Source organism: Mus musculus, chromosome 7 (genome assembly GCF_000001635.26).
Source record: "Mus musculus strain C57BL/6J chromosome 7, GRCm38.p6 C57BL/6J".
Classification (NCBI taxonomy): Eukaryota; Metazoa; Chordata; class Mammalia; order Rodentia; family Muridae; genus Mus; species Mus musculus.
In genome coordinates, this window is record NC_000073.6 from 141,785,150 (window position 1) to 141,926,999 (window position 141,850).

The 141,850-nt window shown below is 49.1% G+C and overlaps 3 protein-coding genes and 1 long non-coding RNA gene across 11 annotated transcripts in view; 3 read left to right on the forward strand and 1 right to left on the reverse strand.

Moving 5' to 3' along the window:
• The first annotated feature begins 3,808 nt into the window (after positions 1-3,808).
• Muc5ac (mucin 5, subtypes A and C, tracheobronchial/gastric) lies at positions 3,809-34,078 on the forward strand. 3 transcript variants are annotated; one of them, XM_006508500.2, is made up of 50 exons: positions 3,809-3,934; positions 4,577-4,651; positions 5,464-5,523; positions 5,853-6,114; positions 6,363-6,477; positions 6,865-6,955; positions 7,601-7,710; positions 7,831-8,044; positions 8,140-8,265; positions 8,447-8,564; positions 8,752-8,890; positions 10,060-10,170; positions 10,697-10,766; positions 10,852-10,989; positions 11,072-11,236; positions 12,687-12,781; positions 13,319-13,445; positions 13,715-13,970; positions 14,115-14,167; positions 14,594-14,694; positions 15,016-15,167; positions 15,795-15,933; positions 16,026-16,139; positions 16,231-16,410; positions 17,610-17,849; positions 18,163-18,319; positions 19,137-19,265; positions 19,526-19,679; positions 20,307-20,350; positions 20,464-20,649; positions 21,799-23,523; positions 23,620-25,662; positions 25,888-26,081; positions 26,534-26,708; positions 27,075-27,325; positions 27,418-27,601; positions 27,860-28,061; positions 28,559-28,737; positions 29,305-29,395; positions 29,521-29,621; positions 29,760-29,791; positions 30,296-30,458; positions 30,799-30,903; positions 31,111-31,148; positions 31,677-31,799; positions 31,879-31,977; positions 32,395-32,514; positions 32,718-32,778; positions 32,880-32,988; positions 33,455-34,068. In XM_006508500.2, exons 1-50 carry the CDS (start codon positions 3,850-3,852, stop codon positions 33,735-33,737), a joined length of 10,284 nt encoding a protein of 3,427 aa, XP_006508563.1. In that variant the 5' UTR covers positions 3,809-3,849; the 3' UTR covers positions 33,738-34,068. The 3 variants fall into 3 exon arrangements, with proteins under 3 accessions (XP_006508563.1, XP_006508562.1, NP_034974.2); XM_006508499.2 differs by having other exon boundaries at positions 21,799-25,662; NM_010844.3 differs by having other exon boundaries at positions 3,819-3,934; positions 8,447-8,561; positions 21,799-25,662; positions 33,455-34,078.
• A 19,831-nt stretch (positions 34,079-53,909) lies between these two features.
• On the forward strand, positions 53,910-87,940 carry Muc5b (mucin 5, subtype B, tracheobronchial). 2 transcript variants are annotated; one of them, NM_028801.2, is made up of 49 exons: positions 53,923-54,037; positions 56,180-56,251; positions 56,631-56,699; positions 57,071-57,332; positions 57,477-57,591; positions 58,031-58,121; positions 58,310-58,416; positions 59,497-59,698; positions 60,163-60,288; positions 60,674-60,791; positions 60,875-61,013; positions 61,233-61,343; positions 61,627-61,696; positions 62,053-62,190; positions 62,560-62,724; positions 62,909-63,003; positions 63,862-63,988; positions 64,232-64,487; positions 65,239-65,294; positions 65,570-65,670; positions 65,902-66,053; positions 66,350-66,488; positions 66,588-66,701; positions 67,443-67,622; positions 68,023-68,262; positions 70,347-70,503; positions 70,860-70,988; positions 71,143-71,287; positions 71,412-71,455; positions 71,533-71,730; positions 72,158-80,176; positions 80,340-80,521; positions 80,826-80,994; positions 81,607-81,863; positions 82,139-82,325; positions 82,428-82,653; positions 82,746-82,924; positions 83,006-83,075; positions 83,257-83,357; positions 83,775-83,806; positions 84,103-84,283; positions 84,605-84,709; positions 84,839-84,876; positions 85,128-85,241; positions 85,536-85,622; positions 85,722-85,844; positions 85,987-86,032; positions 86,575-86,683; positions 87,232-87,936. In NM_028801.2, the coding sequence occupies exons 1-49, from the start codon at positions 53,968-53,970 to the stop codon at positions 87,419-87,421; spliced, it is 14,403 nt and encodes a 4,800-aa protein (NP_083077.2). In that variant the 5' UTR covers positions 53,923-53,967; the 3' UTR covers positions 87,422-87,936. The 2 variants fall into 2 exon arrangements, with proteins under 2 accessions (XP_006508716.2, NP_083077.2); XM_006508653.4 differs by lacking the exon at positions 56,180-56,251 and having other exon boundaries at positions 53,910-54,037; positions 87,232-87,940.
• An 8,490-nt stretch (positions 87,941-96,430) lies between these two features.
• Tollip (toll interacting protein) lies at positions 96,431-117,312 on the reverse strand. Of its 2 annotated transcripts, NM_001347562.1 has the most exons (7): positions 117,127-117,312; positions 113,546-113,634; positions 107,591-107,740; positions 106,835-107,017; positions 105,553-105,705; positions 104,358-104,448; positions 96,431-99,432 (listed from the first exon to the last, which is right to left on the reverse strand). In NM_001347562.1, the coding sequence occupies exons 2-7, from the start codon at positions 113,564-113,566 to the stop codon at positions 99,218-99,220; spliced, it is 813 nt and encodes a 270-aa protein (NP_001334491.1). In that variant the 5' UTR covers positions 113,567-113,634; positions 117,127-117,312; the 3' UTR covers positions 96,431-99,217. The 2 variants fall into 2 exon arrangements, with proteins under 2 accessions (NP_001334491.1, NP_076253.1); NM_023764.4 differs by lacking the exon at positions 113,546-113,634.
• Positions 117,313-139,153: 21,841 nt separating this feature from the next.
• The window catches only part of Gm32539, a 19,448-nt gene continuing 16,751 nt past the window's right edge, over positions 139,154-141,850 (forward strand). For 3 of the 4 annotated variants that reach the window (XR_378615.3, XR_870055.1, XR_870054.1), the window contains exons 1-2: positions 139,154-139,303; positions 140,283-140,434. This is a non-coding gene — a long non-coding RNA (predicted gene, 32539). Of the gene's footprint in view, positions 139,633-140,282; positions 140,435-141,850 lie in introns of all 4 variants that reach the window. The other variant, XR_378616.3, reaches the window with a different exon arrangement.

Here is a 141,850-nt window from a genome sequence, read left to right on the forward strand (position 1 = left end):
GAAGCCATCAGGATCATAAAACCTGTTGAGTTTTTGTGTGTCATGATCGATACACAAATGTGTCGGAAATGACAGGCTAGGAAGTGCCACTCTACTTGGTGGATAAGGAAGCAGGAATGCTTTCAAACCCCTTGATTAGCTTAAAGTCTCTGGGAAATGGACCAATATCCCCCCTTCCCAGGGAGGACAGAGGTGGACTGACACAGGGAACTTTTCCAGAGACAAGGAGCAGGGCAGAGGAACTCGTCCTGATTTGGACTCAGTTCATCATTGGGCTAGTATTTCAGTGTGCAGCAGCTCCTATAGATGAAGACCCTGAGGCATGGTCCAGGGCCACATAGTTGTCAGGTACCACATGCAGGATTTCCATCTTCTGCCCAGGAAGCAAACTCTATGGCAAAGCGTACCCCTGGATTTCCAGGGAGAGTCCTTTACCACTCACCCTGGGAAGGAGTAAGAGAACTGAAGGACCCCAGGCCTGCACATTGCTGCAGGGACATGGGATTCTCTGGGTCAAGGGAGGCTGACCTGAGGGTTTCAGAACGGTGCCTAGAAACTGGAAGGAAGAAGTGTGGGCAGTGGGGAAATGCTAGGCCCAGAGCTCCAGATGTTGAGATCTGAGATCAGCTTATATGGACCAGTGATATGCTGGGCTGAGAGTCAGGCTGTGGCCGGGCTTGGGAATGCAGGGGGCAGTAGAGTGGGTTTGATACATTAATGTTAAGAGGGTGTGGGTCCAAGGCTTTGCCTAAGACAAGAAAACCCTTGAGGATTTCCTGCTACAGGTGGGCGCGGAGCTGGAACATACTTCCCCAGGGAGAACTCAAAGCATCCTCCAAAGCAGAGGATCATGGAGTCTTGACACTGACAGTCACATTTCAATTCTCAAGGCTGACCAGAATGGCTGTTTTTTGCCCTACTCTGGGGCTGATCCCAACATGATCCAGCTTAATCTCCACTGAGTCACCAGGCTAGCCTGCCAGGATCAAGGGGATATCAGATACTGGCTTCCTGTAATACACTGGGGGGCGGGGGTGTTGTAGAGGTGGGACTGATAGTCAGACAACAGTGTGACAGTGATGCTCTGGAATATGGCCATGACCTTTGCCCTATACTGGTCCCTAACATTTCCCTAACTCCATGGCAATGGCTCGGGTATAATCCTTCCCCACCAGATTGTAGTAAGCCATTCACTTATCAGCTCCCAAAGGGAGGACTCCAGCTCAGACCAGACCCAGTCCCTGAGCTGAGTGGCTTCAGAGGCCAAAGGAAGGCTCTGGGTCACTGCCCTGGCCCCATGCCCTTTGCTTTCATGTGCACAGCCTTTTTACTGTGTGTCCTTTAGGACAGTGTCCTTAGGCTCCAGCAGCTGAGCCCAGTCCCCATCTGTGATCCATTCTGCAAGTCAGGCCTTGTCACCCTGGCTTCAAGGCCTGCCCGTTGCTCCCATAACTGTCCTGCTGGGCAGGTTCAGTCCCAGGGTGGAAGAAGGGGCAAGAAGCCAGCCAATCTGGCTGGGGCTTACTGTAGGTGTCAGAGTGAGGCTGGAGGCAGGGGGGCCAGAAGCCACTGGAGCCTTACTGGGTAGATATGTGAATCCTGAGTGCTGAGACTTCTAAGCCTCTGGGAGAGTACTGGGACCTGCCAATTGTCCAGAAAGGTTGAATATACATGGGAACAGCCAATAAGCCTGGTAGCCGATGACCACTGGTTGAAGTGCCCAGAACTGGGTACTTAAGAAAGCTCAGAATCCACATGGCCATAACAGAACCAGGTAGCCACATAGGCCTGCTACCCAGAGCAGTCCTGAGAATCCTTCTGTATGCTATGGCCTAGGGATGGTCTTGTCTGTGATCTGGTCAAGGAATCAACTTACTGTGGTTTAACCCAGTCTTAGACACTAGGCATGATATCCATCAAAGCCAGGCTGATAACTCATAGGGCCTAGGGGTCAAGATGTGATGTGGGCCTGCTTCTTTGTGCTAGGGCCACAAATCCTGCTGGCCAGGGAGACTCCTGCTTTGCTAAGGGCGAGGAAGGCAAGACCACAGTCATGTACTGCTTCCAGTCTGGGGTACCTGCAGCTCCCTATGGACTCCTCGGTGGAACTGGTCCCAAATGACACAGTACAGACACCCAGCCATTGTTAGCCTTGTCCACTTAGCCCAGCCCACAGCAAGGCCTCACCACTACTGACCTTTCTCCAGGTTCAATGTTCTGTGCTAAGGCCAATCCAAGCTCTGCAACAGTTGGTGGTTGGTGCAGGGGGGTTGTGATGTATCTAAGCCCCAGCCCTCTAACTCGTACATTCCATCACCACCCACATCTTTTCCTGTGTGTCTGCTCATTCATGTATCCCTCAGCTCACTCACTCATTCACAAGTCACTCCTCTAGCCATTCATGCTTCACTTACTCATCGACTCATCCATCCATTCATCCATCCATCCATTCATGCACACTTATTGATTGACTTAGCCATCCATTCATTTACTGAGCTGTCTACTCACTTTTGCATTCATGTATTTGTTCATTCATCTGGTTTTGCTCATTGATCGATTCACTCATTCACTCGCTCAGCTACTCCTTCAATAAATTTCTTCACCGATTCACTCACTTATTTATCCATAGCTCCTCTGGGCCCTCACACTCCTGTGATGTGTGAAGTGCTCTCTCTCTCTCTCCTCTCTGTCTCTCTCCATCTCTTTCCGTCTCTCTCTGTCTCTCTCTGTCTCTCCTCTCTGTCTCTCTCTCTCTGTCTCTGTCTGTCTCTCTGTCTCTGTCCCTGTCTGTCTCTCTCTCTTTCACACACACACACACACACACACACACAAACACACACACACACACTCACTGGGACCAAGGCACGGCATGCATAAAGGGCAGTACAGAGAACCACATGGCCAGGATAGGCTTGAGATGGGCCACAAGGGAAGCCAGATGCAACCAGAAAGTTCAAATGTAGCTCTTTCTTTAACCTTTGACCTCTCTCCAGCAGGGAGAGGGCCAGAGTCTCTTCTTCTATTGCCTACCATCTCTCCCATGATAGGGTCCTTCATTCCATATACCTGTGGGCAACAGAGCTGCTGACATTGGCTGAGGGAGTCTGGCTACCAGGTAGCAGTATCCAGTTCAATTCCTAATAGCCCAGAGAAGGCCCAGAACCATCCATCCCTGGTCTGGGCAAAGGTCCATGCACGATGCTCTCTCATCTGGGCATCAGGAGAGTGAGCACAGGCTCCTCTAGGAAGAAAGGGTCAAGCACATCTGTCCATCCCAGCAGACATGAAATGCTTTGGCTTCTGACATCCAGAGGTACCATCCAGGGGGTATGAGCCTCTGCTGCAGCTGCTCACTGGGGTCTGGGAACTTGAAGTTTAGCCCAGGTTTTGGGGAGTATGAAGCTGGGTAGGGGTTGCTCAGGAGGTTAATAGTTTTGAGCCTCCTCTCCAGGGAAATGGGGGATGACTGTCCAGGACAAGCTCAGGGAGAGTCTCAAAGGCAGCATTTGGTCAGGCTGGAAGATGTGTCTATTGAGGTACCAGGAACTTATGGCTTAGAAAGTGGCTTGGGAAAGTCTGGGTGGGTTCTGCTTGGGAAGGAGTACACAGGTGAGACCTGGGGGAGCCTCAGGGAAACCAGGCTCCACCTGCCGGCACACTCACCCCTGACTACTGCCATTGACTAGCCTGAAATGACTGAGTGGCCACTGTTTACCTGGGTGAGGGGAACCACAGACCTGCTCCACCCACCCACGTGAAGTCACTGGGGCTGGAGCCAGCTCTGAGACTACAAAAGGTAGCTGGTGACTAGAGTCTTTCCTCAGAGGCTGCCAGTGGGGACATTTCCCCATGCTCCACAGCATGGGTGTCGGCCGGAGAAAGTTGGTCCCATTCTGGGTCCTAGCCCTGGCCCTGGCCTGCAGCCAATGCACAGGTAAGACTCAAAGTGTCCAGCTTTCCCAGGCCATTTAGAGAGACCTTTTCATTTCCTCAAGCCCTGGACTCAGGTGGCAGTGAAGTTCAGAGTCTTATCTGGGTCTTGGCAAGCTATAAGTGTCTGTGAGAGCGTCCTGCTATGCAGCCCTTGCCTGCAACCTGACAACTTCAGACTTAAGAGGAAGTAACTCTGATATGCAGGGGTTTGAGGCTGGGCATCCAATGTGTGGGGAGCAGAAGGCTGTCTCAGAGGCCCCCAAACTGGCCAGGGCAGACTCTCAGCCTGCTCATATGCTCACAACCTTTTCTGGCAAAACCTCACCATGGGCTGCAGGTGTCTTAGGCACAGCAGGGAGTCCCGGGAATGTGGTTTCTCTTAGCCTGGCCCTAGCAATAGGTGGAGGCACCAGGAACCTAGACTTAAGGTTCAAGCCAGTCTCAACTTTGCTCAAACCCTCTTGTGTAGGAACGGGAGTTGGTCATTCACCCACCATTAAGGTGACTTTGCATCAGGTCATTAACTAGTGATATATTATATTATTGTCCCTTTCTCCCTCCATTTGCTTACTGGTGGTCAGCAGCCTGGGCTGCCTGACGTACGTGTCTGGCTCTCAGCTCAGGCCCATCTCTTCTTCCACAGGCCAGGCTCAACAGGACTCTCTGAAATCGTACCATGAACACCGCTCTGATGTTCCTCACCCTCAAGGGCATGTTGGTGAGTCTCAGCTTTTTTACCTCATTCCACCTGCCAGGTCCCCACCACTCTACTGTAGTGTGACCTTGGGTCCTCCAGGGTTTCTTGCCTTAAAGGCTCTTCAGCTAGCATGTGGAGGAGTCAGAACCTGGAGCTGAATGACTATGGTCAACTACCTCCTGTTCCCAACTGATCCAGCCTATGGAAGTGTCACTGGTGTCCACGCTCAGGCTCCAGAGGGAGCTACAGAAAGTCTGTCAGACTGATTGGGCTATGTCCTGTGCAACACAGGCTCATTGTTTCACCCATGTAGATCCTACCTCTGTCTCTCTTGGTTTGATTAACCTATTTCAACACCACACTCACCTTTTGTGTCTTGACCCTAGGAGCTGGGGAATCAGCTACATATGCCAAAGCAAGGGACCTTGGGGGGCCTCGGGAGGCCTTGTGGGTCCTCGGGGGGCCTCGGGAGAAGCTGGCCCCTGGGGCTTTGCATTTACCCAAACTGTTTAAAAAGGGAGGGGGGAGAGGTTGAGCTGCTGGCCTAGATTCTGGCATTGGTCAGGATCAGGACACAAACCCCATGTGGAAACAGAAGTTTCTGGGCTTTGAGGGCACTAAGAAATGATAGCTTCAGAGGTCAGTGAGAGAAGAGAATGCTGAATGTAGGCCTCAGGCTGGGCCATGCCCGACCTGGGTCTCAATAGGCAGTAGCTGGACTGGAGACCTGGGAGTCGACTTCTGCTGACTCTGTGCCCTTAGCCTCTTCCTCTGGGCCACAGTGACCCCATGACCTCACTGTGCACCCATGATCCACACCCCTGCCTCCATAGGTACCCCACTCAATAGGGTGACCATCATCCCACCTCTGAAGACCATCCCTGTGGTACGAGGTGAGTGAACCCCAAGGTGTACCTGGGAAAGAGTTCTGATTAGCTGGGGTACCCTCTCTTAGGCTTGAAGAGCTACTTAGACAAGGGCACCTGGTCTTGGATAATACTTAAGCATAGGAAAGGTTGAGAAGGGTATCCAAAGCTGCTGCGAGCTGGTTCCAGGGCTTCCTAAGTCAGATCGGATCTCAGACGCCCACTATGGGCAGCAGCCTCTCTGATCCCAGTGGTGCATGAAAAAGGTGCCATGTGAAAAGCAGAACGTGGAGGGCATATCAGGGCTCTAGGACCAGAACAGTGCCTTCAAAGCCTGCCATTGCTTTGGTCTACAGCCTTCAACCCAGGACATACCAGGCGGGTGTGCAGCACATGGGGCAACTTCCACTACAAGACCTTTGATGGACAGGTCTTCTACTTCCCTGGTCTCTGCAACTATGTGTTCTCTGCACACTGTGGGGATGCCTATGAGGACTTCAATATCCAGCTACGCCGTGTCCAGGAGTCTAATACCACCACTCTGAGTAGGGTCACCATGAAGCTTGATGGCCTAGTTGTTGAGCTGACCAAGAGCTCCGTCTTAGTCAATAACCACCCGTGAGTCTGGGGCAGTATTGGATGGGTGATGGAGGTGCTTGGTGGTATTTCAGGATTGTGAGAGACTGGAGTTGTCAACAAGACTCTACTCTCAAACCCTATACTAGAGCTGCCCCCTAAACATTTCCTTAAGACTGGCATTCCAGGTCCATGTCTGTCACACACATGGCTGTAAGGATCTTCTTTTTCACCAGGGCTATCTTTTGTCTCTGTGTTCCTCAGTACCTTATCACTACTCTCTTTTACAGGGTCCAGCTGCCCTTTAGCCAGTCTGGGGTCCTCATTGAGCTCAGCAATGGCTACCTGAAGGTGGTGGCTAGGCTGGGGCTGCTCTTCGTGTGGAACGAGGATGACAGTCTTCTGGTGAGGGGGAGTAGAGTCTCCTGGTGGGGGAGGGTGATGGGCAGAGGTGCAGCTGGGCAAAGCTTTCTGGTAAAATGGGGCAAAGGATGGAGCTTCTTAGTGAAATCAGGAGGTGGGTAAGGAGAGGGGGCATAGGCCCCACACATAGGGAAGGTGAGCATCTGGATATCAACAGAGCCTCAGGAACTCTGCCCCCAGACACAGGTCCTGTGTATTTGGGATGGATTCTTGAGCCCTGCTCTGAGTCAAGCCTTCATATGATTGATGGGGACGGTCATTTGGCTTGTGTCTCCTCTGAGAACCCTCACCATCTTTTTGCAAGTCTATATTTTGCATCCTGTGGTGTCTATAGTAGGAACAAGTATCTGATGTCTCCTTCAATTTCAGCTGGAGTTGGACACCAAATATACCAACAAGACTTGTGGTCTCTGTGGAGACTTCAACGGCAGTCCAAAATCCAACGAGTTCCTCTCCAACAGTAAGTCCTCCAGGCAATGCCCCGGAGGCCCTAAGAGACTTAATCTCCCAGTATTTCCGTCTATCTCTATGTGTATGCAAACAAAAGCTCACTCTCTCACACAAATTGCATGTGCCTGCTACTCACACAGGCACACATATACATGTAAGTTTCCCTCCCACAATCCCACATCCCATAAGTGCACACAGACACATCTGCACATATTTATACTTGTGTGCATGTACAAGCTTGGCACTCTGCTACACCTCACAAGTGCATAGCGGGAACAAGGTGCCTGGCAGAGCTCAGGTTCTTGATACCCCTGTTCTGGGGACACAGAACTTCACATGGAATTATCCTTGCTTCTCTCAGGCCTGAGAGGGTCACATTTCTTTACCACCATGTAGTGGAATCACAAATGTGGCTGTATCGTCCAGATATTTCCACACCTTATCCTCTTCCAGTCTCTCTAAGTCCCATATAAGCTGTGGGTGACAGAACCTATCTATGCATGTGTCTGCTCCTGTCGGGCGACGCTGTGTACAGGCTAGCAGGAATCATGGGACTACATGGACATTCTCAGTGGGGAAACCTTTGGGTTTGGCCATTGAGATGATGGGCTGAGAGCCTGGGACTGCAGACAGAGCTGCTCTGGACTTCCTGCAGATGTTAGGCTGACACCCCTTGAGTTTGGGAACCTTCAGAAGATGGACGGCCCCACAGAGCAGTGCCAAGACCCCCTCCCTGTGCCCCAGAAGAACTGCTCCGCCAGATCTGTGAGGCTTGAGAGGAATGGGTGGGCAGGATGGGGAGGAGGATTGTGGGCTGTGGGCTAACCTAGGTGCTTCTGGGAAGACTGGAGTCTGAACTCAGCACGGGCATCTGCCATTGTCCAGGGTATCTGTGAAATGATCCTAAAAGGTGAGCTGTTCTCAGGCTGTGCGGCCCTGGTGGACATCAGCAGCTACGTGGAGGCTTGCCGGCAGGACGTCTGTCTCTGTGAGAGCTTGGACCCGTCTGACTGCATCTGCCATACCCTCGCTGAGTACTCCCGGCAGTGTGCACATGCTGGAGGGCAGCCCCAGGACTGGCGGGGCCCCAACCTCTGCTGTAAGCGCTCTCAGTCTCACCTCCCCATCACAGCATCATCCAGCCAGTAAATGGGACCCGACTTGATATGATCTTTCTTTCTGGTCTTCTTGCAGCCCAGACATGTCCCCTCAACATGCAGCACCAGGAATGTGGCTCACCCTGTGTGGACACCTGCTCCAACCCCCAGCATTCCCAGGTCTGTGAGGACCACTGTATTGCTGGCTGCTTCTGTCCTGAGGGTAAGATGGAGTCTCCACCCCAACCCCAGACCTTCAAAGCACACAACTGCTTTGGTGGTCATGCTGCTCTTGTTCAGTCTTGGTGAGAGATCCCTATGACCCTGGCCCAAAGTGTCTCTGTACTGTTGATGTTTACTGGGGTTCCTAGATGGCACCTGTCACATGGACTTGCTTTCTACAGGTATGGTGCTTGATGACATTAATCAGATGGGCTGTGTTCCTGTGTCCCAGTGTGCCTGCCTGTACAATGGGACACTTTATGCACCGGGTACCAATTACTCTACTGACTGCACCAAGTGGTACGTTTTGGGTTCCCATCGAAGACTTTGACAGATACTGTCTTCCACAGGATTTGTAGACTTGTTAGGTCCCAGGCTGCTGTGGCCAGTGCCCTATGGGCAAGAGCTTTCAGTTTGGTGGCAAAAATGGCAGGAGTGTTGTCCCTGGGACTAGTATACAATATGTCCTTCTTCTTCCTACCTGTAGCACATGTTCTGGAGGGCAGTGGAGCTGCCAGGACATCCCCTGCGCTGGCACCTGCTCAGTAATGGGAGGCTCCCACATGTCCACATTTGATGGAAGGCAGTACACAGTACATGGGGACTGCACCTATGTGCTGAGCAAGGTGAGGTCTATGTTGTCCTTGGGCTTCTGATTTTGGGAGTGGCACTAAGCCAAGAGCCTCCCTAGGTATCACTAGCCTAGGCTTCCCATCACTGCAGCACCAGGGAGACCTTGGAGGACTTCATGGTAAAACTGTGAGGAAATACTTTTGCCTGTTGGCCCAGAGCTCTATGGAGTCAGTCAGCTATCGATTGAACCTCCAGTACTGAATGACCCCTGCACATTGCTTTGGCCCTTTGGAGCTTGTCTTTTTAAAAGAGACTTATTATTTTATTTACATGTTTTACCTATGTGTATGAATGTGGGTCTCTGTGTGTACATGTGCATGGTACCCATGGGGGCCAGAAGAGGTGTCATGTTCCTTGGAGCTGGAGTTATAGGTGGCTGTGAGTTACTTGATGTAGGTGCTGGGCACTGTACTTTGGCCTTTTGCAAGAGCTGTACACAACCATTGATCCATCTCTCCAATGACTGGTTTTATTTTTGGATGAGTTTTATGTTTACAAATAAATTAAATAGGAAGTCCAGGGAATTCCTAAACCTCACTGACTCCAGCAGCCTCCCCTGTACTAGCATTTTGCTTTAGTATGAAGCATTGGTTACAACCGATGCTGAAAAAACAGCCGGCCATTACTGTCCATGGCAGAGTTCATCAGGGTCACTCATGAGCATGCCCCAGCATTTCACAAAAGTGAAATATCCTGTATCTACTACATTAGTATCATCCAGTAGTTCACCATGCTGACCATCCTAGACTGCACCTGACCATCTATCTCCCTTTCCACCTTGGAAACCACTGATCTTTTAAAGAAAAAAAAACACACAACTGTTTTCCTTTTTAAAGTATTTTTAGAAAATTTCATAAGTGTACACAATGTGTTTTGATCATCCACCTTCTCTCCCACTCCCAACTCCCTTCAGTCTCCCTCCAAACTTTTAGAATTATTGCATTCAGTAGGTACATTGAGCCCCCTTGTTGGGAGACAGGGAGACTCATGGCATGTGCTCCCAGGGGCACCTTCATCCTGTATTCAAATGGCTGCTTCTTAGAATGTATGACAGTGGTGGACTGGGGATTTTCAACACGGAGAGGTAGCATGTGCTGGAGGAGGGAGAGGATGCGGTGGGCAGAGGTTTGGGCAGTATGTAAGGACATGTTTTTCCCTACAGCCTTGTGACAGTAATGCCTTCACTGTGCTGGTTGAGCTGCGAAAGTGTGGACTGACGGAAAGTGAGACTTGTCTGAAGACTGTGACATTGAACCTGGGTGGGGGGCAGACGGTGAGTATCACAGGGAGAGAGGAGGGGAACCCTGGAAGAGGCAGGTCCTGGAAGGTGGAAAGAAACGTTCACATTTCCAGTTGCCTCTGCCTAGTCCCTGGATTCACCCCCTGAACAATGATCACATCCACTGTTTGTGGGTCTTTGGAGACTACCCTTAAGTAGAATATTGTAGGTGTTTGACTCTGGGGCTCCTGTAATTGCACCACTAGGACCCAGGAAAGAGGACTCCAGCATTTCTATTCAGTTCAACTTCTCCATTGAAGTTTTTTTTTAAAGACAAATACATTAGTTTCTGTTTTTATATTACTTAAGATATGATTCTTTTGAAAATTTAGAAAGTCAGGGTAAGTATAGGGTCTGATCGTGGAACACAAGTTTGCCTCATGGGGACTACAGATTTGTAGCCCAAGGTCTCCTAGACCTATCGAGCACACTTCACAGCCTGTGTGGGTTACCAAGGTTCAGTGAGGGAGATATTGCCTCAGTCCCAAACTGACCCCCTTGGCTCTGGAATTGGTTATAGGAGATCATGGTGAAAGCTACTGGAGAGGTCTTTGTGAACCAGATCTACACCCAGTTGCCAGTGTCTACAGGTGAGGGCTGCTTTTCTGAGTCTGAATGTGTATCTCCATCTCATGGGACATCCTTAAACTTGAAATCCTCATCTTTTGCCCACAGCCAATGCTACCTTCTTCCGGCCTTCAACCTTCTTCATCGTTGGTGAGACCAACCTGGGTTTGCAGCTTGAGATCCAGCTGAGTCCAATTATGCAAACATCTGTGCGTCTGAAACCTGGGCTCAGGGGGCTAACCTGTGGTAAGAAGCACTGACTCTGGGTCTGAGCCATTCCATTTTAGAGCTCACATGAGGCTTCAACCTGCTCTTCTGCTCCCCCCAGGGCTCTGTGGTAACTTCAACAGTATGCAGGCTGATGACTTCCAGACTATCAGTGGGGTTGTGGAGGGCACAGCAGCTGCTTTCTTCAACACCTTCAAGACTCAGGCGGCTTGTCCCAATGTCAAGAATATCTTTCAGGACCCCTGCTCGCTCAGCGTGGAGAATGGTGAATTTGTTTATTTAAATGTTGGTCTATGCTCTATTGAATGCCAAAGGGTTTGTTTACTTGGTTTCATTTGTGATTTGATTATTTCCCAAGAAACATTTTCTCAGCAAACTCTGACCTGGCTTGGTGTCCAGCTATCTACCCTGAAGTGATGAATAAGCAAGCTAGTGTGTTCTGTATTGTGTCAATCACACATTAAAGAAACCCCAGAGAGGGCACTAAAATATGTAGATGTCATATGGAGGAATGAAAAAAAAGGAAGCTTTCACTTAGAGTAGTTTGACTCAAAGTGAGCTCAAATTTGAATCCTCCATTTTTCTTCTGGTGTTTTCCATGTGTCTGTATCTGTAGTCAATGGCCTGTCTATTGTATCTTATCTGTCCTTGTTGCCTGTCTGTAACAAAAGGTTTTGCCCCATGTTTATTGAGCAGCATGAAAAAATACGGCCTTCGGGAGGCAATGAGAAATTCTTTTTCGTAGACATTTTTAACAGCTTACAAAGAAAAAAATTATTTTACTGACCTCAGCTGACCTGGAATACCAATCAAAACCACACAGACTTTATCAACCTGTATCTGCTTGCTGCCTCCAACATTTATGGGATAATTGCTTTGTGTAATGCTGATTTCAACCTGTTGGATGCTCTCAGCACGTGATTACCATAATACACTTTCACTATTCTGGATCAGGGCATGGAAAAGGACACAATTTAAATTAAAACTATACATTCAGCTTATATTGTAAAAGCTAGTTATGGAAGAAGTCCAAGGAATAGCAAGGTCAGCTACATGGTTCTCTTGAAGGCAGGTTAACTTGAACAGGCTGAGCATATGACAGGACAGCAGATTGGGTACACTGTCTTATTATTGTTGTTAATAATAAGTCGCAAGGCTTATTATTAACTTGACTGTAGCATCTGGAAAAAGTTCATTCTTTTTGAAGGCCAGAGGTATTTTCAGAAAATTTTATTGCTACAGTTTATACCAGTATTACACGTGAAACAGATGTGGATACTCCAGGGTGCTGACCAGCATCCATGTAGGCATCAGATGGCAGGAGGATATGATGGATCTCCAGGACAGATTCAAAGATGGCAGGGACATCATCTGCTGTACACAGGGCATTGGACTTTAGGGTCCAATTCAAGGTGAAAGAAAGGAATAAGACTCTAATGTACTTGTAGCATTGTCCATCCCCCTGAGAAGGGTTGAGGAGGTGGGTCTCAGTATCAACTGGTCCATCCCTCTTTTCCTCTGTATTTTGGTCCAGAAGTCTTGACTATTTGTCCATGGCAATGACACCCATATTGCTAGGAGGTGAGGTGTCTGGGAACATACATAGGAAAGAAGAGAAACAATGATTGTAACATCTCTATGCCTCATGACCCCAAGTGAGAGAAACCCAGGGGCTTGGGTAAATAAGTAGATGATGGGTTCCTTTCTATCCACAGAAAAGTATGCTCAGCACTGGTGTTCTCTGCTGACTAACGCCAGTGGTCCATTTTCCCAGTGCCACGCCACCGTGAACCCCAGCACCTTCTTCTCGGTAATGCTTACTCACTGCTTCTTCATCTAGCTAGGACTCCAACACTGCATTGTGTGATCCATATTTGGAAGAACAAAAGACACTGGAGGGAGGCAACTGACAGGCAACATGTGGCAGAAACATTCTCCAAGTCTGTACCTTTGGTTCTGCTCCTGACATCCATGGTCCTTATTTTCTTTTTGCATGTTCATTGAGTTTAGATCAAGCCTCAGGTCTATACTAGGAACAGGACTAAACATGAATCTTTTGAGATGCGTAGTCATAAGACAGTAAGGGAGACAGGGTGTTCTAGAGGTGGACCAGGTGGGTCACAGAGACAAAGGGTCAGTGTCTTCCCAGAATCTGTGTTCTAGAGGGAAGGTTGGATGCTTGTGAGATCTCAACATTAAAGTGAACTAAGGAGGAGTGGAGGATAAGGAAATGTCCTGAGGAAGATAAGGAAGTTAAGAATATGTTGTGATTGGGGGAGGGGCAGTCAGATACCAGGCTCCTGAATTCGAGGCTAGGTCCCTGATGTTCCAATGTCTCCACCCCCAGAACTGCATGTATGACACGTGCAACTGTGAGAAGAGCGAGGACTGCATGTGTGCAGCCCTGTCCTCCTATGTGCGTGCTTGTGCTGCCAAAGGCGTGCTGCTCAGTGACTGGAGGGATGGCATCTGCAGTGAGTGTTCTGTGGGCAAACAACTCTCTTTCTGTACAGGTCAGGGTCCCTATCCTTTGCCTAGTAGCTGATTGGATGCTCCAAGGATCTTATTCCTACATCAGTCTCTGAAACTAAGGGAGAACCAAGCCATTGTGACCAAGAGAACTAATGGGGAAACAGTGTCTGGGGGAGCTGAAAAGGCTTCAAACTGCTAGGTCCTCTTGTTATGATTACTGGGCTATGTGTCCACCAATGTTCTAATGTCTCTTCATTCTGTTCTCACACAGCAAAGCCTACAATTACCTGTCCCAAGTCAATGACCTATCAATACCATATCAGCACCTGCCAGCCCACCTGCCGTGCTCTGAATGAGAAAGATGTCACCTGCCATGTCAGCTTCATCCCTGTAGATGGCTGCACCTGCCCCAAAGGCACCTTCTTAGATGATTTGGGCAAATGTGTACAGGCTACCAGCTGTCCTTGCTACTACAAGGGATCCACAGTTCCCAATGGCGAGTCTGTGCAGGACAGTGGGGCCATTTGGTAAGACCCTTAGGCCTGGCAGACTGTTCCCAGAGGACCCTTGTCACCCTGCTCCCTTGTACCTATAGTCATGCAAACAAGGAGGACATGGTGGGGATTCACAGGGCCCAGATTAGATGTTATTCTAAAACCCTCTACTTTCAGCACCTGCACCCAAGGAGCACTAACTTGTATTGGAGGTCCTGCCCCGACTCCAGGTGAGCCTGTGAGGGAGTCTGTCAACTATGGGAGTATACCCAAAGAGCTGTCATGGTTGATGCCCACCCCAAGTGAACAGAGCTGGGCTGATGATCAGTTTTACTGTGTGGTGTAGTTTGTGTCTGTGCCCTTGGACTCCAAAACGGGAAAGATGAGGTGTGGACACTGTGCACACATAATCATGAAAACATTCAGTACATTCTCACATAACACACACACACACACACACACACACACACACACACACACTCACATGCATTCTGCATGCATAACACAGATGTGCACCCTCCCCCACACACAGGCCAGGCAGCCACATGCTTGGCTGTCTAGAAACAAATGGCTAAGATACTACAGCACTGGCCTCCCTTAGAGAAAGTTTGGTAGGGTTGGTTGGCATCACCTCACTGGTTCCCTTCCTTCTCCAGTGTGTGATGCACCCATGATCTATTTTGACTGTCACAATGCCACACCTGGTGACACTGGAGCTGGATGTCAGAAGAGCTGTCACACCCTAGACATGACCTGTGTAAGTGACCTGGTTACTCCCTAATAGCCCTTCCTAGGACCTTCCTGATGGCCCCCTCACTTCCTTGACCTCTCCTGCTATGGTGTCTATGGAGACCATCAGGCCCCCTCATGGCTGTTCCTGGAGCAGAGCAAAAGGGCTTTCCAATGCTGAGGGCCTTCAGACTATTGTGGCTACACTGTATTCTCAGAACACCTCTGGTCTCCCTGCTGTCAAGCGTCCTGTTCCCATGGTACCCACAGTCCTGCAGACAAAAAGGACATGTCAGCCTCAGAATCCATCCACATCCAGTCCCATTCACCTTGTTCATATTCCCTACAGTATAGCTCCGAGTGCGTGCCTGGCTGTGTGTGCCCCAATGGGCTGGTGGCAGATGGAAATGGAGGCTGTGTTGTTACTGAGGACTGTCCTTGTGTGCACAATGAGGCCACCTATAGGCCTGGGGAGACCATCCAAGTGGGATGCAACAACTGGTATGTGGGGGTCATAGTGGGAGAAGTGGCTATCCAAGCTATCACCAAGTACAGAGGTCCTGGTTAGGAATGGACTAAGTTCAAGCATAGCTTCTGATAGCATACACAGTGTCTTAGTCAGGGTTTCTATTCCTGCACAAACATCATGACCAGAAGCAAGTTGAGGAGGAAAGGGTTTATTCAGCTTGTACTTCCACGTTGCTGTTCAGCACTAAAGAAAGTCAGGACTGGAACTCAAGCAGGTCAGGAAGCAGGAGCTGATGCAGAGGCCATGGAGGGATGTTCCTTACTGACTTGCTTCCCCTGGCTTGCTCAGCTTGCTTTCTTATAGAACCAAGACTACCAGCCCAGGGATGGCACCACCCACAAGGGGCCCTCCCTGCTTGATCACTAATTGAGAAAATGTCTTATAGCTGGATCTCATGGAGGCACTTCCACAACTGAGGTTCCTTTCTCTGTAATAACTCCAGCTTGTGTCAAGTTGACACAGAGCTATTCAGTACACACAGCGTAGGCTCTCAAGATGGCTAAGCTGTGCTTCAGTTTCCCATAAGGAGTCCCCATAGAGCCTCTGAGAAGGTCCCCACTTCAGTGGGAGCCCTTAGCTGACCTCCACTTTCTACACAGCACCTGTGAGAACAGGATGTGGCAATGCACAGACAAGCCTTGCCTGGCCACCTGTGCTGTGTATGGAGATGGCCACTACATCACTTTTGATGGGCAGCGCTACAGTTTCAATGGGGACTGCGAGTACACACTGCTACAGGTATGATTGTCTGGCACCCTCACCCGTGGCCACACACAGCCCTAGGAACTCACCACCCTTTCATGTCATGTAATGGTATTCTGCTCCTCCAGGACAACTGTGGTGGGAATGGCAGCTCCCAGGATGCCTTTCGTGTTATCACTGAGAACATCCCCTGTGGTACTACAGGAACCACCTGCTCCAAGAGCATCAAGATCTTCCTGGGGGTGAGAGGAATTGAGCTAGCCAAACACCTGGGGGGTGCCACAAGGAGGGGGCGTGTTCCTGGCCAGGCCCTGAGGATCTCTTGCCACACAGAACTATGAGCTGAAGTTGAGTGACAGCAAGATGGAGGTGGTCCAGAAGGATGTGGGGCAGGAGCCCCCTTACTTTGTCCACCAGATGGGCAACTACCTGGTGGTGGAAACTGACATTGGCCTGGTGCTTTTGTGGGACAAGAAGACTAGCATCTTTCTCAGACTCAGCCCTGAGTTCAAGGTGAGGCTGAGTCAGGGAGCATTTCTGTTATCCCTCCCAAGGGCTGGGACACACATGGGGATGGGGAGATGAACAGAGAGAGGCAGAAACACACACAGAGATAGAGAGAAAAGTAAAACAGAGAGACAGAAAGATTGAAAGAGAGATAGTCAGAGATGGACAGAGAGAGCCAGAGAGATCAAGAGACATATGCAAAGAGACAGATGAGACAGAGAAAGGCAAAGAGAGACAGAGAAAGTAGGATGGGAAAGACGGCTCAGTAGGTAAAGGCATTTGCTGACCTCCGAAAGAGCACTGTGGAACATGCATTACACACACACACACACACACACACACACACACACACACACACACACACACACGTTGGAGGAAATGGATGGGAAGAACCTTTAAGATAATAGTGAGGAACCCCCCTGCTGTTCATGCAGGGCGGGTAGGGGGGACCACAAACTGGGTGGCCAGTTCTCTTTTGTATCTAGACACTGGAAGCCCAAGTAATGTATCAACAGGACTGCAAACCCTCTGAAGGCTCAGGAGGCTCTTTCTTGCTTCTTTAGCCTTTGGAGCTCCAGGTATCCTTGGATCGAGGCTTCACTATCTTAGTCTCTACCTCTGTTGTTGCATGGTTTTCCTGTATATGGTTGTGTCTATATTTTTTCTCTTTAATAAGGGCATTAGAAAGGGGACCCAGAATCCACCCTGCCTTAGTGGAGCCTCATGTTGCTTGACCACACCTTCAAAGATTCTGCTCCTAGGAAGGCAGCACTCACAAGCACCAGGGTTAGAGCAGGGACAAATAGTGGCCCACTGTCCAGACCACAGTAGTGTTTTGGACTGCTCTCCAAGACAGGCTCTAAGCTGACTGCCATAGCCCCACACTCACCCAACAAAGTGACTGAGAATTGCTTCTAAAGTCAACATAGAGGAAAGGACAAAGCAGCCTCATGGAAAAAACGGAGTTAGAGGTTTCCTAAGCTGCCAAGATGGGGAACTCATAGGCCTCCTAGTAAGTCAAAGGCAGGGATTGTGGCCTGGGGGCAGACACAGACGGGCACAAGTACCACGAACTACCACTAGACACCAAAGGGGTTGCCTTCCAAACCCACACTTGCTACTTGGGTGGTATTAGAGCAGACCAGGTATCAGGGTAAAGGAAGGGGGCTCTGTCCCACACCTCTAATATCTGTGTTTCTCTACAGGGCAGGGTCTGTGGCCTGTGTGGGAACTTTGATGACAATGCCATCAATGACTTCACCACACGCAGCCAGTCCGTGGTCAGTGACATGTTGGAGTTTGGAAATAGCTGGAAGTTGTCTCCATCCTGCCCGGATGTCCTGGTGCCCAAGGACCCCTGCACTGCCAACCCTTACCGCAAGTCCTGGGCCCAAAAGCAATGCAGCATCATCAACAGCGAAACTTTCTCCGCCTGCCATGCTCATGTACGGCAATGGGGTGGGGTGGTCTCTGGACCTAGGATGGAGATGCCATCAGTCAAAGGGTTCAGGGACCCACATGTACACACTAGAATGCACTATTGTTTGCGGGTTGTTGACTCTGAACATGGACCGAGGAAGCTTCAGGCAGCTCTGTGATCAGGGCCAGCCTATGGATGTGATGATGGTCTGGCCGGATATTCACAGTCATACATTTGTCAACATGGACACTAGTAGAAACTAGTCCAAATGATTAGGCCTGTATGTGCACTGAGAGATGGGGGAGGCAGGAGTCCCCTGATGCTTTTGTCTCTTTCAGGTGGAGCCGGCCAAGTACTATGAAGCTTGTGTGAATGACGCCTGTGCCTGTGACTCAGGGGGTGACTGCGAGTGTTTCTGCACCACTGTGGCCGCCTATGCCCAGGCCTGCCATGAAGTGGGAGTGTGTGTGTCCTGGAGGACACCAGACATCTGCCGTGAGTGGGGCTTTGTCTGTGTTGCTGAAGGGTGGGGCTGGGGGGTGAGGTGGGTGGCATCCTTCTGCTCCTTCTGACTTGGTTCTGGCCAGTGTGTGTGCACGTGCATGCGAGCACACACACACACACACACACACTGAGGGGAAAGAGTGACATTACCAGCCCTGTGGGCCCCCCTGCATGCACACCTGCCAGAACCCAAGTGGCTTGAGCTTTAGCTAGGAGGGAGAACACTGCTGCCTTAGGCACATCTCCAAGGGAAGGCACCCTTAGCTTGAGGCTGGGCTGGGAGGGAGGGCACCACTGTGCATGCACATGCGTGTGTGAACAAGCATGTATTGCACATGCAAGTGCACAAACACTGTGACCACTCAACAGGTGGCTCTAATATGAGCAGCTCCAAGGGCTGGGAACTGCTAGGACTAGGCTATGATATCTGCTGTAGACAAGGTTCCAGGTAGGCGAGGCCAGCTCTGTATACACATCAGAATGCATTGAAGGGTTAATAGTTTCCTGAAGAAAGTGAAACAGAAATGAGGGTGAGCAGCTAGAGGAGGAAGCCTGGCCTCAGAAAACCTTCTGCACTGGAGGCATCAATACTCCTTCTTAAGCACAGTCCATGTGAAGCCCCGAGGGCGTGGTGTGGCTGAGGGCAGCTGCTGTACCTGGAGAGCCCCGTTTGATGGTTTCTGCTCTGGCACTCCCATTAGGCAGAAACCTTTATCTGACTTACCCTTTCTTGGGGTGGGGTGGGGTGGGAAATGATTTAGCAGACCCTAGGCTCAGGCTTATTCCAGTAACTCTTTCCATTTTCCAGCACTGTTCTGTGACTACTACAACCCAGAGGGTCAGTGTGAGTGGCACTACCAGCCGTGTGGGGCCCCCTGCATGCGTACCTGCCAGAACCCTACTGGACAGTGCCTACAAGATCTCCGTGGTCTGGAAGGTAGACTGAAGGCTGAACTGGGAGGGGCAGGATCTGTTGGGTTCCTAGGATCAGAACTTTGGACAATCCTGGGATCTACGGCCTGGGGTCTATCCTGGGATTGGAGGCCTGGGGTCTTTTTATTCTTCCTGATCCCACTAGGAGCCTTTATGGTTTCAACCATGTTGTGATTGAGGCTGGTCCCAGGGGACAGACCTGGGCCATGGAATGAGAGGACTCTGGGAAGACTCTGTCTGGAACACAGGTCTCTTGGTCCACAGGATGCTATCCCAAGTGCCCACCAACAGCCCCCATCTTTGATGAGGGCACAATGCAGTGTGTATCCAACTGTACAGTCACCTTCCCCTGCCGCGTCAATGGAAAGTTGTACCGGCCAGGTGCATCAGTACCTTCAGACAAAAACTGCGATTCCTGGTGAGTCACTCTGCCAGAGTAATAGATGACCTGAAACACTGTGGGGAATTGGAACTAATCTTATAGCACCAGCCTGGGGTCTAGAAGTACCCTCAGTCCATGGTTGAGCTGAGGGGGAAGGATGACATCATCGGCACTGTGGGCCCCATGGATGCACACCTGCCTGAACCCCAGTGGCCTGAGCCTCAGCTAGGAGGGAGAGCACTGTTGCCTTAGGCTGAGCTGGGAAGGAGAGCAGCCTTGGCTTAAGGCTGGGCTGACAGGGAGGGCACCCTTGGCCTGGGGTTTTTTAATGAAGGGAGTAAAACCTCAGCATGGGGCTCAGGTGAGAGGAAAGGTGCCTTTGGCCTAAGGCTCATCTGGGAGGGAGGACACCCTTGACTTAAGATCCATCTTGTGTGTGAATGTGATGTGCACTCAGGCCAGGGCTGAGGGGACAATGTCCATCAAAGTCCACATTGCCTCTATTAGTTATTGACAGGGGACAATGCTTGAGAGAGTGTGACCTTAGTAGAGCAGACTTAGGCTGTGGCAGGGCTGTCTCGTCACTAACACTAAGCACAGCAGGTTCTAACAGAGGGTTCCAGTTCCTATGCGCTCAGTTCCACTTCTTGCTTCTCTTGACAGCATCTGCACGGAGAGTGGTGTGCGCTGTACCCACAATGCTGGTGGTGAGCTCCTGCAGCTCCCTCTGAGCTGGAGATGGGGTGGTGTGTGGGCAGGTGGGGCATTCGTTGCCAGAACTTTAGCACACTCTGACAGGCTAAACATCTATTCCCCACAGCCTGTGTCTGTACCTACAACGGGCAACAGTTCCATCCTGGGGAGATCATCTACCACACAACAGATGGCATAGGAGGCTGCATCTCTGCACACTGCAGGGCCAATGGTACCATCGAGAGGAGCGTTGACACCTGCAACTCCACCACCCCTACACCCCCCACCACTTTCTCCTTCTCCACACCGCCCGGTAAGGCAGATGTGACTGGTGGCAGAAAATGCTAGGTTTCCCAGGGGTATCCCTCTCCTTGGTGATTGGTACTGCCTCTCTTGCTGAATGTTAGGTTAATGGCTATCTTTAGATATTAGTGGCAGGCCATGAGGCTCAAGAGCTGGGAGGGACAGGAATACCTTGCTTTGTTCCACAGCAGAAAGGGATCAATCTTACTGACCACTGACCCATTCTGGCAGGCCTGGTATCCATGGTGCTGCTTTCTGTAGCTACTGGACATGACCTCAAGGGAGTGTGGGCCTTGAAAGGCTTTCTCTCCCTTTCAGTGACACAGATACAGGCCAGATTAGATCAGATTAAAAGTACATAAAGGCAGATTTATTAGGAGGCAGCTCTCAGGTGGGTTCACCGATCTCACAGGTGGAGATCAGTGAAGTTACACTGGCATCCAGGCTAAAGTAAGGGGGTTTTATAGAGCTTAAGTGAGGAGTGATGGCATACCAGCTAAGAGCTGGGATTGTGCCCATATGTGGTCAGAAACTGAGCCCCTGGGCGGGCACTCTTGGGTGAGCACTTGGAGATGGGAAGTGATGACGTGTTAGCACAGAGTTTATTCCAAGGGGGTGGGGGAGTTTTTTCTGTGTGGGTGGGGTTGGGGGAAGGAGGGCAGATGGGGGTTTCCCAGCTTGTGCGGGGCAAGCAGGGGTTCCAGCCTAACAGGCCTTAGCTTAGAAGCTCCGAGAACAAGTGGTTCTAGGCCAGCCTTGGATGAATATGAGATTCTCCCAGAATTCATAGCTGCCTGCTTGCTTTACACTGCATGGATCGCTAGGCGTCTCTGAGGTCTCACCCTCCTGGAGATTTTTAAAGTTACCCCAAACTAGTTTTGAGGGGTTTAAGCATGTAGATTCCTCTCAGGGCATGGCTCAGAGAGTAGAGATTACTCTTTAGAGATTAATTTGTCTGTTCATGGACCATCTCTGCCCACTGAAAGGCACTGGGAAGGTAGGCTGACTGACATGGCTATAATGTTCAGTTTTCAAAGTTGGTATGACCAGGGTGGTGAGACCCACAAGACAGCCGATGAAGGAGGAGCGAGGCTGTGAATAGGGACCAGGGGGGCAGTCCCAAGGCCCCAGTGCTCATTCCTGTTACTTTTGTCCACAGTCATGACCTCAATGCAACCCTCCAGCACACATTCCAGCCCTACCCCGAGTGTAGGGTCCTCAGGGGCCTCAAGCAAGGCTGCATCGACAACCAGCAGCATATTGTCTGTGAAGAGCCCTGTTACAGCTCCTATGACCATGTCTACTTCAGCCTCCGCCGTAACCACATCAGGTTGCCGGGAGGAGTGCCTCTGGTCTCCCTGGATGGATGTTAGCCGTCCTGGACGTGGCATTGACAGTGGTGACTTTGACACTCTGGAGAACCTCCGTGCCCATGGCTACCCAATCTGCCAAGTGCCAAAAGCAGTAGAGTGCCGTGCTGAGGCTAGCCCCGGGGTGCCTCTTCCCGAGCTGCAGCAGCACCTGGAGTGTAGCACAACAGTGGGGCTGATCTGTTACAACAGTGATCAGCTGTCAGGGCTCTGTGACAACTACCAGATCAAAGTCCAGTGCTGTACCCCCGTCAGCTGTCCAACCTCCCAGACGACCCATGTGATATCATCCTCCAGGACGACTAATTTGGATAACACAACCTCCTCAGTCCCTGTTACCTCAACTGAGCACCCATACAGCAGTACAGTTACCTCAGGTTCTTCTACCCACACCCCAGGTCTGTCTCCCTCTTCCTCAGTGCCTTCTTCACCAACTCCAGCTTCATCTACTCCTGCCCCAGTCAGTTCTACCACTGTTAAAACAACTCTGCCCATCACTAGCCCAACACCAGAGCCAACTCCAGCCATATCGTCTGTGTCCATCTCAACCTCAGGGTCCACCATGCCTTCCTCTGAGACAACTCATGAGTGCAAACAGGAGCTTTGCAATTGGACCAATTGGCTAGATGGCAGTTACCCTGGGTCTGGCAGAAACAGTGGAGATTTTGACACCTTTGTGAACCTGAGATCCAAAGGATACAAGTTCTGTGAGAAGCCACGAAATGTTGAGTGCAGGGCTCAGTTCTTTCCCAACACACCACTGGAGGAGCTGGGGCAGAATGTGACCTGCAGCCGAGAGGAGGGTTTGATCTGTTTGAACAAGAACCAGCTGCCACCCATGTGCTACAACTATGAGATCCGGATTGAGTGCTGCACAGTGGTAAACAACTGTTCCACAGCTTCAGTTACCACACATCCCACCTCACATGGAGTCAGCACGAAAACAGAGACCAACTGGACCACCCATGTGTATTCCTCTCCCACAAAAGACACCAGTAGTCACTCAGCAACCATAGACACAAAGACCTGGACCTCAGGTATTTCACACACAACCACTCAACCAGTGACCACCCACTGCCAGCTACAGTGCAACTGGACCAAGTGGTTTGACACTGACTTCCCAGTGCCCGGGCCACATGGAGGGGACCTGGAAACCTATAGCAACATTGAGAGGAGCGGAGAGAGACTCTGTCACCGAGAGGAGATCACACAGTTGCAATGCAGGGCTAAGAACTACCCTGAGAGAGAGATGGAGGATCTGGGTCAGGTGGTGAAGTGTGACCCCAGTGTGGGCCTGGTGTGCAACAACAGGGACCAGGGGGGCGACTCTGGGATGTGCCTCAACTATGAGGTGCGACTGCTGTGCTGCCACATTCCTGAAGGCTGCTCCATGACCACACATGTCACTCTTCTCAGCAGCACAAGTGAGATTGTCACCAGCTCAACACCTGGCACCACTTCCATGCATGTAGCAAGCAGTACTTCCATGCCCCAAACCAGCTCACCCAATACAGGAAAGACCAGCACCATCTCTACAACCCAAACCAGCTCACCCAATACAGGAAAGACCAGCACCACCTCTACAACCCAAACCAGCTCACCCAATACAGGAAAGACCAGCACCATCTCTACAACCCAAACCAGCTCACCCAATACAGGAAAGACCAGCACCACCTCTACAACCCAAACCAGCTCACCCAATACAGGAAAGACCAGCACCATCTCTACAACCCAAACCAGCTCACCCAATACAGGAAAGGCCAGCACCCCCTCAACACCCCATACCAGCTCACCCAATACAGGAAAGACCAGCACCATCTCTACAACCCAAACCAGCTCACCCAATACAGGAAAGACCAGCACCACCTCTACAACCCAAACCAGCTCACCCAATACAGGAAAGACCAGCACCATCTCTACAACCCAAACCAGCTCACCCAATACAGGAAAGGCCAGCACCCCCTCAACACCCCATACCAGCTCACCCAATACAGGAAAGACCAGCACCATCTCTACAACCCAAACCAGCTCACCCAATACAGGAAAGGCCAGCACCCCCTCAACACCCCAAACCAGCTCACCCAATACAGGAAAGACCAGCACCATCTCTACAACCCAAACCAGCTCACCCAATACAGGAAAGGGCAGCACCCCCTCAACACCCCAAACCAGCTCACCCAATACAGGAAAGACCAGCACCATCTCTACAACCCAAACCAGCTCACCCAATACAGGAAAGACCAGCACCACCTCTACAACCCAAACCAGCTCACCCAATACAGGAAAGACCAGCACCATCTCTACAACCCAAACCAGCTCACCCAATACAGGAAAGGCCAGCACCCCCTCAACACCCCATACCAGCTCACCCAATACAGGAAAGACCAGCACCATCTCTACAACCCAAACCAGCTCACCCAATACAGGAAAGGCCAGCACCCCATCAACACCCCAAACCAGCTCACCCAATACAGGAAAGACCAGCACCATCTCTACAACCCAAACCAGCTCACCCAATACAGGAAAGGGCAGCACCCCCTCAACACCCCAAACCAGCTCACCCAATACAGGAAAGACCAGCACCACCTCTACAACCCAAACCAGCTCACCCAATACAGGAAAGGCCAGCACCATCTCTACAACCCAAACTATCTCAACCTCAGGGTCCACCATGCCTTCCTCTGAAACAACTCATGAGTGCAAACAGGAGCTTTGCAATTGGACCAATTGGCTAGATGGCAGTTACCCTGGGTCTGGCAGAAACAGTGGAGATTTTGACACCTTTGTGAACCTGAGATCCAAAGGATACAAGTTCTGTGAGAAGCCACGAAATGTTGAGTGCAGGGCTCAGTTCTTTCCCAACACACCACTGGAGGAGCTGGGGCAGAATGTGACCTGCAGCCGAGAGGAGGGTTTGATCTGTTTGAACAAGAACCAGCTGCCACCCATGTGCTACAACTATGAGATCCGGATTGAGTGCTGCACAGTGGTAAACAACTGTTCCACAGCTTCAGTTACCACACATCCCACCTCACATGGAGTCAGCACGAAAACAGAGACCAACTGGACCACCCATGTGTATTCCTCTCCCACAAAAGACACCAGTAGTCACTCAGCAACCATAGACACAAAGACCTGGACCTCAGGTATTTCACACACAACCACTCAACCAGTGACCACCCACTGCCAGCTACAGTGCAACTGGACCAAGTGGTTTGACACTGACTTCCCAGTGCCCGGGCCACATGGAGGGGACCTGGAAACCTATAGCAACATTGAGAGGAGCGGAGAGAGACTCTGTCACCGAGAGGAGATCACACAGTTGCAATGCAGGGCTAAGAACTACCCTGAGAGAGAGATGGAGGATCTGGGTCAGGTGGTGAAGTGTGACCCCAGTGTGGGCCTGGTGTGCAACAACAGGGACCAGGGGGGCGACTCTGGGATGTGCCTCAACTATGAGGTGCGACTGCTGTGCTGTCACATTCCTGAAGACTGCCCCAGGACTGATCAGACTTCTCCTGTGACATTATCCCATAAGCCCTCATCTGCAGTTGTGTCACCATCATCTGTGTCCCCGTCCTTGTCGACCAGCCATAGGGTTCACTCTACCACTCCCTGCTTCTGCAGCGTGTCAGGCCAGCTATACCCCTTGGGTAAGTGAGATATTTTTATGCAGAATTAAGGGTCTCTGGTTCCTCATTTTCTTCTGTGAATATCCTTAGTTTTGGCAGATGGTGCCACAATTGCCTTCCAACATTTCTAGTCTTATCCTTTCATTAAGTAGAAAGCCTTGAGGCTGGCCTTCCAAGCCTTCTGCCTTGGAAGCAGACTTTTCTCCCAGGGCCTTCCTAACTTCTACATACCTCTTGGTCTTGCAGGATCCATCATCTACAACCAGACAGACCTTGATGGCCACTGTTACTATGCGATGTGTAGCCAGGATTGTCAGGTGGTCAAGAGGGTTAGTCAAGACTGCCCCTCCACCATGCCACCCCCTGCGACAACTCTATCTACATCTACCACGCCACCTGTCACTGGGCGGGATCGGTGCAATGTGTTTCCTCCAAGACTGGTAAGACTATCTCCCATCCTTTCTGGAGACTCGTGGCCACTGTGGAAAGTAATTAGACCTCAGCTTCAGTTCTTGTGAAGATCACCAGTTGTCACTAGGTGACACTGGGTGAGCTTTGAGCTGGGTTCTTTTATGGCTTTATGGGGCTGGTCTATGTTTTGAGGGTATGGAAGTAGTGGGGTATTGGGGCTGGAGCTTAAAACTTCCCCCAATGAGAGTGACGATGTCAGAGGGAATGGTACTCTCCATGGATGTAGTGGCACATGCAAAGGTGTGACATACAGTGGGGGTGGGAGGAGACAGTTCCACATCATGAGTTCCCTGTAGCCAGTTCAATGTATTAGCAGGGGCGAGGTGAGGCTATGAGCTGGAATGGGGGTATAGAACCCCGAGAACTGAAGAGTGGTCCTATGGCCCAGCACTCGGGCCCACAGTTGGCTTTGTTTCTGCAGAGAGGAGAGACCTGGCCAATGCCGAATTGTTCCCAAGCCACCTGTGAGGGCAACAATGTCATCTCCTTGAGCCCACGCCAGTGCCCAGAGCTGAATGAACCATCTTGTGCCAATGGTTACCCACCTCTGAAGGTGGATGACCAGGATGGTTGCTGCCAGCACTACCAGTGCCAATGTGAGTGGAATTAAGGTTCAACAGGGGGGGGGGGCAGCATGACAGAGGAGGAGAGAATGTAGTGGACATTAGGAAAGACTTTCCATTGTGAAGGCAAGGATAGGGATGCCAAGTAGAGAGGATGGAGCCCCAGAGCCATGGAGCCCAGTGGGAGGAGAGAAGGGTCCTCTGGGTCTTAGAATCTCAGTGGCTTATGAAGGACCTGCCAGGCCAGAGTCTGAAGGGACCAACTATGTGTGTCAGAAGGGTACAATAGTTTCAGAAGATTCTGATTTGGAGGCAACAGGGGAGGGGTTGGGCCAGCTGGATGAAAGCCACTCCATAGGTGGTATGGAGGACCTGCTAAAAGCTACCTGGCGCCCACAGGTGTTTGCAGCGGGTGGGGTGATCCCCACTACATCACATTTGATGGCACCTACTACACTTTCCTGGATAACTGCACATACGTGCTGGTGCAGCAGATCGTGCCCGTGTTTGGATACTTCCGTGTGCTCATTGACAACTACTACTGTGACGTGGGAGACAGCGTCTCCTGCCCACAGTCCATCATTGTGGAGTACCACCAGGACCGTGTGGTGCTGACCCGCAGGCCAGTTAGCGGGGTCATGACCAACCAGGTAGACATGCTCTTGTGGGTGGAGGGGTTGTGGCAGGCTTGGTCTGGGATAGGGACCCGAATCCTAAACTTCCTCCTGCTGTGTGTATCCAGATCATCTTCAACAACAAAGTAGTCAGTCCTGGCTTCCAGCAGAATGGCATTGTCACCTCCCGTGTGGGTATCAAGATGTATGTTACCATCCAAGAGATTGGTGTCCGGGTCATGTTTTCAGGTCTCATCTTCTCCGTCGAGGTGCCTTTCAACTTGTTTGCCAACAACACAGAGGGCCAGTGCGGTAAGCTCCACTCTGGATATTGTTCGGGTGTTGAAGGCAACCTCCCCGTGGGCCTAGAGAGATTTCAGACTGTGCACAATTGTGGTTCACATCTGATGTTCCCTGGCGGCTTCCCTGTACACCGGGAACCAAACTGACTTCTGGGAAAGCCAGATGCACAGGAAAGGAAGCAAGACAAGATGTCAGTTCTGCTCTTCAACAGGAGTCCACTGGGCACAGGTCTGCTGCCCAGCTGGCTGACCTTTGTCTCATCTGCAGGCACTTGCACCAATGACAAAAAGGATGAGTGCCGCCTGCCTGGGGGTTCCATAGCCTCCTCTTGTTCTGAGATGTCCCTCCACTGGAAGGTGCCCAACCAGCCTTCCTGCCAAGGGCCTCCACCAACTCCAACTTCAGTGGTACCCAGGCCTTCACCTACTCCGTGCCCACCATCGCCACTCTGTGAGCTCATCCTAAGCAAGTAAGACTCCAGGAAGTGGGGTAGCCTTCCTGGCCCCATCTACCAAAAGCTAGTGGGTCATTAAAAGGCTCCTAAGAAAAATGAGACCTGCCTTGTTCCAGGCTCTGGGCACTGTCTCTATGGATTGCGTCAGACAGTTGTTGCTGGAATGCTATTGTAGGGCTGACTGTGGCTGGGTTGGATAATCTCTGAAGTCCTCCACCGGCCCCTCTCAGTGGTATGGGCATCAGTTACTGCCTGCACATGGGCAAAACCCAGGGTTCAGAATGAGGGAGCCTGAGGGGAGAGTGACATTGCAGGAAGCAATGCTCTGGCTGATACCTTTTCTGGCACACACAGAGGTGGGATGCCCTTGGGAGACAGCCTCATAGGTGCTGAGTCATTGCCCAGGACCTCGCCTCTAAGGGGATATCACAGATCTGGAAGCTGCCCTCTGGGTGGCAAGTTAACTTAGAATGGATGTATACACCACCACGGTTGTCTCTGCCCACTCACAGTACCTTCAAGCTCTGCCATGACGTCATCCCCCCGCTGCAGTTCTATCAAGGCTGCTTATTTGACTACTGCCACATGCTGGACCTGGAGGTTGTATGCTCAGGCCTAGAGCTCTATGCATCACTCTGTGCAGCCCAAGGCGTGTGCATTCCCTGGAGAAGCCAAACCAACAACACCTGCTGTGAGTGCCCAGCCAGCTCACCTTCCTGTCCTCTGTCGTGAGCATTTAGGGTCACTGGGCAGATAGCCTAGGTAAGGAGAAGGACAGCCAGACTCAGGACCAGTCTTCCCTGGAAGGAAAGACTCCAAGTTTTGGGCTTGTTGTGAGAAAGGGGGTTTGTCAAGTTAAGGTGTCTTTGGATTTAGGGCTTGAGGTGTTGTCTGTCTTAGACGAACAATAGCACTAAGGACCTAGACAAGTTGTTCTCAATCTGTGGATCAAGGGGTCACATATCAGATATCCTGTATATTAGATATTTACATTATGATTCAAAAGAGTAGCAAAAGTTTAGTTACGAAGTAGCAGAGGAATAATTTTATGGTTGCGGGTCACCACAACATGAGGAACTATGTTAAAGGCCATATCGTTAGGAAGGTTGAAGACCACTGACTTAGAGGAATTCGAGGTTAGCAATAGCCACTGAAGGCTTCTGAGCGGGTGTCAGTACTCAGCAATGGCTGGGGCTTAGAGGAGCCCAGAAGTGGGACCTTGAAATGGCTTCTCAGGCGTGACTCTCTCTCCACGCAGCATTCACGTGCCCTGATAACCAAGTATACCAGCCTTGTGGCCCATCCAACCCTCACTACTGCTACAGGGATGATAGCATCAGCCCAAGCCTGTAAGTGTCAGCATAGTGCTCGCAGGACTGACAAACCCTGGGTACCCAATTCTGCCATTTGGCTCTCCAAGGCTGGGCTCTTTCTTACCTGGGGGTGAAGGACCCACCAATTCTGTTTTTCACAGGACCCTTCAAGAGGCTGGTCCCAAGACAGAGGGCTGCTTCTGTCCAGACAGCACGACACTTTTCAGTACCAATGACTCAATCTGCGTGCCTTCCTGCCAATGTATGTCCCCAAGGACATGGAGTGTGGGTTTGGAGGGGCAGGATGTGGCTTGACCCCAGAGCCCACTATGGTGACCAATGGGTTCTATTCCTGCCCTATCCCTGTGGCCATCTAAAATGACAGAATTCCTCTCTACAGGGTGTCTGGGGCCTCGTGGGGAGCCTGTGGAGGTACGTATAAATGGTGATGGTCTCTGAGGACCAGAAAGGCTGGAGGGGGATCCTGAAAACAAAGGCAGTGTAGGGCTGGGGTTTGGGGGGGGGTCTTCCTTAGTGTTCCAAAGACCAGATGAAGGCAGGGAGAGTCTGGTGTCCCCAACAGGATCCAGGAAGGCCTTCTTCCCTGGAGCCTGCCTTGCCTGTGTTCTGGAGCTGCTGGGTGTCTCATGAGGACAGGTCAGCCCTGTTCTTTCCTGGAACTCCTTATTCCCTGAAGCGATATGTGATGAGTTGTAGGGAAGGGTTGCTCACAAAATGAAGCCCCTTTCCCGCCTCAGCTCCTGGCCGCCATGCTTGGCCTGTAGTGCCTCAGGCCTTGCACTTCTGAAGCCCTCTCTCCAGGCTTGCTACACAGCACCTCAGCACATGTGGGGCCTGAACATGAGCCTTGGCTACAGCTGCCCCAGGGATGAGCATTTCATGCACAGGTCAGGTTCATATATCTTTCCTCCACAGCCGGGTCACACCATTAGCATCGACTGCCAGGACTGCATCTGTAAGGAAGCCACGCTAACCTGCCAAAAGAAGGCCTGTCCTCAGCCCACCTGTCCAGAGCCTGGCTTTGTGCCAGTGCCTGTAGCCCTGGAGGCTGGCCAATGTTGTCCCCAGTTCAGCTGTGGTGAGCCTTTGCTACTGTCACCATACCCGTGGGTAGGACTGTCTTGAGGTGTGCCAAGTCAGCAGTCAGCTCTGCATACATGGTCTCAGGAGTCAGGGAGGAGAAGCCATGCCCTCCCAGGCTCTGCACATTGCCTGAGGGACCTGTGTCCAGGTCTGACAATCTCCTAGCAGGTGTTCTTTAAGTTTGTGTGGTAGAGACTCCTCTGCTCAGCCTGGAGAGCCTGCTCCTGGGGTTCTGGGCTGCCATGGCATCCTGTGGCGTGGGGGATGGGCACTTAGAGCAGAAGAGAAGCATATATAGAGGAAACCCAGCCCCTGAGAGCTCTCTCTACCCACAGCCTGCAACTCCAGCCACTGCCCTCCGCCTCTGCACTGCCCGAAGAATTCTAGCCTGATAGTCACATACGAGGAGGGAGCTTGCTGCCCGACCCAGAACTGCAGCAGTAAGTGCCCCTAACCTTTGCACCAAGCCACACTGGGGTCTGGAATTCCCCCGGGAATGATGAAGCTATGGGTGGTTGGAGATGAGTGGTTGCCCTTGGTGGGAAGGAAGCCTGCTGTGGACCAGTATCAGCAGCAGAACTTACTGGTGCAGAAGCCAGGCTGTGCCCTGCAAGGCCTAGGCTACAGCCTGTATGTCTTTTGCACAGGTCAGAAGGGCTGTGAAGTCAACGGGACTCTCTACCAGGTAGGAATCACTGGTGTTCAGGCCTTAGAGCCTAAAGGGACTGAGTTCCCACTTGGGGTTACACACCAGCCCTTTGGAGCTCAGGTGGACAACTGAGAAGCCAAGGAGAGCTTGAGCCTCTCTAGAACCTGCCCAGACCAATGACCCAAGCTTCTGTGGACATAGCTCAGAGCAGTGCAGTTAAAGTTGGCCCTAGTACCCTGGAAGCTGCCAATACCTGGTGTCTGGGATCATCAGGATTCTAGAATCTCTCTGCTCCCTGAAATCATACTGGGCACGCCAGCACCCCAATACCTCAGCTCAACTTTTCCATGCCATTACCCAAGTATGTGGTATCCTGGGTCTCCTGACATAGAGACAGAGTTATAGGTTCTGTCCTGTGACAGCACCTGAATCACTGTCTCTTCACAGTAAAGTAACACCAAGGGAATGGGTCAGCCTGGTGGGCAGCCAGGGTAACTGGTCAGAGTATAGGTAAGGTCTCTTTCAAGCCTGAGCCCACTAATGCCCAGCCGGGACTCTTTCCAGCCTGGTGACGTGGTCTCCTCCAGCCTATGTGAGAGATGCCTGTGTGAGGTTTCCAGCAATCCCCTTTCCGATGTCTTTATGGTCAGCTGTGAGACTGAGCTCTGTAACACCCAGTGTCCTAAGGTGAGCACTGGCCCCATTTCTGCTCTCGTCAGCCTGTGCCAATGGCCCGAACTCAGGCGGCACACCATTCTCCCTGCAGGGCTCTGAGTACCAGGCCATGCCAGGGCAGTGCTGTGGCAAGTGTATACCGAAGACCTGCCCTTTTAAAAACAACAGTGGTTCTACCTACTTCTACCAGGCAAGTAGCTGGGACCGTGCTAGGTGACCTCAGGAAGGGGGACTGATGCTGGGAATAGCAGACCACAGGCTCTGCAAAGGTTCCACACAGGCTGGGGCAAAGTCACAACACTCACCAAACTACTCAAAGCCCCTGGCCTAGGTAAAGAACGCGAAATGGACAGCATCTGTGAACAGAACCATTAGGGCTCTGGGGGTACTAGATGCTGAGTGGCCTAAATTATGGAGGCTCAGGGGTCATCAGGCGGGATCCTGGGGATTCCAGGCTGAGTAGAAAGGGTCCTAGAACCTTGGGGGCTCTTGGGAAGCCATATCTCGAAGACTTACACCTGGCCTGTGCCAGTGTCTCCCTGGAAGCTAGTAGGCTGTAAGAAAACAGAGGATAGGCACTCATTATGCAGCCTGGGCCTCCTTGCAGCCTGGTGAGTTATGGGCAGAACCTGGGAACCCGTGTGTGACTCATAAGTGTGAGAAATTCCAAGATGTACTCATGGTCGTGACAATGAAGACAGAGTGTCCCAAGATCAACTGTCCGCAGGTAAAGTTCGGGCTTCCCCGCTCCAGCCAAGGGGGCAGCTCCCCCCAACCCCCAGGGTGATGGGGAGGGCTGCACGACCAGCAGGCATTCCTCACCAGTGGAAGGGTTTCCTACTCTTGTTTGTCTTTGGCCTCATGTCTCATTCCTCCATTTCTTAATGCTTCATTGCCCCTGACATTCACAATGGCCCATTGTTGGCACAGGGCCAGGCTCAGCTGAGAGAAGACGGATGCTGCTATGACTGTCCCTTACCTAACCAGCAGAGTAAGTGGGGATTTGACAAAGAAGGAGTTGATCCCAGCCTGGGGCACCCAGGGAGTTATTGAACAGACAATTACCTTCTGCCTCCTTTCCTGTCCTCCCAGAATGTACGGTGCACCAAAGACAGCAGATCATCCGTCAGCAAAACTGCAGCTCTGAGGGCCCAGTGAGCATCTCCTACTGCCAAGGCAACTGCGGGGACAGCATCTCCATGTATGTATGGGCCCCAGAGAGCCCAGGGAGTATTCAGAGATGGAGTTGGCGGCAGGGGTGGGATGGGGTGCAGGGCAGACAGGCAGAACCAGGAGGGTGAGAAAGAGGGTTCAGAGCTTCTAGACTGTTACTGATAACTCATGGATTCCAAGGTAGCATCCACAGGGTTCCAAGCTCCTTGGGCAGTACTGACTACTTTTAAAGCGGAACGTTTGTGGAAGTATCTCATCCAAGGGACTCAGCAGGGACCTGCTGGGCACCCAACTGTGGACTTAGGACACCTGGTGGCCAAGGGCAGCTGTAGCAGAAACAGTTGCCCCAGGGCAACTGGCAAATAAGCTGATAGGGTCTTGAACAAGGGTGACAAGGACCTCAGGAGCTTGGCACCGTGCCAGCTGGACACAGAACCTGTGGCATACTCAGGCAGCTCCCAGCAAGGCTGGGTGCTGAGCAGATCTACCCACAGGTACTCCCTGGAGGCCAACAAGGTAGAGCACACATGTGAGTGTTGCCAGGAGCTGCAAACCTCTCAGAGGAATGTGACTCTGCGCTGCGATGATGGCTCCAGTCAGACCTTCAGCTACACCCAGGTTGAGAAGTGTGGCTGCCTGGGCCAGCAGTGCCATGCTTTAGGGGACACAAGCCATGCAGAGTCCTCAGAACAAGAGTTCAAGTCCAAGGAAAGTGAGGAACATGGCCAGCAGTTGGCATTCAGGGTCAGCGAGGACATGCTTGGGCCTTTCCAGTAAACTGAATACTGCTGCTGTCCCAACCAAAAGGTCCTCCCGAGGCCAGAAAGTGGCTTGAATTCTACCTACCTGCCGCTTCCTCTTCAAGAGGGACATCGACCCCAGATGGTCTTGGAGGTAGGAGAGGCCCCTCTCCACTGATTAGGTGGAGACATGGTGGTCTCGGGCTCCTTTTGAAAGAACTTCATGATCACCCAAGGGTCCCATGAATGACAGTCACTTGGATGCAGGTATCATCTGCTTGGCCTCACTTTCACCTCAGACCTGCACCTATGACCCCCCCCCCAATCCAAGGAAATGACCAATATGTTTTATAAATATACTCGAGAGCATTTATGGATTCTCTGTGTGTGTGTTTTGTTTTCTTAAAACAAACAATCATGTCTATAGATATAGGAACTGAACAAGGACAGGCCTGCACTCCAGGAAGCTTATATGTCAGGCTGTTCACTAGGGGTCTGGAAGCCCAGTGAAGGCTACTGGGGAGTCCTCTGCCTCTGTTTCCTAGAGAGAATATTTCCCCATAAGTGACAGTCACTACACAGAAGCTAACGAGAGCCTGGATAATGCTCAGAGTCAGAAGCATCCTGGGAGGGGACAATGAGAGAAAGAATGCATGAGTGAGTGAATTAATGAATGAGTAAGTGACCGAATGAGTGGGAAAATGAGTGAATAAATGGGGAAGCGAGTGGCTGAGTGAGCGTGTGAGTGAATGAATGAATGAATGAATGGGTGGGTGGGTGAATTAGTGAATGAATGAACAGGTGAATGAGTGTGTGAGCCAGTGGATGAATGAATGAATGAATGAATGAATGAATGAATGAATGAAGGAGTGGATTAATGTGCGAGTAGAAGAAGGCACAGAGAGCCAAGTGGTTGATTAAATGAGTGGGTAAATGGTTAAGCTTATCAGTGCATGAATGGATGAGGGGGACCTAGTGGTGACCAGGCTGAGCCATGCAAGTTTGGATCTCCCAGGGGCAGGATAGGATCATGCCCGTTCCATCCTCTAGTGCTCAGCTGCTCCAGACCTCATCAAGAGCAGACACATGGAGGGCAGCAGGGTAAATATTCTTAGAGCGGACACTAGGAGCAGAGGCTGAGATGTCAGCCTTTTGGACTTAGACATTTGCTAGGAAGCTGGAGCTATAACTTGATAGGACAGGAGATAAACAGTTAGACCTCGTTGGATCCCTGGGGGCACACTGGGGCTCAGGGGGGTGGGAACCTCAGACCTGTGGTCACTGGACATGCATGGAGTGGGTAGAGTGTGGTGTGGTCAGGTGAGGAGAGGAACACAGTTCTCACGTAGGTCTCTGTCTCACCCAGCAAGGCAGCATGCTGGTAGCAAACATGACTTACACAGGAACCCGGACTCATGTGTCCAAGCTCAGCCTCCAGGGATTTGGTGTCCAGTGCTTCTGTGTCACGCTGCCTCATATATAAGAACCAGGCTCAGCTGGGTCTAGTCTGGGATGCCAGGAGCCTGCAACCCTTCTTGGACAATTGGGAAACCAGCTTTCTGGTGTTCAGTTGTGTTCCTCAAAGCCACCATAAAGTGGAGCAAGCCCAGTTCTGCACCTCTGTAGTGTTGTGGATCTGGGCTCTTGTTCTTGGGTAGACTGTCCCTTGAGGACAGCACGAAGGAGAACTGAAGCTGTAGAAGGGACAGAAGTGTCCCAGAGTCTAAGGGAACGTGTAAGAACAGCCCTCCTATTCTGCCCAGGCATGCTCACTGGACAGGAAAGCTCTGGGCTCAGCTGGAGAACTACAGTCCTTCTACCTGTCTGCCAGCCCTTCCAGTCAAGGCCAAGATACCTTCAGGTCCATCCTGCCTGAATGTAATCTCCAAGTTTAGGAAATCAGAGATATCTCTAGTCCCTATCAGGCCCCAATTCACAAAAGGTTTTGTCCCAATGTCAGGTCTCACAATCTGCCTGGCATTGGATTTTGGGCAGACAAGTCCTATCAGCATAATATTAAGGGTTCCCAACACTCTCCCTAGCCCTACAGCTGCCCTGCTTGCTGGGGCTGTTTACTTCCGATGGTATGGCCTGCTTTGGGCTTGATTCCTACCCATGACCAGTGCTGAGAGGAACACTTCCTGGTTGAGACACTGTGACCTTTTGTGCAGGCAAGAAGCATATCCCGTGACCCCTGAGGCTGGCTGTCTCTGCAGGTCCTACTCTGCTGCCTGCTTACCCCACTGACCAGTGGCCACCAGTCCCTAATCAGTGTCATTGCCCCTGGAGAGGATCAGGTATCCCAGAGAGCCGCCTCTTCCTCTCAGTGGGGTGGTGCAGTGGTCACTAATCCCCTGGCTCTTGGAGTACCCAGAGATTGAGGTCCTCCCTCCTCGTCACTACTGCCCAGAACCATGGCAGGTGTGCTGGCAGGAGGAAATCGGATCTCATGCTCCAGGGTGGGAACGGTTGCCTTCCTTACCTGCACACCCTGCCCACTGCAGGGTCAGCCAGATTGTGCAATGCATTGTTTCTGGAAAGAGCCAAAGACCTGGACAGGAGCCTACACACATCTTGGTGGTAGTCTCCACCCTGACCACAGGGGTAGCCCCTTGACCCCACACCTGGACTTTTCATGGAAGGGGGCAAGAAAACCTTTTACTGCTGAGACAACTGACCAAGGCCCCGGATACTCTGGTTAGTCTTAAGTAGGACTAACTTTAAGAGCTTTGTAGGAGGCACAGGGTGGAGTTCCACCCTCCACGTTTTAGGTGCTTCCAAAGTAGGGAGCAGGGTGGACAGAAGGCTGGGTAGGCTCCTCCTGACCCCTCACCTAGCACCCAGGTGGCACCTTGCTCTTACCCACAGTGGGGCATCTGCTTGGTCTGAGGCCAGAGCACGGTCCCCGTGACCGTCCTGGGAAGGCAAAGGTTGGGGGAACACTTGTCCAGGGGTCTCTATGAGCAGCACAAAGCTAGGAGGGAAGTGTGGTCCATTGAGGGTCAGGGGTGAGAGGCCTCTTCAAGTCCCAGGGCCTAACTCTAATTGACCTGTGGTGATAAAGACAGGTTGATACTTGAGGCTGTATCTATGCCCAGAAGTGAGGAGAGAATCCGTAGTGCGTTTACAGGCAAGCAAAAAGTTCTGCTGTCTACAAGTCCCAAGATGATCAGGAGTGGACCCTTGAGCAGACATGTGCAGACATGTTTGACCACAAGCTTCCATAGTTACCCTACCCCTTCCCTGAAAGGCTATTCAGATTCCCAAGCCCACCTAATACGTCATGCTTAGGTTTACACTTGAGGTCCCCATTGCTGAGGGATAGATTTCTGGGGCCTAGTGGGGATATCAGGTAGAGTATAGGCATGCCAACATCTTCAAGACAGATCACAACTGATATAGCCAAGTGTAAGCCCATCTTCCTTCAAGACAACAGCTTGTACAAGTCAGCTGCCAGCAAGCAGTCACCAAGACCATGTCACCATCAATAGGTCCCCAGGCCTGTGCCTAGCTCAGACTCACCTGAAAATAATCCTTCTGTAGTGTCTCAGCCTGCTTTCCCCATTAAGAGCACAAAGGGTTCCAGCCTTAGAGGCACAATCTCCAGCGATCCTAGCCTGAGCAGGGGACACTGGGGGGGGGGGGGGACGGGGACGCAGAAGCATCTAGGACAGCCTCACACGACTCACACTCTGGCTCCGTTCTCTGTCTTCCACCCAGAGAAGCCCGTGCCTCTGACATTTCCCAGGTAAGAGAGACACCTTACCTCACATACTGAAATACAGCCCAAGGGATTGAGATGTTTCTGCCATGTCTGGACTTGGATTTCTTCCTGCACCCCAGCCAGCTTCACCAGGATAGGGGGGCAGCCTCCTCCCCACAGAGCCTTGCTCAGCATGAAGCCGGGTCTGGGTTTCCTCTGTGAAATAGAGATCAGTTACCTACTGGCCCACTGCCAGACAAGCTTCCATAGTCTGAGGTCGGCCTCATCTTCAGCAGGCAACTCCTGTGTCTCAGGATTCCACAAATGAGCATCTCTGAGACTCTCTTTCCTGCTATGGGCCCTGGAGGCACTGGGAAGAAGTGTCCCCACCCCCACCCCCCAGAAACCACGTACTTGGAGTCTGCTTTGGCCCTTGTTCTGAGTACACTGTTAAGGTGGCTGTGTTGTCTTAGGAAGTCCCTGGCAGCTGTCTGAGAACTGGCTGTTAAACAGCTGTGCTGAGACTGTATCCACACCTCCCAAAAGGTCTCTGCAGTGATGATTGGATTGGTTTGCACATTCTGCTTGTAGAGAGCTCAGAGCCATTGCTCACTGTTTGCATGTGGGGGTGTGTCTAGTCATACTCACAGGTCCCCAGTGTATGGATGTCCACGCTCAGGCTCATCTGGACAGGTTTGTCCCTGCAGGAGGGAACTCCCTACACCTCCTCTTAGACAGTAGCACATTAACCACTCTGCTTAAGGAGGGATGTGGCAGTAGCTCTGAGACAGCCCATCTGTGGGCTTTGGCCAGCAGCCCCTCTCCATACACAGGAGTCTGAGACGAATGGGCAGTAGACCTTGTGTCTAAGTCACACAGTGTGTCTTTTGGGCTTTCTCCTGATGATGCTGGTGACAACCCAGAAGTTGGCCTCAGACAGCTCTGACCCCGGGCCTCCCAAGAGCATGGACTTACAGTTAATGCACTTCCTCCTTGTTCCTTTCCAAACACTGGCTATATTCCTGCCACAAGACACGAGAGCGTCCCTGGACAGGAGGCATCTGAACATGATAGCAGAGGGGTTTTCTGGGCCCGTGTCTGTTGTGCCGGACAGGCTATGCATCCCTTTTCCCAGTGCCCAGACCTGCATGGGTGTGTCCTTTGGCTGGGTTGGGGCTCCATAACACAGTCACCACAGGGACCTTGTGGCTAGGTGGTATGAGCTTACCGGGGAGAGGCCAGGGCAGTCTGGGTGTGGGTATCCAGTTGGCTTTGGTACCAGGTGCCTTTCTTAGCACAGGACCATGGGGGAAGGAGGCCATAGGGCCTCTCAGCAAACCTCGCGGGTAGCGAGTCAACAACAGGGTTCCTGGAGGGGAGGGAAGGGCCTGTTTGTCCGTTTGGCATCTCTGTTCAGGGACAGGACATTGAGGCCCCACTTATGTTTGCTTTCCCTCAATCTGTGTTAATCCTGAGCAAACCTGGTGGCAGGGGGCTGCTTCTCACCTTTCTCTCTATACCAACCCTATGCACGTTCCAACTTGCCTGTCAGTGCCAGCGCTGGGCAGCCTAACTGCTGAGAGCCACCACAAGACCTTGGCCTCTGGTAGGCCTACTGGAAGTGGTAAGAGACACTAGGCTGTGGCTGGGACACCTGGAGCACCTGCCCCATCCATTGGCTCTCAGACTCCTGTGCCACCCACTCCTGGAGTCCATCCTGGAGACAATCGCCCTCACCTCTTCCGAGTTGCTGCTTTCTCCCTGACCCTTGTCTACGCTTCACCTGGGCATCTGTGTCCAGGTGAGGTTTGTGGCTGTTCCTCTCTGCCCTCCCACTGACCTAGCCTTCAAGTCACAGATAGCACAGGGCACTCTAAGGGACTTTTTAATCTTGATAGGGTTTGAATTTCCAGGTATGTTGCAAAAATAGAAGCCGGAGCTCACGTGTGCTCCTTCCCTGTGTTAACCAATGTGTGCTTTGCTGCCTGCGTCATCTTTTGCTTACGCAGGCTATATGTACATATCCCTTCTTTCTGAACCACCAGAGTTTAAGAAGCGTGCCTTTCCCCTGGTAGACATGGGTGTGCCCCCTTGGACACAGGGCGGGGGTCACACTAGAGGAGTTCACCTGGCCACAGGGTTACCATTCAGAACGGTGGAACTTAAACCTGTGGCTGTGTTTGTCATCACAGCTGTTCACCCCTGCCCGTATTGAGTCTCTCAGCTTGTCCTCTGTATCGAACACACCTAACCTGCTGGGGCCAGGCTACACCACTGCTGAGAGCCACTACAAGGCTTTGACCCCTTAGCCACTGTGGCTGCATTTGTCATAGATGCTGACAAAGGGCCAGAGTCCCAGAAGTGCATGTCTGTAGTTCCTTCCTTCTGGGAACCGTCCTCAGTGCCTCTTTGCCTCCTCCTTTTGTTCAAGGCCAGAGGCATTGGGTCCTCCACAATTGGGTTTATGGGTGGTTGTAACTGCTTTACATGGGTGCTGGCAACTAAACTCAGGTTCTCAGAAGGTGCAGTGAGTGGCTTTAACCCTGAGCCATCTGACCAGCTCTGCTCCTAGGTTTCTTGGCCTTGCCTTTTTGAGGGGGTATAGGTGTTTGGCATAGGACCCCGAATCTGTCTTTTCCATGTGAGGCTGGTTGGATGTGCTTCTGGATACGGATGTGAGTTTTGCCTCCTCCTCCTTCCCACTCACGTTCAGGGCTGCCCCTCCCCCTGCCTCTCCCCTTCCCTCCCACCCGGACTGTCACTGGGACATTTGCCTTTGTACTTGGCTCAGGACTTTCCTACTGAGAAGTTGAGCCTCTGGGATTAGTAAGTGCTGTGGGGGGATGTGGGGCCATCGGCGTGCTTCCTGCCTCTGCCTGAGTGGCGCCCACCAGGATTTACTGATCCTTTCTCTTTTCCTTATTGGAGTTTCTCTGTAGGAAAGATTTTTTTCCCTTTTATCCCATTTTTAATTTTTTTTTTATTTTGAAATTTTTATACACATAAACAATGAAATACAAGCATATCTATTCCCTATCTCCCCTCTAACCCCCTTAGCATACCATCCCCAACTTCTTTCTTTTCTTTCTATGATCACCCACTAAATCCAGTTAATGTTGTCCATGCCTGCATTGCTGTGGGGCATCCAACGCAGCAGGTGGCGCTTACCAGCGGCCACATCCTTAAAGAGCAACTCTCCCTCCCTCAGGTGCTAGCAACTGCCAATATCTTTTCAGTAAGGAGTAAGGAAGACCCCATCAATGCCAAAATTTTGGCTGGCTTGACCTGAAGAGCTAACCATAGCCACCGTGCGTTCTTGAGAGCATCTAGAAGACAGCTTTCTGAGCACTCCTTGCCTTCCTTGACTCTTAACACTCTCCCTCCTCTTCCACGATGTTCCCTGATCCTCAGTAGTGGGTAGTGTTAGGGTTGTCCTGTTTAGGGCTGAGCACTCTCAGTCTCTGGTTCACAGCACTATGGCTAGTGATGCACCTCTCTGTTGGCTGCTGGCTGCTATAAAACGAAGCTTCTCTCTCACCAAAATTTTTAGGAGCCCAGTTCTGTCAGCATCGGGAGCTGAGTGGACACCGGAAGTTTGGGCTATAATTAATAATTAATTAATTAATTAATTAATTACTGATTTACCTCAGCACAGATTCACACATTTTTATTTTCACAATTTCTAAAGGAATTAACCAGTCAACAAAACAGCAGACTGGAAAACCTCACACTCTTTACTCCACAGAAATGCCAGGATCTGGGCAACAGCAAGAAGGTGCTGCCTAAACTAACTTGGCCAAGGCTCTAGAAGAGAGTCAGTTTTCCAGAAATGAAGCATAGAATCAAGAGTCCATTTCCGAAACAGTATCACAGGTCCATGTTTGTGTGCTGGCAGAACTGGCAATGGATACCAGGGTTCTGTCTCCTCTGTCTCCCCACAGCCAGGCAGAGCAAGCAGACAGTATGTGAAGGGTACTGTGTGCATGTGCTCTCATCTGCCATCACACACTAGGTAGGGTGGCAAATTCAACATCCCTGCTCTTGACTGGGGCAGGAAGAGCAGCTTCCAGAGATCACAGGCCCACAGACTCCTGGAGGGAAGAACACAGCTGGAAACTATCTAAGGCCTGGTTGAGCTAGAGGAGATCTCTTTGAGCATCTACAAGCAGCTATGTGCTGGAAATCTACCACAAGGATCCATACCACTCTGAGCTTGACTGCCGTGTTGTAGGAGGCCTGAGCACAGAACCAAGGTGCAAATCTTGGGGAAGACCCTGGAATTCAAAGAAGTATTTGTTAAAACCCTAGCGTAAACATGAGTTAAGGAAACCCGAGTTTAATAAAGATGGATTTCAGGATGTGGTTCTTGGTAGGTCAAACATGTTCCAGTGGGTGATCCCATAGCCAAGAGTCTAAGGAAAGTACAAATTAGATCCCATAGGTTAAAAGGAAAGAGAAAAATAATACAAAAAATGAGGACATGAAGTGGGGCAAAGGGGCATGGGCCAGGGAGGAGTTAGGTGGAGGGGTGGGGGTGAATATTATCAAAATAAATTGTTTCCATGTACAAAAAAATATTATGTAAGGATCACAGGCTTATAAAGAAACAAGGAAATATGTCCTGTTAGCAGGAACAGCATAAGTTGACCTCGGATGGGTCCAGATGCTGAGCTACCAGACAAGATTCGAGCAAATTACTCTTCAGAAATTAGGGAGAAATCAGGAATTCTCAGATCAACAAAAGCCGAAGGGTCTCCTGCCACCAGACCTGCCCTGCAAGAAGTGCTACAGAGGTCCTCAGGTTGAAATAAAAGGTCACTAGACACCAGCTCAAAGCTGGACCAAGAAATGAATATCTTCTGTGGAACTAAATATGTGGACAAATACAAAAGCCACTATTGTTATAGTTTTGATCTGTAACTCCACAACTCCATTTATATGTTCAGCAGGCTCTAGAAGACAAATACATAAAATAATTATAAACTATTGAGTATACTGGGTTATAAAGACAAAGCTGTGTCACTGGTAACACAGAAGGAAATAATAGCGTTTCATGCAATTAAAGTTAAATTGGCATTGATTTGAGATGGTTACATCTTTAAAGTGTTGTACATAATTAAGGAAGCAGGCACGCATCTATAGGAAACACGCACAAGGAGATGAGAAGGGCCTCATAGTTTGCTATCAAAAGTCCAACTAAACACAAAAGACTGTGACAGAGTGAGGAGTGAGAGGTCAGAAGACAAAGATGTGGCAGAGGTGATCCCAGCATCTTTATTTTGTTTGTTCTCTCTCTCTCCCTCTCCCTCCCCTCCCCACCCCCTCCTCCTCCCCCCTCTCTTTCTGTATGTCTGTGTGTGTCTGTGTATGTATATGTGTGTAGATATATCATGTGAAGGTGCTCACAGAAGCCAGGGGAGGGCATCAGAGCCCTTGGAACTGGAGTTACACACAGTTGTTAAGCCAGCATGTGGGTGCTAAGAAAGGAACCTGGGACCTCTGCAAGAGCAGCTTGCGTGCTGAGCCATCTCTCCAGTCCTCAGAGAAAGAATCTTAAAAGCAGCAAAAGAGAAATTCCCAAGGATTCCCAAGAAAATCAGCAAAGGATCAAGCAGCCTTCAGCGAGAATGCTGGGCCCTCCTGCAGCGAGTAACCGAGTAACCGTCCCTAACAGATACACTCACAGGCCACTCTGAATTGGGCAGTCCCTCAATTGAGACTTCATTCTCAAGTGTCAATAAAACTAATTAGGATCAGACGTTTATATGAGACAAATAAAGACATTATGTGCTGACAAAATCAACAATTCAACAGAAGGTACAACAGCTATGAACGTATATGTACCAAACAACAGAATCAAAAAATGAAGCAAACTGTCAGAATTTAGGAAGAGATAGGAATGATGTTGGGGGGCATCAACGTCTCACTTTCAAATAGCAGGTAGATCAAGGACAGAGAAGATCCAGAGAAAGACTCAAACTGTGCACACACAGTCTCCTGCAGCAGCCGCTTTTAACCATGGAACATTCTCTATAGACTATGGATGTGGTTATCGCCTTTCTCATTGCTGGGGTCATGTACATGACAAGAAACAGCTTAAGTATGAGAAGGTTTATTTTGGTTTATAGCAGGAGTGTCCTGGCAGCAGGAGGTGGCTGGTCACATGGTCACATGGTGTCCACAGTCAGGAAGTGGAGAGATGAACCCTGGTGCTCAGCTTGTCATTTCCCTCTTATTCAGCCCAAGACCCCAGCCCATGGAAGGATGCTCCCCAGGTGGGTCTTCCCATCTCAATTAAATCTCATCTAAAAGCTCTGTTGCACAGGTACCCAGGGATTTGGTTTTATGGCAGTTGGAATTCCATCAAATTAACAAGATTACATATCACACTGGAGATGCCCCAACTTTGATATTATTTTGGATGTTAAGATACAAAAAAAAAGTTAATAAACATTAAAAAATTGAAATTGGGGGCTGGAGAGTTTGTTTAGTGGCTAAGAGTATGTACACTTCCATGTCATAATCTGGTGGAGTTATTTTCTCAATTAGAGGTTCTCATCTCTGAAATGATTCTAGTGTGTGGCAAACTGACATAAACCTGGTCAGCACATCTACCATATGTTTAAGGAAAAATTAATAACAATTCTCCACAAACTCCTCTAAGATACTGGAAAGGAAGGAACACGTCTTGGATCATTCTATGAAGCCAGGGCTTCCCTGCCTTAGAAATCTTGTATGTCTGACAGTGTCTGCATGTATGTATGTATGTATGTATGTATGTATGTATGTATGTATGAATGTATGTATGTATGAATGAATGAATTATGTATGTATGAATGAATGAATGAATTATGTATGTATGTATGTATGAATGTATGTATGAATGTATGTATGAATGTATGTATGTGTGTGCATCACATGCTTGAAGTGTCTGCAGAGGCCAGAAGAGGTAGCAGATCCTCTGGAACTGAAGTTACAAATGGTGGTGAGCTGTCACGTGGATGCTGAGAACAGAACCCAGGTCCTCTGCAAGAGCACCAAGTACTCTTAACCCCTCAGCCATCTCTCCAACCTATCCTACTGATGAGTTTTTAAAGAGGATTCAGTGTGTGTGTGTGTGTGTGTGTGTGTGTGTGTGTGTGTGTAAGAGAAAGGGGGTGTAGGGACTTCAGAGACCCAAAAATGCTGTTCAATCCAATCCCCTGCGTTAGAGGTAGTTGTGAGCTGACTTATGTGGCTACCGGGAACTGAACTAGGGTTCTCTGCAAAAGCCATACTCACTCCTACATGCTGAAGGCACACTCACTCTTACCGCTGAGACCCCAAGTATCCTATTATGAGTTTTGATGTAAAAAAAAGTCCCCCTGCCAAAATACCAGCTAAGTAAATCTGGCAGCCCTTAAAAAGACTACACAGTGGGTTGTGATTACTGAGGTCAAATACCTGACAAGAAACAACTTAAGAAGGGAAGGATTTATTCTGGCTAAGGTTTGAAGATGGGATCCATCATGGTGGGAAAGACACGGCAGCAAAGAGTGTGAGGACGTGTGGCGACACTGGAAGGAGGAGCTGAGGGATTCCCATGAGGAGCTGGAAAGGAGGCGAGGGGTGTGTATGATCAAAGTATGTTGTATACATGTCTGAGAGTCTCAAAGAATAAATTTAAAAACATCTTAAGGGAAAAGGACTACACGGCATGACCAAAAACTTTGTTCTTGGAATGCAAAGATGGTTCTGGATATGAAAGTACATCAGAGAGATACACCAAATTCATAGAATGAAGAACAGCAACTGTGGCCACATCGATTGATAACAGAAAAAGCACTTGCCACATTTCAAAACATAGCAGGAACCGCAGGAAACCTCTAGGACATAATAGAAGTCACGTGTGAAATCCCTACAGTTAATACCACACTCAGGCAATGAAAACCTCTCTTCCCAGGACAGGAGTGAACGTAAGTTGCTTTCATGTTTGTTTAATGTTGCGTTTGAATTTCTGGGTATAGAAAGGCATGAAAATAAGAATTAAATGTCACCGAATTGGGAAAGAAGTGAAATTACGCAGTTGACAGAAGCATCAATTTACAGATAGAGCCCTCGAAATCCTTCCGCAGAGCTGTTGGAACTGATTAAGAAGAAGTTGACTGACATCAAGAAACAAGTAAAGAAGGAAATTGAGAAAACTATTTTGAGGTTGGAGAGATTGCTCAGGTTGACAGCACAAGTGGGTTTTGCAAAAGACCCAGGTTCTATTTCCAGCACAAACATGATGGTTCATAATCGTCTGTAATTCCAGACTCAGGGATTAACACACCAGCTTCTGACCTCCATGGGTACTGCATACATGCAAATATTCATACACATAAAATTTTTAAAAATCAAGTTTAAAAAGAAAACCATTTCATTTGCACAGAATTAAGAATAATAAAATATTTAGGAATAAATTTAATCAATGAGGTAATCCTCAGAACTATGAAACTCATCTAAAGTTACTTTAAAGACCTAAAGTGGAAAACATTCATGTTTAAAGATTTCAAGATAATATTGATTCTAATACTCTTCAAAAGAACCCATAATTCCATATGACCCCTAACAAGGTTCCAATGGTGGGGACTGGAGAAATGGTTCAAGGGTTAAAACACTTGTTCTGTAAGCAACGGGACCACGTTTGAATCCCCAGCATTCACATAAATGCAGGAATGATTTCTAGAACAAGGTGGCAGCTAGACTAGCTGTGGAAAGTTCTGGATTCAGTGAGAGACCATGGCTCAAGATACAATGTGGAGAGCAATCAAGGGAGATACTTGGCACCCACTTCTGGCCTCCATATGCGTGTGCACACAAGTTCACACAGCATGCACGCACACTCACACACATACACATATGCTTGCATGCAGATCACACAGTGGAATATTTTTTGAGACAGGGTTTCTCTGTGTAACATCCCTGGCTATCCTGGAACTCGCTTTGTAGCTGAGGTGGTCCTTGAACTCATAGAGATCCGTCTGCCTCTGCCTCCCAAGTGCTAAGATAAAAGACATGTGCTACCATGCCCGACCAATGGTATCTTTTTTAATAAGTTCAAAAGCCACCCTAAATTCATATAGGCTATCAGGAGACCCCAAGTTGGTTCTAGATAGGTGAATCAGTATAGATAATACATACAAATGTAATATAAAATGAATAATACACACAAGAACAGTGCTGTACCATTATGGGGAAAGCCATATATCAGGGGCTAGAACTGAGTGCCCAGAGGTGGGCTATCGCTGCTTATTGATAGGTGTGGTGTATGTCAAGAACACCGGGCTCTTTTGACAGATGGTGCTGGAAAGACTGGACAGATAGAAATAGACAGTAACAAAGGAGTGAGCTTGGACCCTTTTCTCTAATCAGTGGCACGATGACCTCCAAGTAGATCAAGGGCATAAACACCAGAGCCAATGAGCCACTCTTATGAAGTGCTTAGAGGAAAGCAGAGAAACTTCCAAACCACTGGCAATTATTTGTCCCCACAGCTTTTGTTTGTTTGTTTGTTTGTTTTTGAGACAGAGTTTCTCTGTGTAGCCTTGGAGGACCTGGGACTCTCTAGGTAGTCCAGGCTGGCCTTGAACTCACAGAGATCCCCTTGTCTCTGCCTCTCTAGTGTGGGATGAAGAGAATGTGCCACCATACGCAGCTTCTGCACATATTTATGTAAAGCAATGTTCTAAGCTTTTACTATTATACATTCAAAGCATCAACTGGCTTTAAAGACATCAAAGATGTTCTATGTCTTGCAGTATCAAATTCATCCAAGATGCAATTTGTTATGCAAAATTAAGCAAGCATACCTAGGGTTGGAGGGACATCTCAGCAATTGGGAACATTTACTGCTCTTCTAGGGGACCAGAGTCCAGTTCCCACAACCCACACCAGGAGGCTCATAACCATTGTAACTTCAGCTCCAGAGGACTGGACACCCTATTCTGGCCTCTGGGGCTATTTGAATACTATACCACCCCACCCCACATGAACAATTAAAATAAAATTAATTATTTAGTTAAAGCTCAAGCAATCCATCTCATTAGTATGTAAATTTGCTTTTTATCTCTAACAATGGTAAAATTACATTTACCCCCCAAATTTTTCTTTAAATAATTTTCCTTACCATTTGTCATCAGTACTCGTTTGATTTGTATTTATTTTATAGAGCCAGTGTTACACGTCACACATGTGCTAAGATTTCGTGAATGAAAAGAGTCCATGGGACCAAAGAAAGAAAACAGAAAAGGAAGATCTCATCAATTATAACTGTTTACTTTTTAAAGATAGTGTCTCATGTAACCAAGTTGGCTTCTAACTCTATATCTCTGTGGCTGGCTTTGAACTTCTGATCCTCCTGTCTACAATTACAGGTGTTCACTGACATTCCTATTTTATGCAATGCTGGAGATAGAACCCAGGGTCTTCTGAGGCTAGACAAGCACTGAACCCAGAGCTGGAGTCCAAAATCAGTGCTATGAGCACTAACGGCTCTTGAGAGGACCCAGGTTTGTTCCTGCACACACACGACAGCTCACAACTATATGTAACTCCAGATCCAGGGGATCTGGTGCCCTTTTCTGGTTAACTTTTCTGTGTACTGCATGCTCATGGTGCACAGACATATGTGCAGGCAAACATTCATACACATAAAATAAAAATAAATCCTTTTTCTTCAAGTATGAAAAGATAAGCACAGAATAGGAAAATAGCCAATCACATACTAGATAAAGGAATATGTAAAATACTAAACAACAAAACCAACAGTAAGACAGTTGGGAGAAACAAAGCCAAGAAGTTAGTGATAGACAAAGGATGCAAAGAGACATTTCTCTTTTCAGCGATGGTGTATGATGGTCCAATAAGCACATAAAAGGTTCTCACTGTCACTGACAGACAGGGAAATGTAAACCGAGCCACGAGTAAAAACTACCCCACATTAACAAGGCGGCTGTATTGGGGGTGGGGGTGATGGTTAGGAGTACAGGCTTGGGAAAGGTACACGTAAGGTGGAACCTCACCCATGCCTGCTGCTAATCTGAGATGGTATGCCTGCTGAGAAACGGTCGGAGGTGTCATACTTAGGGTTTCTATGGCTGTAAGGAAACACCATGACCAAAAAGTGCATTAGGGAGGAAAGGGTTTATTCTGTTTATACTTCTTCCACAGCTCAGCTCATCACTGAATGAAGTCAGGACAGAAACTCAAGTGGAAGAATCCTGGCAACAGGAGCTGATGCGGAAGCCATGGAGGGGTGCTGCTTACTGGCTTGCTTGCTCTGGCTTGCTCAGCCTGCTTTCTTTCTTTCTTTTTTTAAAAATTGTTTTATTTATTTACATTCCAGATGTTGTCCCCTTAAGGTCCCCTCTACAGTTCTTCACCCCTCCCCCTTCTCCTTTGTCTCTGAGAAGGTGCTCTCTACCCCCCAACCCATCCCCTTCACCCACTCACATTCACTTCACCCCCTGCCCCAACTGCATCCCCCTTCCCTGGGGCATCAAGTCTCTACAGGATTTGGCCCATCCTCTCCCACAGAGGCCAGACAAGGCAACCTTCTGCTACATATGTGCCCGGGACTGCAGACCAGCCCATGCCCACGTATACTCTTTGGTTGGTGGCTTAGTCTCTGGGAGCTCCCAGGGCTCTGGTTTAATTGATTCTGTTAGTCTTCCTAAGGGGTTGCCATTCCCTTCAGTTTCTTCAGTCTTTCCCCTAACTCTTCCATGGGGGCTCCTGATCTCAGTCCAATGGTTGGCTGTCAGCCTGCTTTCTTATACAACCCAGGACCAACAGCCCAGGATGGCATCACCCACAATGGGCTAGGCTCTCCCCATCAACCACTAATAAACTGCCTTATAGCTGGATCTTATGAAGGCATCTTCTCCATTGATGTCCCTTCTTTTCAGATAACTCAGTTTGTGTGTCAAAGTGACATAAGACTAGTCAGAACAACAGGGTCCTCAAAAAGTTCAGCAGAGAGACACCATGCAAAATTTGCACACAACTCAGCAACTTCCCCTCCTAGCTGTTGTCCAAAGGACTAGAAAGTACTGATTCAGATGCTTGGATGTCAGCATCCCTGGGAGATGCTTGGATGTCAGCATCCCTGGGAGTGTTATTCACAGCAGCCAAAGGCTAGAGCAAGCCAAGCCTCCACAGATAAATGGGCAGGCAGGTGTGGCCCACACACACAATATACTCTTACTCAGCCTCAAAGAGGGAATAAATTCAAGCACATGCCACTGCATGGATGGACCTGGAGCACAACATATTCAGAGAGTTGAGCCAGTCCTACGAGGACACATGCTTCAGTATTCTCTTCTTAAGAGGCCTCTGGAGACAACAGAAGACGAGAAATGGGCTGTCGGGGCTGAGGGGAGTGGGGCGGAGAGTCTGTGGTCAATAGGATCATGCTTTAGTTTGGGAAGATGGAGAATTCTAGAGGTAGGTGATAGGGATGCTGAGCTGTGTGCTTAGGCGTGGGGAACAAGGGAAACCTTATTTTGTATGTGTTCACCACACTCAAATATCATGTAGTTCCTGTTAATATCCCCAATTTCTCCTCCTAGAGAGGAACCCTGAATTCCCCTTGCCTGAGATTCTCCTTTATCTTCCTTTTTCTACCCCCATCCTAGGAACACCTTGAAAGGCTCCCTGAACCAGCTAACCCCTGCTGACCTTTGCCCTGATGCTTAGATGGAGGCATTCTGTCACCCACCTGCCCCTATAAAATAGGGTGACCGTCTCTTGGCTCCGGGAAAACTGTTGCCATCCTAAGAAGTCCAGCCCTGTTTCAGGATTTGAAGTGACCCATGGATCTTGTCATATCTCCCTACCTGGGGTGGCACCTGCTCACAGGCTAGGTCCATCAGTTAGGAAAAGGGCAGAGAGGGTCAAACAGACCAGGAAGCATTGCTGTGAGGTCCCTGGCGGAGGCCAGGGAGATCCAGGTCCTTGTGGGAGGGTGGCACTGTATAGGTGGCCAGGTATGCTCTTGAAGCCTGGGTACAGGTTTGAGTGCATACTTGGCCTTTCTCATGTGATAGCAGCTTAGAGGACCAGGATGTTAGAGCCAGGGTAAACTGTCCAAAAACAATGGATTGTCCAGTGTCACTAAGCAGCACCTGTGGAGACAGCTGGTGTTTGGAGCCCAGGATAACCATGTATTCTCCACTTGTTTCCTCTGTTAGACTAGTCTTAATAGAAACCTGTGAATGTGCAGGAAGCACAGGCTTAACAATACCCAAACCAAGAAGCAGTATTCTTGTGATGAGTCGACGTGGTCTCTCTGAGGCCCCAGGGATACTTTCTCCATAGGGATCATCTTCATCCAGAGCTCTGTGTGGCCCGGTGCAGTTTCCTTTGTCCCAGCTGGCCCTGGACTCAGAGGCCAGGATGAAGGACAGGGTACCGCCCCAGGCTCTGTGGTCAAAAACCACAGGGCTGGTTCCTGGCATAGCTGAGGCGCCCCCACACACACTCTGCACTCCAGGAGGCGGCTGGCCAGCCACCCGCTCCCCCCACCCCTGCCAAGCAGGAACAACCATGTCCCTCCTGTCCCTCTCCTCCCTGTCCACAGCTTCCAACTCCTTCAACTGTGAAGAGGTAAACTTGGAAGGCTGAGCAAACAGGCTTGGTGGCCACCACATCCGGGATGTCTCAACAGCTGCGACCCCAGCAGGCCTGTCACCCTCCGTCTGCAGAGATGAACTCAGTGCCAGAATAAAGACAGGAATTGGGTGGAAGTTGCAGCTCCTCCAGTGTAGTGTGTGGATCTATTGGGTGCCTACTATGTGCTGTCTGTGGGTGCAGATGCCACAGGTTTTTGGTGTTTTGTTTTGTTTTTCTGAGCGAGGATGGCCAGGAGTGGGCAATGTCACCTGAGCTGGGGGTGGATGAGGCTTGCTGGGCTCAGCTCAGTGAACACAGGGTGTCAGATCCCGGGCAAAGGAGAGAAACTGGTAAGGCAGCTAGCTGTCCAAGCAGTGGGGCTCTCCAGAGGTGGGAGACTGCGAGATTCTCCTTCTTATCAGTGAACTGAGTGCAACTGAACACCAGCCGTGTTCAGTTGGGCTCACAGCCCAGTCTGTGAGCACGTAGGAAAGCTGAGGAGAGCAGGTTGCAGTAGAGGCGTAGGTAAGCCACAGCTGGTGACACAGACGATCTAGGCAGGGGACATAGCCCACTCTCCAGACCATCCCTGGGTGTCCTTCAGCAGCGCCATTTAGCAGAGGAGCTGGGCATGAAAGAGAACATCTCAGACCTGAAGATCCTGGTGGGAAGCTTACACAACAAAAGTCTGACGTGCTGATACCCGACCCAGCCCAGGATGGCACCAGGTCCCTAGATAGGAACTGTAGGCCCCATCCAAGGCATGTGATATACACATGCACTGGGCATTAAGAAACTGCAGACGAGGGTGAAAATAGGTGTCAGCCTGGCAGCCAGTCTTAGTACACCCAGAAACACCTGGGGGTGGGGGTGGGATCTGACATGGCAGAGGAAATGTGAGCAGACTTCTGACATTATCATTGAGATAAAGTCTGAATAGTGTTTTTTATCCACCCTGGCTATATCCAGGGCTGCAGCTCAGCGGCATTCCCAGCTGCCCACTTTCACCACTAGAACTTTCTATCTTGCCAACAGACACTGTGTCCCCATTAAAGACACACACTTCACTCGCTGGCCTCCCATCCTGCTTTCTGTGGATTTGATAAGTGGGATATTGCAGAATTCTCTCTTTTGAAACTAGGATCCTCAAGGCCCACTCATGTTGTGATGGACAGCAGAATGCCCTCTTTATAAAAGTCTCTATGCTTGTGGTGGCACATGCATTTCATCTCAGCACTTGGGAGGCAGAGGCAGGTGGATCTCCAAGTTCCAGGCCAGCCTGGTCTACAGAGCAAGTTCTAGAACAGCCAGGGCTAGACAAAGAAACCCTACCTCAGGGAGGGGGAAGGGTCTGTGTGCTAGTCTACAGTAGGGACGGGGTGTTGTTCTCTTAGCCATTGTCCCAGGTCCAGTGCCTGGGGTACTCCCATTTTAGCAACCATGGATGGATCCACTAGATCAGGGGTGACTGTACTTGTCATTGTTTTCTAAGAGTAGACTCGCTAGGCCACATAGAGTTCTATTTTTAACTTAAGGAAGTGTCAGGCTGTTCTCTAGCAGTGGTCCCACTTGGCTGCGCGTTGACTGAGCGGGGTTCCCGCCTCCCCATGTCCTCATGGGGTACCTCCTGTGCTCTGTTGTTTGATGGCCGCTGACCTCTTGGTTCTGAAACAGTTTACAGACTTTTCACATAGACTTTTCCCTTTCCTGTTCCATCTCTAGGAATTTAGTCTCAGAAAGATAAGGATGGGGGCAGACAGGGAGGGGTTTTCGTGATACCAAAGTCACCTGAACACTGTGCCACTCCCTGACATGGCCAACCCCTAGGAACTTTCAGGGGTGGTCAGATCTGGTGTCCATTCCTGGTGGCTATAACAGAAGGAATGTGACTGTATTCTGTATGTATCTAACAGGGAAGAGAAACTTAGACGTGTGCACCCTGCTCTTTGTGGCAGTGTAGAAACGGCGTTGGTGGATATGTTCATGGTTCAGGAAATGGCTCCCCAGAACCCTCAGGAAACCCAACCAACACAATTAAGAGAGCTGAGCCCCCGGGACTCCCATTTCAGGATGGACAGTGGGTCAGGAGACTCCCGGTTATGCCCTTGCCCCACTGTCCCGCAGTTTGGGGTTTACAAGTTCCAGAGCTGAGGCCTGAGGTAGGTCCAGGGCCCTTGAGACCCTTGGTCATTTCCTTTGTCAAGGCCCAGGGTTAATAAGCTGACCCTGGGAAGAGGTGGAGTCCAACTAGAGAAGCTCATGGCCTGCCTTGGCCAAAACCAGTACTGGGCCTCATTTTCTCCATGTGCGTGAGCTCTACAGCAGACAGGAGCCCAGAGACTCATCCTTTCTCAGATTCTGTGAGGGTTCCCCTTCTCCACAGACCCTCAGAAGCTACACAGAACAGGGACCCTGCCAGGCCCATGACCATCTGGAGCATAATTTCCTGAGCCCACCCTCACAGCCTTGTTGATACTTTGGGGACCCAGTGCCTAGCACCTGGGGTCAGCTTCCCCGGCAAACACAAGCCAAGGTTGTTGTCCCTTTGCCCCTGATCCTTGTAGTGTCTAGTCTCCTAGAGGAGCTGACACAGGGCCGCCTGGCCAAATACCCACCCCATAGGCCCAGGGCTTCGAATCCAGAGTAGTCATCTCCCTACCCTGTCCACTCCCTCCCAGTTCTCAGAAGCCACAAGGGGTGGGAGCACTCTGGTGGCACAGTGATGTAAATCCTTCCTTCTCCATGGCCTCTTCCTGCCATGGCCCCTCCCCAAGAGCAAACACACGTGGCTGTGCAGGGAGTAGACCGTGCCTTACATGGCCAGGGAACTGGGCTCTGGGCCAAAGCCTTTGGCTACATAAGTCCAGGCCCCCAGGGAGCAAGTGCCTTGTCTCAGTCCCTCCTGCCTGCCCTCTGTACTGCCCCCAGGATGGGCAGCAGAAACTGGAGCTGGGCTCTGGTCTGGGCCTCCGTGGCCTTGCTCATGGTGTGGCCAGCAGGTAAGGCCGAAGCCCCTTGCCTTCTCAAAACCATCTTCCCAGAGAGATGACTTCCACCTGGGGATTTCTTCTGCTGAGGTGACAGGCACCTCTCACTGTCCCCAACATCGTGGTCCCAGGTCTTGAAGTTCTCTGGGCTCTGGATCCTGTAGCCTACACTCTAGCTATGCCAGCAGTAAGGACCTGACTTTGATGGAAGAGGTTAGGTCCTCTAAGTCTCAGGGTATGAACCCCAGTGAAAACCCGAAGACAGTCTTGGCTTTGGAAATGAATAGGAATCTGAGGTGAATGTGCAGACCACAGAGGTGTTTCTTAGTCCGAGGGACCTGTCTCCGAATTAGCAGGGACAGAGACTATAGTTAGGACAGGCCCTTCCCTTCACTGCTGGGGTCACAGGTACCGAGGTGATTGTCAAGAGCCTGGGGCCTCCGTGAAGTGGATTCTACCTCCAGGTGTTAGGGCCGGAGCCAGAACAGACCGGTAAGATACCCAAAGCCGTAGTCTGAACTAATGGCTGAGTCAGGTGGGCTGTGTGACCTCGTCAGCTGAGCTGTTTTCCCTTGCCTGTTTGCTCTTGAGAAAACCCAGAGTACTAAGACTGTCAGCAAGCAGGGCTAGACTGAATCTCCAAGTGTCGCCACCTCCCCAGGCTCTGCTCTCTAGATTAGGAGTCTGAGCAGGAGGACCCTCAGCTCCAGGTTTCCTGCATCTGTGAAAGAAGAGAGACAGTGGATGTGTGTGTGTGAGGAGGGTATCTCCAAACCCATTCTTTTAGAGCCAGAGAAGCCATAGTTGTTCCTCTTGCTTCTAGGGTTGTCTGATGGCTGCTGACTGCTCCCCTGGGCCGTATCCCCCCATAACAGGGCTCTCCCTGTGTCAGGTCCTGTCCATCAGGGTGCTGAGCCTCCCTGCTGAACAGCCAGCTCTCCTTCCCCACTAACTTCACTTGTAAAGAGCAAATTAAGCCCTGGGTTGCAGAAATGTCCTTTTGGTGACAACTGTTGGGGGTGGGGGCTGGGGGTGGGGGTGAGGTCTTCTTGTATGAATGGGTAACACACACCAAGATAATGTGTGTGTGTGTGTGGGGGGGGGTGGCTGGCTGAGAACTCTCTGGCCAAGTGGAGACTGAGGGATCTCAGCCTGAGGAAGACTGGCATAGAGCAGGAGATGGGATGAGGGTATTCTTACCCACGGGGCCCTCCAGAAGATGGCAGAGGACAGGCTGGGCCAAGCACACTTGGGAGAGGCTGTGGATCTGGGGTCAAGGATGGACAGAGGGAGTGTCCGTGCCTCTGGAGAATGCAGTCAAGCGGGGCCCTTGAGGAAGCATTAATGCACAGGACAGTCCCTGCGGTTTCCAAAGGTCAGCTGGACACGCTGGGAAAATCAAACAGGAAGCCGCGCTGCCCATGGCACTGGAGCAAGTAGCCATCTGAGCGCAGGCCTCGGGGACATGGTCCCTTACAAAGTGCTGGCCTTAAGGAGCCATCAGACTTCAGAGGCTTGAGTTGTGGAGGTTGACGCTGTCTCTAGCAGTCTAGTCCCTTGCCTCCTGGGCTTCTGGCTGTCAGTCTGTGGAGGTGGCCTTGCCCAGAGGCAGTGGACAGTCCAGGCCATTGAGAGTGGACACCCTGCACCAAGAACTGAGCTCCTCACGCTACCTGCCCTGACTCATAGGTCCAGGCTGGGGCTGTCTTCGAATCTTAGCTCTCTTTCTGTTATGCCACTTTTGGAAACTGCTAATTGTGTTTTCCCTAACAAAGCCAGCCTTTGTCTTCCAAGGACCTCAAGTCACTTCCCAGTAGATAATCACAGTTCTGATACTAATACTGCTTCCTGATTTGCTTTTTTAAAACACTGGGACCATCTTCCATATCACTGGCAAAACAAGGTTCCACTGTAGGGCGAAGGCCTGGCCTACAGCGGCCAGAACTGCTCAGGACACCTGGCTTTGGTAGTATTTACTGAAAGGGATTACAGCTGATGGGGCTGGGGTCACCAGGCCCAAGTCTGTTCAGGTTTCTATAGATTACAGGAGGGTCTTGGCCTGCAGCCAGAGCCAGCCCATGTGCCTCACACTAAGTTACAGAAGCTTCCATGGCCTGATGTCTTCCTTTGGACTTGTGTTCCCTTTTCCTGCAGAGAGCCAGGGTCAGGCAGAGCTGAGCTCAGAACATCTAGAACTCACCGGAGACAGTCAGAGAGTGTATAGTGGTACGTGGCTCAGGTTTTGGGTTGGGGATGGCACGGGCAGCAGTGATTTGCATGGAGCTCAGTTAGGATAGACCATTGGTCTTCCCACGGCCATTTATCACATCGAAACTCTTACTAGTCCATTCTGCCTGAAGGCAGTGCTGGGCACACACAGACCAGAGCACCCAGAAATGGAAGAGCTCCTGGGAAGACAGGAGAGGGTTTCAGTGGGGGGTGGGGGTGGGGTGTCCAGGGATGACCAAGTATAAATTGGATAGCCTGGAACCAACCTGTTAGTCCTGGGTTTCCTGATTTTCTTGAGGTGGGCACTGAAGAGGGTGGGTGGCCAAGAAAGATACCCTTAGCTACATCCCCGTGTGACCATGTCTTTCTTCTGCAGACTCCATATCCTCATCCACAAGGCATGTCACCTTCATCCCACCTATCACTGTCTTCCCTAGCATGAGCGGTAAGTGGACAGTCCCTAATGCAAGCCAGCCTAAGGAGTGGAGGTGGGAGGGGCAAGCACGAGGGAGATCTCCAGTCTGGTTGAGGTGGCATAGGGTGAGGCTCCTGAACAGCTCTGAACAGGGTCTGGAACTTTCCCTGGGAACATCTGTTGACCACCCTGGGACATCTGACCTGTAGCAAATGAAGGAGCCAAGGGATGAATCTGGGCCTTTGGGTTTTATCAAGTGGCTGTGGGAGTGGAACAGGGCAGAGAGCTGACTTCCCTGATCCAAAAATATTGCCTTGGCCCTAGGAGGTTGTCCCTTGGGCAGCTGGGCACGGAGTGGTGACATTCAGTGGTTCCATCTGGTTTCCCTGTTTTCCCTGTAGCCTTACACCTGGCACACAATGGGAGAGTGTGCAGCACGTGGGGTGACTTCCATTACAAGACCTTTGATGGTGACGTGTTCCGCTTCCCTGGCCTCTGTAACTATGTCTTCTCTTCACACTGCGGGGCCACCTACGAGGACTTCAACATCCAACTGCGTCGTGGTCTTGAGGGTTCCAGGCCCACAGTCACCTATGTGCTCCTCAGGGCCCAGGGGCTGGTGATTGAGCTGTCCAATGGCTCTGTCCTGGTGAATGGACATCGGTGAGCTGAGCCTTGGGGATGAGGGCATTGGGCCTGGCCTTTAGAACTCAATCTGTCCCCTCTGGGGAGGGATCAGGATCGAGTGCATGGGGAGGACAGCCCCTGCCTGTGCCTGCTGAAGGAAGACCGGAGCTTTCTGCACAGGGAGAAGCTGCCCTACAGTCGTGCAGGTCTCCTGATGGAGAAGAGCAGTGGCTATGTGAAAATCAGCATCCGCCTAGTCCTCACCTTCCTGTGGAATGAAGAAGACAGCGCCCTGGTGAGGACATTCACCTACAGCCCCCCATCATCCTACGCAGGTCTTAAACAAACTCTTGCCATCTCACATAGCTCGTCTCACAACTACAGACCCCCAGAGCCCTCTACGGTCTCCCACAACTCCCCATCCCCTCCTAGAACCCCCACACTCTTCCTAGACCCCCAAAAGTTCCCCCACAGATTTCACAAAATCTCAGTCACTTATGACTTCTGCAGTCTCCCTCAGCCCACATGACTACCACAGACCCTCGCTGCTCATCCCTGGAACTTTGTAGCTCTCCCACAGCCCTTATAGTTCCCGGACCTATTATAGGGACCCCACAGAGTATTAGGGGACTATCCTTTCTGGTTCCCTGGGTGAGTGGGGTGGGAAGCTACCAGGCAGGTCCTGAAGCCAGAGCAGAAGCCCTGAGGCTGAAACTACTCTGTCTCACCCTCAGCTGGAGCTGGACTCCAAATACATCAACCAGACGTGTGGGCTGTGCGGTGACTTCAACGGGCTCCCAGCTGTCAGTGAGTTCTACACCCACAGTAAGTGTCACTGAGTCTTCAGGCTAGGTGGTCCTAAGGGCTACCGAATCAAGGAAGTCCAGGGGGACATGGCAAGGTGGGATTGCAGACATGGAGGAGGTAAGGGAGAGAGAGAGACAGAGACAGAGAGAGAGAGTTTCTTGCCCCTGCTAAGCAGACCTCCTGACTGTGAGCTTTCTCTCCTGCAGACACTAGGCTGACCCCTGTGCAGTTTGGAAACTTGCAGAAGCTGGATGGTCCTACAGAGCAGTGCCAGGATGTCCTACCCTCAGCTGTCAGCAACTGCACAGATACGGTGAGCACCTTGATCATGCTACAGTCCTCAAGGCTGAGAACAGGGCAAGGCTGATATAAGACCAAGAACTGCATAGCCAGAGGCTGAGGAACATCTTTGGGTGTCCAGATGGGGAGGGCTTTCCAGTCCTGAACAATCAGGGGATGGGAACCTCCCAGGAGGCTGCTGTTTGCGCCTGAGGGAGGCAGGCCAGGCTGGCTCTCCTCAGTGGGTCCACATGGACAGTCACAACTTATTCACCAGGGCACACACGATGTCTGTGTGCAGGTGATGTGCATGTGTGGGATATGTGTGCACACCACTATATAGTGGGCCAAAGTCAGACACTCAAGGACACTTAAGAAGCCCCTCTTGTGAGCAGGGAGAACTCATCCTTTGGATGGAAGTCTATAATCCCTGAAACTAGTATATACTAGTAAATAATGAGTCCACCCTAAGTTGTGAAGTGAGGGAAAATGTTGTCCAGTCCTGGAGAGCTTGGCCCGACACTGACTTATCTGGGGTAGGAAGATGTTCAGTAACAGCACTGAGTCCATGGAGGCCACCTAAGGGTAGGTGTTATCTTTATTCCCTTCTCCTCTGAACTACCGTACAAGGATGCACTCTGCACTCTCCTGATGCACAAGCCACAAGTCAGAATGTTTTGGAGCCCTGAAGTAGGAGATGAGAGAAACAGAGAGGCCTGGGCCATTCCCTCAGAGCCAAGTGGAGCTCTGTACCCAGATGTAACAAGTTCACAGTGACTGAGTAGAATAATGAATAAGGATGATAGGTGGATGGATAGATGGATGGATGGATGGATGGATAGATAAATTAGGTGATTGATGGATGGATTGGCAGATGAATGATGAATGAATGAACGATAGAGAAGTGGCAGATAGATGGTGGCTGGATGATGAGTTGATGGATGGATAATGGATAAACAGACAGATGGACGGATTTATGCATGGAAGGAACCTTCAGGGAAGAGGGGCTTCCTGTCTTGCCCTTGGAGGGGTAGGGTCCCCACTACAAGTGTCATGACAATCCTGCTTAAGGGTCAGAAGGTCAAAAGGTGCTTAGCCTCTCTGTCTTCTCCAGGAGGACATCTGCCGTCGCACCCTGCTTGGTCCTGCCTTTGACAAGTGCACCGCTCTGGTAGATGTCAGCATGTACTTGGATGCCTGTGTCCAGGACCTGTGCCGCTGTCCCACCTGCCCATGTGCCACTTTTGCCGAATATTCCCGCCAGTGTGCCCACGCAGGGGGCTACCCACAGAACTGGAGGCATCCTGATCTCTGCAGTTAGTACCCTCACTAGAGGATAGCCCAAGGTCTTACTAAGGGTCAGTCTTGAGCCTAGAACATGGTTGGGAAGACAAGGTAGAGAGAACCGCTTAAGGGCCACTGAGAGAGGGTAAATGTCAGGGGGAGAGGAGATAGTGGGCAGAGTTGAGGAAAGAGTCTATGCCTGAAGGCTCTGGTGGACCTGTTGGTCTTGGAGGGGAGTACCCAGCTATGTCCCTGGGCACAGCAAGAAGGTATGGGTCTAGAACCTCAGTGTAGGATTTCCTGGAGAACGTTGACTCAGGTAGCCATGGGTAGAGAAGGCTTTATAAGAAGTGCTGGGTCCCTGCTTTCCTGCCTACTGCTTTATCCAGGAGATGGCTTTCTGGGATCTCAGTATATGTGAGAGCAAGCAGTGGGCATCCCACTTGCTGAAGAGGTCAGGACTCACTTCTCCCGGGTCAAGAGCTCTCTCTTACAGATTGGACATGCCCTTTCAACATGGAATACCGAGAGTGCAGTTCACCCTGTGTGGATACCTGCTCTAACCCCCAGCGCTCTCAACTCTGCGAGGACCACTGCATGGATGGCTGCTTCTGTCCCCCAGGCAGGCCCTGTGCCCTTTGCCCCCACCCTATGGCCACCTTTGGGTTATGGTCTCTAGCATTTGACCTCAGCATCAGTTGACCCTCTCTACTCCAAAGGGTGATGGGCTCTGCTAGGGGTTGCACCCCATAGCTAAGTGCAGAATGGAAACCGACCATTAGCAAGACAGAGGTCTGCTGGTCTGTTTCCAGAGAATAGGTGTCTTGGGTCCCTGAGATCAGGTGGGGAAACTGAGGCCCAGAGGAGCTTATCCTCATCAGTTCAGGCTGGGGCAGCATTCTAGATTAGGGGTCCTTCCCCCTGCCTAGGACTGGGGTTGTCTTGGCAGCAGGCTGCCCCGTGCTGTCTGTATGGGAGGCATCTGTGCTCACTGCCCCTTCTACCAGGAACTGTGCTGGACGATGTCAGACACTTGGGATGCCTGCCCCTGGAGCAGTGCCACTGTACACACGGTGGCCGAATTTATGCCCCTGGAGAGTCCTTCAACACCAGCTGTAGGTCCTGGTAAGTGTAACAGCCTTCAGGGAGATACATGGGTGAGGCTTGCCTCTTCCCTGTAGCCCTTCTGCTCACGGACTTCCCCACAGCACCTGCTTCGGAGGACTGTGGAAGTGCAAAGACCTGCCATGCCCTGGCACCTGCTCTGTGCAAGGCGGGTCCCACATCTTTACCTTTGACGAGAAACTCTACAATGTGCATGGAGACTGCAGCTACATCCTGACCAAGGTGTGGGCATAATCTGGCCCATAGACATCTGCTAGGGTCCTGTTGGTGGTCAAGAGCAGGGGTAAAGGGCATGGTGAATCTCTGTGCTGACAAGGACATCCCAGACCCCATGACAAGCTGCCTATGGAAAACAGGGCTACCTGAGGATACATCTAGAGCCCCTCAAGGTCTTGAGGGGGGAATGCTACATCCAACCACACACTTTGGGTTTCTTGACAGAAATGTGCAGATAGTAGCTTCACTGTGCTGGTCGATCTTCGGAAGTGTGGAGTGACAGATACGGAGAACTGCCTCAAAGCAGTGACACTAAACCTCAATAGTGGGGACACGGTGAGGACCGGGCTCTGACTACCATCACATTCTGGGTTATGAACAACAGAGGTAGGGAGATATATGGAATAGTAACAGATTAGAGAGAGGCCTCCACTCTTTCTCCAAGCCTGAAAGATAGGAGCAATCTACCTAGGTAGATTGTAGAACCCTCTGCTAGAACAGGTCTGAGCTTCTTTTTTTGACTCTGTCATTGGATGGAGGGGGGATTCCATCAGAATTCTTTCTGTAAGTGACGAGATGGGCCCTCCCTCTGGGTACTGACTGTTACACCATGTACCAGGTCATCCGGATCCAGGTCAACGGTGCTGTGTTCCTGAACTCCATCTTTACGCAGATGCCCTTGTCAGCAGGTGTGTGGCTTCCTGACACAGCAAGTCAGGGCTGGCACCTTCAGTGGACAGTCAGCTTTCAGCACTGGGTAGAGTCTAGCTCCTGGTGAGCTCTTTGTGGTTCTTTGTCAGCTCCAGTGTTTCCCATGGGGTGACAAGCTGCTACCCCTGGTTCCGTGGGAACCCTATGTCTAGCAACACTGCCCATGCCCTAGCAGGGACGTTGGCAGTCATTTACACGCCATGCACATTTGGGAACTTTGGGCATGGGATTTCCTTAGGTGCTCCACCTCCTGTCCCAGCCTGCACTGTCTTGTTTGGCGGGCAGGCTCCCAGCATGCTGGCTCCCAGCATGCCTAACGTCTCTCCCCTTACAGGCAACATTACCATCTTCAAGCCATCATCCTTCTTCATCATAGTACAGACGGGCATGGGGCTGCAGCTTCAAGTGCAGCTGGTGCCCCTCATGCAGGTGTTTGTCCGGCTGGACCGCTCCTACCAAGGCCAGATGTGTGGTGAGGCACCAATGGGCTTGAGTGTAGGGATGTGAAGGTGGGACTGTTGGGGTTGGGCCTGCCCTAGCTCTAGGCTGTGAAGTGAGACCAGGTGTGAAGGATGATTGAGAAGCATTGGCTCTAGGGCTTGGTGGAAACTCCAGCAGCACCAGCACACCTGACATCTAACCAGTAACCTGTGGAGTGGCCTGGGAAGATGGCCAGCTGAGCTGCCCTGATTGGGCTAGCCCTGTTAGGGGCCTAGCATAGTTGAGGTTCTGGAACCAAACACTGGGCGGGGACTTTCTTCTCAGTCTTCTTTTAACAATGCTTAGAGGGATGACATCCCGGGGAGAGTGACCAGATTGACCTCCTGACCCTGGTCCCTAGGTCTGTGTGGAAACTTCAACCAGAACCAGGCTGATGACTTCACAGCCCTCAGTGGGGTGGTGGAGGGCACAGGAGCAGCCTTCTCCAACACCTGGAAGACTCAAGCCTCCTGCCCCAACTCCAAGAACACCTATGAAGACCCCTGCTCATACAGTGTGGAGAATGGTAACTACCCTCTCTAGCCACTGGCCACTCTGACAGCCCTTCCTGACCTCTGGGCCATACGAACCCTCAGGGAAGGGCTCAGAGAACCTCTATGTAGCCAGGAAGGCATAAAGAGTTAAGGTTACAGAGGAGGACTTGCTCTGGGAAGCAGGTGAGGGGCAGCCCACATTTCTCCCTCTCCTAGAGAACTTCGCCCGGGAGTGGTGCTCCATGCTCACGGAAAGCTCAGGAGTTTTCTCAGCCTGCCATGCCACTGTTAGCCCGGTGCCCTTCTACTCGGTGAGACCATGATCTGCTGGCCTTGGGTGGGGGCAGGTACTGGCTGAACTCCCAAGGCTCACCCACCACTACCCAATCTGGTGTGTACTTCTTGGGGCAGTTAAAAGCTTCACCAACTGAGAAGCTAAAAATGAAAGTCCTGGGGCTCAGAAGGGTCCTTCATGGTCTTAGTGCTTGTCCAACCTCCCTCTTGCAAAGACAGCAGGAGCTGGAGCAGGGTGACCTCATGTAGCCCTTGTCTCCATGGGCTTCCCCTTAAAGGCTTCTTTCTATGTTGGGCCCCATTCACATGCGACACAGCACTCCAGAAAATCCTTCCGGGGGGCCAAGGTTTGGGGACACATCTCAACTCTAAACAGCACTCCAAAGCCCTAAACTTTAACACATCACTCCACCCCAAGGGTGGGTCTCCAGGTAACCCACTTCCATGACACCTTCCATGACACTCCCTTCCTGAACCTATCTGGCTTCTGACCATCCCATCCAGGTTCCCTATGTGAAGCCCAATTAGAATAACACTTCAGATACAAGTTGACCCTGCCCTTGTCTTGTGAAGACTCTTCCCCAGGGCCCCTGCCTTAGGCTTTGTGCTTTCTAGCTTCTATGCCCGAACCCCAGGTCTGGGCTCTATTCTGGATGACATTTTGCCCTGTGGCCTCTATCTGTCCTTAATGCCAAGCCCAAGCCACCCCTCTAAGACACTTGTCAAAGTCCCTTATAGGGTGGCTCCTGCTGGGAAGCCATAGGTCCAGGCCTTGACCAGAGTTTGGCTGATGATGTTGATGTTGAAAGTTTAATGAACAACAAAGGGAACCTAGGAGACAGCGGTACCTGACTCCTTGCTATTCTGTCTCCCAGAACTGCTTGTTTGACACGTGCAACTGTGAGAACAGTGAGGACTGCATGTGTGCAGCCCTGTCCTCCTATGTGTTTGCCTGTGCTGCCAAAGGCGTGCTGCTCAGTGGCTGGAGGGACAAAGTTTGCTGTGAGTATGCTGTGGGCTACCACAGGTTCTACATCCCCACGTTAGCCACCACCGGGATCCTGCCACTCTGGAACAGGGGGGCACTTAGGACCCCTGGAAGCAGTAGCTATTAGTCTGCTGTCCCATGCCTAATGTGTGCTGTCCTGTTGTGTCAACAATGGTGTCCCTAGTGTGAGGCAGGGAAGAACAAGGGCTGGGCCAGTTCCCCAGTCATTGACCTCTCTGTCCCTGTTCTTCCTATAGACAAGTACACGAACAACTGCCCCCAAACCAAGGGCTACTTCTATTCAGTGAGTTCTTGCCAGCCTACCTGCCGCTCTCTGAGTGAGGCCGATGTCACCTGCAGCGTCCCCTTTGTGACGGTGGATGGCTGCACCTGCCCTGAAGGCACCTTCCTGAATGACAAGGACCACTGTGTGCCAGTGGAGGAGTGCCCTTGCTACTTCCATGGAACTGTGGTGGCTCCCAGAGAGGTTGTTACGGACAACGGTGTGGTGTGGTAAGGAAGGCTATCCTCACGCTCTTCCCCATCCTCACAGGTCCGTGTCAGTGGGGTCTCTAGCTGCTGGCCCTTCCATACCTGAATGTTTGTGAGGCCTCCCTGCTGAGGGTTCCAAGACATGCTTGGGGCATGTTGGGTGTTGGGGGCACCTTTCAGACCTCCCTGAGATACAGCAAGGAGGTTGTTCTGGGATACTGCAGAAGTACTCATAAGCAGTTCTCAGCTGAAGTCCTACCCTCTCCTCGGCCTCAAAGGCAGTTTCTTTACAACTCATGATGTAAGTGAGATTTCTATGACGATATCAAAAGCCCATGGCAAGATAGAAAGAGAGGTTTGTCTCAGTTCACAGTTTTGAGTGCTCAGCCCATGTGGTATGACTGAGTGGTCCCATGGCTTTGTGCCTGTGGTAAGGCAGTGCATCATGGTAGAAGCAAGGAAGAGAGAATGGGCAGAATAGGGTTAAGGTTCCACTGTCCTCTTTAATGACCTAACTTCTTCCCACTTGGCCCTACTTCTTAAGGACACTACCATTTCCTATTATTAACACAGGATGGTGACTAAATCGTTAGTGTATGGGAATGTGGCATCCAGGGTCTTCCCAAGGACCCCCAACAGCAGGCACCCTCTTGGCCTTGGGAGGAGGCAAGAAGTCCTATGAAGGCCCAGACCTTAGTGGGGTATGGGAAGTACTGGGGTTAAGATATAGGAGACACTGGGCCCAGACAAGGGGTACTACTGTCTCTTGTAGCTCGTGTACAAACGGGAAGTTGACCTGCCTGGGAGCCCTGATGCAGAAGAGCACAGGTAACATTCCACCCAGACCAGCCTATACTTGGCCATGTCTACTGTGCCAAGATGCTCTAGGGAAGGCAGGCCTGTGGCAGTGTGGCCATAGAGCTCTTGGGGGTTGTGGGCTACACCTTCTGGGGCAGGTCCACACAGTCTGGATGCTCTGGATAGAGCACAAGGCCATGCAAAACCCTAGCTTGCTACCATCTTATCAGTAAGACAGGGTTGGGAGACTGTAGGGGCCAGGAATGTCCTACCCTAGGGTTCTCTCACGTGCTTGTCCTCTACAGAGTGTCAGGCGCCTATGGTCTACCTGGATTGTAACAATGCCTCAGTGGGTCACCACGGGGCTGAATGCCTCAAAAGCTGCCACACACTGGATGTGGAATGTGTGAGTCCTCTCAGTTCCATTGCCAACCCTCATGTACCATCTTAATCTGCAGGAAGAGTGGGAGGGGGACTATCACTGGGTATCCAATGGCTTTGGGTCTTGCTGACTCTGAATGGCCTCTTCCTGAACATTCCCAGTTCAGGGTCTACTGGCTTGGTATCCTGGAAACCTAATAGGGATGAGGGAACAGGCTGCTGTTTCAGTCCCTGACAAGTCAACTTGTGCCTACAGTTCAGCACACAGTGTGTCTCGGGCTGCGTGTGTCCCTCAGGGCTGGTAGCAGATGGGAATGGGGGCTGTATTGCTGAGGAAGATTGCCCCTGCATACACAATGAGGTCACATATAGACCTGGGGAGATCATCCGGGTAGACTGCAATAACTGGTAAGTCTTGGGACCCTCAGAGGGGGTCAAGGGGTATCTACAGGGACACTAGTGTGAGATAGCCTTGCTACTTTAGGGGTCTCAGCATCTGTCTTGGGGCCAAGGTACTCATAGGACCCCATTCTGTGGAGGACTATTTATCTAGCCTTGGGGTGATTGGAAACACACCCACACATGACCAAAGCTTGACGGACACTGAGCTTAATTCCCCAAGTAAAGTGACTTGCTAGCACAGGACCAGGACAGCCAGTCTCAGAGGACAACTCCCTAGTCAGCAATGGCTTTTCCTTTCTTAGCACCTGTAAGAACCGCCGGTGGGAATGCACCAACAAGCCCTGCATGGGTGCCTGTGTGGCCTACGGGGATGGCCACTTTGTTACCTTTGATGGTGAACGCTACATCTTTGAAGGTAGCTGCGAGTATACCTTGGCTCAGGTGTGTAGTCCCTGGACCCTCGCAATGGATCACCCTTCTCTGTTCTTCCCACCACTTATTTTTGGGCTGTGACCAGAGCTTTATCTCTTCCCTTCTTAGGACTACTGCAGAGGCAACACCAGTACTAATGGGACCTTCCGAATTGTCACTGAGAATGTCCCCTGTGGGACCACAGGAACCACCTGCTCCAAGACCATCAAGATCTTTGTGGAGGTTTGAGTCCATTTGGAGCCACTGGGAATTGCCTCCTTCCTTCTGCACCCCCATTCCTAGCCCTCCAGCCAGAAAGTATACTCGAGGACAGGATAATAAGAGACCCAAACCTGAGACTTATAAGAGCAGATTCTACCATTTTCCATCCTTGGGCCAGAGTTAGATCAAGGCTAGCAAGATCTTGCTCCCTACAGGTCAGGAGGATCCTTCCTGCCTTTCTGAGCTAGGGGGTCCTGGAGTCCTTGGTATGTGGCAGCATCGCTCCAGTCTCTCTGACTAATCATGACCTTCTGTTCTGTGTCTATATGTCTCGGGTCATGACAAGACAGACATTAGGCTTAAGGGACACCCAAGTAATTCCAGACAACCCACCTGAAGATCTCCCAATGGCTATTTTTTTAGTAATGCTGCTTCAAGGTCCTTGGAATTATTGATATATTCAGTACCCCAGTCCTGGTTGAGGAAAGTCAGAATTCACAGAGCAGAAAGCAGAGTGACTGGCTTGGCGTGCATCCTCTCCTGCATGGAGGAAGGCAGCATCAGGTCACCTGAGGTGGGTGGGGGATGGTGTGAGACAGCACTGCACATGTGAGCCTTTGGAGACCTGCAGGTATGAGGTTTGACTTTCTCCACCCTTCACCCAGTAAGTCTCCATCTGTTGAGGCATCCTCTGAGGGTAGCAGGCAAGCTCTTTCTCTTCCAGCTCCCTGAAACCCTTGCCCTGTATTTCTCCATCTATAGAGCTACGAGCTGATCCTTCATGAGGGGAACTTTAAGGTGGTAGAGCAAGGGCCAAGCGGAGACCCTCCATACAAGATCAGATTCATGGGCATCTTCCTGGTCATTGAGATCCGCAGCGGGATAGTCGTGTCCTGGGACAGGAAGACCAGTGTGTTTGTCCGGCTGCAGCAGCATTATAAGGCAAGTGTGGCCACCAGGCACCCTACATCTAGGCTCAGTTCCGACAGGTCTAAGGCTGGACGCTGGCAAGCTTACGGAGGGTTGATCCACATTGAAAAGTCTTGGCCACTGAGGCCACAAACAACACCAGGTTCCAAGAGGGATGAGTTAAGATTGCAATGAATAGTGGGTGGACTGGAATCATGATCAGTGACCTAGCCCTGCCCACAGGCCTGTGCAGAGGCAATCTTCTATAGAGAATACATTCGATTCACCCTCCTGCCCCAGGACCGACTTCATTTGGAAGTTCACTGGATGCAACCCAGGGGGAATGGGTTTTCCCTATGTTCTACTCCCAAGTCAGGCTCCATGTCACCTCACTTACCTGTATACGAATTCTCTCTCCTCATGTGGTCTGCAGGGCAGGGTCTGTGGCCTCTGTGGGAACTTTGACGACAATGCCATCAATGACTTCACCACACGCAGCCAGTCTGTGGTGGGCGATGTGCTGGAGTTTGGAAATAGCTGGAAGTTCTCCCCATCCTGCCCAGACGCCCCAGTTCCCAAGGACCCCTGCATTGCAAACCCTTACCGCAAGTCCTGGGCCCAGAAGAAGTGTAGCATCATCAACAGTGCAACGTTTGCCGCCTGCCACTCTCAGGTAGGACCTGGCCTTGGTTCACAGGACTTGCAGCTGCCTGCTTCTTCCTGGTAGGACTTGAGTCTTGCTGGACCAGGCACATAGCAGGCCCTTGAGGGCCATCCTGACCCAGTCAGAGCACATGTTCCTTGGCTCTGGGCTTTCAAGTTCTAGGTCTAAATCTCCTACAAGATGAGTGGGCATTCATGCATATATCCATCATGGAGTCATCTCCACTATTTTGGGACCAGCCCTTGACTACAGTCACAACCCGTGGCTCTCAGTGGAGTTCTGTCATCATCTTCCTGGGTGACCCCCAGACCTCTCCAGTGTACATCAGAAACACCAGCAGGATCCCCCCACAGGAGGTGGTAACTGGCTCTCATTAGACCTCCAAAGGCTAACCAAGACTCAAGTGTCCAGTTAGGAAAGCAGCTTCACCACACAGGCTCTCAGGCCATAACCAGAAAGTACTCAGGGATCATGGGTAGCCAGTGCTATTCATCTCATCACACCAACCTTGTGACAGGGGTCCCTCTGGTCACCATGCTCTCCATATCTTGGTTCACTGTGGCCTGAAAAGGCTAACTTGGAGGTGCACTTGGTGGCAAAAGCAAGAATTTGAGTCCACTCTGAGGTCTTCCAGTTGGCACAGTGTGAGTGGTAGGTCCTCTCTACCACAGAATTAGGCAGTTAACCACATGTCCCACAGCTGTGCCAGTCTGGTAGTTACCACCCACTACTTCAGTGGTTCGCAACCTGCAGGTTGTGACCCCCCTTTGGAAGTCACATAATAGACATCCTGCATATCAGACATGTATATTACAATTTATAACAAGCAAACTCAGAGTTATGAAGTAGCAATGAAATAATATGGCTGGGGTCACCACTCCACGAGGAATGGTCACAGCATTAGGAAGGTTGAGAACCAATGTTTGCAGGGGTCTGGAAGGTCAAGTGGTCTCTGGGAACCAACTCATTCAAATGGATGGGGGATAAAATGTGCAGTCCCTAAGCAATTCTCCACAGGAATGAGGAAGAAGGGTGGTCAGGGAGGGGTTCACACCAAAAAGCAAACCAGGGAGCCACCAGAGGTCATGGGCACAGCAATCCAGGGAACGATTCAGTTATGGAAAGGTAGACATAGGATGGAAGCCGGTGCACTGGAGCGAGAGTACAAGGACAGAATTGAGACCACAGTGCCCTGCCCTGTAGGTGTAAAACCTGCAGATCATACGACTAGATCAAGAAAAAGGACCCGCAGAGCATTAGTGAAGATGTACAGGTATGCAGGAACTCATGTGTGCAGGAAAGCAGGTGTGAAAGTGGGGCAGATACAGGCAGGCAGTTGTACAGGCAAGTATGCAGGGAGGCACACAGGCCGGCAGATGGACAGGTGAGTATCTGTACGGGTGCAGGTAGGCAGGTACACAGTGTTGTACAGGTGAGCATCTGTGTGAGCAGACAGGTGGTTGCACTTGTCGGCGGGAGGGAAAGCGCATAGGCCCAAAGACAGGAAGGATATACAAGTGGTTAGGAGGGTGAGTAAACACATGGACAGGTGTGCCAGTTCACGGGTAGGCAGATGCACTGGTGTGCATTCAGGCATGGGTGGGAAGATATACAGTTTCACAGGTGTGCAGGTGCACAAATGAACAGTTAGCTGTACAGGCAGGTGGGTATGTCAGTGTGCAGACAGACATATAAGCAGGTACACAAGTGGCTATATATATATATATAAAGCCATATGCATACCTATACAGATAGGTATACCTTTACAGATAGGTATACGTATTCAGGTATTCGGGCAGGTGTACAAGCTGCCGGGTGAGCAGGTGGAGGAGTACAGGCATATGGGTGTACAAACAGCGGGTTATGGGTATGCAGGTGTGCAAGTATGCAGTTATACTAGTGAACCAGAAAGGTGGTGCTGGACCATTCCCACTTAGAACACTCTGATAGCAGCCACAGTACCAACTCAGGATTCCCATAAGTGTGGGTTTGAACTACGACTAGCTCTATACCCTTCCCCACATTCAGCTGCCCTGTGACCTGGGTAGGCATTGCTGTCCTCCCTGAGTGGCACTCTGGCGCCTCTGTTCCAGGTTGACTCTACAAAATACTATGAAGCCTGTGTGCATGATGTGTGTGCCTGTGACTCAGGGGGTGACTGCGAGTGTTTCTGCACCGCTGTGGCCGCCTATGCCCAGGCCTGCCGTGATGTGGGTGTGTGCTTGTCCTGGAGGACACCGGACATCTGCCGTAAGTGGGGCTCTGTTTATGGTATTGAAGGGTGGGACTGGGGATGAGGTGGGTGGCAGCCTCTGTACCTCCCTCATGCCTTCAATTCTGGCCACTCTGACATGTGAATGTATGTTTGTATGTGTGTATGTGTGTGTTTGCACACACACATGTGTTTTTGTACATGAGTCCACATATTTATATACACGTGTGGCTCTTTGACACCTAACAGGTGGTAGTTGAGGCTGTGGCCTCCAGGATTTGGGGGAGGGAATGAACCCAGGGAAGCTATCTGCCTAGCCCAAGGCTTGTGTATCTGGATGCAGGCTAGCATAAAGTCTAACAGGCGCCCACTTAGCTCTGCCCTCCTTGCTCAGCTCTTTTCTGTGACTACTACAACCCTCATGGGGAATGTGAGTGGCACTATCAGCCCTGTGGAGCCCCCTGTCTGAAGACCTGTCGGAACCCAACTGGACACTGCCTCGTTGACCTGCCAGGTCTAGAAGGTGAGGCTGGAACCTTCGGGCCCATAACCCATGCATGGACCTTGAGGGAAGACCCAATGTACTAGGGGGTTCTCTGCCACTGGTTGGAGGCTGAGCAAATGAATCCATGCTTGAGAGAATGGAAAGTCAAATGATAAACCTCTGCATGCTCTAGGCTGCTACCCACAGTGCCCAGCCAGCCAGCCCTTCTTCAATGAGGACCAGATGAAGTGTGTGGCCCAGTGTGGCTGCTACGATGACAATGGAAACTACCATGACATTGGCACACAGGTCCCTACAGCTGAGAATTGCCAGAGTTGGTGAGAAAGGAGCCAGGGAAGGAGGAGGGTAGAGACCCAGGGTGGTTGGGAGAGGGCAGAGAGGACGAAAGCATGTTAGTTAAGGGTTGTCCACAGATCCTCAGAGCCCCTGTCTTCCCTCTAGTCTCTGCACCCCTGGTGGCCTCCAGTGTGTTTACAACCTTACAGGTAAGGAAAGGCTGTGGGTTTGGGGTTGAAGAAGAGGTGAAGGGTGAGTAAACTAAGTCAGTGCATGTAATTCTCAGCCTGCACATGCACCTATGAGGGCCGTACCTACAACTACAATGATGTTGTCTACAACACCACGGATGGCCTTGGCGCCTGCTTAGTAGCCATCTGCAAAGACAATGGGACTATAGCACGCACAACTGAAGTGTGCCATGAAGTCCCGTCTACCACACCATTCACATTCACCACCACCCTGGCACCCCTTGCCACAAACGGTAAGCCCATACCACGTTTTCTGGGAGCCCCTGAACTCTAAACTATTATGTTAGCCCGGGGAGAGGGTTGGCCACATCTGGGATAAGGGAAGTTGTCAAGGACTCCAGCTGCAGAGACATGCTGGGTCCTGACCCATTATCTGGTAGCCCAGGCTCTGCCTGGTATCCATGACCTCATCCCTCCCTTTCTGGTCCCCAAGACTCTTTAGCACAACTGGTAGGGCTGGCACCAGAGACCACAAAAATCCCCAAGTTCCATTTGTCTTTGGTGTGCCACACCTCAGTCAGTGAGCTCTTTCCAGATTGGCTGGCAGGTCCTGGATTCAGGTCAGGAATGGTCCTAACTTCCGTAAAGGTGCAGCGCCCTCTGTTTCTGCACTCTGAGGTCAGAGGAACTGAGCAGGGCCATTTATTGCTTTCCCCACAGGCTCAGCTTCCACTGTGTCTACCGTGTGTGTTCATGAGGTCTGCCAATGGTCCATTTGGTATGATGAGAGCCATCCAGAGGCTGGCATGTCAGGCGGGGACTTTGAAACATTTGAGAACCTGAGGAAGAAGGGGCACCAGGTGTGTCAAACCCCCGTTGGCATCGAATGCCGTGCAGTGAAATTCCCTAGCATGGACTTAGAGAAGCTGGGTCAGAAGGTCAACTGTGACCCATCCTCTGGGCTGAGTTGCTTCAACAGTGAACAGAGCCCCCCGCTGTGCCACGACTATGAGCTGAGGGTTCTCTGTTGTGATTATGTGCCCTGTGGCTCCTCTCTGACCTTGGGCATAAGTACCACTCCCTCCCAGCCTGACACCAGCAGAAGACCCTCTTCGCCTACACTTACCACTCATACAGCATCCTCAGAATCACAGTCCTGGACCAGAGAAGAGAAAAAGACATCAGTGGATAAAAGTTACAGCTCAAGGCAAACAGTGCCATTCACTTCAAACAGCAGACTCACTTCAACTTCTATGTCGTCAGCCAGCAGCCTCCCCCTGTCCAACCCTACCTGGACTACAACATTGAAAGCGACCGACGAGAACACAATGCTTAGCTCCCGGACAACAGCAGTATTCACTTCACAAACCAGGTCCACTTCAAGGCCCAGCACAGTCACACAGCCAATCAGCAGCCCTGAGACCTCCTCCACCACCTGCCAACCCCAATGTCAGTGGACAAAGTGGATCGATGTAGACTACCCTTCATCTAGCATTAATGGAGGAGACATCGAGACATATGAGAATATCAGGGCCAATGGAGAAAAAATCTGTGAGAAGCCTCAGGACATCAGGTGTATGGCCCAGAACCACCCAGGAGTGAATGTGGACGAGTTGGGACAGAAAGTGAAGTGTGATGTCAGCTCTGGTCTGGTGTGCTACAACAAGGACCAGGGAGGCACTTTCCAGATGTGCTACAACTACCTGATCAAGGTGCTCTGTTGTAGTGTTAGCCACTGCCAGGGATCTACCACCCCTGAAGGATCGGTCTCAACGACAGAAACTGCCACCTCCACTCCCCAGACACTGTCCTCCAAGCCTCTGCCCAACACTAGTTCATTTGAGACCTGGTCTCCCTCTGGCCCTACCACCAGTATGGAAGCCTCAGAGATGCCCACCTTTTGGACCCTGAGGACAAGCGTGTCGTCCCCACCCACCACTCCTCTCACAGTCACCTCAGTGAGCACTCAGCATCCCAAGAGTCTAGAATCCTCTGGCAGCCCATCAGTGGTGACTGCCAGGTCCACCTCTCAAGGTTACTCCCTGCCTCCCAGCAGTCCCCACACTACCAATTCACTCTCAGCAACAACCTCAAAGGCTTCCTTGTCCAGCATGACAACCATCTCCACCTCCCTGACCACTCCTGGGCCCTCCAGTCCTCCTCATGGAGGCACGACCACACACCCAGTCACCACTGCCTCCACGACCAGAGCAGTCACTGAGACCCTGTCCTCAAGACCTCATACCAAGACCACCTCAGAGCTCCCTACAGTTTCCTCAGCCAGCTCCACAGCAGGACCTGGCACACAGACCTTCTCCACCACCTGCCAACCCCAATGTCAGTGGACAAAGTGGATCGATGTAGACTACCCTTCATCTAGCATTAATGGAGGAGACATCGAGACATATGAGAATATCAGGGCCAATGGAGAAAAAATCTGTGAGAAGCCTCAGGACATCAGGTGTATGGCCCAGAACTACCCCGGAGTGAATGTGGACAAGTTGGGACAGAAAGTGAAGTGTGATGTCAGCTCTGGTCTGGTGTGCTACAACAAGGACCAGGGAGGCACTTTCCCAATGTGCTACAACTACCTGATCAAGGTGCTCTGTTGTAGTGTTAGCCACTGCCAGGGATCTACCACCCCTGAAGGATCGGTCTCAACGACAGAAACTACCACCGCTACTCCCCAGACCCTGTCCTCTAAGCCTTTGCCCAACACTAGTTCAATTGAGACATGGTCTCCCTCAGGCCCTACCACCAGTATGGAAGCCTCAGAGATGCCCACCTTTTGGACCCTGAGGACAAGCGTGTCGTCCCCACCCACCACTCCTCTCACAGTCACCTCAGTGAGCACTCAGCATCCCAAGAGTCTAGAATCCTCTGGCAGCCCATCAGTGGTGACTGCCAGGTCCACCTCTCCAGGGCACTCCCAGCCTCCCAGCAGTCCCTATGCTACCAATTCACTCTCAGCAACAACCTCAAAGGCTTCTCTGTCCAGCATGACAACCATCTCCACCTCCCTGACCACTCCTGGGCCCTCCAGTCCTCCTCATGGAGGCACGACCACACACCCAGTCACCACTGCCTCTACGACCAGAGCAGTCACTGAGACCCTGTCCTCAAGACCTCATACCAAGACCACCTCAGAGCTCCCTACAGTTTCCTCAGTCAGCTCCACAGCAGGACCAGGCACACAGACTGGGTCCACTTCAAGGCCCAACACAGTCACACAGCCAGCCAGCAGCCCTGAGACCTCCTCTACCACCTGCCAACCCCAATGTCAGTGGACAAAGTGGATCGATGTAGACTACCCTTCATCTAGCATTAATGGAGGAGACATCGAGACATATGAGAATATCAGGGCCAATGGAGAAAAAATCTGTGAGAAGCCTCAGGACATCAGGTGTATGGCCCAGAACCACCCAGGAGTGAATGTGGACGAGTTGGGACAGAAAGTGAAGTGTGATGTCAGCTCTGGTCTGGTGTGCTACAACAAGGACCAGGGAGGCACTTTCCAGATGTGCTACAACTACCTGATCAAGGTGCTCTGTTGTAGTGTTAGCCACTGCCAGGGATCTACCACCCCTGAAGGATCGGTCTCAACGACAGAAACTACCACCGCTACTCCCCAGACCCTGTCCTCTAAGCCTTTGCCCAACACTAGTTCAATTGAGACATGGTCTCCCTCAGGCCCTACCACCAGTATGGAAGCCTCAGAGATGCCCACCTTTTGGACCCTGAGGACAAGCGTGTCGTCCCCACCCACCACTCCTCTCACAGTCACCTCAGTGAGCACTCAGCATCCCAAGAGTCTAGAATCCTCTGGCAGCCCATCAGTGGTGACTGCCAGGTCCACCTCTCCAGGGCACTCCCAGCCTCCCAGCAGTCCCTATGCTACCAATTCACTCTCAGCAACAACCTCAAAGGCTTCTCTGTCCAGCATGACAACCATCTCCACCTCCCTGACCACTCCTGGGCCCTCCAGTCCTCCTCATGGAGGCACGACCACACACCCAGTCACCACTGCCTCTACGACCAGAGCAGTCACTGAGACCCTGTCCTCAAGACCTCATACCAAGACCACCTCAGAGCTCCCTACAGTTTCCTCAGTCAGCTCCACAGCAGGACCAGGCACACAGACTGGGTCCACTTCAAGGCCCAACACAGTCACACAGCCAGCCAGCAGCCCTGAGACCTCCTCTACCACCTGCCAACCCCAATGTCAGTGGACAAAGTGGATCGATGTAGACTACCCTTCATCTAGCATTAATGGAGGAGACATCGAGACATATGAGAATATCAGGGCCAATGGAGAAAAAATCTGTGAGAAGCCTCAGGACATCAGGTGTATGGCCCAGAACCACCCAGGAGTGAATGTGGACGAGTTGGGACAGAAAGTGAAGTGTGATGTCAGCTCTGGTCTGGTGTGCTACAACAAGGACCAGGGAGGCACTTTCCAGATGTGCTACAACTACCTGATCAAGGTGCTCTGTTGTAGTGTTAGCCACTGCCAGCGATCTACCACCCCTGCAGGGTCGGCCCCCACAACAGGAACTGCCCCCACTGCCACTTCTGGGACTGCTACACATACTTCCTGGCCTGCGTCCAGCATGCCTACCAGTACCACAGAGTCACCTTCTTCCTCTGGAAAAACCACAATCCTTACCACAGCTTCTTCTCTAGCCACAGGCACACCCAGAGAGACTCAAACCTCATCCTTGCTAACCACTGGTCTCTCCTCAGCCCTCACAACCACAGGGACCACCTCCACAGGCTGTAAATCTCAATGCACCTGGACAGACTGGCTGGACAGTGACAAACCCCAACCTGGCCAGTTTGAAGGAGACATCGAGACCTACTATCATATTCAGAACAAGACAGGTATCAAGATATGCAAGAAACCCGTGGACATCGAGTGTGAAGCCGTCCTCTTTCCCAACATATCCTTCCAGAAGCTGGGCCAGGAGGTGGTTTGTAATGTGGACTTTGGACTCATCTGTAGAAACAGCAAGCAGAGTGACAACCAAATCTGTTTCAACTACCACATCCGTGTCCTCTGCTGTGAGGAAGATACCAGCTGTATCAGCACAACTGGACTACTGTCTACCACCTCCACATCAGCACCTGGATTTCCCAGCACAGTCTCCACGTCTACAACAAGCAAGTTGCCATCAGAGGAGCCAATACCCTCAACTTCATTCACAACTCAAAGTAGACCCTCTACCCCCAGGACAGAAAAGATTGTCTCCATTGCCACAGCTAGGACTACTGGGAGTTTCCCTGTCTCTAGTCTCTCTACCTTTCCAGCCTCTCCCACTAGCCTTCTCCCAACTTCAGAAGAGCCACATTCAGGTAAACCAAGCACAAGTTCATGGACAGCCTCCTCCAATGTTCCGAGCACTGCCAAGCCAACCACCTCCACTGGCAGACAGTTCCCTAGAACAAAAACCACATTGTGGAATAGTCTCCCTTCTAGTACCCCAACCATGGCCACCAGATCCATCCATCCCATTTCTACCACAATGACAACCAAGAACCCTCAAACACTAGTCACCAGTGACATTTCCAAAAGCAACTCTATGTTGCCTAGTAGGCCCCATATCACAGCATCTTCAGTCACATCAACAAGTGGTAGTCAGATAAGCAAGTCATACTCCTCCACCTCCCTGACCACTGCTGGGCCCTCCAGTCCTCCTCATGGAGGCACGACCACACACCCAGTCACCACTGCCTCTACGACCAGAGCAGTCACTGAGACCCTGTCCTCAAGACCTCATACCAAGACCACCTCAGAGCTCCCTACAGTTTCCTCAGTCAGCTCCACAGCAGGACCTGGCACACAGACTGGGTCCACTTCAAGGCCCAGCATAGTCACACAGCCAGTCAGCAGCCCTGAGACCTCCTCCACCACCTGCCAACCCCAATGTCAGTGGACAAGGTGGATCAATGTAGACTACCCTTCATCTAGCATTAATGGAGGAGACATCGAGACATATGAGAATATCAGGGCCAATGGAGAAAAAATCTGTGAGAAGCCTCAGGACATCAGGTGTATGGCCCAGAACTACCCAGGAGTGAATGTGGACGAGTTGGGACAGAAAGTGAAGTGTGATGTCAACTCTGGTCTGGTGTGCTACAACAAGGACCAGGGAGGCACTTTCAAGATGTGCTACAACTACCTGATCAAGGTGCTCTGTTGTAGTGTTAGCCACTGCCAGGGATCTACCACCCCTGAAGGATCGGTCTCAACGACAGAAACTGCCAGCTCCATTCCCCAGACCCTGTCCTCCAAGCCTTTGCCCAACACTAGTTCATTTGAGACCTGGTCTCCCTCTGGCCCTACCACCAGTATGGAAGCCTCAGAGATGCCCACCTTTTGGACCCTGAGGACAAGCGTGTCATCCCCACCCACCACTCCTCTCACAGTCACCTCAGTGAGCACTCAGCATCCCAAGAGTCTAGAATCCTCTGGCAGCCCATCAGTGGTGACTGCCAGGTCCACCTCTCAAGGTCACTCCCTGCCTCCCAGCAGTCCCCACACTACCAATTCACTCTCAGCAACAACCTCAAAGGCTTCTCTGTCCAGCATGACAACCATCTCCACCTCCCTGACCACTTCTGAGCCCTCCAGTCCTCCTCATGGAGGCACGACCACACACCCAGTCACCGCTGCCTCTACGACCAGAGCAGTCACTGAGACCCTGTCCTCAAGACCTCATACCAAGACCACCTCAGAGCTCCCTACAGTTCCCTCAGCCAGCTCCACAGCAGGACCTGGCACACAGACGGGGTCCACTTCAAGGCCCAGCACAGTCACACAGCCAGCCAGCAGCCCTGAGACCTCCTCTACCACCTGCCAACCCCAATGTCAGTGGACAAAGTGGATCGATGTAGACTACCCTTCATCTAGCATTAATGGAGGAGATATAGAGACATATGAGAATATCAGGACCAATGGAGAAAAAATCTGTGAGAAGCCTCAGGACATCAGGTGTATGGCCCAGAACCACCCCGGAGTGAATGTGGACGAGTTGGGACAGAAAGTGAAGTGTGATGTCAACTCTGGTCTGGTGTGCTACAACAAGGACCAGGGAGGCACTTTCCAGATGTGCTACAACTACCTGATCAAGGTGCTCTGTTGTAGTGTTAGCCACTGCCAGGGATCTACCACCACTCCAGGGTCGGCCCCAATGACAGGATCAGCAACTACTGCCACTCAGACCCTGAGTTCTATGCCTCTTCCCAACACTAGTCTGACCGTGACCAGTCCTCACTCGGCCTCCACCACAGCAGCAACAAGCATCACGGAAACCAGCAGCCCAAGGAGCGTCTCCTCAATTCATACAACACCCAAGATCTTTCCTGAGACATTACAGTCGACGACTGGCTTGACAACACAGCAAACGTCGTCAACTGGAATCTGGACAAGTATGCTTACGGGTACAGCTGGCACTGTCTCCTCAACATCTCTGTCCACCAGCCTAGAGTCTACTACAGGCATAACAGAGGTGTCCACCAGTATGCCCATGACATCTACCCTACCAGTAACTGTGACTAATGCTACTACCCCCCAGGGCACAACACTCTGCCAACCCAAGTGTAAGTGGACTGAATGGTTTGATGTGGATTCACCGACCTCGGGATCGGTAAAAGGGGACATGGAAACCTATGAGAACATCAGGGCCTCTGGTAAGACCTTGTGCCAGGCACCAGAGAAAATTGAGTGTCGGGCAGAGAACTACCCTGCAGTGAGCATTGATAAGGTTGGCCAAGTAGTAAGCTGCAACCTAGAAACGGGGCTGGTCTGCAAAAATGAAGACCAGAAAGATGATTTCAAAATGTGCTTTAACTACAATATACGTGTGCTTTGCTGTGATGACTATAGCCACTGTCCTACTACCACTTACACCACCATCAAGTCTCCCCTGGCCCCTTTCACAACCTCAGTGTCCTCGAGCATGGAGTCCACCTTTCAGACTAACCGTCCTGCCAGCCCTTCAGGGCCAAGCACCCAAGCATCCACATGGTCTACACTTCCTGACTCAGGCTGTACACCTCGCTGCAAATGGACAGAGTGGTTTGACGCAGACTACCCTAACCCCGGCCCCAGAGGCGGGGACTTTGAGGTCTATGCAGTATTTCGTGAGGTTGGCTACATCTTCTGCGATCAGCCCAAGGACATCGAGTGCCGTTCAGAGAAGGAGCCAGACAGGCCCCTGGAAACTCTAGAGCAGGTGGTCCAGTGTGATGTGCGATTTGGGCTGATATGCAAAAATATCAACCAATCGGGACCTTTGCAGTATTGTGACAACTACCACGTGCGCCTCCTCTGCTGTGATAACTATAGCCACTGTACCTCGTCACCCATGGCCACCATGTCCACTGCTCTTTCTTCCTCTCACCTGCCATCTACTCACACTTCCCTGGCTTTGAATACCACGACTTTTTTCCCCGGACTCAGTAGTTCCAGTGAGCCCCACTCCTCTTCCCTGATGTCTACTCACACCTCCACAATGTTGACCACTGAGACTTCACCTATAGCCACTGGCCCCACTGTGGCCCCATCCTCAACCTCAGGGACCCCTTACACCCCCAAAGTTTCCCCCAGCAGCCAGGTGACCTTCAGTGTGTCTACTGCTTTTTCCTCCGTCTTCAGTACCCCCAGGCCTGTCTTTTCCAGCCATGCATCTTCCCCATCACCCTGTTTCTGTCAGGCATTTGGGCAACTGTTCTTACCTGGTGAGTAGACAAGCCCATGTCCTCCCTACCCTATGTCCCCTGTCAGTTTTCAGAGCTATGAGCCCCCAGGCTACCCCTCAGACCCTATACCTCCTCCCCCTGGCACTAGCCTGCCTCTTTAGCTGGGGTGTCGCTATGTTTTATTGTGCTCTTTCCCTCACAGGGGATATCATCTACAATAAGACTGATGGAGCTGGCTGCCAATTCTATGCCATCTGCAACCAGTATTGTGATGTTGACCGCTTCCAGGGTACCTGCCCCTCCTCTTCACCTCCAATGTCCTCTACCACTGTACCTTTGCCTCCCCTGCTTCCTGGCTGTGATAATGCTATCCCTCCCCGGCAGGTGAGTTTCCCTTCCCCCTCCAGCTCCCTCCAGGGTGGTGTGGTTTGGGGTTGTCAGGGACAACTACTTTGGGGTTAAGCCACGGCTAACTCTCAGCAGCACCCCAGCCCTGTGGCCTGTCTCAGTGACCTGCCTTCCAGTAGCTAGCTCCTTTTGAGAGGGGTGCACAGGCTCTGGGTTCTTGATCAGCAGACACTGGCTGCCTTCTGCCATTCAGAGCTGTGGGAACCTAGAGCTGCAGACAGGACAGGGCTTGAGTCTCCACACAAGCTCCAAGTAAACCCCCGTATGTCTTCTCCCTCAGGTGAATGAGTCTTGGACCCTGGAGAACTGCACAGTGGCCAGGTGCCAGGGCAACAATCAAATCATTCTCCTTGAGCCGGAGCCTGTGGACAATGTCACCTGTGCCAACCGTCACTTGCCTATCAAAGTGTGGGACCAGGAGCCTTGCCACTTCCACTACGAGTGTGAATGTGAGCAGAGGGCAGGCATGGGGCAGCTCAGCAAGGTGGGACAGCACCAAGGCATCTGACCTCAGCGTCTGTCAATCTCAGACAGCATGTGCACACACACAGGAGGTGTAGAACATGGATGTGACACAGGCAGGGGCTGTAACCAGAGAGAGGCAGGGTGGCACTGATGACAACTTCCATTACTGGATGATAAACGACTCAAGTTTGGGACTTAGAACTGAAAACTCTTAGGGTCTCCCATCCCCAAGCTAGAGCCAGATCAAATCATGCAAGGCCACACTCCCTATGGAGGCTGGGGAGAGTCCTTCCTGCCTTTGCAGGTTAAGGGCTACGGGAGTCCTTGGCTTGTGGCTTCATTGCTTCATTCGGCCTCCATCTTCTTATGACCTGCTCCATGTCTCTCTATCACTTATAAGTACACTGTCAGTAGGTTCAAGGGACACCTAGGTAACTTGGAATGGTCCCATTTTAAGACCAATATATTCACAATAACTATAGTTTGGGAGACACCTATTTTATAGATGTAGCAACTGTTCCCTTGAGGTACTAGTTCCTGAGGTGGCACTGGGTAACATGGTTGGGGAGTGAGTCTCCAACTGTAATCTCCCATAGGCTTCTGCAGTGGATGGGGGCACTCACACTACCTGACCTTCGATGGCACCTCCTATACTTTCCTGGATAACTGTACCTCCGTGCTCATGAGAGAGATCCACCCTCGCCATGGTAACCTGAGCATCCTTGCCCACAGCTACTACTGTGGGGCTACCACAAATGTCACCTCCTGTCCCCGTGCCCTCAGTGTGTACTACAACTCCATGGAGATTATCCTTACCATCAGCACCACTGAGAGCGGGAAGGATGAGAGCCTGGTGAGTCTTGTGATAGGTATGGCTCCCATACCACACTGCAAACATGAAGTCTAGATATGGGGTGACATAGACAGAGATGAAAAGCCCCGAGGACCAAGAACATTCTCCCCTCTGCAGAAATGGCCTGTAGGAGCTGGCCTGCGCAAAGAAATGACTCCTAGTTCTAGACTGAGGAAGACAATAGAAATGCCCCTAATGTTTGGGAGGGGGAACTCCCAAAGCAGCGTGCTGCCTAGCTGGCCCTCTGATTATTGGTTCCCTCTGGACATCCCTAGATTATATGGGACCAAATGTGGATACGATCAGGCTTCAGTAAGAATGGTGTGACCGTGTCCTTGAGTGGGGCCACCACAATGAGTGTCAACATTTCCACCATTGGCACCATCATCACCTTTGATGGGAACATCTTCCAGATATGGTTGCCCTACAGATATTTCAGCAGCAATACTGAGGGCCAGTGTGGTGAGTAGTCACGACCTGGATCATTATGGTTCTGTAAGTGGGGGAAGAAACAGGTCTATGGGAAACAGCGGAAGCTGATGTAATCCCTGCCTTACTCACCAGGTACCTGCACAAACAGCCAGATAGACGACTGCCGCCGGCCTGATGGCACCATAGCTTCTGACTGCCAGGACATGGCCAAAGAATGGCTGGTGCCTGGGAACAGTAGCAGCAGCTGCTTAGCTCAGCCTAGCCCTCTCCCGAGCACCACTCCCCAGACCCCAGTGTCCAGCACACTGACCTCCACCCCATGCCCCTCTGCACCTCTCTGTGAGCTGATGCTGAGCCAGTGAGTTGGCCTTTGGGGTGGTGGGGCTGGGCAGTAGTTCCCTTGGCCAACCTCCCTGCTGAGCTCCCAGCCCTGACCACTTACTGTCATAGGGTCTTCGCAGAGTGCCACAGGCTCATCCCTCCAGATGCCTTCTTCAGAAGCTGTGTCAGTGACCACTGCAATGCCAATATTACTGACATGCTCTGTCAGAGCCTGGAGGCCTATGCAGCACTCTGCCGGGCCCAAGGTGTATGTACCAACTGGCGCAATGCCACTGGAGGCTTGTGTGGTAAGTTGGAAGCATCCAACTTAGGGCTCCCGCTTCCTTGGTTCTTCTGAACCTGTTTGATGACACTCTTTGTGCCCACAGACCTCTCCTGTCCACCCACTAAGGAGTACAGGCCCTGTGGACCCCTGCATCCAGCATCCTGCAACTCGAGGTGAGTAGTACCTCAGTGACAGGGAATGTGGAGGTAGCAGCTGGCCTCCCAGGCATGTCTGAAGAGTTGACACTGAGCCTGTGGGTACCTTCATCCCAGGACTCCCTGGGATGTTCACAACTGGCTCTGAGAGGTACTCCCCGATTTCTGATGTATACTCTGCTGCTCCTCCTCACATTAGGACCCAGGATAGTACAACTGGGATGCTGGCAGAGGGCTGCTTCTGCCCTGAGAACCAGCTCCTCTTCAACTCACGCATGGACATCTGTGTGTCAGAGTGTCGTAAGTGCCATTCACCTACCGTAAGACAAACCCTGCCCCACCCCTGCCCTCCATAGGGTCCCTCCTCACCTCCCAAGCCAGGATCCTGTTCAGCCTGACTAGTGTGAGAGAAGATCCTGGTGAGGCCATAATTCCTGCAGATGTCAAAAGGCCTCCTGTGAGTCTGCCACCATTCTGTCTAAACTTTGCTGCTTGGGGCTGGTCAGAGAACCTGCCTACCTTCACCACTAAGAGCTAGAATCTCAACATCTAATCTTACTACTGTCCCAGGGACCTGACAGCCTCAGAATAGATAGAGGTCTTGGCTTGGGTACAGGTAGCCAGAGCTAAGAGCACAGTCCTCTTAGCTTATAACCCCCTTCTGCCTGACCTTGAATCCCAGCATCTTCAGTAATAACTTTACTCATTTCCTTCCAGCCTGCGTGGGACCAGACGGGCTACCCAAGTTTGTGAGTAGTGCTGCTCGCTGGCCTCTGCTTGAGCTAAAGTAAAGATCATGAAGAAGGGAGGGAGGGAGGGAGGGAGGGAGGGAGGGAGGGAGGGAGGGAGGGAGGGAGGGAGGGAGGGAGGCCAAGTCTTCACCCAGGAAGCTCCTGGGCTCCTAGGCTTCCTTCCTGCTGCCACTCTGGGCAGCAGAGAGCTAACCTGCTTAGGGTAAACCACGACCTGGAGTTGAGTTCAGGTAGACAGGCCAGGGACTTTAGGACCTCAGAGCCTTCAGAGATCCTGATTTGGCCTGTTTCAGCCTGGAGAACACTGGATCAGCAACTGTCAGGCCTGTGTATGTGAGCCCGGCTCTGTGTCGGTACAGTGTGAGCCAGTGAAGTGTGAGAGCCAGGATAAACCCCCACAGTGCACAGAAGCTGGCTTTGTGACTGTGACCTGGCCCAGTGCTGACAATCCATGCTGCCCCGAGACACTGTGTGGTGAGCATCCTGGGGACATAGAAGAGTCTCACTCTAGCTTAGCTGCACTGGGCCATGTGAGAGGTGGGGGATGAGCTCAAGATGCTTCAGTTTTTCACCTAAAAATGAAGCTGGCGACTCTGGTCTGAGCTAACAAAGCAGAGAGTTGGTGAGGACCAAGAGGGTCAAAGACTGAGGGGATTTGTTGAAACCCAGAAAAACCATGAAGCACACTAGGTACCGGGGGTGGGGAATGACACCAGAGGCCAGTGTTTCCAGAAAGGAAGAAGACGGGAGGGGTGGCTAAATGGGCAGTGTCCTGACAGAACTTCCTCTCAACAGTTTGCAATTCAACCACCTGCCCCAAGAGCCTGCCCACGTGTGAGCCAGGATATGAGCTGGTCCAGACCCATGAGAATAGCAGCTGCTGCCCCAGCTACAGCTGTCGTAAGTAGGAATGGGGCAGAAGCATGGGCGAGGGGACACTGAGCCTGGTTGCAATGGAGTCCAGGGATGCAGGGGAGCAAGGGTTTGTGCCCTGCTGCCAGATGTATATACAATTCCCTTTCCTTTCAGGACCTAAGCTGTGTACATACAATGACACCATCTATGGGGTAAGGGCTCAGTCCAGACGGGGTGAATGGCAGGGGTAGGTTGAGGTAGGTGGGAAGCCCATGTCCCCCGGTCCCTGGTCTTGTCTCAACATTCTTGCCATGGATGGCAGATGTGAAGAGGGGGTTTGGGCCCTTAAGAGGGAAAATATCTGGGCCCTGTGGGCTCTACCTGGATTCACTTACACATCCTGACCTGATACGCTCACCCATATCTGCCTTGCCTTCCGAGTCACTCTTCTCTTCTGCTCTAGGTTGGTACAACCTTCCCAGGGGGTCCCTGCCACACATGCACCTGCCTCTCTGATGGTGACCAAGAGCCAAAAGTAGAGTGTAAGGAGACGAACTGTACCACCTCTTGTCCCCAGGTGAGCCTGTGGCCCAGAAAACATCCTAAGAGGCTACCCATGGCAGCCTATCACTGAGAGTCCTCCAGTTCACCCTCAGTTTGAGGTCTGTTTTAAAAGGCTGTTGTATTAGGAAGGTTGAGAACCACTGCAGCCAACAAAGAGAAGCAGGGTGAGCTAAGCTGTAAGACCTGGGAGCACAGAAAGATATGACCTTTCTGCAGTTCTTGTTAAGGAAGCCCAGAGCCCCAAGTGTGTGCTTAGGAGGGTGACTGGGATACATGAGAGACCTGACCATCTCTCCTGTCTCCACAGGGCTTCAAGTACACGCTGGTGCCAGAGCAGTGCTGCGGGGAGTGCCTGCAAAATGCCTGCCTCACACCAGAGGGCCACGCGGTACAGGTAATAGGAGAGGGTGGAAGGAGACCTACCCTTGAGCAGGCCTCAGCCACAAGTGGATCGATTGCTGCCTGGACCTCTACTGTGTGATTTGCTTTCCAGCCCAATGAAACCTGGGTGAACAGTCCTGTGGACAACTGCACTGCATACCACTGTATGGCTGAGAATGGAGTCTATGTGCTGACCCCAATCCCCACATCTTGCCCTGATGTATCCAACTGTACGGTATGTGCCTGGGAGGCCCTGCCTTTGGGTGGTCCACCCTTATAATGCCCCTGAAAGGCTCTGCCCCAAGGAGTCTGTGTTTCTACAGCTTGTTCCCCTATCCCAACTCTGCTCCAGTCTTGTTCTATTCTTGGCTCTGTAGGGAACCCTAAGGAAAACGGGCTGCTGTTACTCCTGTGAAAAAGAGGGTAAGTTGGAGACATCTCCTATCTCCTTCAGCTCCATCCAGTTCCCACCAAAAGCAATACAAGTTTCTCCCACGGGATGGCAGATCCCACCAGGGTCCCAGGATGAGAGAAGGGGTAGGCCACCCATGAAAGGTGTGTCAGTACTTCTCTCACTGCTGTGACAAAACATGGGACAAAGTCATTTTAAGGAAGGAAGGAAGGATTTGTTTGGCTCCTGGTGGGAGTGTGCCGTCCCACCATGGTGGGGAGACGTGGCCATAAGAGTAGAGGCAGATATCTGCAGCCAGGAAGCAGCGAGGGATGAACACTGGTTGGCAGCTCACTTTCTCCTTTCCATTCAGGCTGAGACCCCTGCCCATGGAGGTCTGGCCACATTCAGTGTGGGTCTTTTCTCATAAATTAACTTAATCTAGAAAATCTGAGCTTCTCTCTTAGGTGATTCTAGATCCTGTCAAATTGACATCATGGAGGGTGAGCTTTACCAGGTCCAGGGGCTCCGAGTAAGGGTCTAGGGTCCCTGCACTGGCCTGTCTACTTTGCAGACTCAAGTACCTGTCAAGTGCACGTAAATGCGACTGTCTTGCGGTATAAGGGCTGTGAGACAGAGGTCAACATCACCTTCTGCGAGGGTTCCTGCTCTGGAATATCCAAGTGAGTACCTAACCTCCCATGAGAGTACAGCAAAACTAGTTGCTACTTGTCACCTTGGGTCTCACAGAGACTGTCCCCTGCTTAGGGTCAGGAGGTCACATATAGCTCTCTGCACAAAATAGGGGTTTGGTTGGGGACTCATGGGCAGGAATCTGAATATGTGTAAGGGATCAGGCAGTATTGGATCCCTCTGTTAGCCCTAGATGGCCCTAGATGGCCCCAGGCTGTGGTCGGCTGTGAAGAGGGAGTGTCCAAGAAGTGTCCAGTGAGAGTCTGTAGTTAAAGAGGGCAGGAAAAATGGCCAGAGGTTCACTTCAGGGCTTAGGGTGGCTTTCCAGAGGGAACATCTGTACAGGATCAGCAGAATGGAAGGGGAATAGAAGCACAGAAGGCTATGAGAGATGGAGTAGGGTTTAAAGAGAGTCCAGGAGGGCTAAGGCTTTATGTTTAAGAAAGCAGCCATGCTGGACAGTCAAGCGGCTGTCAAGAGCCCACAGAGAACCATGAATGATTCTACTGCTAAGAGGAGCACCCTCCCATGTCCACAGGTACTCCATGGAGGCCCAGGCCATGGAACGCCAGTGCACCTGCTGTCAGGAGAGCAAGGTCCATGATGTAGCTGTAACTATGCAGTGTCCTGATGGTACAGTCATCCAGCACACCTATACCCACATCGATGAGTGCAACTGTGCCCCGGCCTGCAGCTCCCTGCCTGGGACTTCCATGATTGCTTCCTAGAGCCCATTGCTAGAAGGCAATTGCATCCCTAACCCCTTATGTCCCTCCACCTGGGGCAGAACCTGCACAACTGACCATGAGAACCTTAGGCAGGCAAGCTCCCCGAGGCCCACAAGAACCCTCTGTGGCCCTCACTGCCTCTGCTCCACCCTCCGCCTGCCACTGTTAAGACCAGCATCAAAGAGGGTGGTGGGGCAATCAAGATCCACTTGAGGAGGGTTCCAGGTGAGGATCTGGCCCTGAGGAGCCTGTTGGCTGTTTTGGCCTCATTCTCTGTGAGAGCCTGTGGCTGTTAAGGCTCCCCACAGCAAGCCTGTGTGTCCTCTGTCACATAAAACAAGCCCTGTGTCAGGCATCTCATGCTCACAAAAGCAGATGGGACTGTCCAAGCAAGATCAGCTACCAGGGATCTGTATCAGGCAAGGTGGCTGCCTGCTGGAGGGGCTCTGGGATCTGGGGTTGAAGAGGGGTCTGTGCTCACTCATCCCTAAGCTGCAATAAACCCTGGCACTGTGTGTCTCTTCTGGTGTCTTTTCGTGGGCACGCTGTGTGGCTCCCTGTTTGTGGTTCAAAGTTGCCAGGAACAGAGCTAGAGCTATCACTAGAACACGAGGGAGGAGAAGGCGTCTAAAAGGAATAGGGGAGAGGTACCTAGCCATTGGCTGGACACTGAGAGCATGGGCAGGAGCAAAGCAAGCCAGGGACCCACACACCAGCCTCGCAGCCACTGAACCCAAGGGCAGCATCAGGACATCCTAGGCAGACAGAGGAGCCTGTGGGCTGAGGAGGCCATCCTAGCACCCATCAGTGTGGTGGCTGCAATGGGCAGACACGTGGAGAAGGGTGCTTTGCACTGCTCAAACACCAAGAGGCTGTGGCTACATTGGTGCTAGGACCCTACATCCTGTTCTGCCTCCTCAGGTGCACTATATTTAAGATACCTGTCAATGACTGGCTTACTATACACGTGGCTATCAGCTGCTCCTTTCTTTCCTGCCCTCTGTTAAGAGTGGAGAACACTCCGTGCATGTGGCAGGGAATTACAGAGTTGGAAATGTGGGGCTCTATGGCTTGGGTTCCAGAGGTAGGAGTGGAAAGAAGGAAACATGACAAGGGGAAACCATGTGTAGTGTGGGCTGATAATGTCCTGGCTGGACTGCGTAGGAAGGGTACAAGATAATCTCCAGATGTACAGAATGTGGCCAATGGTGGGGCCGTGACCTGGGAAGATAAAGACACAGTGGTTAGCTATGACCCCAAAAGCTTCTGGAGAAGAAACCAGAGGGGTCCTGCTATGGGCTGTGGGCTGCTCCCTGCTCCCCAGAAGTGGATGCAAACAGACCCAGTGTGGCAAAGCTCCTGGGCCTGGGGTGGAACACCCAGGCCCTCACAGATGTGGCCAGTAAGCCTGCCTTTCCTATGCACTTGGTGAGGTCTATCTGGCAGACAGCATGCTGGGGATTGACAAACATGGTCCAGCGGTTGATGAGGCAGTGGGTGTGCTGAGGGACAGCAGGAGGATACAGAAGTCAGTTTCTCTAAGCTCACCTTTGACCTAAGAGTGTGGCTTCCAGGACAAAAAATTCCATGTGCCTGTCCTCATGAAGCCACAGCAAAATGCTGATTCCTCAACCCCTCCCAGTGAGGCATGGCACCGTCACTGGGAGTCGAGAGCATCATTTGGTAGGGATGCTCTCAGATGTTAAGGTCCTCCATGTCAAGGGACACTATGGCCACATATATAGTATGCACCATCACTGTTCTACCCACTGGGGAAACAGAGGCACCAAGAGATGAAAACCTGCTTCAGCAGGAACAAGGCCTGCTTCAGCCAGGGCAGTAGACACAATAGTCCATGCTAAAAATCTAAGGCCTGAACAGGGCCCAGGGAAAATCACAGCAAGACACAATGAATAAACAAGTAGCTCTAGGTCCACTTTAAATATATTCTAAGAGGGATTCTGCCTTCTAGATGTGAGAGTGGGTATCTCTTCTGCACAGTGACAAAAGGGAACTGCAGCCACAAGTTGGATTAAGTAGGAAGCAGACAGACATCCTTCTGAAAAAAAGACATTAGCAATATACCAGCCATGACAGAGCAGCCCAGGGGTCCACATCACGAGGCCCAATACCCTTCCTAATAGGGAGTGTATACTTAGCTCCTAAGTCACTGGGCCCCTGGCTCTCCAAGTGAGGCAGAGTCAGGAAACAAAATGGGACCAAGCACCAGGCACTCAGGTTTGCAGGTGAAGTAGGGCGGCTTTACAGAAGTGATTTAAGGTTATCGGTGATACATCTGAAGTTCTCCCAAAGGAAAGAGCGGAAAGGGAGCTGGGCACATACCTGTAATTCCAGCACTCTAGCCGGTAAGGCATGCAGATCACCAGCTGTAGGCCAGCCTGGGCTCTACAGTGAGACCCTGAAGAGAGAGGAGGGTGTGTGTGTGAGTACCAGAATGTTCTTGCTAGTGTTACAGTCATGAGGAGGAAGGAAGGATGCTGCTCAGCCTGGAGAAAGCTGGATCCGACATGACATGCTTGCCTTCTGTTTCCACATTTCCACCCTATAGCTTTTAAATAGATCTTGGATGCAGGGTCGTGTTTCCATAGATAGCACAGCAGAGGTCTGTAGCTCAAAAAAAAAAAAAAAAAAAAAAATGCCAGTAGAGTTGGCTTCAAAATATAAATGAGAGGCTAGAGAGAAGGCTCCGTGGTTAAGAGCACTTGATGTTCTTCCCGAGGACCCAGGTTTGATTCCTAGCAACTACAAGGCAGCTTACAACCATTTCTAACTCATCCCTGGGGATGTGACAACCTCTTCTGGCCCCCACAGGCATTAGGCATCCACGTGGTACATAGACACATATGCAGACAAAACACCCACACACATAAAAATGATAAAAAATTAAAAACATAAATAAGGGGCCAGGGCATAGCTCAACAGGTAAAGGCACTTGTCATTCAAGCCTGGCTACTAAGTACAAATCCCAGGAACCTGCATAAGGGTGGGAGAGGAGAAGTGACTCCAAAAGTTGTCCTCTGACCTCCATATGAAGGCACACACACACACACACACACACACACACACACACACACACACACACACACACGATGGCATGTGTGTGCCCACATACACCGTACATTCACACACAATATTAATATATGAAACTTTAAGTAAAGGGAAATGGCTCGGTTGATAGAATGCTTGCCACACAGACATGAGGATTTGAGTTGAATCCTCAGAACCCACATAAAGGCAGGACTTTGTACTGTGTGTTGTAGTATTAGTGCTGGGAAGGTAGAGAAGACAGGCAGACTCCTGGAACTCACCAGCCACCAGCTTAGTCTACTTGGTGAGGTCTAGGCCTGGTCTCTATCCTGTCTCAAAAATCAAGGTGGGCAGCACCTGAGGGACAACACCTAGGGTTGACCACTAACCTCCACATGCATGTGAACACACACACACACACACACACACACACACACACATATCAAAAACAGAAATAAAAGGAACCGTCTTGATCCTTTGCCTGAACTTACAACAAATGTGCTCTCTCCTAAGCGCCCGGGGAAGTCTCAAGGGCCCAGCGTGTTAAGCAGGCAGGTAAGCACTCTGGGAAGTGGTGCTGAGCAACTCTGCCTTGTGTACCTGGGGGACCTACCCAAGGCCCTGTGGTGGAAACACAGTGGACACTGTTCCTCCCACAAACAGCACTGGGGGAATGTGAGGAGGAGGAGGAGGAGGAGGAGGCACGCATTACTCTTGTGAGCTCACACGCACAGCTGGGAAAGGCCTGCTCTCTCCACCAGAGGCAGGGAGGTTGCTTGGGAAGGGAGGGAAGTGTTTTAATTAATGTTCTGTTGCTGTGAAGAGACACTCTGACCAAGGCAACTCTTAATAATGGAACATTTAATTGGAAGCTTGCTTATAACTTCAGAGTTGGCTTATTATCAACATGATGGGAAGCAGATAGGCAGACTGCTATGCTGGGGCAGTAGCTGAGAGCTTTACATCCTAATCCACAGGCAAGAGGCAGAGAAGAAACACAAGCATAGACTTTTGAGACTGCAAAGTTCACCCCCTATGACATATTTCCTTCAAAGGTCACACCTACTCCAACAAGGCCACACTTCCTAATCCTTCTCAAATGGCTACAACTGAGGACCAAGCATTTGAACTTAAGAGCCTATACAGGCCATTCTCATTTAAACCATTATGAAGCTAAGCAGGAAGGAGAAGCCTGAGGAATGAGGAGCCCAGGGTGGCCCTACAAGGACAAGTGAACAAGTTCAAAGGCCACAAGGAGAACATGCCAAGTACCCACAAGCAGAGGACTGTCAAAGAGCTGGGCACTGCCTTGGAGGGTCTCTGCCAGCCACTGAGATGAAGAGACAAAGAACTTGGACCATGAGGGATGCAGGGTAAATGTGGGCATAGAATAGAGTGTAGCTGTCAGGGAACAGAAACACGGAGCCAGTGCCCAACCTTACCACAAGTCCTTATTCTTCCTGTGCTCACATGATATTCCTAGGAAGAACTGACCTAGCTCTCTGCTGCTCTGTTTACTCTTCTAGCATCCTGCTGATGTCCTAGATCCAGTGATATCTCCATCTCTGTATCTCCACACTATCTGGCTGACTATGCTCTGCCTCCTGGAACCTTCTTCCCAGCCCCTCCATTGTGCACACTCTGGTGGCTGCTCTCCAGCATAGTCTGGGCTGCCACCTTGCTGAGCCTGCTCTGTACCTTAGAGGCCAGGAGGGGACTCTCCTTTTCTCTGGCATTTCAGCTGACCTGGAGCCTGAAGCACACAGTATCATGGTGACCCACTTAGCTTTCCTGTGAGGCAATCTGATTTCATGCTTTCTGCTGTCCCTTCCGAACTATGGAGATCTGAGTTAGCATGGCCCCCATAGGCTCATATATTTGAATGTTTGGTTCCTGGCTTTTTACAAAAGATTAGGAGGTATGGACTTGGAGAAATGCTACAGTGGCTGGGCTCTGAGATTTCAAAAGCCCATGCCAGGCCTAATCTCTCTTTTCTCTGCCTCCTGCTTTCAAATCAGTATGTAAGCTCTCAGCTACTGCTGTAACATCAAGCCTGCCAGCCAGCCAGCCTGCCTGCCTGCTACCATACTCTCCATAATGATCAGGGACCAACTTCTGAAACCGCCCCCAATTAAATGCCTTCTTTTATAAGCTGCCTTGCTCATGGTGTCTCTTCCCAGCAACAGAACAGTAACATATTCAGCACCTCAGACAGGTAAAAGAAGAACTATGCAAGGAGAAACCATGTAACTTTCTTTAAAACCTAAAGTAGAAAAAGCTTTCCTAATAAAAATAAAGTGCGGAATAAAAATGTGGAAACTACACAGGAAAAGATTAGTAAACTTGGCAATACGTGAAAAGGAAAATCTTTTCATGAAATAAAATCAACGACAATGTAAAAAGACAAGAGATGGGGAAGGCAAAGCCCCTGCAGCCCCTGCCAGAGTTAATGCCTGCAACATGAAACTGTGGTTTAGTTTCTGTGGTGCTGAGGACCGAGCCTAGGGCTTTGTGCATGCTAGGCAAGCATTCTATGGCTGAGTCCAATGCTTGCAACATAGAAAAGGTAGCTGAGAACAAAGAAGAGACCCACAGCCCCAAAAGACACATGACCAGAGGCTGGAGGGGACCTCACAAAAGAAAGCAAATGTTCCTCAGATGCACAGAACCTGCTCAGGCTTGCTCCAGGTTAGAGAAACTCAGCTGACAGCTGAACTGCAGGAGCCCATCAGGGAGCAACAGGACCTGAGAGGTATGCCCATCCTAGACTTTATCCTGCGCTTAGTATCTTGTCATCCAGAGATCTGTCCCAGTCACACTAGGAACAACTGAAAAGTCCCTAGAAGAGACACTCCAGTGGTGTGAGTGGCACCTGAAAGAAGGCTGTGTGGCAGCTGGGGTCTTCTGGGCACCTAAGTAAGACAGGCAGAAGAGGGGAAAGAGACTGAGATCTGTGTGGCTGCAGATACTCAGCATACACTGAGTCAAGGAGAGACAGACAAAACAGCGCTGACTTGGGCACCTATCGACCGCAGGGTATAGCCTGGAGGAGCACTGTGGAAAATTCAATCTCTCTGAGCCCACTCTGTTTTACACTTTGTTTCTGAATCAAATTGTTCACATAATATAGAACAAAACCAAAAGTAAAGCCGAGGACTATTTGACAACCAACCTCAACAAATATACCTGGGTCACCAAATACACAGCCTGTAGAAAGATGAAGTGAGTTCAAATGGTTTACATGCAGTGACTAGATAAACCCCAGTAAAGCCATGTGTTCCAAGAGCGCTAACTGCAAGACAGCCTGCTAAGGACCCTCACAGAGAGCTGAGTCGCTGAGTCCCCATATGTTCATGTACTACCTGGTCCCTTGTACTTTCTTTCCTGGTTCACACCTGGGAGGAACTTCCTTAGGGGACTTTGCCCCCACATGCTGAGCCTCATAGAAGCAAGGGGGAAGGCAACAGGATAAAGGATTTGCAGAGGGAAAACCAGGAAGGGGGACAACATTTGAAATATAAATACACTAAATAACCAATTTTTAAAAAGTTCATCTTAAGGCTTAGTTTTTAACCTCTCAATCTCAATATTCAACTCAGTTCTTGCCACTATTGTGTGCTTTTAGCAGTCTGTTGATTTTTGCTTGCAATGTTGTTTTATCTTGTTTTTAAAGCCTTTAAAAGAAAAAACAAAACAAAACTGCACACATGTCCCAGCAAGGCTTCTGGGGCATTACGGCTGGGGCATTACTGCTTCTGCTGGTCCCAGCAGACAGCTCACTTCTCAGTGTTCTTAACTTTTCATTGCATTTACATGTGGTTGCCATTGGATGCTGGTAGGCCTGCATCATCACCTGCTTTTCCAGAAGGAATGCTTTTATTCCTGCATGCCCCAGAATCTGGACTACCTGACTGTGGACCACAAACTAAGACAGCAGGGAGTAACTGAATCATGAATTCCTGTAGCTCATCCCTTGCCTTCTTGTCTCTGTCAGGTCAGCTTTTTCCTAACTGGAGCTGGGGATGAAAATCTTAACTCTTTGTCTTAGTTAGGGTTTTACTGCTGTGAACAGACACCATGGCCAAGGCAACTCATTTATATAAGACAACATTTAATCGGAGCTGGCTTTCAGGTTCAGAGATTCAGTCCATTATTAATCATCAAGGTGGGAAACATAGCAGTCCAGGCAGACATGGTGCTGGAGGAGCTGAGAGTTCTACATCTTGATCTGAAGATACTCAGAAGATTGACTTCAAGGCAGCTAGGAGGGTCTCCAAGCCTACCCCACAGTGACATACTTCTAACAAAGTCACACCTCCTAATAGTGCCACTCCCTGGGCCAAGCATTTCAAACCACCACACTCTTTTAACATCCCAGCTTGACAACAGTCCCATTCTTGAGTCAAGGCTGCAGGACTGCCATCAATCATCTTGTACCTGAGGCTTCAGACCAATATCCATCCACATATGCCCAGCGCTGTGCCCATCTCCCTCCTGACTACAGCTGTGGCCCCAAACAGGATTCTTCTACTCTTTGGCTCCCTCCTGCCAGGCCACACAGTCTCCAGCAGGATATTTTTCTAACAGAGCCCACAGGGAACAGGAGGAGAGTCTGAAACAGACAACCCCTATACAGGGCCACACAGGTGGACCCGGATAAGGAGTGAACTAAGAACACAACTAGAATTGCACTATTAGGCCCAGACAGGGGGCTAGCCTGAGATGACCACCAGTCTGGTACCATAATGCACAGGCAGGGCATAGAACTCCTGAAACCACCCGGAAGCTGACCCCAGACTCTCAGAAACCTTGGGTGTCACTAAGAGGAACAAGCAAGTGGTAGAGAAATGGAAGAGAAACAGGAATGTAGGCACAATAAAGAAAGGCAGAACTGGAGACTCAAGGGTAGTGAGGAACAGCCTGATGCAAGCAACTGGTGATACCATCTGGGATCATGGGAGAGTCCTGGCCTATGCTGTCACTCATGGACACATCAGGTTCCATGGCCCTGCAGTAGCAGGAGGGGTCTGTTACTATCAAAAGCCAGGTGGAGTCCCTGGTCTGAGCTGATACCTTGGGACATGTTGATGTTTGAGGGTTGTGCAGAACTGGCCCTACCCTTGGGGGGGCATCATAGGAGAGCCTGGGGGTGTGAGAGCAGGAGAGTTCACCCCTCACCCCTATCCTCAGCTAGCTGCAGTACTTGGAAAAACAGGCCCTAAACATCACCTAGAAAACAAAAAGTAAAGTAGAACTGACTCTGGTGGTGGGAGTTTTAGGTGACTCAGTCCCAGGGTTATGAGTATAGGAGAGGTGGCCCTGCCATTTGTTTCCTGTTTGGTGGCATGGATCAGGGAGAGGTCTCTTCCTCTCCACTCGCCCTAACTACCCACAGCAGGCTGGAGAGAGAGCAGGAGAACAGGCCCTGCGCCTCACCCAGGCAACACATTTGGACCTGACAGTGCAGACACGGATGAGCCAACCAAGAGCATGAGAGCTGAAGAGCTGGCTCTGTCCCCAGCTCAGGTACCTTCTCAGGCCCAGAGCTAGGGCTTGATAAACTGCTGGAGTGTGTGAAGGGGCTGGTCCTACAGATCCAAAGCTGCAGGATCTCCATGACACAGGGCACCAACAGGAAAGGCTAGAGGAGTCCCAATGAGGCTCCAGTATAGATGGTGTAGCAGAAGCCAGAGGTCTCATACTAGACCAATGACTCATTGCAATGAACATCTGCAAGAAGCATAGACAAAAGGATATACTGTGGAACACAGTGGAACACACTACAGCTTCCACAACAAGATATTTTCCGCCTCTGTTGGGGAAGGAGGTTGCAAGGGTGAAAGGCAGGTACTGGGGGGGGGGGGGGAAGAGGGAGATAACTCGGATTGGGGTGCTGGGGTGCACAGTGTGAAACTCACAAAGAACTAATAAAAAGTTTAAAAAAATACTCAAGAACAAAAATAGTAAACATTTCCTCAGAGGACTTTATTTTTCTATTTTATATAGACCACTTATTAAATTAGAAGGCTGAAAAGTAAAAATATATCATATAATCAAAGAAAAATATGGACATGGACCCCCCCATTCCCAAAATAATCACAGACAGTTCTGAGAACCATTCCCACCAACCTCCAGACAGTGTACCAGATGATACCAGTGTCTGTAAAGGGTGGCCTGGGAGGGCGAGGGCAGAGCCCAGTCGCACAACACTTCTGTCATCGGGTAGGCATCACTCACATGGTGAGATGAAAGCCTCTGGCCATGTCAGCCCACAAGCGTGCAGCAGGTTACAACTTCAGCCAACCAACATGTCCAGAGAAGAAAACAGGCCAGGCCATCCCTAGATGCATGCCTACACTAGAGCTGGCCCGAGGGGAGGGGGCTCCAGTGAACACCTTGAGAAATTTTGCTACCAACATCAATCTTCAAACTTGGCAAGAGCAGCAATTACACCCAGTGAGAGCCTGGTCCCCATGCAGAAGCCTGTCTGACTCGGCTGTGGCCTCTGCCTCTGAGCTCCTTCTAGGGATGACTCTTCATCTCAACAAGATTCAGGATGGGATGGAAGCCAACAAGCCATGCTCTGATGCCCTGGTACCTACACAGGCGCTGACAAGTGCTGCCTCTCTCCTTGCACTAGATGGGCGCTGACATGAAATTCCAAGACAAAAAAACAGCAAAACCTAGGAGTATCACTCAGGCCTTATAAAATGTGATCTTTCTTCAATCTATTAAAAAAATAAAATGTTCATGACAAAGGGAAGAGTCTGTGTTCAGCTCAAGTCTTAAATCTGTCTTAAAACCATCACTCTTCCTCATTTAAGCAGTCGTAAGTTAGTGAACGCTGCCTCTGAGTGCTGTGGGACTGCTCAGGGGCTGGCAGCAAATCGTGATGCTTCCTATAGAACCTCACAGAACAAAGTGGCCCTGTGTTCAACCTATACCTCCGTAAGGCAGATGCGGATGCACACAGCCGCCACACCTGAGACCTAGAGACAGGTACTGAGTGAGGTTCCTGCTCTGCAGTGTCTGCAGTCTGCTGGTAACACTAAGTGGACCACTTAAGGAGGTTCTGCCTGCCTGACTCATCCACCCTGCAAGAGGGCATCTGCTTACCAAGCACAAGGCCGATCAACAGTCTAGAATGGAGGCTTCCAGTGCCTGGTTGTGTTAAAGTAAGTGGTTGAATCTATTTAATAAACATTGGTCTTTCTTCTCCATTTTGCAGTTAAAAGGTTTAAAGACCTACAACTAAAGAAAAGTGCTTGTTACCACCATCCCATGCTCACCATCACCACATACTGCCTTTAGGCTTACAAAAATAAATACTTATAAACAATACATTTGACAAAAAGCACCCCTGTAGATAACAGCAAGTAGGATATTTTACCGCGTTTTTAGGAGGCAAAGACCAAAAACTGAAGCACTAATTTTCTTATTTGAAGTCCTTCACAACAGTCCAAACTGCTAGGAGTCACCTTCATGCCCTTATTGGTGGATCACATATCCAAACCGGGTGTGCAGATTCTCAGAAAACAAAAAGTAACGGCAATGTAAGGCAAAACTGTCCCACCATAACCCTGTGGCAATGCTGGAGCTTCCTAACAGCACCTTGTGACAGTACTGGTTCTGAGAAAGCTTTCACGGTCTGTATCTTAGCACAAGGCACCACTCAATTTCTCCCTAAATACATGTATGGCCAGGTCACGGGCTCAAAGGTTTGCAACCTAAAATACACTATACAATATCCACTGGTCAGGTACAGGCACCTCTACCTTTATGAAAGTTTAATTTAAGCATGAATTTTTATCACTCAAGCCAAGCTACAGTATGGGTCCACAGAGTATACTGCAGGTCAGTAGTGTCACAATGCTTGAATTTTAGTAGTAAGCACATAGTGCCACACCCACCCATCTCCTTCGCTTGACTCTGGGCTCTGTGATGAAGGTCTATCAACAAGAACAGCCCCTGGAGTAAGACCCATGATGCTGGTACTAAACAAGAGGATGTGGAAAGCAGCCTCCAGCAGTGAGGGCTAATGTGGGGCCTGGCCAACCAAGCACCAGGTCTGGATACCTTCTGTATTCAAGTTGGATTTCTGTGGCTGAAGCCTAGCCAGACAGTGGCAGATAAGCTAGACAGGAGGTTAGAGACCCACTGGATATGGCTGGGAAGCATATCTCACTGGCCAGGACTAGCTGAGGGGCCCATGTTCACATACAACATCAGAAGAGGGAAGGAGCTTTTAGCTTGAAAGTTCTAAAAATAACCTGTAAGTAAGTGCACATGAACTCAGTGCACCCTCAACAACCATCCCAGCTGGACTGAGTAACTCCATGCCATCCATCCATCAACTCAGAAGGATGCTGTACAATTTCTAGTATCTTGGCAGAGGCAGTTGCTTTCTGTAAGAATGCTTTCCAGAATAGGGTGAGGACAGGAGATGCAGGTCCCCAAACAGGACCACTGATCTGTGCAATAACAGGGCCATGCCACCATCACCCAGCTAGAGACTAGGAGAGAACTGTCCCCTAACTCTGTCCCCCAGCAACAATGAAGAGGACTGCCTGCTTAGAACCAAAAATCCACATGCATCCCCGAAATATGTAGGAAGGGGCGGCGCAGATGTCCAAGGAAGGGGTATGTGGATGGTCTTTCATTGGAATCTTGTGGGGATGGTGACCCTGGGGAGCCCTGGGTGGACAAGTCCAAGGGTCAGTGGTGTGAAGCCAAGGGCCACAGGCGGGTCTAGGACTCTTCACCCATTTGCAGCAAGGAATTGATGGCAGCATCTTTGTTCCCTCTCTGGGCTTCAAGCACAGAACGGATTACTTCCCTGTCCATGTTGGGAAACATGTCCTGGATAGCTTTGAGGTCCTCTTCATTACAGCGGGGCTGAGGAGCCACAGCTGGTGGGGGCATGGCCATCGGCACCATGCCAGGGCTGCAGACAGCAGGCATCCCTGAAAACAAAAGTTGAGGTTGGTTAAAAAGAGTGGGTTCAGCCAGGTGTTGTGGTGCCTGACTTTAATCCCAGTACTTGTAAGGCAACAGGAGAGTCTCTAAATTCAAGGCCAGCCTGGTCTACAGAGTGAGTTCCAGGACAGAGACAGTGGGATCACAAAGCTGCAGTGCCAAAGGAAGAAATAATACATCTCACTGGCCTCAAGGGAAAAGGCTACCTTAATCTGACTGGAAAACAGATCCCACAGGGATGCCCATGACAGATGGGATGGGCCATCCTCCTCACTACTGAGGCTCCCTCTCCTGAGGTATTTTCTTTCTGAACAAAAATTCAAGTTGAATATATCTAGTCAAAAATTACAGGGAGCAAGATGAAAATTTGGTAACCACATGTGCTACTTCAAGAACTTAGGAGACTCATCACGGACATGAGTCTTTACTGAGAATGCAGACAACAAACTAGTATGCTTGTTTTACCCAATACTCCAAAGTCCACTTGTGTCAAGATTCTAGAATTCACCTTCACAGCCTAACAAAGGCATTACAATAGTCATGCATATGGCAAGGTATAGCTACATAAAGTACTCCCTGAAAACTTCAAGAAAAGCTGCATATTAGCCTTTCACAATGAAGACAATACATATCAGAAAGTACATCACTTTCCAGCAGCCTGAGGTACCAAGGCCCCCAGTGGGGCACGGGAGCTAATCCTTTTGCCATGAGAGCAAAAAAGGCTGCTGGCAAAGGGCTTAGCACTGATGCTACATGGCTCCCTGCACCTTGTGATAGATGAAGAGGTACAAATTGAGAAACAGAGGCAGGTTTCCTAAGTACCCTCTGGGCCAGGCCATCACCTTCATGTCTCTGTCCTGACTGACCTAGACAGGCTGTCGTCAGTCTGTCACCTTACAAGTTGTCACCAGATAGTGGTGTAGCTGGCATTTGTTACTTTGTGGGTTCTTCTTTCTTCTACCTTTCTCCATCCTTTTGAACTCCTAACACTAGATAGGACAGAAAAACAGGATAGAAAGGAGGGAGGGCTTATCATTAGACTACTTCATGCTGATTAGGGGCATCAAGATCCTTGGGGCAAGTTTGATCTTTGCCATTAGCATATCTAACTACTTCTTGTTTCTTCTTTGCACATACAAACCACAACCAAACACAAACAACAACAAACAACAACCCACCCTGCCTCTCGGGGCTCTAGCACTTATATACCTTTTGAAATGTCTCCAGAGTTGTAAACACTACACAAGAAACTATCTATTGCTGGCAAAATCATGCCTCTGCTAGAGCATGAAGCAAATCATAGTCAATGGCATAACCCTTTGACGCCTTGTCATAAATGGACACAAACTGATAGAGTAGGACCAATTCATTCCCAATAGCAGGGCACTTAGCTACAATGCACACATTATAGACAGTACGCAGACACAGGTCAGTAAAACAAGAGCCTTTTCACCAATAGGATGCCACTCAGAAAAAAAAAGCAAAGGAGCTTTCCATTCAAGAAAAACTGGTGCTTAGCATGGCAGTACAGACAGCCTGGGTCCTAAACGGCCTTGCTGCAACAACCCAGAACTGACACCAACAGCTAAAAACTTCTGGGGCTACCCATGCTGACTAGGGAGCTCAGGGACAGGCTGCATATTACAGGACATTTCCAAGCTCTCAAACTAATGGACTCATAAACACACAGGTAACCCTTGATCCTCCACCTTCAGCTTCAGCTCTGCAAAGCAGCAGCTGTGATCTCCAATTCAAAACCTCAGACATAGACAACAGGGTCTATAAAGCAGCAGGCACCCACTAGCTATGCATTGTTCCCTGGGTAGACCAACAGGCAGTGAGAATAGGCTAACGTGTGAGTCTCCTCATTCCTGTCTAACTGTGCTTGAGTGTAGTCCTGTTTCATGCATGGTCTGTGTACACATACGTCACACTGTGAATAGTCAAGGGTATGAATCTTCCCAAGAGAGCAAACTGCAGCAGAAGCTGATATGAAGCAAGAAACACCACGTGACTTGACCTCACTCCTGAGAAACCTGAGAGCAACAGGAATAAAAATGCCCTGAATGAACTGCTGCTCCTGCTTCTGTGGACACATCACATCGACCGGATGGCATACCCTAATCGTCTCTGCACAGGATACCCCAAGTATTCTGCTAGGACAGCTCTGCCATCATAAACATACAGGAATTATAAGAACCAAAGCTGGGCATTAAGTTTCAACAAAGTAACATGCTTATTAATGCCCCCAATGATTAAGATAAATAAAAAACAAAAAACCATTCAAGAACTTTTTTAGAACTGATTCTCCCTGGGTTCAGAGAGAAGTGGCTAATTCTGGGGCAGAAGGAAATGTACAAGATAGCCAGAGGCTTCCTGTGCCAAAGTCAGGAAGCTCACACAGCATGTGAGACATCAAAAAGCACACAATTCAGCCTAAAGGCTTGGCCAATCTGGGATCACTGAGTGACAAAACAATATAGTAACAAATTAAGAGCTCAGAAAATAAAACAATCCTCAAGTCCACACTGCTACAATTATCAGTGGACAGCTCAGTCTGACAAAAACAGACAGCAACTGTAACCTTGAACACAGTCCTCGAGGTGATACGAAAGGATTCTCAAGAGAATGAAAAGGCAAACTGTGTCCCCTTACCGAATACTACAGTGTGAGCAGCAGAAATGAAAGAGAACAGCTTTCTAAGCAGCATCTGGGTTCTCCTGGCCAGATAGTGAACAGGGCAGCACAAATAACTGCAGGCAGAGCCTGTTACAAGTTCTGGGAAGACCCAGACCACCAGCCCTGTGGTCCGCAGCACGTCCCCTTGTGAAGTGTCCTCACTTCCAGGAAGCATGCTTGCATGGGGACAGAGCAGACATCAAGGCTGGTCTCCAAGGGAAAAATATCCTTTTATTTCTGTGGCAGCTTTTCTATCAGTAGGAAACTATTTCTAACTTTCAAAATGTACATCAAAAGTGAGGATCAAAGCCTATTTATAGAGGAGCCTTCCCTAAAATACACTCTAGAGGCATTACAGAGAATGAAGGACAGGAGCCAAGAAAGTAAACTAGTCAACAGCTTTTATCTTTTGTTTAGAAGTAGTTCTTCTGTTTGTAACTGGACAGAAATTTGTCTTTGTTGCTCCCCACCTCAACACCCTCTACCACCACCCAAAGATATGCTCAAGTCTGCCGCAAACCACCCCCACCCCACCCCACCCCCGCCCCAGTGCCTCTAGATTGACTTTACTTAGAAAGAGGGCAACCTTGTTTGGATAAGACCATGAAGGAGCAGAAAAGCCCCTGTCCAGTGACCTTACAGGACAGAAACACAAAAAGTGCGTGGTGACTCCAAGAATATGAAGACGGACCAGGGAGATATGGCCAGAAACCAAGTCACATCAAGATCTGGAAAAGGTTAGAAGTTCCCTCTCTGGAGCTTCAGAAAGGATTGCAGCCCGTTTGACTCCTGGCCTGAGAAACTGAGGGAAGAGACTTCTGCTGCATTGTTCCATCTGTGACCCCAGTGCCTCTGCTACACTGGGGTACCCTTTGTGCTCATTTCACTCCGCTTGCTTCTCCCTCCACAGACCTCCACAAATTCCATACACAGACTGATGGGACTGCAGTTCAAAAAGGAACCTGGGAGCCACTCTGGGAACCCAACCCTCATACCTCAGGATCCGATCATTGAACTGGACAGGTCAGGACCTTGTATTGGGGACTCTAGAAAGCACACATCCTAAAACTCCACTCTCCAGATTTCTAAGGCTCTTGGGGAACAACCACACTGCTTTAAGGTTTCTCTAAGGCCCTGGGTCACTCCCCACTTGACTGGTTTGCCCTCTACTGCAAACCTACTCCATTCCAAATACTACAGGGGCCTAGAAGCCTGTGAACTTACCCTCCCTTCCCTTTGCAAAGTGCTGCCCTTTGTTCCTGCAGGATGATTTGTCATAGGTAGAAGGCCCAAGTTCTGTCTGTCAGGCCTGTTTTCAGGATATGTGTGGGTGGATTTCATTCCCAAGTCCTGCACCATGTTCCCTAGCTCAGCTGGCATAGAGGCTGAGTCTAATAAAGGCTAATGAGTCACTCCATTCTGGCTGTGTGGGACCCTCAGACCCCACACCACTGAGCCATAGCAGCTTTGTGCTGTCTTAGATACAAGGCAACACTCACCCTGAGCACCTGCTAGCAGGGACCATGCAGGCCAAGTCCCATCCAGGATCTCATATTCCCTCCTGCCCTATAGACTGGCCATTCCCATTGGGATAGCAGAACTAGCATGGTCTGCTTGGACTACAGTTCCCTGGACCCTAGCAAGAGACTAGGGAGACTACAGGCCTGCCCTGATGTCTACTCTCAGAGCCACAGTTTTTCCTGTTGGCTGAAGCCAAGAAAGGAGCTGTGTGATCTCATCTGCTCATCTGGCTTGCCCTATTCTGGTAGGAGGACGAGTTGGATACCAGGCACTGTGAAAGCCACAGGAAGATTAGAAATTTAAAAAAATACATAAAAGCCACATCTTGACTTTATGACCCAAGCAGCTATTAATTTATATGGGTAAATACTTTCAATGAAAGCCATGATTTTCTTTTAAGATGTAGGTGCTCAGGGTGAGTGTTGTCTAACAGGAACCAGGTTGTCTTATTCCAGTAACTCATTCATAAAAATGACAATGTTTCTACAACTCCAAAAATTTCAACTCACCTTACTTGTGGCAATAATTAGGGCAAACACTATTGCCTATGTATGCATAAATAATTCAGATATGACACTGGAATAAGTTTTAGAAGGATCCTCATTTAAAGCAGCCATGCTTACACAATTCTACACTACTCAAGCTTCACAGGCCCTTCCCTCCTCCTGTCCTACTTTGTCCCAGGACTGCCTACCAAAGAAGCAGTACACACCTGCAATGGGCACATAGCCAACACCCTGCTGGTACACAGTTGGCATCAGGACCACAGGCTGAGGAGGCATCATCATGGCAGCTGGGAGGGACTGAAACACAACAAAGAAAAACATGTCAGTCAAGGAGGACCACACCATATGTCAATCTTGTTACTTCTGGTATCAGAGGAGTGGTCCTAGCCTCAGCCCAGACATTAACACCCAAGACATGGAGTCCTCAGCAAGAATGTAGTATTCCTGGCCTCTGGTTTCATCTGTACCAACACTCCCGCAGACTGCCTCCCTTCAGCTAGACAACTTGGGCTGCAGACTCCTAGCTCAGTTAGGAAAGTGGTGCACAAGCATGAGGACCTGAGTTCAATCCCCAGCATCTATGCATAAAGCCATGTTTGGTAGCTCATATCTATAATCCAAGGGATAGGGAGTCATAGACAAGAAGATCCCTCAAGTTCATTAGCCAGCCAATCTAGAGGAATGAGATTCAGTTTCAGTGAGAACAAAAGTCAGGGTGAAGATTAAAGAAAACAAATGATATCAACTACTGGCCTCACATGAGCTGCAACCACCACCGCTTCTCACACAGCCCCCTTCACGGTTTGTTCTGGAGACTGCATAAGTATCAGAAGCTTCTCTCAGAAATACTGAATTGGTTTGTTTGTTTGTTTAATATGTCTTAGTGTTCTGTGTGCATGTATATATGTGCATTATGTGTGTGCCTGATGCCAGTGAAGGTACTGAATCCCCTGGAACTGGAGTTACAGTTGGTTGTGAGCCACCATGTAGAGGCTGGGAATCAAACCTGGAAATTTCCACAAGAGCAGCAGTGCTCTTACCTGTTAAGCCACCTCTCCTGGACCAGCTCTAATAATCTTGAACTGTAGATGCGATAGTGTAAAATGGACCTATGCTACATAAAGCACCTGTTAAAGACAGGTAACACTCAACACCAGGAGAGGCATGTAGGATGGTCAAGCTGAGGAGGCCTGCATCAGAGTGCTTTATACTCCCCTGTTCTCAAAGACTCTGCAACAACTAAAATGAAAGGCCTAGATAATACAAAGGAGACACTGGGAGCTCAGATGCCCAGCCCTGCCTCCCATGACTTCCCAAGGTTCTGGGATTCTGGGAGCCATAGCTGCCTCAAGGAGGTGCCATAACCTCTTTGAGGATGGCCTCTCCGGACAGTGAACTCACCGTGTAGGACATGACCAGGTTAATCATGCCCTCCTTGTCATCGCCCTGCCTCCCACTCAGGCTATACCACTCGTCCTCCACTTGGCCCTGCTTCAGGGACTCGGGGATGGTGATGTGGGTCCAAGCTATGCGGTCATCCATGGAGAAGGCGCGCTGAGGAAGACAAGAGTAAAATGACCTCATCATGGCCCACAACAACCCATGTTATAGAGACGAGCTTTTCCTATGGCTGTGACTCCACCTGGACTGGTGCCTGCATCTACCTTCTATCTTCTTGGCAGGAGAGGTTCCTCCTCACTGCTCCATCTTCCGTCAAGGAGCTTCCCATTAAACCATAACGCCAGACCTCCATAGATCACCTAGACCTGGCCACCACCATTTCTGCATCTTCTGAGTAACAACCATGAGGCCAGGCCAAAGGACAATAAAGAATCTCTGGGCTGTCATCCTTGTTCAGGGATGGACACTATCTTCCCCAGTCCTTGGGCCCTTACTCCTAATCCACTAGATATAAGAAGCAAGTATCAAGCCCAGTAGGTACAGATGAGGACAAGAGCTCCAAGCCACCACCCACAGCCCCAAACCTCCTTCTCATATCCTTACTATTCTCAGACACAGAAGGAGGAGAAAGGGACAAAACCAACCAACTAAACAAACAAACAAGAAGAAAGTAGAGCAAGAGGCAGAGGGTCAAGACAAAGGAGAAACTGTGTCCCCTCACTGGGCCTCCCATGCCAATGTCCTCTTTGGCTCTCATGCCTCCATTTTTTTCCCACTGCCCTTTGCTGTTTCAAGGAAACAAGCATATGACCTCCACAGCTAAGCTACAAGGAGACATCTTCCACCTGAGTTTCCTGATTGCCCTCAAAAAGCTGCATGCCTAACTGCTGGAACAGCCATGGGACATTACTGGCAGAGCCTGGAACTCATGCCTACAAGAACAGTGCTCCCATCACGAGTGGAGCCTGACTTGCTTGAAATCTGACGTGCCCGTGAACATCTATTTTCACACTCTACTCATGCTTCTACTGCTGGTGATGGCTCCCAATGGACACTGTCAAAGGAACTGAGAGAAAAAATCTGTAGCTTGTCATTTAGCCACTAAATGCCAGGTGTCCAGGCAGGTCACACCCTGTCACCAGTCACTAAATGCTAGGTATGTATACAGGGCCTGAGCACCAGGAGAACAGCTTCATGACTAAACCCACAAGGCACACTACAGCACACCCATGTCTGTCAGATCCCAAACTAGACAGGTCTGTAACACTGGGGCATCTCTCACCTCATCGAAGATCTCAAGGTAGAACGAGTCCACACCTGGGGGCACTGTGCACTGAATGACTTTGTTCCAGCGAGGGTTCTTGGCCCCATTGTGTGCTGTGGGAGTTTCATAAACAGCATAGCCCAGACGCAGACGGCAGTAAGGGTCCATACGAGTCATGCCATAATTCTTTGCCAATTTTGCCTGAAACAACACCAAATTTAGAAAAATGTGGCATTCACCAGCAGAGACAAAGGCCAGTGCATCTGTAAACTGCTTTTCTTACAGATATTTCCCAGTGTGTGAAAAAACAGCCTTCAAGTTCACCTAATCGTGTCAGTAACCTGCTCTTGAACATGCTGCCAGTCACTCCTGGACTCATGCCCCTGGAACCTAGCCATACCTGGCAACACCTGTGAGCAGTAAGACAAGACCTCTCCTCTGACACTGCACTGAGTGTGCGCATCCTAGGCCTCAGCACGGAGCTGAGGTTGAATGGGAAGTGCGGTCGGCAGAGCTGTTGTGCAGGAATGAGCAGCTCACTGCTACAAAGGGGCCATCAGGGAAAGCGTCCTCACGGAGTACAATGCCTGACATGGACCAACAGTATCTTAGGCAGATCCCTGAGGAATCAACAGGTATTACCAGATATTTTCAAGAATAACTAGAATCAAAAAAATTCTACTGTGCACATGGGAAATGAGATGCAAAGCCCCATGCCCAGTGCCTCCCCTTCTGCTCAATCCCACCAGTCTTCAACAGGAAACTAAGACCCACCTGTACCACAGTGATGCTGAGGCGACCCACGGTACCAACTGTTCCTCCATACTGCAGCTGCTGGGCTGCCTGGGCATCCAGCTGGATCTGCTGCTGCTGTTGTGTGGGTGTTATACGGAGGAAGTCCTGGGGGAGTTCACCAATGTACACCTTCCAGTGAGGAGAGAAAAAGAGTAGAGTCAAAGCAGAATGCCAAGCAATCTCAAAGTACTATCTGGCTTACCTTAGAGAGGTGTGTCACTCAGGCACAGTCCAGCTCTGCTCACCTTACCAAAGTTTAGAGAGTGTTTTGCTTTTTTTTTATTTTTTTAAACAAGAGATCCAGCCTCCCCTCATCTGAGCTCCCTTTCCCTGAAGACACACACCTTATTCAGGAGGTACTCAAGGCAAACCAGACCCTTGGAAGGTTAAGAATATATTTCAGGGGAGCAAAATACTCACAGGAAGAAATATGGAAACAAAGTGTGGAACAGAGACTGAAGGAAATGCCATCCAGAAACTGCCCCACCTGGGGATCCATCCCATATACAGTCACCAAACCCAGACCCTATTGTAGATGCCTGAAAGTGCTTGCTGACAGGTGCCTAATATGGCTGTCCCCTGAGAGGCTCTACCAGAGCCTGACAAATACAGAGGTGGATGCTTGCAGCCAACCACTGGGCTGAGCTTGGGGGTCCTTGATGGAGTTGGAGAAGGGACTGAAGGAGCTGAGAGGGTTTGCAGCCCCATGAGGGGAGCAACAGTGTCAACTGGCCAGACCCCCTGGAGCTCCCAGGGACTAGACCACCAACCAAAGACTACACATGGAGGGACCTATGGCTCCAGTCGCATATGTGGCAGAGGATCGTCTTGTTGGATATCAGTGGAAGGAGCAGCCCTTGGGCCCAAGGGGTGTTCGATACCCCAGTGTAGGGGAATGCCAGGGCAGGAAGACAGAAGTGGGTAGGTGGGTGGGTAAGCACCCTCATATAGGCAGAGGGAGGGGCGATGGGATAGGGGATTTCTGAAGGGGAGACCCGGAAAGGGGAAAACATTTGCAATGTAAATAAAGATATCCAATAAAAAATAAATAAAAAAAGAATATATCTCAGTCAGTAAAAAGGCTAGCTCGAGGGAGACCTGAAGTGCTCTAAGAAAGTAGAGTTTTTCAAGAAAAAGAGGAGAGCAAAGGAAAGGGGAAAGGTTAACCAAGACTCCTAATGGTGGCCCTGGCTAAGATTCATTTTGGAGTTTAACCACAGGACCCCTACTGCAGAGGAAGACCAACGAATACATGATGAACCAGGGCTTCCTGGGAAGAAAACACCAATTGGAAATGGTATACCTACCTGGGGCCCAAGAAGGGAGGGCTAAGGACCCTTTTGTAGCAGCTGAGATGTTAGCTACTTAGGACCAGTGAGGACAGCCTTGGGAGCAAGCATCCACAGCTTCACCCAGGATAACACAACAGAAGCCAGGACTGCTCCTTGCCCAGTGGGTACCAGTCTAAGTTACATAGAGAAAATACTCACAATTAAGGGACAGCTGAGGAAGTTCTGAAGACTGAAAGCCCACTGAAGAAGGACCTGAGCAGCAATCAGGTGCCTAAAGCAGTCCTACCATGCATGCTTGCCCAGAAGCACCAATGTCAAATGTGAGCTGTGACAGAGTCAATTTACTGAGACCTGCTGGGAACACTTGGTATCCAGGTTCTATGACACCCTGCCTACCTCCACTGCACACACTCCCACCTGTCCACCCAGCCGTGGGTTCCCACTGATATGCACTATGTACACTTCCACTTTCTGCAGGGTTTTCAGCTCCCAGCACCTGGGAAACTCCAAGGGGTTTGGGTCTTCTTTTCAAAGGTCCTTGAAAAAGGTAGGCATGGTGGCTCACTTTCACATTCCCAGCACTTGGGAGACTGAGGCAGAGAGTTCAAAGCCAATCTGAGCTACATAGTGAGTTCCAGGCCAGCTTGAGTTATATAGCAAGACCCTATCCCAAAAAATAGATCAAATAAATTAATAAAGGAAAGAAGCAAGCAAAAGTCACTGGATCCTCAAGTCTAGCCCCTTACTCTCTCCCCATTTCTGTGTTTCCAAAACATACAGACTAGTCAGATGTTCAGAACCAACCAAGGATACAGCCCAGAGTTCTCTGTGGGCCACCCTGATGATGTTCCCACTACGATCCTCTAACTTGAAAAAAGCATGTCACACTTATCTGTGAGTGGTGACTACTTAGCAGCATACCCCTCTGCACCTCTGGGGTCACTCAGAGTCCAGAACAAGGAGGGAGCTCAGCCCTCATAGGCAGAAGCTTTCCACAAAGTAGCTGTGGCCAGTGAGACTCATGGTTACCAAGAAAGGCAGTTTCCAATACCTGAAGCCTCCCTTGGATAAACAGCCTTCCCCACGGCACACCACAAATGCTTCCGGGGAGTCCAGAAGAGATGAGGAAGGGCTGTGGCTCGAGAAGACAGGAGCCAGTATCTACGGTATAGAGGAAACCCTGAGTCCCTCCCAGAGGAATTTCTGTCCCATACCTGTGTTAGTCTACAGTGAATTTCGAGGGTGCACCTCCACGATGTATACCCAGTTTTATCTATACATCATAAATAGGTTATTAGGCAAAAACAGATTTTCTTCAGTCAGGTTCTTGGGGTTAATCTATATAGGCCAAGTTCTCACTTGTCATAGGAACAACTATCAATTGTATGCCATATAGTACAGTTTTAGGACTGCAGCAGGACACACTGTGCCTTTGAAGGATACACATAGGAGGGTAAGCAGACCAGTGGATATCACAGTGATAAGTCAGGATATAGGCAGTCATGGGGGATCTTCAGGCATGGAGGTCAGGAAAGACTATGTGGGACAAGTCAGGGCTGTTTTTTACTTTGTATCTTATCATTCTCTTCTTGGGACTAGAAACTTCAGACATTGAGATTTCCTATTATACTCTTCCAGGCTTTCATTAAAGAGATAGAGACTGCTGGGGTGGGGTGAGATTAAGATAAAATGTGGATAGGATTGAAGTAGAGCTCTGCAGTAGAACATTTGCCCAGCATGCACAATGCTCTAATTCAAATGTGCTATTTTTCAATAAAGATCTAACCATAAAATTATAAATAGGAAAGGAAAGTTTTAACATTGTGAATTTAACAGTGTTAATGAAGAGTAGAAAAGCAACATTGTGGTAGAGAAAGCTAACCCATTCTGACTTAGCTAGGTGAGACTTCATCTAAGCCAAGGATGTTCTACAACACCCTCAACAATGTTCTTTCTCAAAAAACAAAACAAAAACAAAAAAACAAGGAAGCCTGAGATGTGGTCAAAGGCAAGGCAAGGTACTGGGAGGAGCCCATAGCAGTGAAGGGAACAAGCTGAACAAGCTGAATGTAGAACATGGACTGAAGCCAGTTTCGTGGCAGTGACATTGGTCCGTGAATATGACATCAAGGAAAATGAGATGAGAACTTTTTTCTATAGCTTTTCTCAAGTCACAATTTTACTAGAAAAAGTTTCACCTTAACCTAAAGAGGGAGCAGGGAGAGTAGGAAAGACGTAAGCCTGAGCCAGATAAACAAGGTGGTTATACAACCAATACTCTCTGTCCTGGGAGGGAAAGACAAGCCTGCCTGTTGCTGCAGGTCCCTGATGAGTTGTCTAAATGAGGACACCTCTTGCTATACCTAAAGGAGTCACCACTGTTAGCATAGTGAGGAATACTTCAAAACAAGAGATGAATTCAGGCATTGGTGCAAATTCTATAAAGTCACTGACAGCACTAGAAAATACCATCAATAAACAGCTATTTTTAGTAAAGTTTTAAAATACAGGGCTAATCCTAAGATGTATTTTTGCCATATACTGGTGGATGAAATTTTTGCCATATATTGGCCACATGAAATAAATTTTTATCATGGCTTAAAGACTCAGAAAAATTAAATGATGATTCTGTTAACAGACTCACAGTAGATCTTTTTTGCAGTTTATCTAAGAGTATAAGATGAATACTAACAAATGACTTCAAACATGTTGGTTAAGAGCCAACAAATTCAATTCCAGGCACGGGTCCCATGGCAAAGCTGCAAGAACATAGCATAAGTATGCTGGTTCCTTCAGGCCCAGGACAAAGGAAGAGCCACCAAGCAAAGCATCTCTGTGGCCCAGACTCACAACTGGCAAAAAGAATGAGATATTTCTGTGTCCCTAAAAGAATGAAAGGAATCCCTAGGACCCTGACCAAAAAAAGGGGGACAAGTAGGCAGGGCACAGTAGGCTTCAGCCTTGGCTCTGTGTAGCATTTGAGGGCAACTCAAACTAGGAACAGGCGGACAAATCTAGTAAATGAGGGCACACATAATGAATCTAATGAATTTAGAATCTGCAGCACAGCCCATGGGACTTCCCTATCTACAGAGAAGCTAGATGTCTCTCCTAGGGGTTGTCCAAAGGCATCTGGCCTGCCCAGCACAGAGAACCTATCTGCTAGCATGTCTGGGACACTGTAGGAACTCAAGAAGGTGCTAGTCTAGAGTTCAGCAAAAAAGATAGGCAGCGACACAGTTACTTCTACAGGTGAGTGTGCATACAAGTATGTGAGTTGCATGCATGCATCCATGTGTGTGAGGCTCTGGCACTGCAAGGCTAACGGGAGCAAGGAAGAATCCTAAAGCAGCAGCAGTTCATAGTTTAGAGTATCTGGCAGCTGGGCAGAGGTGGATCTACTGCCTGATGCCTTCCAGAGCCAGTGATCACAGGGATTCCTATGCACAAAACTAGCTGCTGCTCTCTCCCCACAGTCACTGCAGCCAGTCCTATTGGCCTTCATAGGTACCTGGCAACTTCACAACCACCTGAACCCAGCTCTTCTGCCTCTCTGGTGTCAAAGCAAAATAGTATCAGAAAAGGATTCGATCACAGAAATATGTTTTCTGAAAAATGAAAAACAATTCATAAGGACCTAGCATCTTACTAGTTCATGGTATTTCCATGAGCTGGGCCTGTTGCACTCTCCATGCATAAATCTGGCGCATCCTCATGAGCCCTGACAACAGTTCTATATTGTTCAATATATGGCGATCGGCCCTCAGTCAGGATGGAAACTGCACTTGAAAGGCTTTCAGTGGTTTATACTGAAACTCCAAAGAATGGAAGACTAGTAAAGGAGTGACGAGATGACAGCAGGGCAGGCATGCAGTGGACTGAGTGCCACTCCACACAGCCCTCAGGAACTACACTCAAGAGTTCTAAAAGAACAGCTTGAAAGCACAGCCAAGACCCTGATGAACAGACACAGGGGGATGAGGAAGAAGATTCACATCTCAGATCTGAACAAGCACTGACAAAAATGCTACTGCTCAAAGGAAGGGGAACCATCATATATGGCACAACCACACCAGGTGGGATGGGACCACCGGGTCACCACCAACTATGGTCTTTGCACAGACTGGGGACCACAGAGACACAACCAACTTTAGATCTGCAAGACTGTGTGTTAAAATTCCTGGGGTAACTCCCAAGAGAAAAGAAATAAACCATACATTTACCAAACTGGTAAAGAATTTACTACTTATTAAATACATTTTCAAAAATATGATTACTACTAATTACACACATTAAAAACTATTTAATGAATCAAAACAAATGCAAGCCTTAAAGTGTTAAATGTGTATATATTTATGCCATATAAAATAAAATAGGTTTCAATAGAAACCTGTACTTCTTAGATTTGACTTTTAAGGACACAGCTATATGTTGTTGTGGGTAGACTCCTCCTAAACATAAATGTTGAATAAAATGTAAAGTCAAAACATAAACGAAAGAAAGAAAAACCCTGTAAATATTTTTTAAAAGGAAAAACAGAGTAGTTACAAAATTGCATAAAATAAAAAGGCAAGAAGCCAATAGAGGTCACTATCTGGTCACCACAGCCTGATGTTAGACTTATACTCAGGTATAGCCTCACCTCAGAATCCAGAGCAGACATTCTCAAGGACCCAGAGACATAGGCCTAGTGGCCAGCTGGGGAGCACAACCTCTTGCTCAGGTTCTGCCCTGTGAAGATGTATAGACAAGAGGATGCTAACTCACACAGGAGGTTTGAAAACTACAGGTATATAGTAACACTAATAAGTAAATAAATAAATAATAAATAAATAAATAAATAAATAAATCTGACATACATCCTAAGGAACTCAAATCCCTTCTCCATTACTAGAAAATTAGAAGCCTCATTTTACTGTACTTTAGAAACTAAACAACCCAGGCACCTCTGGGTGATGAGAAAAGCTTATCTTTAACAGGAGATCCAGTTACCAAGTACAGAACATATGAACAAATTAAAAATGACTCTTTTGGGGCTGGAGAGATGTTTCAGTGGTTAAGTGCAGTGGCTGCTCTTCCAGAGAACCTGGGTTCAATTTCTAGCACCTACATGGTTCAGAACTATGTGTATCTCCAGTTCTGGGGAATCTGACCCCTCTCCTGACTTCCATGGGCCCCAAGAATGCACATGGTATACATACATATACACAGGGGAAATATTCATACATACAAAGTAATCTACAAATTAAAAAAAAAATCACTTTGCCATCACTAATCAAGTCATTGGTTCAGCAAGGCATGGACACTAAGGACCACCCACAGAATGAGGAGGGGCAAAGCCAGAGTCAGTGGTCTCTGGCAAAGCTCACTGGTTAACCAGCATCTCACACAGGACAAGGCAGAACCTGTGGGACTCTACACAACACATCTATAAAGGAGAACCTTCAAAATGCCAGCCCTACATGTGGTGCAGCCTCCAGGGAGCAAGACCTCCTACATGTATCCCCACAAGAAGTTGGATCCTACAAGTCACTCACTGTAGGGAAGGAGTGGGTTTATGGACTTAGTAGCAAAAAGGGTTGGTAATTTCAAAATACCAGCATTTTCAAAAGCAATATAGATATAGCATAGGGTTCAGTGCCCTGCAGTGGCTATTTTTAACCCCCCACCCACGAAAAAAAAAAAAACACCCTAAAGTCTAAAACTATAAAAGACCACATATCCCAGGGAAGAACTTATTCCTTTACAACCATGTAGGTGCGGCTATCTGTCCTCATACCTGCCCACCTAAACCCTTAACCAAGGACAGAGAGCCCTCCTCACCCTGATGAGATTGTCCTCTGCCTTTTATAGCCTGCCAAGATACTCTTGTCAGTCCTTTCCACTCCTCAGAGGTAAAGGTCAGCTACAGAGTCAACTGCCCAAGCCTAAGTCCAGGTTCATAGGATGGAGACACTGGGCCATGGTCTAATCCCGGTTGGACTACACAAAGAAGGCTGCTTGCAGGACCCAGCACTGACCAAATGCATGCACTTCATCTGTTTAGAAGCAGCACTTGGTTCACTTAGGGTTCATACAACCCTGAGTGTGATATGAATAGCAGAGAAGCATACCACACTCTGGCAGTTCTACTAGACCTTGACAACTGGCTAAAAGCTTTTCAAATATTAGTGAATCCAGAGGTAGATGAGTATATCATTCCAGGTGAAGTGGCCAGTGAAAAGTTGAAAACTGAAAAAGGTCTGCACTCTAAGAAATAGCACTTCCCAGATGAAGTTCAAGGCCTTCTATTCTACAGAGACCCTGGCTATGGCCCATGCAGTCCTCCCACATCAAGTCACTGGAAAGAGCACAGATCTGATGGTGACTGTCATTCTCTGGCTTACATAAGTTACGATGCATAGCTGTGTCCCTGTGCTCCACACCTGTGGCTCAGTGTCCAGTTACTCTAAATATTGTGACCACTAATACTATGATGAAGATATGCATATCCCAAATAAACCTTGAGATACCCGTCACTTATGACAAGTTCTTACAGCCCAAAGTTACAAGTCATGAAAACCTAAAACCACTCAGCTGTCTATGTTGTATTTCTATGACTACATTCTCCCAGGAACTCTGGGCAAGTAGAAAGATCAAACGTCAGGATTTGACTCCACAGATTCTGCTAGTATCAACATCATCTGACACTCCCAATTACTCATCACTGTGTAGGTTATTGCAGCTCTGTACAACACCAGAGTTTCTCTAAGCAACAGGGAAAGATAGCTTCTTACTCATGACAGACATGGAGTTCACCATCAGATGAATTCAAACTCAGCCTGAACCACAAGAGATAAGGACACTCTCAGACCACACGGTAAGAAAGGGTCCACTCTCCTTGGCCATGTGTCCACTTGGCAGGGGATATGAAAAGGGCAAAGCTCTGTCTCCCTTTCTCCTCTGGCAGCCACCATCAATCTTCTATAGTTTGCTGAGACACCGTGAGGATGAAGAAGGGTTGATGAACATGAAAGTAACTCCAACATTGGAAATCTCCATCCAAGTTTGACAGTGGCTCAGGAGATCTGGCTTCAAAGCCCTCCTAAAAAGCATCTAACAAGCCTGAGGCTTTCTTCAAAGTCAGGAAATCAGTAATCTATCCCAAGGAGTTACCTGTTACACACACACACACACACACACACACACACACACACACGCACACACACACACACAATCAACACCAAGCTGTCAGGGTGAAAAAACTCTGGGAAACCACAGGCTTTGCAGGCACACTCAATATTAACTTCAGGGGAAAAGGCACTGAGGTGCTGATCAGAACAATGTTCTACTCCACACAGCCACAGTTGGCTAACAACATCCCACCCACACCAGTCTCAGGGAGCTACTGGGAGGCCATACACACTAGGGGAGGTGAGACAGGTAGTATAATAGAACCCAAGACAATCCTGAAGAGACAACCCTGTTGGGTCTTCCAAGTTCTCTGCTCCCCTCTCCTCGTTTATAAATGAAGAAATTGAGGCTTGAAAAGGTAGCCACTAACTAAGCTCAAGAGGTAGTACCCTATTTTCTATAGATGTTAGGGAGAAGAGGAAACTGTCACAAGTAAGGACAGACTACAAAGTGGGATCTTTCACCATTTCTGAAACCAAGGAGACCAGGTTATCTCTCTCCTTTGGGGGACCAAAGGTGTCCGACTCCACTCCTCTGAGAGACGGGGAACCAAGGCACCTCTCAGTTTGGGAAATTAATGTAGTCAGTACCACTCTCAATCTGGGAGACCAAGAGTCAGGGCTTGTGTCCATCTGGGAGACCAAGCAGGTGATAGATCTGAGAACGTAAGGGGTTCAGGGCCCTTTCTATCTGAGGAACTAAGGGAAGTCGGGGTCCCACTCCATCTGGGGACCAATGGGGTAAGGTTTCTTCTGTGTAGAGGAACCCTATTCAGGGCCTCCACCCAGGAGGACCACGGGAGTCAGGATCCCTCTCCATGAAGGAGGCCAGGAGCTTCAGGGCCCGTGGGCATCTGGGGAACCATCAAATTCTGCCTTCCTCCACCCCAGATGTCCGATAGACGAGAGTCGCTGCTCCGGGTGGGTACCCGAAGGTAGGACCCGCGAAGCCCCGGGACGGAAGAGCAACCCGCGAGGGGCCCCGTAAAAGACTGAGGAGTCCGACCCCAGGCTCCACTGCCCCAGCCAGGCTCTGGCCCAGAGCACTCACCGGCCCGCGCTGCGTGCTGACGGTGGTCGCCATGGTGCTGCGGCGGCCCTCTGCCTCGCCAACTGCACAGAGACCCGCCGGGAGAGCTCTTCCGCTCCCACCACAAGCTGCGTCGCCGACCGTTGTCCCGCGAGGCAATCGGCTCTTCAGTCAGCTGACAGTCGCCCCGCCCCGCCCCACCCCGGCGTTCCCAAAGCACAGAGCTTGGCAATAGCTGGCCCCGCCCCTTCCGGCTAATCCGCGCACGCGTGTTCCGACCTCAGGGGGAAATGGGTCTCCCGTACACGCCTGCGCAGTGGCTCCCTTCGGGCGCTCAGCAGCCCGTTAAAATGGCTGTCAGACTGTTTGCGCATGCCTAAACCTGAACACTCTCCTGCGGGCAGAAGCCTGCTCACCCAGTCGCATACACCTAGAACAGGGACGCACATCTCAATTCGGTCGAGTTGCCACAGCGTCTAGTCACCTAACTGGAGATAGCTGTGATACCACCGCTTGCAGGTGCGTGATCCGCTTGGAGAAAACTGAGGTTTGGCTGCCTGAGCGAAAAAAAAAACAGATGGCAGTAGAACCAGCTACCCTCAAGCTCTTGAATTACCTCAAAATTCTGTGGGAGGGAGAACATTTATATTTAAATTTTAAAAGAAGAAACCAAGCTGAAGGAGAGACAAGAGTGGGACGGAAAACTTCCACCAGCCTTGGATTTGCTAAATGAATGGAGAGATGAAGATCTGTCCCTAGGAAACCCGGGCCACCCACTCTTGCCTTTTCAGAGCACTCTCTTCAGAAGAATACTTGGCCAGATAGAACCAGGGTAGTTCCTATAAGGAGTTTACCCTATGGTGGTCACCAGTCTGTAGGTCCCCTTTTACTTGTGCGGCAATAGACTTGGTACTGTCTAGGAGTACCAAGAACATTTCCTCACTCACACCATGTTCTCTTGTGTTCCTTTCATCTTTAAGATTACATCTTCCAACTCTAGTGACAGTCTCTACCTTGGCATAACATGGGACTGCATCTGGGCTCTGTTCCTGGACACTGATCTATATCCAGTTCTCACCGGTCTCTAGCTCCTGTTGCCCAAACTGTCATCTCTATGCTGATAAAGCTAAGACACAAAAGACTATCCATTGTGGCAGACAGAGTTTTAAAGAGACCCCTGATCTCTCCTGGTGTCCACATCCCTGCTCAATCCTTTCTTCTTGGTTATAGACAAAACCTGTGACTTGTGTCTAAACATGCAGCAGACAACCTGTTGTATAAAATTATATCTGGATAGCACAATAGGATCCCCTTGTGACTAAGACCACACATATGGCCTCTGATGAATCCCAAATCCTTCAGTACTAAGCAGTTTAAAAAAGACACACACCACCACCAACAACACCAAGGGGGAATTGTTCCCAAGAAAAAACTTTATCTCATAAAATGCTTCAGTACGTTCCTGAAATCAGTTCAAGCCCTGGCACAGTCTGTCAGAGCAGAACCACAGCATTTGTTCTTCCTTGACTTAAAGCTCTCTCATGGTGGGGATCACGTGGCTGGACATAATCTTACTTGTTTCTACTAGATTTGCAGCAGATAGAAACTCTGGTATAGGTGGACTATGATAAAATTCACCTAGGTTACTTTGCAGAAACTTGAAAACTAGCTCTGCTGCTAGTACTGACTCCACTCAGCAGAGAGGTTATGGGTAACAGAAAATGGATGAAAGGCTTAGCATCTCTGTGTTCATCATCTTGTATTTGTCCCCTTTGTTGCCTTCACTCTTGACTCGGATTTGTAGTGCTTTTCTATTGATGGGATAAGACCAAGGTAACTTACAGAAGAGTTTAATTTAGACTTATGGTTTCAGAAGGTTAGAGTCCATGATGGTGGAGCAGAGATAGCAGGTGGCTGGAGCAACCACTGAGAGGCAAGCAGGAGACAGAGACATATTAGGATTGGGATCAGTCTTTTGAAACCTCAAAGTCTTTCCCTAGTGACATACCTCCTCCAACAAGGCCACACCTCCTAACCCTTCTCAAATACACCACTGAGGATCAATTAATCCAATGTGAGCCTATGGGCTCAACTGCCACAAGATGCTACTCAACTCTGTATGGAGACACACAGAAACTCTGAGAAATGTGTTGTTGCTGGGTACAGTGGCACATATCTATAATCCCGATCATTAGGAGGCTGAGATGGGAGCAGGACTGGGAAATTGAGGCCAGCCTGGTCTACAAACCAAAGGGTGAAAAGCAGTTATGTCCAAGACCACAGGGCTAACTTGGACATTGGAGCAGGTATGTGCTTCCTCTTGCCAAGCATAGTGACTTAATTATCTGAGGTTCTATGACCTTTTAAGGCTCAGACCAAATCACAAGGCCAGGATGTTTAAGCAAGACACTGATACCAGTTCTAAACGTAACTTAAAATTTCCTAGATTAAATCAACTAAGTAAATTCGAAGGCCAGAATACTTTTTCACAAGAAGGAAAACATGCCCATGGACATCGAAAAATTACCAAACTTTAGTCTTTCCCAGGAAAAACAATCAATAAAAGCCTGCTGCCACTTTAGTTGAGTGAGCAGCCTGGTCACCTCTTCAACTGGCATTAAGTCCCTCTGCTCATGAGTTGAAGTCTCAACAAAGCTTTGCCCATGTTGTCCATCATACAGGGTTTGGTCCTATTTCTTTTGTTAGATCCAATCATCTGATAACTGGTAGTAGTCAAAACGCAGGCTAGAGAGATGGCTCAGTGGTTAAAAGCACTGACTGCTCTTCCAGAGGTCCTGAGTTCAGTTTCCAGCAACCACATGGTGGCTCACAACCATCTGTAATGGGATCTAATGCCCTTTTCTGGTGTGTCTGAAGAGAGCTACAGTGTTCTCACATACATAAAATAAATAATTCTTTAAAAGAAAAAAAAAGATTGTCAAAACCCATCTTGTACTTGTGATCTGTGCGTTGTCATGTATACAACTTTTACCTCAATAATTTTAAAAGTGACAAAACACCTCCTATGTATCTGGCAGGGTTGCTAATCTCAATGTATTAAAAAGCTTGACAAATTTATAAGAAAAAAGAGTAAAAACTAAAAGAAGAAAGAAAGAAGTTGGAAGTAACATGATTGTCCACATACCCATTGTTGTGAAATACTCCCCGTGAGCTCATGTGCTTAAAACATTAATCCCAGCACACGGGAGGCGGAGGCAGGCGCATTTCTGAGTTCGAGGCCAGCCTGGTCTATAAAGTGAGTTCCAGGACAGTGTGGGCTATAGAGAGAAACCCTGTCTTGGAAAAAAAAAAAAAAAAGACATTTGGTCCCCAGTTGGTGGTCTTGTTTTGGAAGATTGCTAAACCCTTAGGAAGTGGAGGATTGCTGAAACTTTAGGAGGTGGAGGAAGTGAGCTATTTGACCCAGGCTTTGAAGTTCCAAATAACTGCTTTATTTTCACATCTTGACCTTTTATTATATTATTTCCAACAGGGGGGGGGTGAGGGAGTGCATCCTTTGTTAGTCTAGTATATTCAGTAAGTCTATAGGCTGTGTGTGTGTTTCTGTGTGTGTGTCTATGTGTGTTTGCCTGAATGTATGTCTGTGCACCTCATGTACACCTGATGCCTGAGAAAGCCAGAAAAAAAGGCATTGGGTCTTCTGGTATTAGAGTTACAGTTTTGAGCCATAGTGTGAATGCTTGGAATAGAACCCAGATCCTCTGAAAGAACAGCGAGTGCTCTTTTACCACTGATTCATCTCTCCAGTTCTCTCTTCTGCTATTTTAATACACCCATGTGTCCACAATCCACTTTGATAAATTCATAGGTGGTACTCTTTTACTTGCACAAACAAGTGATTTTCAGTCTGTGTTATAGATGGTGCTGGACAGGTAGTATTGTCTGTGTGCTCAACAAGTGGAGAGCTTTTTCCCCCCTGTCCATTTACACTCAAGATGAAGCCAAATGCTGATTGTAGGTGGAGTTACCTAGGGCACAGCCTGAAAAGCCAGGATTCAACACAATATTTGGTAGCTTTGGGCACATAGTCTGCTGTCCTCACTCTGGTATTTTGCCAAACCATGAACAGGTTAGCTGAGCAAGGCCACTGTGTGAACATTAGGCAAAAACAGGAGAACAGTCTGAATACTGTTTGTACTGGTGGGTTTTGTGGTTGTGATTGTTGGTGGTGGTCAACTTGACAGAAGCTAAAGTCATCTGGCAAACAGGATCCTCAACTGAAAAAATACTTCCATCTGATTGGCCTACAGGCAAATCTATGGGACATTTTCTCCATCAATTGTTGATAGTGTGTGGGAGGGGGCAGCCTACTGTGGGTAAGTCTTGGGTTGGATAAGAAAGCAAACTTAGCAAGCCCTGGACAGCAAGGCGGTAAGCAGTGTTTCTCCGTGCCTTCTGATTCAGTTCCTGCCTTATAGATCCCTATTCTGCTTGAGTTCCTGTTTTGGATTCTTTCAATGTTCGAGTAACATGTAAGCCAAATAAACTCTTTCCTTCTCAGGTTGCTTTTGGTCATGGTGTTTATCATTGCAATAGAAAGCAATTAGAATACCATCTGAACCAAATAAGCAGGCCTCCAGTCCTACCTAGTATGACAGCTATGGGGCCAGACTAACCTCAGCCTCATATTGTTCTGTCTACATAAGAATTTCTAGAAGTCTAGTAATAGACTTGCCTCTTCTCCCTAGCATCATCCAATCCAGACAAAATCCCACTTCCTAAACCCTCTCCCATATGTTCCTATGTTGTCTTTTTTATTGGGAATAGAACAATCTTGGTGTTGCACAAAGAAACACATGAACAGAGTGAAAGAATTTGGCAAGGTGATTTCTTTTTGCAAAAAGAGTGTGCCAGAACCCAATCAGGGATACTGAATGCACTTACCAAAATGACATCTGTCTTTTATTCTTTTTGTTTGTTTGGTTTTGTTTTTGTTTTTTAGAGACAGGGTTTCTCTGTATAGCCTTGGCTGTCCTGGAACTCACTTTGTAGACCAGGATGGCCTCGAACTCAGAAATCGGCCTGCCTCTGACTCCCGAGTGCTGGGATTAAAGGCGTGCGCCACCACACCTGGCTGTCTTTTATTCTTGACATGAAGATTAATCCATTGTTAGATTAGCTAATAGATTCAAAGGGGAAAAGGGAATTCTGGGAAACAGCGAAGTTTATTGGGATGACTACTTTTGACAAAAAAAAAAGAGTTTCTCATATCTTTGTTATTTGTTATATTTTATTTATTTTGTGTGTGTACTTGCATGCTTGTATGTTGTATGACACTTTTATGACTTAAAACATTCTCTCATGAGCCTTAGGAGGTCCTATATCTAGGTCCTATATCTGGGAAAATAGAAACTTTATTCTTACATTTCATCCCCAGCAGTATTAAAAGGACTAAGTAGCTTCTGGGAGAGGAGACTCTTACCAGTTGAGCTGCAATGGAAAGAGAAGAGGATTCTTGGACTATTGCGCTACCTGCAAGTTATGCAGAGAGCTCCAAGACTGCATCCTTTGTGTTGGGGTGGGCTTTTCAGTAATGCAATTGCTTTTGAGTCATCTTTGATCCTTGTAACTAATCCATCACCTATATTGCTGTAAGTAACCTCAATAAGAACTCATCAGCTCACCAAATTGGACTTTATTTCAATTGTAACTGTGGTCTCTATTGGGTTCTTTTTCTGGTGCAAGCAGAGGGGTGTGTGTGTGTGTGTGTGTGTGTGTGTGTGTGTGTGTGTGATCTCCCAAGGGAAAATCTATTCCACAGCAGTGTTTATCTGTGAGTGATGCTTGCCATACTGCATATGGCCATGTGTCAGAGAACAGCAGCTTATAAGAATTGGTTCTCTTCTTCTACCACACTGGTTCTGGGGATCAAACTCAGATTGTGCTTGGACGCAGGCACCTTTACTAGCTGAGACATCTTGTTAGCTCACTATACTGCTCTCTTAAAGCCACTCTGCAATTTCTATGATCTGGGTTCTCCTGTAAAAAAGTGAGCCATGAACCGCTTTGTTTGTCTGGAGGTGTGCTCTTAGAAGTCTTTGGCCATGGGCAGTGGTGGCGCATGCCTTTAATCCCAGCACTTGGGAGGCAGAGGCAGGTGGATTTCTGAGTTCGAGGCCAGCTTGGTCTACAGAGTGAGTTCCAGGACAGCCAAGGCTACACAGAGAAACCCTGTCTCAAAAAACAAACAAACAAACCTTTGGCCAGAGGTTTCTGGCATACCCAAGGCTGGAAATGCCAAGTCCTGTGTGTATAGCTCCCAGAAATGACACAAATGGCCATCCCATTCTCTTCAGTAGACATCTACTATCATAACAACGAAGTGCCTTAGCTCTTATCTACTCCATTATCCTTCTGCTATGGCAGTCCCTTGCCATCACTGAAGGGAGTTTGTCCCCATGTGATACCAACTCCCAATGTTTCACTCGCTCCAGCAAGGATACCCATGTGCTCATCTCTCTGTACTAGAATCCCACTCCAAAAGTCTGTTTCCTGGGACCACTTCTGCTACCAATTACTGTGTTAGTCGGGATCCCAGTAGGAAACAGATGGCATGCTCAAAAAGATAATTAATGGGGACACTCTGTCCTAGCAACCACAGTAATATGCTGATAAAACACCTAGAAAAATCAGCCGATCTAAGGATATGTCAGAGAATCGAGGTCACCAGGGAAATGCCACTTCCAGATAAACTAGAGAGACAGACGGAAGAAAACAAAGAATCATTAATTCAGCAAAGCAGAAACCACAGCAGAACAACCTGGCCCCTAGTTGATGAAGTACAAGAGACTCAGCTCCAAGGGCTCTACAGAACCCTTTCAGAGAAGATCTAAGAAACACTTCCCAGGAATGCATAGTAGGCAGAGAGGGAGGCTGCTGTAACCTGTACCACATGCTATGCTTTTCCTAAGAAGGCCTGCCCTCAAAAAAAAAAAAAAAAAAAAAAGCAGAGCAGAGAGGCCTGACTAGAACAGAGGAGATGAACAGAGAGCTATGTGGGCAACTGAGAAGGTGTGAGTACTTCTGACGGGAATACCAAGAGAAGAGTACATAAAGAGAGGAATAGAAGAAACATCTGAAGCATCCGGCTCAGAATTCCTCCCAATTACTATTAGATGTCAAACGAAAGGTACAGGAAACATTAGGCAGGATAAATGCAAAACCAAACCAAAGAGACATTTTCTAAAACTCTTGAAAGAAGAGGAAAGTATTTCACACAGAAAGCAAAGACAATTATTTACAGCTTTGTTTTAGAAATGGCACAAATAAGACAGTGATATGGAGTGAAATGTCGAGAGACATAGCCACCTCCATGCTGGGGTTGACTATGTCCTTAAAAATCCTCACAAGGCAATGGGAACACACACAGTGGACCCAGCCTGCCAGGAGCATTGAAAGAAGTTCTTCATTCCCCTTTTAGCTTTGTTTAGTTGTGTTTTGAAGTGCTGGAATCTAAACCTGGTTTGCATGCATGGGAGACAAGCACTATACCGACTGAAATATATTCCCAGCCCCAAGATACTGAAGCAAGTTCTTATGATGGGGTGAGTGATAACATCAGTAACTCAGACCCATATAAAGGAAGAACAACAGAGAAGAAACCAGTGAAGGCAAAATAAAAACGTCAATTTTCCTCATTTTTTAGTTGACATTTAATTTAGGTAAGAGGGGGGCTGGAGAGATGGCTCAGCGATTAGGAGTGCTGGCTGCTCTTCCAGAAATCCTAAGTTCAGTTCCCAGCAACCACATGGTGGCTCACAACCATCTAAAATGTGATCTGATGCCCTCTTGTCACATGCAGATGTATATGGAGATAGATCACTCAAATACATAAAATAGTAAATAAATAAATCTTTAATTTAGGTAAAGTTGCCAGTCCTGGTGATACACACTGGTAATTCTAGCTCTTGAAAAAAAAAATCGTTGAGGAGGACTGTGAGTTTGAGATCAGCCTTATCAGGAAGGAAGGAAAGGGGGAGGGAGGAGAGAGAAAGAAAAAGAAAAAAGACAGGACCAGACAAAGCCAAAGCATGACAGGTAAGCTTATTCAAATACACTCATGACGACATCTTTGAGGATTTCAGCCTATTTGTGCTTTTGGTAAATGGCAGAATGTGCAGAATGAATCTGTACAGGGTCAGGGGGAAGCATTAGAGTTATTTCTCTTACTGCGTTCATACCACCTGTGGAGCTGTGTTCTGTTAGATGGAAACATTTATCTAACATCAAACAGGCCAACCACTAAGAGGTTTTTAAAGAATAGTTAATATGCATTTTATTTTTTCTCATCGTTGTGACAAATACATAACAAAAACAATTTAGTGGAAAAAAGAAACTTTTGGGTTAAAGTTTAAGTTGAGGAAGGCATTGTGGAAGGCTCGTATTTGAAATTGAACAATTCTCCACAAACTGCTCTCTAAAATTCAATTTCTCAAATAGCTTATATTTATTGGAAATAGAGCATATATGTATGTATTTGTGTGTGTGTGTGTATGTATATAACACCTTAAAAGGTTATATTGTATATAACAAAGGGTTATATATAACTTGTACATATAGATACAAGAAATGTTTTAATTAAAAAACAGATCAGCAATTCCTAATACGGTTGGTCCAATAACTACTATTGAATTCAATGTCTGTTTTGTGTTTGCCAAATTATGATCAGGAAGTCACCTGTGCAGTGATTCACCTGGGAAGGCTTGAGCAGGTGCCTAGGTGTTGGGAAACAGTGGGAAGGTTGAAAGTAGAGCCACTTAGTAAGCCAATCACAGCAGAGAGGTACCCAGCAGACTAAGGCAGCCTGGCAGAGGACAGAAAGGCATGTTGTACATGAAAAAACTGGGGCTCGTGGAGAGGAAAAACAACTCAGGTGGGCCAGAAAGGCAGGTTCCCACCTAGGGAAGGACATTAGGAGCATCATTAGGAGCATCACAGGCTCCTAATGTGGTGAATATGTCACCACAGATTCTCAGGAGTGGAGAGATGTAAACAAAAATGTAGCCCTACATGACGGGGGGACGTGTTTTCCCAACCAGGTGAGTGGGTAAGATGTTCTGTTTAGATGAACCACTAAAATCCTACCCCATCCAAGTGAGCAGGGAAGGTGTTGCCCTTCACAGGTTGTTGGAAAAGGATATTCCTGGTGTCGTACAAAGAAACAGATGAACAAAGTGAAAGTAAATTTGGTAAGGCAATCTTTACTTCTGCAAAAGCGTGAGCCAAGACCCAAACCAGATGAGCAAGCATGCTTCAGGCAGGAAGCTCACCTTGTTTCTATCCTAACCCAAGCAGTGACTGTGCCTCACCCCATTGGTGGATTGCTCAACCTCACAGCCTGACATAATTAGCTAATTCACTATTAGCATGAAGGGGAAGGGTGTGAAAGAGTCAGGTTTCAGGAATGTCGGGCATCCTGGATGAACAGGGATGTGCACAAGAGTTTCACAAGATGAGGAAGTTCCTAGAGTATAGGCCCTTGTGGCCTAGCCATTGTTGATTTGGGAAAGAAAAAAAAAAAAAAAGACTTTCTCATAAGGTGAATAGGGAAGAGGCCATCACATCATTCAGGTGAGTAAGGAGAGAGTCTCCTTGTCCTGATGACTAAGGATGATACTCTCCCATCGTGGAGAGCAGAGATGGTGACTTTGGCAGAAAACTATAAAAGGGGGTGTGGTGAAGGCTAGGAATTCAACCAAATGCAACCAAATGTCCTTAGTATAGACTCTATAAGGAATTCCAACTTGAACTTCAGTAGCTCCTGTGAACGCCTTAGGCTTCTGATGCCAGTGCTCAGAGCCTTACATTCAAGGAGATGATCTCTATGTTGCCAGCAAAAGCCTACTCTGTCGTTTTTTTTTTGTTTTTTTTTTTTTTTTTTTTTTGCCTAGGCTCACAGTGGCACAGGTGCCTTCATGTTTGTAAGGATTCAGAGAGCCCAGATACATTTCCCGCATATCTTTAGGTTGCATTATTTTTGTTGCTGCTACTGCTGTTTTTAAAGACAGGTTCTCACTATGCAGTCCAGGCTGATCTTGTGCCCAGGATCCTCAGCCTTTCCAGTGCGGCTGGGATTACAGGCTTGTAACCCCATGCCTAGATCAGTGGACTTCTTGAACGCTGAAAATGTTACGTGACATGTTTGAATACTTAATGTGTTCCAGACATTGCTCTCTGTCACGCCTATTATCTCAGTGACTGAGCAACACAGCCCTGAAGAGTGTGGTTTGGGGGTCATTTGCATCAAGCTGAGGGTAAGAGATGGAAGATGAAATGTTTACAATGTCCAAATCCAATAAATGATTCATATTCACACAACATATAAATAACTGTGAAATATCAAAAGGAATAAAGAAGCTACAGTTAAATGAATCTCTCTTGTAAATTGAAAGCATAAAGGTAAATCCCAAGTGCTCCCAGATACATCAAGGGGCTCTCAAACTCACCAATAAGAGGAGAAATTGAACAACATTGAGATTCCACTTGTGTTTATCAGAATAACGATTAGAAAGTGGGGATAACAAGTGCAGGTGATTGCTGTAGAGAGGGAAAGCACTGAATGGGAGACAGACGGTATAGGATCTCTGAGACATGATAGGCTTGCCTAAGGAAGTCAAAAGACACCCCTAATGAGTTCCCTTGGAGTCTGTTCGGTAAACACTCTCACTGGGGCTCACAGGGGAGCACACTTCAGACTGTCTGTTGCACCGTTATTTGTGTAGCAGTAGTTGGTAGCTTAATTATTCCTCTTTAGAGAAATGAATAAGCAAACGGTGATGGATATTCACTATGGGACGCTGTGCAGCAGGGAGAAGCAACAAAGCAGATGTTTACAGAACAACTTGCATACTTTTATTTTTAATCCAGAAAAATAGGTTAGGCAGCAGTTTTCAGGGCATCAGGTATCAGGGGAAGAAAGCCAGCTCACCCTGGGAGACAAGCAGCAAGCAGTGAGAACCCTGTAATTGTCTCTGTTTGCTGTCAGGAGAGTTTCTGGGCTGCAACACAAAGAAGGGGAACTGAGGCAAAGACCATGGTTCCCTGAGCTGAGGAGAGCAAAAAGGCTTGAATTTTCAGTGAACAGAACCATGGAGGAGAGATCTGCACAGAGAACAATCGACAGAGAGCTGCAGAGACTCCGAGACTCAGGACAGATCAATACAGGCATCTCATGCAGCTACTTCCAGAAAGAAATGGACTTAACATGTCTGAGCTCAGGAGGGGCAGCAAAAACCTCTCCACTGCCAGGCAGAGCAAGAGCTCACATAGCTGTCAGGATATTGTAAAGGACCCCAGGAGGGAAACAGGGACCTTCCCAGGGGCATGGGGGTCGTTTCATAAAAGAAGATATAACCCTGGAAGTTTACTGACTCGTTTCAGAGCTAAATTATACTTGAAGCCAAAATGGAACCATAAAAAATAAAACAAATACCAAATTATACCTGGAGATCTTTTCATCCCTCTCTTAGTATTCAATAGAAAAATAAAAATGTAGTGAAGGTGTAAAAGACCCTATCACCCAATTATGTTTATTAAGACATATATTAGACAACAACAGAATATGGAAGTTGCATATCATACATTTACAAGAACAGGCTATATTTTAGACCAGAAAACAAGTCTGAATTTATTAAAATAATAAAAAGTATGATTTCTGGTAAAACTAGAGTTAAACTTGAAACAAGAGAGAAATCTGGGGGTGCAAGAAATGGCTCAAGAGGTTGAGAATGTTTGCTGCTCTTACAAAGAATCCCAGTTCTGTTCACAGCACCCATGACAGGTAGTTCACAATTGTTTGTAACCTTTTGTGGCCTCCTTGGACACTGTACTCACACACATACCCACACAGAGACATGCTCATATACACACAACTAAAAATAAAACAAAAATCTTTGAAACGCCCTTGCATCAATTGCAGACAAAATAATGTCCAAAAGGAATGAACAAGACTCAGTGAGGACAATGACTGCCAAGCTTCGCAAGGACAAGGTAGGTGAGCCTTTCAGGATTCCTGCTTCACAAAACGTCTGTCATGCGTTGGGACAGAAGGCTGAGGATGATTCTCCTATGACTCAGGGACATTTGGGGGGACTGTCTAGGAAGCTAGCTTTCTCTGTCATTTCAACAGTTGTGCAAGCTGCTTGCTCTATACTTCCTGCATACTCTGGTAATATTTATTACTTCTCAGATCTCTGATGGGGTTGAAGACTAGACAGTCTCACAATTAAGCTTAAATTTTTAGGATTTAGAAAAATGTTATAAGCTATGATAGAAAGTGTTACAAGTTATGATAGAAAATGATGTAAGTACAGAAATCTAACTCATGGAGATAGATAATAGAGTACTTTCTTCAAAGTTGCCAAATACAAATGGACTAGACATCGTAAATATAATTCTTACCTGACGTTTTTCATAATTGTTAATATTGTATATAATTTATTGATGCAAGGGAAAGAGACTTTTATTGGACTAAAAGGGGGGAATGTAGAGAGAATTTCTTATAAACATTACCTATCAATAAAAAAGCTGCTGGTCAATGAGCTGAGGCAGGAAATAGGAGGTGGGACACTGGCAGGGAAAGAGAGAGGATTCTGGGAAATAGTAAGAGATAAAAGAGAGACTCGATGAGGGCAATGAGAGACAAGAGGGGTGACAGACCTAGAAGAGGAGGAGATGGACTGAGGAGAAAACTGGAAATGAACAGGTAGATGAACTCAGGAAGACGATGAGGAAGACGCTAAGAAAGAGGTGGGCCAGGACTGAAGAGAGGAAACTAACCAAGTGGTAGACTAATTAAATGGTTAAATAAGTTAAGAGCTAGTGAGGGAATGAACCAAACTCATGGCCTTGGCATTTATTTATTAAAATAAAATAAAATCTTTGGATTTTTTTTTTAAATAGATCTTGAAACTTTTATGTTTGTAGACTAAATGCAGCCAAATAACCCATGCTTCAGAGACGAAATAAGAGAGGAAATCCCACAGTCCTTTGCAGTAAATGAAAATAAAGCCTATAATGCTCTGTGGAATGAAGCTGAAGCAGCGTTTAGGGGAAACCACAGCACTGTTTCTATATTAGAAAAGAAAGCAGCACTTTCCTTTAGATATCAGAAGAAAATTAATTTTAAGTAAGCAAGGTAGGGAGAGGAAATGTATAGGGGATAGAAGAGATCACAAATCATGCATCTTAAGAAGACAAGTGGAGTTGATGCACATCTGGCATATTGGGAACAAAAGCCAGAAGACACAAGTTATTAGTCCCAGGCACGAACAAGGAGGCAATCACTACAGCTCTACAGAGTTCAAACTCACAAGTGATGTCAGCAATGACTTTCATTGCATTAAATGTAGCAAAACGAAGTTAACCCTTTGTTGTCACTGCTTTATTTTGGAACAGGGTCTCGAAATCCCTAGATAGCTGAGGATGGTCCTGAACTCATGAACCTCCTGTCTGCACCTTCTGAGTGCTGTGATTACAGGTTTGTGCCACCAGGCCTGGTTCAAACAAATCCATGAATGAAGCAAATGACTAAAGTTTTCCCAGAGGGGAAATTGACAACCTGAACAGTTAGCCCTTGCTTATTAAAGAAGTCTAAATAAAACGTTTCCACTGAGAAACCTCAGGCTCAAATGGTTCTCCTGGTAAGTTCTAGAAACAGTTTAGAAAGAACATCGGTTCCGCAGAATATAGTAGAGAGAACACATTCTAATCCACACTATGAAGCCAGCAAGCCAGCTTGGCTTGTAAACCTAGATGTAAAGCTATTGTTTTTTTGAGATAAGGTCTTGTTTTGCTTTCCAGGTCTTTCCTGTGGTCTATTTCTTGTGGTCTATTTCAGGTTGGCCTCTGCTTGCCTCAGATTTCCAAATGCTGTACTGCAGCTGGCTAGACAAAAGTTTTGAACCAAAACTGTCTGGATGTGGTATCATACACCTTTAATCCCAGCCTGTAGGAGGCAGAAGCAGGTGGATCTCAGAGAGTTCAGCCTTGTCTACCTAGTGAATTCCAGGCCAGGCAGAGCTACATAGTGAGACCCTGTCTCAAGCAAAAAACAAAACAAAACAAAACAAAACAAAAGCATGTGGGGCTGGAGATATGACTCAGCAGTTAAAAACACCAAAGACCTGGATTTGGCTCCCAGCACCCACTCACAGTTACTTTTCATTCCAGTTCCAGGGTATCCTCTCTTCTGGCCTTTGAAAACACCAGGTATGCATAGATTGTTCATATAGTCATGAAAGCAAGCCACTCATACAAAAAAAAAAATAAACAAATCTTTAGAAACCGAAATCAGTGTTAAAAATGCAAGTATCAATCTATATAAAGCCAGAGCATGAACCCAGGGCAGCAGCATCTTCCTCAGGGGCGCCAGGTGATTTTCATCTAAAAGCATCTCTCAGTGAGTCTCTCACATAACCCACTGAAGGAAGGAGGAGCATCAGCTAAAGGGATGCAGAAAGAGCCTAGGAGGACAGAGAGAAAAGTACCCACTGAGCAACAAACAAAGCAGGTGCCAGAGGATGAAGGACAGTGCTCCCAGGTTGAGGGTCACCCTGAGAGTGCTCCCAGGACCTGGAGCATCCTGCGAATGCCACTTCTGTCGCCTTTATTTCGGAAACACAGAAAAGTAAGGAAATGAAATACCAGGCATCCCAGCTGAAAAATGACAGGTGCAGTTTCACAGACAAGAACATGCATGGAAAAGCCTACCAAAGTTATTAGGAATAATTAGTGAATTTTACCAATTACCAGATTTCAAGAAAAGTAAAAATTATGTTGTATTTCTATAGCAGTAATATTCAGAAATTAAACTTATGGATACAATTTATAATACTATCAAGGCTGACCAGATGGCTCAGCAGGTAAAGGTGCTTACTGCTAAACATGATGACCTGAGTTCAATCCCCAAGGCCCACATGGTGGAAAACAATTGCCTAACAGAAGTTGTCATTTGACCTCCACACACATATGCTGTGGGACACAGTTACAACAGACACACACACAAATAAATAAACAAACAAATTCAAATTTTTAAAAGTTAAAGAGAATAAAAAGACATCCAGGGACAAGAAAATATTTGCAAATTACCAATCAGATAAAGGATTTTTATGCAGAATGTACCAAGAATTCCTTATACCCAATAACAAGAAAATCAACAGCTTAGCCAAATGGGCAAAAGATGTGGACAGAAAAGAGCTGTGCATAGGGGCACACACTTGTAATCCCAGCACTGCGGAGGTAGCAGCAGGAAACTCATGAGTTCAATGTCATTCTCTGCTGCCTGTCCTTCAAGCTGTGGATAAATATTCCGTTTAGTGACTTGGTCCAGCTTCATCCACCAAAGCCCAGATTTGAACGATAGCACTATCATACCTGACCACTTCTAACACAAAACTGTCCCTGCTTTCTCTTGTGTCTCTGGGAAGCCTCGGAAGTCCCACCCTCCCCAGCAGAATTGCTCCTCTGTTTTGGCACTTAGGTTTCTGAGGCTGGTAGTCTCAACAACGCCATGTCACAGAATGAGTCAGTCATGTCTGCCCCAAATCTGTGTGCTGAAACCCTGGCTCCTAACACCTCAACATGTAGCAGTATTTGGAGGCAAATTGAGGTGGTTTGAGTGAGTGTTGAGTTCCCCATAGACTCTGGAATTTGCACACCTGATGCCCAGTTGGCATTGCTGTCTGGGGAGGTTCAGGAGGTTCAGCCTTGCTGTAGGAAGTAGCCAGTAGTGTTGAGGCTTTGAGGTTTCAAAGTATGGTACCACCCCCAATTCTCTTTCACATTGCTATCATGGACTCTTACCCATCTGGAACCAGAAGCCAAAATAAACTCTCTCTTCATTAAATTGCTTAGGTCACAGTGTTTTATCATAGCAACAGAAAAGTAACCAATGCGTGTGTAATTTTTTTCCTTTATCCCCCCCTATGCCTCTTTGTGAGCCCCTTCAGTGGAGGGGTGTTACAAGAATTCTTTCCCTGGAGAGATGTAAGCAACTGTCTGCCCTGCCCTCATAGAATACAAATGACAAACCAAAGTATGAGCCAACCAGAGTCCAGGTTGGTGAACCTTTGAGTTTATTGGGCTCACTTATAGAGCACGGGTGATAAGTTCCAGGAGTGTGGGTGACCCCAAAAGCAGCCACACTACTAAAACATCTTACCCTGGTACAGATATGATGATGTCCTCTTAGCCACAAAAAGGGGTCCTCATGTCAGTTCATCTTTTTACGGTATGTTCTAGAACCTTCTGAGATCACAAGGCCAAGAGTGGAGCTATGTCCAGCTGGCTGGGAGGTGCAGGAGAAAGTGGCTGGGATCCAGTAAGGGTCCAGTGGCTCTCCCCACCAGCCCTCTGATATTGGGAATGTCTACAGTCACCTGCAAGCACTCAGGGATGCTCTGATGAAGATACTGTCTGCTGTGCTCACAGAACAAGTGTCCAACAAGGGGCCAACACTGGTCAGGAATCCTAAAATCAGCATAACCTGAAGGAACATAAACAGGTGACCAGGCAAGCACAGCAGGAACCGCAGGGACAAGAAAACATCTGTTCAACTGTCCTCCTTGCCAGCCATGGAAAGATAGGCTACAGGGGAATTTTTGCCTCTAGGAGTTGGTCCCAAGAGGAGAGAGTCATTCTGCCTTTAAATTAAGAAACAGGAGACAGCAGTGTGGAAATTTACAACTGCACCTCTTTCAAGGGTTCAGTGCTCATCTGGGCTGCTGTCTGGGGATGAGCCCAGGAAATGTGGCTTTCTCTCTCTCTTCTCTTTCTCTGAGACAGGGCCTCACTCTGTAGCCCAAGCATCTCTCAAATGCATGGCAATCCTCCTGCTTCAGCTTGAGCTCTGGGATTACAAGTGTGAACCACCACAGTCATCGATCTTGAATTTCACCCTTCCTGGTTTTTTGTTTGTTTTAGTTTTAGTTTTGAAACCTGGTCTTGTTATATAATCTTGCCAAACCTGGTGCTCACTACGTAACCAAAGCTAAACTTGACCTTACAGCAACCCCCCTGAGTCCCTTTAGTGCTGGAACTACAAGTCTCTATGGATATGCCTGGTTGTGTGTGCTTCTCTCAAGCACAGGTTTGTCTTATGGTTGGAAACTCTGTGAGGCCCTGTATGGGTCAGGCTCTTCTGGTGTGTAGAGAAAGGTCTGAAGGGTATAGGGAGAAGCAAGGGGGGACTGCTTTGCTCCTTCTTGGCTTCTGTACCCCCTTTGTGCATGTAGGGGGCCAAGTCCTGTGCTTGGCCCCATAGCAAGACACCCCATGAGCTTCAGCTCAAACAAGGTAAGGCCTTTCAAGGACAAGGCTAGGTATTTTTCCTAGGTCTCCAGATTCCTTCTCCCCATAGCTGTTCTCTACCCCAGAAGAGAAGGGCCAAGACTCATGCTTAGGCCTAGACTCTGATATCCCCTCATCTTGGAGTTTACTCTAATGGCCTGAGGGATGGGCTGTGTATTTCTGACCACTTACAAGAGGCACTTTGTAATTAAGAGGAAGAGATGAAGCAAAGAACCAGGTAACTTTCTGAGGTTTCCTTGGCAGGCCTCTCTAGTGCAGTTGGGCCTGTAGAGCAGGGAACCTGAAGCTGGTCATTGTGGAAGCAGAAAGCTTGAGGTGGACGTGGAATGTGGCTAGAGGCCTTGTGAAGCTTACTAGTGACCATCAACTTGGTGGTCTGGAATCACCTAGGAAATAAAGTGCTGGGTATGTCTGTCTGTCAGGGAGTTTCCAGATCAGGTTAACTGATGTAGGAAGATCACCCTAAGTGTGGGCTGTACCATTCCATGGGTTGGGGTGGTAGGATGAATAAAAAATGAGAAAGTTTGTCACGTACTTGTCATAGCAACAAGACAAGTAAGCAAGAGAATGCTCAAGCTCATTCAAAGATCCCACAATCTCCCCAGACACAGCACCAGCAGGGGCCAAAAGCTCCACCGTGTGAGTCTACAGGGCCATTTCATATCCACACCATAGCATTTTTCTTCGTCCTTTTGGTTTTTTAAATTTTTTTATTAGATATTTTCTTTGTTTACATTTCAAATGTTATCCCCTTTCCTCATTTCCCCTTTGAAAATCTCTTATCCCATCTCCTTTCCCCCTGCTCACCAACCCACCCAGTCCTGCTTCCCTGTCCTGGGATTCCCCTACACTGGGGCATTGAACCTTCACAGGACTAAGGGCCTCTCCTCCCACTGATGCCCAACAAGGCCTTCCTTTGCTACATATGCGGCTGGAGATATGGCTCCCTCCATGTGTACTCTTTGGTTGGTGGTTTAGTCCCCGGAGCTCTGGGGGTACCGGTTGGTTCATATTGTTGGTTCATATGGGGTTGCAAACCCCTTCAGCTCCTTGGGTCCTTTCTCTAGCTCCTCCATTGGGGACACTGTGCTCAGGTCAATGGTTGTACCTACCCCTGTATTTGTCAGGTACTGGTGGAGCCTCTCAGGAGACAGCTATATCAGGCTCCTGTCAGCAAGCACTTGTTGGCATCCACAATAGTGTCTGGGTTTGGTAACTATATATGGGATGGATTCCCAGATGCGGCAGTCTCTGGATGGCCTTTCCTTTAGTCTCTGCTCCACACTTTGTCTGTGTATCTCCTCCCATGAATATTGTGTTCCCCCTTCTAAGAAGGACCAAAGTATCCACACTTTGATCTTCCTTCCTCTTGAGCTTCATGTAGTCTGTGAAATTATGTCTTGGGTATTCAGAGCTTCTGGGCTAATATCCACTTATCTGTGAGTGCATATCATGTGTGTTCTTTTGTGATTGGGTTACCTCACTCAGGATGATATTTTCTAGTTCCATTCATTTGCCTAAGAATTTCATGAATTCATTGTTTTTAATAGCTGAGTAGTACTCCATTGTGTAAATGTACCACATTTTCTGTATCCATTCCTCTGTTAAAGGACATCTGGGTTCTTTCCAGTTTCTGGCTATTATAAATAAGGCTGCTGTGAACATAATGGAACATGTGTCCTTGTTATATGTTGGAACATCTTCTGGGTATATGCCCAGAGGTGGTATAGTTGGGTCCTCAGGTAGTACTTAGTCATCAGGGAAATGCAAATTAAAACACCCCAGAGATTCTTCCTCACACCAGTCAGAATAGCTAAGATCAAAAACTCAGGTAACAGCAGATTCCGGCAAGGATGTGGAGAAAAAGGAACATTCCGACATTGCTGGTGGGATTGCAAGCTGGTACAACCACTCTGGAAATCAGTTTAGTGGTTCCCTTCATCCTTAAAGGGCTTTTCTGGATCTATTCTAATGTGAGAAACATGTTGGCAGCAGGTGACTTTGTAATTCACATCATATGGAAATGACATGGTAACCAAACAAATAACAGCCTGTGGTCATCTCCTGAGTGGTGCTGATCCTGGCCAGTTCCTGGTGGCTCAGCTCTGATGCAGCTTTGCAGGTATATCAGCTTCCAGCCGTCTTGCAACCTAAACCGTTTTCCCTTTGCCTGTCTAGCTTGCCTTGTTTTTGTACTGATTTTTGCCTGTGGCCTGAGGTGCCTTTCCCTTTCTAGTGACCATTAAACTCTTCTTGTTCCTTTATTTCTCTGCTTTTAAGTCTTTCTCCACTACCTTCTGCCTGGAAATCTCTTGCTCATTCAGCAAGACCCAGTCTTAGGAGTTGTCAGGACATCTCAGGGGGACAAAAAGCACTTGTTGCCAAGACCATGGCACACACATTCCCAAATATATATATATATATATATATATATATATATACTAAAAATAAAGAAATAGATGGATGGATGGACAGACAGATAAAACTCATCATGGATAAAGGCAGTCTCCACAGTCCTAGGCACCAGCACTAATATTAGTCATCTTGGAATCTGGCAGAAATATCCCTTCTCACAGATGAGTAGATTCTTACATACAGGGCTGAGAGGCTGCACAGATAGCTAACATCCATGCACAGATAGCTTAGGGAAGCTTAGCTGCTTCTCACTCCTCACAAGAGCCTCACACCCCGCATAACAAAACAATAACAAAACCCAAAACCTTGTGTTTCTTCTCCCTTCGTGTGTGTGTGTGTGTGTGTGTGTGTGTGTGTGTGTGTGTGTGTGTGTATGTATGTGTGTGCTTATTCATAAGTCTGGGTGTGATCACATACATGCTATAACAGGAGAGCAGGAATCACACGACAACCTCATATGTCTGTCCTTGACATCGTTTGGACAATGCCTTGAGACATTGTCTCTGTCATTTCTCTGCTACATACTTCCAGCTAGCTCTGTAAGCTTCTGACCCTTCCTGTCTCTGCCACCCATCACACATTAGGAGTGCCAGGATTGTAGGAGTGAGTTTCTGTGCTCAGCTTTGTATGGGTTCTGGGTATTTGAACACAGGTCTGCATGCTTGTGTGCAAGTGCTTTGTCCACAGAGACACCTCCACAGTCTTTTCAGACAAAGCCTCTCGCTGGTCTGAAACTTGCCAAATGGCCGAGACTGGCCAGTCAGCAAGCCTTGGGGATCCTCCTGTTTCTGCCTTCCCAGCTCTGAGATTACAAATTTACAGCATCATGTTTAGTTTTTCTATTTTTAAATGTGTATGAGTGTTTGCCCACTTGATTTGTATAAACCATGTGAAACAGTATCCACAGAAGTCAGAAAAGAGAGTAAAATCCCCTGGGACTGGAATTGCAGACAGTTATGAGCTGCCATGTGGGTGCTGGGAACTGAAATCAAGCCGCCTGGAAGAGCAGCCAGTGCTCCTGCCCACTGAGCCATCTCTCCAGCCCCAGTGCTCAGCGTTTTACATGGGTGCTGGGGACTGACCCCAATCTTTGAGTTTGTTTACAGGGAAACACTATTTACTGAACAGCACAGACAAAGGACTCAGAATTCAACTAACTTCCTTGTAAACTGGTCAGGCACATACATCATGGGAACTAGAACATTTTATCCTGGAAAGAGGTGGGAGGCTCCCAAGACTCAGGAGCTTCAGGAGGCTGACAATGCAGATAAAACTCTGCAATTCACTGCTACATCTACTCCAGTAGTGACAAGCTCGACAGGCCCCGAAAACCTGGGCGCTGTCCTGAGGCGAAAAGTTCATGGACACTTAGTCTCCTGGAATCGTGGCATCCTGTATAAAGAATGCTCCAATGTCCTTGCTTTAGTTGGTAAACAGATCTGTGTGCTTTCCTTTAATATTGCTTTATTACAAGTGCTCTTAAGGATTGATATTTTGACATATAGCTAAGTTAGATTTTAGGCAGTCCTTGATCGACCCTGGGCATGGATAGCTAAGTCACTGCCCTACACAGGAATTTACCATTATCTAGGAAGAAGGAAGTTTGTGATCTAAGAAGGAACCAGAGTAGATACTTAGAAGTATAGATAGCTGAGTTACACCCATACACAAGTATTTACAATGGCCTAGGGGGAAGGTGGACTATACAATAGACTAGAATAAGAACTATGGCAAGGGCATGAAGCCCTTGACCCTGGCTTCTAAGATTAAGTGGACCTTAGGTGGAGCTGTTTTTGATCCCAGTTGTTAACATTGAATTTTATCCCAGTTGGTTCCTGCCAGTACTTTTGTGTTTACATTCCTCTGTTTTGTGTAAGAATCCAGTAACCTCTTTGTACCTTGCCAAAGTTGTGTCACCCAACTTCCCTATTTTCTTCTGTATAAAAAGCTTGATGCTTGATTTGACAAATTGCATTCAGATTCTGCACAATCTCTTGCGTCGCTTCTGTTTGTCATTCGCTGACTCCTTGTCCACCTGCAACCAGAGACCCGTTCCACACAGATAGGAGACCCAAAAGGGGGATAGTCTGTGGCAATTCATAGGGCCATTGTTGTGCTCACCTCGTCCAGCAAGAAAAACACAACACGGTCGGATTCTTCTCAACAGCCTTCTTTATTTCAGGAACACCTCGATGCTACGGGAACCCGGGAAAGCCAGGGAGGACTGCTTATATACACCCCAGCACTGGGGAGAGCTATGTGTCCTCCTGGGATTGGTCAGTCTGCCAGCAGATTGATTTGTATGCACCCGCTTGGGAGGGGTTGGCGCCAGATTCGGGCTAGCGCCTGCGCAGTGCCATTGTTTACGACGGTGTACCGGAAGCCGGCGCCATCTTTTAGGTGCCCAGCTGCCTACAGCTCATAACTCTACCAAGACTGTATAAGATCGCAAGCAGTAAGTGTTGGGGAGGAGAGATGCCTTTGTGAAGCTACCTGCAACCTGTGTTCTATCAAAGAAGCTTTAAGTCCTTGGTTCACCAAGCTAGACTTGGGTGGAAAGGATGTCTTCGATCTGCCCTTGATACCTTACCTAGAGTGAACAAACATTTTGTTCACGTCTCCCCCAGAAAACGTCACAACAGAGGCAGGAGGACAACCTCACAGAAGTAGATGCACCTGGCTGTGATTCATGGTTTTAGAGTGGACTTCAGAACCCCTTGAAAAGATAATATAGCTGAAAGAGTGACTGTTTCAGTCAGCTGATTATGGAGAAAAGATGTCCAGGTGGGAACACTGTGTTCTATGACCCTGGCTCTGTGGGAGAGGACATTAAGAACAGAATGGAGAGAGGGGCTCCCAGTTCTCAAGTTCTTCCAGCCACCTCCTAGGACCATTTGAATTTGATGCACCTCAGAGTGTTTGCTTCTGCAGGCTGTCATAGTGTTGAGCCTGCCTCTTGTAAGGCTCCATCCTCCCATCCTACACCCACAATTGTTCCCTAGCCTCCTCTGAACAATGTTTCCAAATAAGAGGGAAGAAAGGCCACTGATCAGAAATCAGAAATCACCGGTCCTGCCTGCAGAAACCAAGTCAGGGGACCTCTAGCGCCACCTGGCGGTCGAGGTGCAAGAGTCTCCACCCCCCTCCGCACCCCCAGAGGGGTGAAGGAGGGAGGGGATTCGAAGGCCAGGCTACAGTAGCCAGGATGGCCATGAGGTTTTCCAGCTCTTGAGCTTCCCAGCCAGCTTACCATCACCTTTTCGACTTTTCTGTCTCTGTATCTATCTTTGTCACCAGGTCTCTCAGTTTCACCTCCTCCCTCCTTTTAAAATGCTTTCTATTGATCTTCTGTTTCTTTCCCCTGCCCTGGCTTTACTCCTACAGCAAGAAGGAGCACTGCCCTTCACTGGCACCCTGACCCCCTTCTTTTTTAGGATCTGGAGGTGGTTTATGTGGCCAGAGTATCCCCAGAGCTGAGATTCCTCCAGTGACTGACGGCTTCGTGGTCCACTGGGCTCCTGGAGCATCAGACAACAATGGACAGCCTTTAAATTGGTGGCCGTTTGCCGCTGCTCAGGCGCTAACAGTAAGTGTCCCTTTTCTGAGTCTCTGGGCAATAGTGGACAGAGACATAGCTGTCCCTGAGAGGACAAAACTGACCACCTGAGTCCAGCACCCTGTTTCCATCAGCATCTGTACCACATCCCTCAACTCTATTTCCAGAGCATTATCAAGGGTCCACAAGGACTTGGCATTTCAGGAGATAAGCCAGAGAAACATGGAGGACAAAGCCAGAGCAGAGAGGAGAGCCAGGCCATGTGGGAGTGAGCAATAGGGTGTGCACATATGTGTGGCTGAGGTAGGTGAGGGGTCTACCACATGCCTGTGTAGCCGTGGCACATGATTTGTCCTCATATACTGTGGAGGTATTGTACACAAAGGGACTTTGTATGTATGTATACATGTGTGTAGTTCATGTACATGTATGAGCATAGATATCTGCACAAAGGTACATGATGTGGTTATAGACAAATGTAGTGGAGTGTGGGTATATAGTTGTGCATATGAATTGTGATGTGTGTGTGGTTATGTAGCACACATACATATCTGTTTTGTGTGCACATACATGAATGTGTAGTACATAGTGGGCATACAGACATGCAGGTCTCAGAGTGTAGTTGGCATGTGTGCATTGTGTGTGTAGGTGTAAGTGCACACATACGTATGTGGGGCCTTTCTGATCCAGTGTATGGGACTCTTCTTGTTTCTGGGGGAACCTTGGCTAATGACACCCACCTACCAAGAGAGTGGTAGGCACTGCACCCAGGTGCTAAGATGACCCACAAAACAATAACACACCAGTGTGTGTGTGTGTGTGTGTGTGTGTGTGTGTTGGCATCACACCATGACTGTCCCAAATGCTGTAGAGTAATCATCCCTTGGAGGAATGGTTGCCCCAACTGGGTGGACCACAGGGGATCACTTCTGATGTTGATAGAAATACTTTCTGGTGCATGATAAGATATGAAGGGAAGCTACCAGAAAATAGATACAGGATTAAAACATGCAACCCACCCCTGAGATGAGAAGTGGAACAAAGAGAGTTCAGTTGACATGGCGATGACTAGTGTCTTAGTGATCTTTTTATTCTCGTATAACACACCATGACCAAGGCAACTTATAAAAGGAAGCATGCAATTTGGCTTACTGTTTCATAGGGTTACAGTCCATAATGGTGGAGCAAAGAAACAGCTAAGAGCTCACATCTTGATCCATAACCATGAGGCAGCGAGAGAGGACTGAGTCCTTTTGAAAATTCAAAGCCTGCCCCCAGGGACATATCTCCTCCAATACACCCACACTTCCTAAGCCTTCCCAAACTGTTCTACCAACTGGAGATCAAGAATCTAAATTCTACTTTAAAGCACCACAGCTGGAGAAGGATGTAAGGGCCTGCTCAGTAGGTGGCAGAGTAGATGGGAACACTGAGAATCACAGTAGT

Bases quoted from the DNA above. Each gene is read 5' to 3' on its own strand.
- Muc5ac (XM_006508499.2), top strand. From the start codon at position 3,850: ATGCTCCACAGCATGGGTGTCGGCCGGAGAAAGTTGGTCCCATTCTGG. The intron at 32,515-32,717 runs GTAAAGTTCGGG...TTGTTGGCACAG, and splicing joins CCAAGATCAACTGTCCGCAG to GGCCAGGCTCAGCTGAGAGA. The intron at 32,989-33,454 runs GTATGTATGGGC...ATCTACCCACAG, and splicing joins TGCGGGGACAGCATCTCCAT to GTACTCCCTGGAGGCCAACA.
- Muc5b (NM_028801.2), top strand. From the start codon at position 53,968: ATGGGCAGCAGAAACTGGAGCTGGGCTCTGGTCTGGGCCTCCGTGGCC. The intron at 56,252-56,630 runs GTACGTGGCTCA...TTTCTTCTGCAG, and splicing joins CAGTCAGAGAGTGTATAGTG to ACTCCATATCCTCATCCACA. The intron at 61,697-62,052 runs GTGTGTGGCTTC...CTCCCCTTACAG, and splicing joins GCAGATGCCCTTGTCAGCAG to GCAACATTACCATCTTCAAG.
- Tollip (NM_023764.4), bottom strand. From the start codon at position 117,159: ATGGCGACCACCGTCAGCACGCAGCGCGGGCCG. The intron at 104,449-105,552 runs GTGAGTTCACTG...GTTGTGTTTCAG, and splicing joins ACCTGGTCATGTCCTACACG to TCCCTCCCAGCTGCCATGAT. The intron at 99,433-104,357 runs GTGTGTACTGCT...TTTTGTTTTCAG, and splicing joins TGGCTATGTGCCCATTGCAG to GGATGCCTGCTGTCTGCAGC.